Source organism: Seriola aureovittata, chromosome 2, assembly GCF_021018895.1.
Source record: "Seriola aureovittata isolate HTS-2021-v1 ecotype China chromosome 2, ASM2101889v1, whole genome shotgun sequence".
NCBI classification, from domain to species: Eukaryota; Metazoa; Chordata; class Actinopteri; order Carangiformes; family Carangidae; genus Seriola; species Seriola aureovittata.
This window is the reverse complement of record NC_079365.1, coordinates 19,214,578-19,358,756: the sequence shown is the minus strand read 5'-3', so window position 1 is coordinate 19,358,756 and position 144,179 is coordinate 19,214,578. Positions and strand designations below refer to the sequence as shown.

Sequence of the window (144,179 nt, the reverse complement as noted above, 5' to 3'; positions counted from 1 at the left end):
CATCTCTCTCTTTCATTGTTGAAGTAGAAGTGCGGGTCTTCCTCCCCCTTCTCGATGTAAAACCTGCCCTCAGGGGGTCTTATGGGAGGGATGAAAGGGCCACCCCATCAAATGCATCCCCGTGGCTAACACATGTTGGTTCATTTGTAAGAGGAAACAAGAATTTCCATGGCTGCCACCGCTTTGTTTGAACTAATTCCCCTGTGCTGATATTTCTACAGGCTAAGGGTTATTTTATAGATCAGAAAGCAGGAATTAACACATTTTGGGCTTCACTGAACAATGATCATGCAATGTTCAAGAGGCAGACAGCCTGAAACACCATCATACTTCCATATTTAACAACTCTGAAGAATTAAAAGGGAAATAATTCTCAGTCATGTTTTGCACACGTTATTTGTTAAGTCTAAATTTGAAGGACTCTTTGCCAAAGCTTCAATTAGTGATATTAAGAGTCAACAACTTCTGGATGTTCACCAAACACAGTGAATGTATGAGCATTTACTTTCAGTGTGTGAGGTTTAATTCACTGCAGTGCTGACTAAAGCCACTATTCAGTAAGCAGACAAGTAATTTTTTATCTTAAAAGACACGATGGCATTTTCACTGCATCGGGTTTTCTACGATTGCCATAACACTTCCAACGCAGCACAAGCCTGAGCTCAATGCTGCCACATCACTGTGAAGGCCACAATAGCTCAAAGTCAGGGACACAGAAAAGAGATGTACATCTTGTTAAATATCTTATTATAAACTAAGATAAAAAATGTTTGTTATTTTTCCCTTAGAAAGACAAGAAACAGCCCACAAACACCTACAATAATACAAACCCTCCCTCCCTATATATCCCTATATATTTTCATTCAACTGAATGAATGAGTGAATGAATATCCAGCAACACACTTTACATACAACGTAAAAGCCAATACAAATTAAATGTCCCAACTTAAAATCTGGCCGTTCTATGCTTGTGTCTGACTCTTTAAATGAAGTTGGTGAAAAAATGGCTTCAACTGCTAAATAACTGTGAAAACTGAAAACACTTTGTCTTCATGTTACTTTACTTTTCAACTCATCACCAACCATTGTGGCTCTTTGTGTAAATGTTCTATGATGTCTGAATGAAACCATAATGAGCATGTATGTACTATAAACACATGCCTGGATGACAAAAAGCCATTACTTTAACAAACAGATGGAACAAGCTCGGTTATGTTTCCACATCTGTAAAGAGCTGAAGTTGAATTATCTCTCCAGTGAGCGGCCTGGATGACAGCGTGACTGACAATGTTTGTAATGACAGATATCAGTCGCAGTCCCTACAGTTTCTTCAGCTTTGTAAAAACACAGATAAACTTTCCAAGATCACAAGAGTGAATGATACATTCACTTAGACAGGATTCCTTACTTTTCTTCCTCTGTGTTCAACACACAGTCACTATTGTATCCAGCAGCCGTAAACCACGTCACTCTGTGTGGTCCACTAATTGCATGTCAGATGGAGCCAGTCTCCATGATGAAAGCTTGACTTTGCGCTTTGTGCTTTGGTGTCAGGTCTAATATGTAAAGCAGATGTGTGTTTAACAGCAAAGCCCATCAGTGGTTGTGTAGCGCTGCCTAGCTGAATGGCTTCAGAGGGTGGATTCCCACTGGGGCCACCCGCACTTAGGATGTATTCCTGTAAGCAGGCTCAGTATTTTGTATCAGCTCGCCTAAGGAGTAACAACCCTGAGCCTGACGCTGGTAATGTCATTGAAATCCGACTGATCCGAACAGTTGCTTCTTAATAAACTGTCACGCCGGGCAGCAGATATATTGTAGTTGTGGCATTGCTTTTCCAGAAGCAGTGCTTTGACACAGGCCTGCAGAGTGGTAAATATTGCTAAAGACTCTCATGCTGAGGCTTGTGTTGTATTTGTGGGGGAACAATAATCAGCAGCAGCAGAGAGTTGGCTGTGACTCCACCAGCCTCGGCTCCCAGCTAAAACCTCCTCTATCTGATCAGATCCCAGCCTTGTTTCAACAACTAGCCTGGATTATACTTGTCATATCAGCCAGTGCCCAACTGATTACATACACAAACACATTCACACAATGATTACATGCAGCTTACTGTTGGACTTTATGAAACATCCAGTGAGCCCTTTTTTTTTTTTTTTAACCTGCAGTGGCTGAAGGTCCTGAAGCGATAAGGCTGCTTCAAAGTTAAAGATGTGTCGTTTGATTGTGTGTCTGCCAATCCCTTTGAGGTGCTGTCATGGTGTGTATGTGTGTTTGTGTATGTGTGTGTAGTGTGGGGTCAACCACTCAGGAGAGATATGATTCAGGCTAGGGCTGCAACTAACGATTCGTTTTATTGTTACTTGTTGTTGTTACATTCTGGTAATATGTTTAATCTTTGAAATAGTGAGAAATGCCCATCAAAATTTCCCCGAGCCTGAAACGACATCTTTAAATTGACTTGGCTAAGCCTTCAGAGCAACATGTTAATCTGCAGTGTAGAGCTAGTTAGTCCTAGTTTTATAAGTACGATAATAGGATAAGAAAAATATGTAAGATTTATACTATATTGTTTGTATTTTCAAACAGTATAGTTCAGTTTTAATGTTGCAGGAGAAATATCTCTGAGAGTGAGAACAAACCAATGTATCTGACAAACACAACACTAGCTGGGATAATGCTATGTCGGTTAGCTGGGGTTGTTGGAGTGTAAATAAAATCCAGTAAAAACCTGGACACAGCTGTTAACTTCTCCATAAACTCCAATATGGTAGCTTTTTTCAAACATAATCTCTAACCAGTAAAAGTGTAGTTACTACTGTACTAGGTGGTAAGCTAGTTATCTGGCAGACATATCCATTCTTAAAGGAGCTATTTATAAGTCTTACTATTGCTACGTAGCCAACGTTAGCATTGACAGCTGTTTACTTACCAGTCTTGCCATGTGCTTCAGCCCTTGTTGCTTTTTACAACACTAGAGGTTATAATAGGTGCTCTGAGCAGCTTTGTTTCTGAACTCACGATGTTTGTTAAACAGCTGTTAATGCTAACGTTGGCTATGTAGCAATAGCAAAACTTATGACACTATTCTGATACTCTAAACGTATTAAAGCAAAAAATTTTCTCATTAGAATTTTAAATGGTTGATTATCTGTGAATCAACCATTCGGTTTTAGCACTTACTCAAGCCTTTCTAAAAGAAACTAGGCCTTACAGTTTGATTACTTGTTTTTCATTGGTTTTCATTCAGGTCCACGTTATTTGTTAACTTTGAATGAAAGAAGTTGGTGATTTCAGTAAGCTGCCTAATTGGAGCGAGCAGAGAAGTGATTTATTTTTGATCTCTGCTTTGCAGAAATCTGCTTATGCATTGCAGCAACAGAGGTAAAAGGTTGAGAAACATCCCAAGTATTCAGCCGTGCTTGAAAGACTGTAGTAAAGTTGTTGGCTTCAGTTTGCTGGAGCTATTCACGTTACATAAGGTCTCTCCTTTCTCTCCCCCCCTGTCCCTTTCATTTCGCACAAAAGATTTCTCAAAACACACACACACACGCCATCAGTGCGGCATGGCAGCCGTCCAGAGAGGGGTTCCAGTGTCGCTTCATTTCAAAGAGCTCTTTGGTTGCTGTCCTTTTGATGCTCGCTCCCCAGCAGCAGTGGAGCAGAAATGCCGAACATCCAGCTTTGATATGAATTTGTCCCTGATTCTCCACGCTGCCCTGCAACTCTCCAACTACACGCAGTTTCTGAAAAAAGGCCGCCTGAAGACTACAGGGACGTAACACCAGAGCAACCCTCAGTTTTAGTCTGTACTCTGGTAGACTGTTGTTCAGGTTATCATGCTGCAGAACAGATGAGTACTGGCACAAATGACTTTTGACCACACGAGAACCCAAACGCAAACGTAAAGCTAAAACAAAAACAACACCCAAAGCATCCTTGTTGATATAGGTTCAGAAGGCCAAAAAAAAAAAACTAAATAAAATGGAAGAACCTGACTCACTGAATTTCACTGAAATATTCAGTGCTGCTGTAACAACATCATCACTTTCGCTCACTGTCTGTCACATTAGATTAAAATAGAGCTTGTATCCTGCAGAGACACTTTTTTTTTATTTTTGGAAATACGACCCCCCCCCCTCCTATTCAAAAGTGAGGTGAGGAAGTCATTACTAATCTCATGTCTGTGAATTAAGTATGGAGCTGGGGACAGGATGTGGTTAGCCTAGCCTAGCTTAAAAACAAAGCAGGGAGGAACAGGATCTCTGTAGCTCATGCTATAACAAAACTTTAAAAAGCACACTTTGTTATGTTCTGTAAATATTTCTTGACTTTAGATTGCCAGTCTAACTGTTTCCCCCTGTTGTAGTCTTAATGCTAAACTAGGCTAACCACATCCTGACTTCACCTTCACACTCCGTGGAGTGGTATCAGTTTTCTCATCTCTATTTAAGACAGAATTTCTTTCCTTTTTTGTCCACTAAAGTTCCAACTGTTACTTCATTCATGCTCCCCATACATCCATACATTTACATAATTATGGGATGTGTGTACATGGGAGGTACCATAGTCAAGATAAAAGCATCCTGCTTGAGCATAATCCGTTGTACATTTGTCAGAATTGTTTTAATGAGGGTGACATGCTGTGAGGTTTGGGCTGTTCATTTTAAATTGATTTATTACATTGATTGTTTCACATGAACCTGTCAAATCTGGCTCCACAGTATAAATAACTGGGTGCTCCTGGTGTGTGTGCTGTTGAGCACATGTGCTGTGCTTTGAGCAGAGGTGGCAGAGCCATTACTGCTCCTCCATGTTCTGTTCCCTTCACACTGCTGTGGTCATTTACTGTGGGGCATCAGTACATAACAGTTTCCATCATGATGTGTGTAATCATAGTCGCTTTCTCTTCATACTAAGGCCTCTTCACAAACACGGCACGAAAGTTCAAAGGGATTAACAAATCCATCAGGGTAATTTATTTGTTTTATTTTGCTCTCCATACATGTTGTATGGTTGTTCAACTGAGCTTGTGCACACTGCCCAGGAAACTTGTTATGGAAATTATTTGGGAAAATACAAGAATGAAAGTTTTGCCAAAAACAGTTTGGTGTTTATAAGTTCAACCTTACAAACTTTAATTAGATTTTCATTTTAATATGTGAATGTTTGTCAAATCATCAGTGTGGTTTAGTGTTACGATTAGTTGATCAACAAAATATTCAGTAACTTTTTTGATAATTGATGAATTGATTATATCACTGTTAGATGGATATTTTTGGGTTTTGGACTGTAGGTTTGACAAAACAAGACATTTGAGGGCATGGCCTCAGGGTTTCGTGACATTTTATAGACCAAACAATTGATTGAGAAAATAATCTGCATGTTAATTGCTAATGAAAGAAAATTGTCAATTGCAACCCAACTTTGGTTGTTTTTTTAGATGGTTTGTGACTTTTTTTCGAATGACTTCAGATGTTCTCGTGTCAAAAAACATGAAGCAGTTTCTTTTTAATATCATACAATGTAAGATCAGGAGGCTTTTGGTTGTATTTGTTGCACTGGAATTCCCATGTCAGCTCCTTGAGTGGTGAAGCAGCGCATTCAAAGGAATCCTGCATGTATGTGTCAAAACCGTGTGTGTGTGTGTGTGTGTGTGTGTGTGTGTGTGTGTGTGTAAAACATTCCACTGTTAGAAGTATGTGAATTACGTCTTACAGAGCGAGAATGTGAAGAATCTGCTGCCATGAGAAGGCCACTGTTGTTTACTGACACAGTATTGCAAAGCAGGCTTGTGTGTGTGTGTGTGTGTGTGAATCACATGCTGCTGTCACTTCCTGGTAAAAAAGCTTTTAGCTGTGATTGTAAGTAATTATTTTCAAAGCTATTATACAATTGGTGCATGTAGCCAGGAAATGAGCGCTGCAGGCTGCCTGCATGTTCTCTAAAGTGCGTTTTGTTGTAACTTACTAGTCACTTGTTTAGACAGAAAAATGTGTTGGTCCTTTTTATCCGTCTCTTCCTGTTTTTCAAATTAAATCAAACATTCATGGCTGTTTGTAGACATGTATTAAATCTGCAGCTTCTATGGAGCCCAACTTTGATGTAAATCAGCTGTTATTGATCCGTGCTGGTCTGTATTGCAGTGTGCTGGGGTTTGTGTTGTATAATTCTGGTTAATCAGCATATGTTTACATGCATCTTCAACTCCACTACTTTATGTCAGAACCACAGCTCAACAGAGCTGTTATTGTCCTGATGATACCTTATGACTCTGGGTAGTGTGCTTACTGCACCTAGACATGCGTACACCACATATATTACAGATAAAGTGTGATTTGTTAAGTTCATTCTTGACCTTGACAGGAAGCTGCAATCTAGCAAGTTTCAAACAATGCATGAAATGTTTCAAACATTTACAGAAAATCTTTGCTGATGTTTTATGAGGAAATAAGTTCACTCACGATTGTTAGACCTCAAGGACACACACAATGGTTGGTGAAAAACAAAGTCTTTTGTGGAGTTTTGACTACATCTCACTGAGAAAACTCAGCTGAAGTCTGCAGAAACACTAGGGGATGGAGTTCAGAATATGTTGTCAAATCATGTAGACATTGTCTTGAAGATATAATAATGACTTGTGTTAATTCTTTATTTCATCATCTTTTTTTCTGTTGTGTATTTTTGTGTTTCATCAGATTTGGGATATGAGCGATGATGAGAGCATCTGAAGGACCGGATGTGCAAACCCTGAGCCACCAAAGGACAGGACACTCCAATCCATGTTTCTGTCTGTTTCTTCTGAAAGGATCTTACATTTACAAAGGACAGGAGGAGTGAATGGCTCAGCGAGGGCTTTGTGGACAACACTGGACACAATCACAAAATTCACATCATCAAAGCCAAGTACAGCACAAAAGCTGTTTCAGAAAAGTTGCTGAAAAGCTTTAAATTTCCTATTAGTCTTCATTTGGATTCTAATTCAGCCAAAGGCTTGGAGCTTAAGTGAGGTGTAACAATTTGGTTAAAATTGATAAACAGCAAGAGAATCTGATTGAGTCAATGTCTGTTTTCCAGTGTGACATTAGAAACAGGATCAAGTCTATATTCTGCATTGTGTGTATGAAGCTGTTGTTTTGAAGGGAGAAGGTACCTGCTCCTATTATGTAATGATGTTTTCAGTCACATTTACTGACAGTTTGGAGTCAGCTCAGTTTCCTGAGCTGAAACACAACAAAACACTCCACACTTGTATTAAAAAAGCTTCACTGAATGGTCACAGGTTAAGTCTTCCCCACAGTCTCTCCATCAACACATTTAATGGATTTGCTGAAGATTGTTTTGGCAGGAATTTGACATCCTACATCTGTTCGCTCATTCAGTTTGGAAAAGTGCTTCAGGTGAATTGTGAAAATAGAAAAACACAGTTGACAACTCAGCAAATCCATCCATCTCCCTGTCTGTTTACTAGCGACTGTGAGACATACAGTACAGTTAATACTAAAACCAGCTTTGTTCCTTTCAAAGTATTACTCTGAGAAAACCTGCAGACATTACTGTACAGCAGCTCAACTGTGGCTTCTGATAAAGACACATTTCATAGTTACTGTTGAAAATCTGAAGCTCACAACTGCACAGTTTAACCTAAAACAGATAACAGAGAAAATGAAGGTCTTAATGGTTTGTTTGTGTAGACGCATGCATGTGCTTATCTGTGCAGTTTATGTTTCTTTTTCTTTTTACGATGTGCCCTGTGTCTGATCTGCTAACATGTACAATATTTTCAGTGTGATGAAATGTATTTCACCAGCTGCTTGGCTACTTATGGAAAAGGATTAGTGCAGACTGGAATAGAGACTGAAGTCAGAATTGTGAGCAAAAGGCAGAATTCTAAAATAAAATCCCAGTTTCCAGATTTATACTCACATCTGAGATTAAACTCAGGATTCAGACTTTGTTTTCATAATTCTGTCTTTTCTCAGCTGTTTCTGGTGCCCTAAATCTCTTCTTTAAGTACTTAAACAAAAACTGGAATAAAATGTCTCTATTGTTTCCTTGTTTACATCTGTGATCTTTAAATTCAGATTGTGTATTTAAATTTTTCTGTTTTTTTTTTTGCCTAATACTACAGCCTTCTATACATTTGGTTCATGTGAGTCTTTGCACCTATTTGATTCGCCAAAATAACCATCCCCTTGTACCATCTGTCTTAACCATTACACAGCCACAAACACACACAAAATAGTTAGACAGAGGCCCACACACTCAGACAGTGGTTTAAAAGCACTTTATTGTTCATCAAGGCTACTTTACGTACAAAAAAGGTGGCCTGCCAAAACCTTTTTAGTAGGAGACACAGAGCCACAAATTGACTGTTTTCTTGATACATTTTTTTTTTCTTTTACAGTTCAGAGTACTACTACCACTAAGTACATGCTACTTCCACTTCAAAAAGGACCTGGAAAATGTGGTACAGTCAGAGTAAAGGCCAACTCCTCTGATTTATCTGCACAATTTTCATGTTGTTTACAGTTGCAAAATGGCCTCCACAGATGGGAACCGTGACATCCCCAAAGCTCATTTGCTGCTCATCTCAGCTCAGCCTCACGGACAGAAAATGAAGCAGATGAGCTTGAGCACAAACTATGACTGAAATATGCTTTCAGATTTTCATCAGCTAAGCTTTAATGTTATGATTTCATTGAGGTTCTCATGTTAAACCAATTCCACAAATGTTCTCAAATAGACTGATGGATTTACATGTAGCTCAGTTCCCATCTGTAAACCAAAAGCAGTCATCAAGACTTTCAAAACCCACAGTTGGTATTGTTTACATGCAGTGGTGGAAATTTTACCTGCCTGCTAGCCCATTACTAATGTTGATTGTTTTATAGTTAAATGGAAATGGCCGACAAGATGCTCTGGGCTAGTGGCAAAATCATTCTGTTCCATCGATGCAAAACATGCTAACTGATCAAGAGCCTGCTAAAAGGACAAACTCCTTTTGCTCACAAAGTCAAACTTTTGTTCAGATGTCTCAGAAGTCACGCGATCGAACACAATTTAAATGATTGCAGAACATCGGGGACCAATGGAAGTAGCGATTGTCACCGACACACCAGTGGCTTATTGTGGTTTCATATGTTTACTGTGCTCCTGCACTTGAACCTTTACTCTAACAAGACAAACTCTATAAACAAAAAAGATCAACTTTTTTCACAGAAAAGAAAATGCAATGATTACAATATAAGGACAGGGAAAACAACAATTAAATAGCTACATATCATTAACAAATTAATTGTTCCTCAAAAAATACCTACGATTTTTTTCTCTGTACATTCGTTACGCACAGCGTAATGATGGTCTTATAGTTACCTATTATAAAAAAGTATTTTTTTATTAAGTGATTTTCCTACAGTGTGTAGGGAGTGTGTGCCGAAGCAGAAAGAGAGCCTCCTACCTACAGGGTGGTAGTGAAATAATGAGAAAGAATAATAATAGAAAAACAAAACGTTCTGGACACCGAGCCCTTATCCCTCGTATTTTCTAGCAAGTTGCTACCTACATCCAATCTTGATCAAGGTCAACTGAATCTGAGGAGGAGGAGGAGGTGGCATCATTGTGAAAAGACAGAGTGGCAGCTGAATGTCTCGTGGCTCACAGAATGTGCTTGCAGAAGCTCAGCTCCTGAAGCTCTGCTCACCCCTCCCTCCCCAAACCTGCCAAAAATCACCACCCAAACCACTCTGAGCCTGTCACAGAAAGCACACTGAGACTGGAGATGACGTATTTGTTATAGAAATGAATTCCCTGGCAGTTGGGTTTTAAATTTTGGGATTCTGTCACATCTGTTCTGATAGTTGAGGATGGAATGTGTGGACATTCTAGAACACTGACGTTCCATGTAGAGATCTCTGTAAAGGATGTAACAAACAAATATGAACCTTGTCACCTATAAACCTCAACTCAGAGACATGAAATGATTCTGTATTTTTACTACAGAATGACACCAAACTTTCACCAACCCCAGTTCTCTAAGTTCTACGCTCTGAATGTCCTAAAAAAAAATGTATACCATTGGTTGTTCTTTTGTCTTGTGGTATGGATTTGAGGCCAAAAAGAGCAAAAGTGGACACCTTGTTGTTCTGGTAAAGATGCAAGAAACTGTGTCTGCAGAGTGTGTTTGAGGCCTGTACAAAGTTCCCTATAGGAGGAATGTATGCCACCTTGGCGCAGGCTCTTTCATAGGAGTAAAATTCATTTCTTCAGACTGCAGCAGTCTAGCTTAACTGCAGCAACAATACAATGTTGTTCAGAAAAGAAAGCACTGAAATACAAAAATAAGTCTGGACACCAAGTCAGGACACAAAAAGTCCACTGCTAAGGGCTGAGAGTTTTGACAGTACACCATAAATTCAGACAACCACTAACAAAGTTTTGTGTTGTTTGCTAGCTTCTCTCCAATGCTGTTTTTGTGATGTTATTTTTTGCTCTTTTGTAATACAAAATAATTCTTATTGTGATCATTTTAAGACACTTTTGTAAAGGTCAAAAAAATGTTTGAGAGCCGTCATCACTAAGTTCTACAGTAAACAATACCTTGTTTCCCAAAAGCTTCCCACCCTGCTAGCTTCTCGTCTACCAAGTTCTTTTTGGACTGTGGCAAGAATGTGGGTGAAGGCTGGTGCGGAGGTGGTGATTTTAAGATGGCACCCAGTCATTTTATATTATCTCAGGCTAAGATGCTTTTGTGGAAAACAAGGTCTTGTGGACTCATTTGTGTCAATTTGGTGTCTCAGCTTAGTCATGCTAAAGGCTGTAGCATCCTGTACCACCGATGGATCAACATCTTAAGAAAACCTTAACGGGCTGCGTATCCCAAAGCCAACCCAACACTAGAACGATCACGGCTCTGCTGCGGGAATGAGCTGATCGACTCTCGTGCCGAGATGGTTTTGAGAAACGCAGCTCTCATCATTAAACAGAGCCTGTCCGGAGGCTGTCCCACTATAGATGTTTGTTACCATACTGATATTAATGGAAAACAAAAATACAAAATTGTAATAATAACAATAACAATAATAATATGGAGTACAACTGACCCAGCAGTGAGTGTATAGTGTCTATGTCCGTTACTAACAACGAAAGAAGTAACAACTAACGTCCGAATGAAAAGGATAATAGTAGTTAAGATTGAAATGCTTAAAAACACTAATAGATACCAGCTATTAAAAACAAAACAAAAAAAACATGCATCTGTAAAAGCATTAGTTTACCCTTCAAAACCTTGTAGAATTCTACCAAACCACAGTGTGTAGGTGAGGGAGGGTGGGAGGGAGGAAGGGAGGGACAGCAGGGTGTAAGCCAAATATAATTACAACACCCATGTTCAAAGAGTTACAAAAACAAAGGCGCGTTTGAAGAGATCTGAATAATTTTCTCTCCCCCGGTCGAGAAACCAGACTATTTCCTTTTTTTCTTTCAACCACAGAGTGACATGCAGTGTCATCTTTCCCTCATCACTGTCAGCAGTTAAGCCTGTGAAACACATCAAAGCACATTGTTCAGCAAAGGCCAACCTTCAACACACGCAGGTTGTACAACTTTGTTTTCAGTCTTAATCTCCTCTCATCATAGTCGTGATGTCCATCAGCACCACAGTTAACTGATTTTGAAAACCCGACTGTGCTTGGAAAAATCACCATGCAACGATTTGGCACAATTTAAGCAGGTGAACCAATTTTGTATATTTCTTATTTATCCATGCTGATACCGATCAACACTGATTAATAAATGTATACTTGATCATACATACCGGCTCTGAACGTAGGGCTGGGTAGTACGATGTATTTACTATCCCAATATATTTTCAATAGTCGAGATTTATTAAGTGTCATTTCCCCTCAAAATCTAAAACAGAATGGTGAGGAAAGGTGGGTGAAGAAACGTATTCTGTCCTTTTACATCCTCATACTTTCCAGTCTGAACTGCAGGCTGGAAGTGGAGTGAATTTAGGCTGACTTGTCTTGAGATATTTTGCATTTGCACATAAAACTGCATTTTCCTTACACTTCCCAAGGCACTTGTAGACAAAAATCACTTAATAAAAGGTGAAGTTCTTATGAAAAAAAAAAAAAAAAAAAAGGTGAGGCATGAGTTTATCCTTAATTCACCTAACTTGTTTTGGGGATGTTATCCAGGGAAGTGGGATGATATATGAGCAGCTGGGTGACTAATGCTTCTGTCAGTATCCATGGTGATGGATATTTACTTAAATTGAAGAGAGGCCAGTTCCTCCCACAGAGCACCTGATTGTTTATACCCCCACCCTTAATATGGAGAGCTCTCTGCACTACAAGTGTAACTTAATGTGGACTGATACTCTGTGCTGATGGGGAGGGATCTGTTTAGTTAATGGGAGCTGAACACATTACACAGGCAGAACCAAGTGATGAGCACACAGTTAGGCTTGGCTTTAGACAGTCAGACCTGACAATCCACCTTTTTTTCATCCACCTTCTCTTACCATCTAAACATGTTTGTTTTCTTTAACAGATGTAATAATCAACATGCAGGGATGTGGCAAAATTATTTTTATATATTTGGACACATTATCCAAATCCACATTACTTTGCATTTCCATTTTGTACTGCCCAACCCTGCTGGTATGTATTTTCCATTTTTCAGAAATGCATTCAATAAATAATGCACGATAATTATGTGTGTACTGTTCTGTCATGCCCAGGTAAACTTTAAACAGGAGTTAATGGGAAATCAAATAGAGATCCCAGCAAAAGTCTCAATGTCTTTGCTCAGTTTTATCAGTCGCAGTACGTGCAGTGCCAGATTGCAATACTGACATGGCAGCCTTTACCCTCTACGGCAGTAGTGCAAATCAGACCAAGTCGACCGCTTAAGTATACACATACAGTAACAAAATCACCTGAACACATACACAGGAGAGCGCGGGAGAGAGAAGGAAGGTGAGAGGATGAAGAAAGATAAGAGGGAGGGGATTACAAGATGGCTTATTTGTTGTTTTGTTTTTGATGTGGGCATTGATAAATATCAGCGTCTAAAGGTTTCTTTGGTAGCACAGTCAGGTGGTTTGTGATTATTTTCTCCAGAGTGTTTCTTTCTCGTCTTTTCTAAAATAAAATGTCAGGCATCTCATAATGCAGAAGCAGTACACAAAACTACGGTTAAAGAAACAAAATAACAAACAAAGAAGAAAAGAAAATTAATAATTAAAACACCGCCCTTTCCTCTCTTTCTTTATGTACATATAACTACAGACACTTGCTCAGCTCCAAGCTTGATATGCAGGGATGATGAATGAATAGAAGGAGCAGCTTGATGCTCCAGTCAGTCCCCAAGTCGAGCCCTCATCACTCATTACTGATTATTGTCTGGCAGTAGCATACCAGAGGACAGAAGGGAAAAAAACAACCTTTTTGTTATTGCTTGATTGATCCTCTATGAGTGCATAGAGAGAGAGCAGGCTTGAGGGTTGTGGATGTGTTTAGCAGACCAGCAGGCAGGCATTCCCTCTGGGATGCTGGTGACAGACCAGGAGTGACAGGGGCATGAATGTTGGAGCCGGGATGATTGGGAGGGCTGGGGAAACAGGGGCAAATCCCTGTAAAATCCCTCCCCCCTTCAGGAGACCACAGACGGGGAGTGGTTGTGATTGACCATGTGACTGTCGGGGGAGGAGTTTGGGCTACTGCCGGACGACGAGGGACTCCCCTTATTTTTGATCTGCAACCAGGTCTCGCCCAGCGCCTTGGCGAAGTGGTCGTCCACCGAGCCTGTGATGGACACCGAGTTGGTGGCGGCGGGCTCAGGCTCCTTGTAGTTCTTCCCGAGACTGCGGCGGAAATGCTCTTCAATCACTGGGTCGCAGGCTGTGTTGGCTAAAAGACGCAGGATGGGAGAAGGCAAGAAAGAGTTTTTAGTTCCCATAATGAAATGAGAAACATCTCTAAGGCTCACTTGTATAATGGTTAGTGGGTTATTTATTGCCCAACATCAGTTTAAACACTGGTAATGTGCATTTTAGGTCAATGGAAAAATACTAACTCCAACATCTACTTCACTTTTTCATTGCAGTTTTTTTATATTAAATCACCGTTTTAAATTTCACTGTTAACCTCAATGAGATCATAGGGATTTCACTAGGATTATAAAAACAGCCACAGTAAAGTTATCAACCCACAGAAGACATGACTGACACTCACAGACAGGGCAAAAAAAACAGACATGTGTTTGGCTGAGGCCTCAAGTGACTTTAAGTACAGAGATAACAGACAAAGCAGTAAATAAAGCAATTGATGTGCTATAAACAAACGCTGTGAGTCGATGAAAAATTGGGATGATTTTTTTCTCTCGCATCACTAGTTATATAAGTCACTCTGAATGTGGAGAGTATGAGCTGCTGTGTTTTCTCTGGAGAGAGATTTGGTCTTGCGGTAGGGTTTCCCACAAACTGCACTGGATGGGAAATTAGCTTGTTTCCAAAATGAAACCCACTTTTAGAGACAAATGCATCCAATAAAAGTCACCTGGTAATAATCAGTATTAATTAATTATTGAAATATCATGTTTGCCCCTCATTGCTACTTTAAAAAATATTACCAACAGAATATAAAGAACTAGGGTGTTGTGTCTTTATGTCTTTATGTGTGTGCTCATCCAAATGCATTTGCATGAGTGCACTCACTGTTGATTCTCCTGTAGTTGTTTGTGAGGCTTGAGCAGCCATTGTGGGAGACAGGACAGTGAGACAGGTTGCAGTTGCGGTTGTTGGCTGGGGCGCATGTGATCACTGAAGGACGATTCTGAAACACAAAGACAAATCATCATACATCGTACATCAAAACCAACGCCAAAATCCACTCATATTATAACAATAAAGCAAGACTTGTGAAGAGAAGGTACAAGAAGTGTAAATAAATTGGGAAAATAATTACACAGGCAGAAAAAGTGGGAAATATTACAGTAAAGAATACAGTCCAGAAGGAGATTTGAAGTTGGAGGGAGAGGGAATGATTCAGTTACCACCTGGGTTTTAAAACATTTTTGGCTAACAAGCCAAACAGGAAATTTCTACTCTCAACCAACCAAGGAGCTAGGCGGATGAAAGCACATTAGTCACATCATATGGGGGGACCTACTAGGGTTGAGGTTTACCAGACAATTTGTGAAAGATGTTGTCAGAGTTTGGGCAAAAGAAACAGGATGTGCATGTTACCTGCTGGCGTTCCATGGGACTGACTGTGTGCGGCACTGTGATCATTGCTGCTGTGCTGCTACGTGCAGACTCCACCATGCTGTTTTTGGTGAGTGCCAGTGGCTGGTCCATGCCAGCTAAGCTGGACAGGTGGTGATGGTGGTGGTGGGCGTGACTGTATAGGTGGTTGCTGTGGACTCCCAGACCGCCGGGCACCACCACGCGTTCGATGGGGCTTCGGCTACGGTCCTTTGAGACGGTGGAGCTGCGATAGTCTCCATTAGGTTTTCTGGAAAATAGAGGGAAAGACAAAGAGCCACATTAATTTACACAAGGCAGATTAAATTAATGTCTACTTCATTAATGTCACAAAAATATAATTTTCTTCATTTAAAAAAGAAAAAAAAAACAAGAGAGAATTTGATTTAAAAATTAGTCAGACTTGGAGCTTCAAAAAATCTTTGTATTTATCAACATAATACTGGCTCCAAACTGGCTATCAAATACCCAAACAAGATGAGGGAAGACTTGTGGCAAATGGAGTGGACAGAGAAATGGACAGAGAGGTAAAAAGGGGTTCGGAGTGAGAGAAAATGAAATGAGGGCGAAAAAGAAAAGATAAACAAAAGGACAATTATAAATGGGGTTCTCTGTCAAACACTGCAGGACCAGCAGATGCTATTAATAGTGACCTCATACATACACTCTAGCTTCTCTGATTGCTGGAGGGTTTGATAAGACTATTTTGCACAAGCACTTACACACACACACACACACACACACACACACACACACACACACACACACACACACACACACACACACACACACAACACACACACACACACACACACACACACACACACACACACACACACACACACACACACACACACACACACACACACTCTCTTTTCTAGGAAGGAGGAAGGAACACTAATATTATCCAACATGGATGGACTCCAAACATATCCTTGTACAGAGGGGCAAAGGGGCACGAAGTTCAAAGCTCTAAAGTGGTTTCCTCAGTACGCAAATCAACTTTATCTCTTCAGCGAGCCTGCAGCCAGCTGCACTCACTGCTGTCAGATGAAAACCTGGAAAATCCTGCAGTGTTACTGCAGCATAGATGTGGACTGAGCCGTTATCTCTAGCTGCAGCTCACTGTCGACATTTGATTAAATCTGCCAAAGTTGTCCTTGACATCTCTATGTGTCTTGGGAAAGAAAACGCAAAGAAACATTGTCCACAATCACAACCATGTACTGAATACTGAGGGTTAAATAAGGTGGGCAGCCACAAACTTTCCATATGAAAGAGAATTACTTCCCACCACAAAGAAATCCTGCTCTCTCCAAACTGTGAGCTCATATTTTAATCACTGAAAAAGCAGAGATAAGGATAAGGGATTAAAGTAACGGCAGTTTAACACAACACAGATTTTGGTCTCTTTTTTTCCCCCAGCTCTGATGATAATGACTTTAATATGTAGCGAAGTGGTTGTGCCTGATGCTGTGCACACTTGCTTGCAGTTTAACAGGTAGCAATTATTTTGCTCAGTACGTCAAATGTGGTCTGTGTGTCTGTGTGTGTGTTCGACTGTGTATTACACCCTTCCTGCAGCTCCACTCCCCTCCTACAATTTGAGGCCCAGTTACAGGGAGCAAGATTTACTGTATTCGCCTCTCTCTATCTCCATTTCTCTCCAATTTCAAGCACCCACATGCTTCCACACATCCATTCACAAATCAGCACATATACACCGACTTCCTCCTTTCTACACAGATATACATCCTATACATAGACAATATTGTGTCAGCTGGGTCATTTAATTTTTATTCCTCACCATGTGCCGTGTGGAGGCATTTCCCCACCCATGTGAAAAAGTCTGAATGAGAACACACAGCAGACTCGAGGTGAAAAGCTGCAGCAGCCCTTTAAGGTTTGCTTGGATGCAAAACAACAAGTTCAGGCAAACAGTTGTAGATCCATGTGACCAGGCAACCTGACTGCTGGGTCAAGCATCTGGAGCCCACAGCACCGTCCTCCACAAATAAATAGTCTCCAAAGAATACAGAGAGGGGGAGAGGAAAAGCCGAAGAGCGGTGGTGGTGGTGGTGGTGGGGGGGGGGCTGCATGTGAATGGTCCGGACCTCTATGATAAGAAAGAGTGAGGTCGGTAGTTTCCTTCGTTTGTGCCGAGAGCTTACATTAGCAGACACCCCCTCTCTTTTTTTCTCTCTTTGTCTTTCTTTCTTCTTTTTCTTTCACAATCGGCAGCAAACTTCCTGAGGGTTAAAGAGGGAGAGACTTGGCAGCTCTTACATAAACCCTGGCCGGCAGCTCACCAATAAGCTTTTATGTTTTCCCATAGTGGCATCAATTTTCAGTTTCCTTCTGTATCAAGCAGTCAATAGAATAAAAATAAATAAATGCTTTGTGGAGTTAATCACATAAAAATCAAGTTATAATGGTCACAAAAGTGTGCTCAAGTTAATGCTGAAGGTATTGTTTAAATTATTGCTAAAGGAAATGTCAACTTTTAATCAAATGCTATAAACCAAAGTCCTCCTGTATAACTCTGTTATCTTCAATTATAAACAAATCTCGATTAGCTAAAAGGCAAACTGATAATAAAAGGTCTCTCTCTCTCTCTCTCTCTCTTTCATCCCCACCCAGCAGCTGGGTCTTGAGTTAGGTTGTGGAAGTTGTTCCAAACTTTAATCATTGCCAAAGAGCAGGCATGCCCACATCCTCACACAAGAGGGGCCGTCGCAGGAGCCAGTGAACGGGATCAACAAATCTGACCAATGAATGGTGTAGCTGTCGAATCCACCACCGCCCCCGCCTTCCCCTCGCCTGATTGCCCACCAAACCCTGGACCACAATTCATGCCAGGGATCAGGCATTCAAAACCCACTCTTGTGTCTTTGTCTCTCTTACTCACCTCTCAATTATCGTTAGGGTCGCAGCTGGGGAAAGAGGGGGAGGATGGAAAGGGCGAATGGTGAGGGCTACGCACAAGAGATGGGCATGGGGGTGGAAACAAGGGCTAGGTCTGAGGAGAGAGGGTTACCAGGTGAAGTGGGAGACAGAGGGAGACAGCATTTGAAAAGTAAAGAACTGCTCTTGCACCTAGTGGAGATTGTAGAAAAAACACAGGGGAAGAGGTTGAGGATGGAGCTCAAACTAATCTACAGAGTAAAAAAATCACTTTTAGATCAAGCAGTGGCTTGAACTGAGGTGGTACAGACAGAGAAAAGGAGACAGAAGTGCTGATTTAATGATCAATATACAGATGTAAGAGAAAGCTGTCACTTAATAAAAAACAATGAGCTCTAATGACCAGCACTTTGACTGCAGGCTTCTCATTTATAGCCAAAACTGTTATTTTTGCCTGTTGAAGTGACTTAACTGGCAGATTTTACCAGTTGTGGCTAAATGTTTAGCCAGACAACAAAATTACACTTTTGCCTTTGTCAAGGAGAAGTCATCTTCGATCTCAAACTGGCTGAATATTGGTGAGTCCCAATATTTTGCAGGTCAAATCAATTACACTGAACTGTTCAATCAGACTGAACTCTTCTGACAGCAAAAGCAATATAGCAGGGAATGAGTGCATCTTGCACCCTTTCACAGTTGGCTAAAGATGGTTTTCTAAAGAAAAACACCATTCTGTAGCATTGTGATATCTTAAAAAAAAAAAAAAAAAAAAAAGACTGAGCCATCTTTTAATGTTCAGTCCAACAGTCCAAGAGATTAGTGGGTCTTTCTGTTCCTAAATTATCAAGATACCTTTTAGCAACTTGCTAAGTAGCTTGCAGTTGAGTGTAAATGACTTATGCTCTGTAATCTGAATCTCCAAGTTAATTCTTCAGTGGTATTCTTCAGTCAATTTTCTGAAAATAATTAGTTTGTGTTGTTGTATGTAAATCTTGGATTGGTGGATTTCAGAGTGTATGTTGGATTCAGATTCACAAAAGGTTTTGATCATTCTAACTATGTCAAAAAAAAAAAACATTAACCGACATCTATTTAGAATAGCTGAGTGGCTGTACCTCATTAAAAAAATATCGAGGTGGAATGGAAAGATTTGGAGTGTCTAAACAGAGAGCGACACTGACGAGCACAAAGACATGCTGGAGATACCTGCAGATCATCACACAAGGTGATGGTCCTTTTAACTGGTCTGCTGTGTAGTCTCACGGCAGAGAATACCTGCTCATATCAAAGGATATTTTTTACTGTTTGACTGATAGTATTAATCGGTCAAAATTCTTATTGTTGGTGACCGGTTAAGTGGTTAATTATTAACAACCCTACATGAGAGTAATTATTTTGGTTGCATTATGGCGCACCTCTAATGTGAATGTGATTTGAAGTACAAAGAGGGAGAGGGCTGATACTTTATCTGTGACATTTTTTTTCCCCAGTTGAAAATGGTAACTGAATGACTGACATCAGAATGGATAGCTTGACACAATGAAATAGGGAGTTGATCTATTTGATTCTATTTTACTAGAGTCTGGGTTAAGCGCAGCCTGGCATTAGTGGTAGTCACTGTGGTGGGCACTCACTGAAAGATCCCTTAATTTAAAACCCAGGGAGTCCAACCCTCAATACATAAATGATATAGTCATATATCTTGAACAATATTACACTACTTGGATCTGTCATTAAGTGCTGCCTTTTAAGTAACTGTTCACATGACACCCTGTCTTCAAGTTAACCTCAAGTTAAAGATCATGTCTGTGATCATGTGTTTGAAGACTTAAAGGATGGGGAAAATTAAAAAAAATAAAACAGCTGTAGGTCTGTATTCTTGTAAAATATGAAAACATGTAATTTGCTTTTGCTGGCATAACAATCAGTTTTGTATGTGTCAACTTGTCTAAATACCACAATGGAAAACTAAATAAAACAAATATAAACAGAGGAAGCAAATGAATGAAGCAAACTTTAAAAATATGGTTGAGTTTTCAAAAGTGTGCTTGATTTAGCTCTATAGGAGACTGCCAATTTGGTGAGTTAGTTATATTTTACTTTGAGGCAAAGATACAGGAGCTATAAAAGTTCTAGCCTTTTTCTCACAATTGTGCTCCAGAGTCTTCAGAGAAAACCTCACTACAAATCTTTGGTTGGGCAGAGGCTCATATCCTACGCCTTTAAGAAATGAATAAAGAAAGAGCAAGAAGAGAGAGAGAGATACACACACACAGGAAACATCTGGGAAAAATCAGGGTGTAGAGAGAAGACGACGACAAAAAAGAAAAAAGAAAAAACAGGAGGAGGATGAAGGCTCAACCACAGGTTACAACCAGGCCCAAGCTCTGCGAGGTCTGCAGAAACCCACAAAATGGATATATACACACAGAAATTGAGCCACACGGCTTACCCGGGCTATGTATATAAAGTATATGAATATCTCAACACAGTTTACTCACTCCAGGCGGTAGTAGCGAGGCTGAGCAGAAGTCAGCAAGAATATTTTGCATCCTTAGAATTGAATAGTCAAACCCCAGAGGAAATACACTTTAACAGGTATAAACATACTATTATTGTTATAAATCAAGTAATCTTCCTTCGCATACATTCTGTACTATAAAATATGACATAAAATTCACAAGAACACCATCTTAAATTTTATTTTATGCCTACCTAAAACAAGTAGACAGACACACCATTTCCAAACAGATCTTGGCACAGCCCTTTAAATCTCTCAGATTTTCACTCATGCAGAACTACTGATAGAAATCAAGCACATCTTTGCCAGTTAACTGACTGCAGAGAAAGAGAAGTGAAGAAAATCCTTTGTTATCAAAGCTGGGACAGATCGGATATGGGAACAACCACAACAAGAAGGCAAAGAAAACATGTGAACACAGACACACAGACACACACTGAAAAGAAAAAAAAATCTCCCACATGCTCTCCCCCCTCCCCTCACATGCTCACACACTACATAAATAGTCCCATGTAAAACAAGAGGGTAACAATGACTTCACCAGCCTTGGCCATGCTCACTCACACACACACATACAGAGGGGGGAGAGGGAGAGAGAGAGAGATAGAGAGAGAGAGAGAGAGAGAGAGAGAGAGAGAGAGAGAGAGAGAGAGAGACTCTTCCTCTCTCTTTCTCCCCATTTGGCCTCTGGAGAAACTTCCATGAGAACAACTTACTGATGAAGTTCCCAGTAAAAAGCAGCTGCAGTTTTTGTATGCTACAGTACTTACTGCAGCAAACTGACTAAGTTAGATTTTGCTTTTTGATCCTACATCTGCAGCGCTACCTTTCAGAGTAACATAGCATGAATGTGAGAGAAAGATTACGTACTACTAAAAGCACGTAGCTTCATTTCAAACCTCTGAATGATTGTACATATGTTTTTTTCAGCGATTCAAATAATGAAGTGAAAAGAAATGGCAATTCAGGCGAATTATAAGGAAGAAACCGAGAACAAGAAGAACATGAAAAAGGAACATTTGCTCCAAGCAATGACTAACAGGCCTCATTTGGTGAAAATCTTAAAATCAGGTCAATTGGCTGAGTTCACCACAATCAGTCTTAGTAATTATGTGTTCACAGTGTATAGAAAAACACACAATATTGTTCCAATGAAAGACAATAAATTCCTAATTCTGATATACTCCCCAGCTTTATATCTGAGGAAATCAACAAACCTAGAGCCCACTGAGTAATATGTAACATGGCTGATGCAAATATACTTTCCCGTAGTTATATTCCCCAATTAAAAGCCTATGAGCCTTGCTCTGTGACTGGCTCTTATATTTAAGTAGGAATGAAACAGCTGAGCAAGAGGACTATTATACTCGCTGGTCTACAACTCCAGAGTGGCGGGCAGGAGAGCAGGCAGCAGCAAGCTTCCAGCCCGCAGGCTCCAGTGGACAGGATAAGGCTTCTTTGTTCAAGACTCCTCCTACTCCTCAGAGAAAATGAGAACGTAGTCCCTGCTGCCTGACAAGGAGCCCACTCATCACACACACACACACAGATGATCACAGATGGACAAGCACACATGCATGTATAGGCAGCAAACACAATGACACATGTGCATACCTGCACAAACACATGCCCACTTAGTGCAGACATACATATCAGCCTGCCACTACAACTGCCAATATTTCTAGTTAGACTTTAAATGCAGAATTTACCATGCCATAAACTTTCATTTATCTTGCCTGTTAATACTGACCTATAAAAAAAAAAAAAGCTTGCGTTGGTTATGAGTTTTCTCTCTGAGCCCAGTTGTGTACCACCCCCCGCCCCCCTCGACTTCAACTTAGACAACAAAAGAAACCTGAGCTTCCACCTTCATGGCCCCGCCACATGTTTAAGGTGTCAGGTGTCTGTCTGTGTCAACGCTCACCGAGAATATGACTGAACCTACAGAGAATAGACAGCCAACAACAAGCAACTCGACATAAAATCACACTATTTAGAAGCTGTAGTAGTCAGCACACATGAAAACAGCAATTCAAGCAAAATGGGGGAAAAAAAAGTTGTTGTTGTTTTAAGAGAGGAGAATGAACACCAAAGCTTCTCAACATGCAGAAACAGTCGACATTGAGCAGCGCAATCAGCACAGACAAAAAAACAAGCTACACAGATAGAAGCAGCCAGCAAAATCCAACAGCTAGAACGGTGTCAGATAACCATCTCTCATGTATCTGAGTGAGTCTGTGTGTGTGTATGTGTATGTGGTGGTGGGGTTTGCAGGGGTTCTTTTTCTGTTTTTTCTGTCTAGATTTATCCCAAGAACTAAGTCCATCATTTTCAAATTATACCTAATCACTGTTCCTACAATTGACAAATGAGTTAAATGAAGCAGAAAGCTCATGTATGTTAAATAAAGATGAGTCGACTGTGAAGGGCCCTACAGTGTTTTCTTTAAACCACTATTTTTAGCCTTTTCTGTAACGACAACCGATCATTCTCCACTTTAGTGTAATCACTGTTCTTTGGACAGGCAACGAGGAGGAAAACTTTTCAGAGGCTGACTCTGACTGCAGGTCTCAACAAGTCACTCTGCAGTTACCTTTGCCAGGGTAAGAATGCCCTCAGAGAAACCTCAAATTAAATGACTAAAAATAAGACACTTTTTAGGATGGCCTTGAGGCAAAGAGGTTGAAAAAAAAATATCTTGATGAAGCTTTGGGAAATAGAAAGAAGCCCTGAATTTGGCTCCTAGCAAGTCAACTAGCAATTGACTGTTCTTGGGTAGAAACCTACAGCTCAGTCAAATGACTTCAAGGTCATAATTAAAATAAAGATTAAATAAAGGGATTATGTCTCATCATGGGTTACTTCTAGGAAATAATCATGGATGGATTCAAAAGCCTTAACCATTGCAGATGTTTTTCTTTTTTAAACTGCATCAGTTTTATTTTTACAAAACCTAAAAACTGCAACACCAACTGAAAGCTGATATGACAATAAGGCCCATTGTACTGTGGCACACCAACTTACAAAATGAAATCCAACTTGTGATACATGAGTAGGAGCATTTGCTTATCAATGTATGCAGAAGTTAACCGCATGGTGCATGAAAAATATCTCACAGAGTGAAAAACAACTGAGACAACAGAATAATACACTGAGTGGGAAGATGGATTTACTGCCTGGTTTGACTACAGAGTATAATGTTAATTCTCCCACCACTGACACATCCATAACAGAAAGCAAGATGAGTCTGCACAAATGTCACAACGCGCAAGCTAATCCTCTGTTATGTGAGCCCAGAGGGTCACAAGATGAAGGAACAAAGACCCTTCCCCTTGTGCCACAAGAGCAACTTGATTTAACAGTCATAAGATTCCTGCCTGTAACAAAACATATCCCTGCCTCGTCGCACAGTCAACTGAACATATACATTGGTTGTTTAAAAGGCTTTAAACCATTGTAGAATATAAACTGAATCCTCTAAGGATCTGGTGATTTTTTTCTATATTTCTTCTATATGCTGCTCTGTACGTTCCAAATGGCCACTGCCTCATCAATAATCACTAAATACAGTTCTATTGGTAGAACTTTGGAGCTATGACGATGTGACAGGAAAGTTGTGTATATATGTAGTGTATTTATGCTATGTTTTAGAGCCTAAGAACATACTGACCATACAGCTCATTGGAACGAGTGGATTATACTGCAGGAGCGATTTGAGAAACTGAAATTTCTCTGACTCTCCATTGCAATCCATTGTCATTTCTGTGAATACAAACTGACTACAGCTGCCATCTTTTTTTTTCTTTTTTTTTTTTATTTAAAAGGAGGTAAGTGTTTGATATTCAGAATAATTATGTGGAGTGTTCCTCCAACAGTGAATTCAATTCAGCTATTTGCTACAGTAATTTTGTTTTCATATGTGCAAATGTTCATGTGCTAGCATACACATCTACACAAGCATCTGAGTTTGCAAATGCTTAGCTACATAAATATACTGCCAGTAAATGTGCTCTACTCTTAATCCAGGGCTTCCATTGTGTCACCTCACAGCCATGTGGGTGACAAACAGGTGGAAATGAAGTGGCATAAAAACAACACCAACCATTAATTCTGGATGTTATCTGTGGCTTCAGCAACATGCCGTATTGGTAAGAGCTAGCATGCATGAAAAACTGCACAGCTCCACCTAACACCTTCTTGACTGTGTCTGCAATAAATAGCGATGGCTGGAGTCCCATGACTGACTCAGTCAAACCAAGAAAGAGAGGGAGAGAAAGAGCTCTGACACCACTGCCCCTGGCCCCAACACTCCTTCACCACCAATCAGCGCTCCAGAATCTCTGGAATCTCTGGAAGTGGGAATGTGGGAACGTTGGAGATGTGAGTAATCTTTCTGTTGTGCAGTCCCTGTTTCCAAGCTTCCAGAGATCTGCGGCTATAAGGAGAACACTGTGGAGCCAGCTAAACCTGGCGTAGCACCCTGGAGTCCAAACTGGGACTTCGGAGAAAGCCTGCCTGTGCACAGCTTCACCAAGCAAGGAGCCCACGAACACATGGCCAAGAGAAACACTTGCATACACAAGTAAAAAATGGCTTCTTTTAAAAACAGTGAGTTTACTGTGTGTATGTGTAGCTTCTAGGAAAGCAAAGTGGCTTTTTCATAGGCTACAGTGTGTTTTTGTCAGAAAGAGGGAGACAGACAGAAGAGAGAAGGGTGCAATGATAGAAAAATGGAGATCCATATTTGTTTTCTAGCACCTCCGGAAATGAATATAGAGAAAATAACCCTATTTCAAGGTCTAATTAATGGATTTTATTAGAATGTGTGCAAGTGCCTGTTCACTCATGCAGCTACAAATATGTGTGTTTCATGTATGTACTCACAGCTGTGCAGCAAACAGTCGGCTCATCTTTGCCACATGTTCGTTGTCGTCCATGTCGCTGTCCCCCTGGTCCCCATTCAGCTTCCTCTTGGTCGGGCTGATGGGAGGAGGACCTGTCCTGTGGCTGGAGATGGAGGAGGACGAGGAGGAGGATGACGATGAAGAGGAGGATGATGATGAGGAGGATGAGGATAGGGACAAGGACTGGAGTCTGGGGTCCCCCCTCAAAGCTGCTTCACCTGAGGTTGGAGGATAGCAAGGGGAAAAGAAAGAAGAGTTTTTAATAATGTTGAAAAGTGCATTTCAAAAAAGAACTGTGTTATTATACAATTGGAATATTCATTAAGATTGTAAAACAACAGTTGACCATAGTTTTAGTAGTTTCAAACATGACTGAGACTGAACTGACAGTTGCGAAGTTGCTGTCAACTCACGTGCTTACACTTTAAACAGGGTGCATAGCCATGAATGTAAATTATGGTAATTAGTCAAAATTATGGTATTTTCAAGTAGAAGGCAACTGTTTTATTGCCTCTTTAAACAGTCTGACCACAAAAACTACTTCATGACAGTGTTTTACTGTACAGGCTGTGTTTCTGCTCAAATTTTGGATTTTGTTGACATACAGTTTGCTGAGAGAGGCACAAACCTCTGGCATGAGCAGAGGAGTATCTGGTTATGAATGTTTTGGAAGAAATAGTTGTGGATGGGTTCTGCGTGTGTGTGTGTGTGTGTGTGTGTGGTGTGAACTATTTCTCTCTCTCTGTCTGACTCTCTCTGCTTCCCTCCAGTCCCTGGTACAGAAGGCCTACAGAGTCGTCAGTGAGTGGGAGTAAGAGCAAAAGAGAATCAGGAAAACTACCACTGGCTCTGTCTCAGGACGGGGACTTTCCACTGCTTCGGCCTCATGTATCTGTCTGACTTTTCCCAAACAAAACATAAAGCCTGGACTGAAACTCCCATTACAATTCACAGCTTTCTCTATAACTACTCACATACTAAAAAACAAGTTAATAACACTAGACCACCAATTCCCTGCAATGCAACACCAACTGGTTTCTCCTGTGCCTTTTCAAATTATTTCATATTAAACCCCATATTAAACTGCAGTGTTGATTATATTTTTGGAAAATGGTTTATTTATCCTGCAGAATCCTATTATTTATCTATCCTGTTTGTTTACTGCAAACATTTTCTGAGCTGTCATAATCGAAAGAGGAAGTAACCTGTAAACTACAGTGTTCATTTGGCGGAAGAAACAACTTTTGGATGCATGAGGTCAAAAAAATCTGGGTAGCAACCAGTTAAAACGATCTGAAAACAAATATTCATTCAGTCATTCAGAAGACAGTAGCCTGCACACACAAAGACTGAAAAGACTTTGTAATGTAATGAAATGTGTGCTCTATTCAAACACCATTCCCCATGTATGTTTAGTTTTAGCATGGCCTCCGAAACACAGCAGCAGTTCCTCCCCCCTCTCTCTCTCTCTCTGGCATGTTCCTGCTCGCCCCACTGTGTACCATGGCAACAAGGGTGACATCATTGTTTTTGGCAGGACAGAGAGGTGGCAATAAAAGAAGAGAGACTGCGATACCGCACTGTCCAATCAGGATCCACGACACAGACAAGCTTATTAGAGGTACAGTAGTGAAGTGCTCAGCAAGGGGTGAATCTGCGAGTGTTGACCGTATGCAGTCAAACACTCTTGACCAGACTACACAACTTAACATTACATCCACTTAGTTGCCAGTTAGGTACACCTATCTAAAACTACCTCTGCCTAGCAATAAATCCTACATTCATGAAGGTTATGATGTTGAGTTCACATTTTGACAGAGCTTTAGAGAGATGATTAGCCTTTTAACAGTAAACTGTGTGTATTAGTGTTTCTGAAGCAGTCAAAAGTAACAGAATATGACATTCTGAATATGTCAGCAGCAGCCACAATAAAGTGCAGAAATAGACATTAGTACAGAATGACAATGCTAGAAAAGACCAAAACAATTTGTGCAATTTATGCCTCAAATCAAGAAAGAGAGATGGGAACAAGGAAATAAGGTTAACCTACTCATAAAATCACTGACAATAAGACAAGCTCTGATACACAGGGAAAAGTATGCTGCAGTTTATACTGTATATATGAGAAATAATGAACAAGTAATGACTCAAAGTACAGCAATTTATAGGCATACAGTATCTATATTGCTACATATTTATTCAATACATGAAGAACCCTTCAATATCATAAGAGTTTTTTCTTTTGATTTTCTTGTTAAACCAGCAGGCAATCAGTAGGAATAGGACTGTATCACAACAGTCAAACTCTACTCTCCTTTTCCCTCTCTGCTCTCAGTTCATTAGGTCCACATGATCAAAGCCTATTTGTCTTGACAGAACTTCAAACAGCTTGGAGTCAGGATGAGATTGGATTACAAATGGAGGTGAACCTATCTATCTCTTCATTTCCCTCTCTCTTTCTCTCGTTTCTTCTTTCAGATGCTTAAAAAAAAAAAAGATGAGCCATAGCATGTAATTTCTTCTCTCTGCATAGCAAAAAACCTGAAAATAGCCCTCTGACTTGCCTTTATTTTTTAAGTCCATAGAGGTTTTAGTCTTTAAATACTCAAAAGGACACTCTTCCACAGAAGTTCTTGTCTGTGTGATGTGATGCGATATCTCCGGATGTTAGATTGGTTTGATCTCTGACAGAGAGAGGAAAGGAGAGCAAAGCAAACAGACAAAGAAGGAGAGAGGCTGACAAAAGTGCATGGCTCTGAGGAGGTTTTCAATCTTGTTTATTTTGTCCTGTTCAGCAGCAAAAATGGACAGTCAGCATTCCCCTGCACCCCTCACTGTCAGGCCTACAACTGATAGTAGCTTTTCAGAGGGAAAAGGGAGAGCAGGGAAAAGAGAGACAGATGAACATATTGACGGACAGAGAAAGAGAGGCACAGAGTGCTAGAACCCTGCAGTGTGGTCAAATAGTGCTATTTTTTAACAGAGTCTAAGAGCAAATTAACTGCCACAAACAAAAACATCACCACATTTTAGTATGGTTGGGAAACAAAAAGATTTTAAATTAAATGGGAGCACTGAGATGGTGTTGTATTGCAGGAGACCGGAGCCTAAAGTTAGCATTTGTTTACAATGCCGCCAATGTAGGCAATTTGGTGTTGCTGAGCAAATCAATTAACTTTCTTCATTGGTTATTATAACAACGTTAATGTAATAATTTGATCCTTTGAATGTTATTAATGCCCAGCTAGAAATTCACTTCTTTGGTCTATACTTTAGCATGATAACATGGTTCGACTCAAGCTCTTCTTAGCTTCCGTGCTACCTAGCATCATAATTACTGGTTGTTAGCATTTCAAGGCCAACAACAATAAAAAAAAAACTTCACGAATGCTGGTATGTGTTGTGCATGAATAGGGTTGGGTATTATTTATCATTTAGCATGAATTCCCAGAACTGCTTCCCCTTCAAAACATATTTCAAATATGCAAACCTATTCATCTTGTGAAACATCCATATATCCACCAAGGAGTGCAACCCAAGAAGGCAATGCTACATGGAATTTTTAGTTATGGAATACAGACAGAGAAGTTAATCGGGCCAGGCAGATAAGAAAGGACAGATACTGTAGATGAACGTCACTTATCTCTTATCAACCAAACTTTGTCAGTAAATTAAAAGTCAGAATCAGTGTTATTATAACGCGACTAAGACAGCTAGAATCATTATCAACCTTTCAATTCATTATAGCATATAAACACCAAAGTATGATTCTATTTGTCATTTTGTTTTCCAGATGGACTGGCAACCTATCCAGGGTGTACCCCGCCCCTGCCCAATGTCAGCTGGGATTGGCTCCAGTCCCCCGTGACCCAATAAGGATAAGCGGTATAGAAAATGGATGGAAAGATATTGTTTTACAATCATGTGCCAGAAAAGCCACATATAGGGAACTAGATAAAGATCAGCATACTAATACAAAACTTTAGCTGTCAATTAATCAGCCCAAAAAACAGTACGCACAATGACATTGTCCCATTGATTTTGTTTTTTGTTTTTGTTTTTTACAGCATTGACAATATGATATCTCACTTCACATTCTTCAAACAAAACATTAAGCATTAGATTACTGGAGAGGTCAAGATAGTGGAAAGTATCCAAACACTTTATTCCAACCATTACTATTACACCTATTTGTCCTAATAATGTGTGTGTGCACATGCATGAGATAAGTGGTTAAGTGTCACATCTTCACTTAAATAAATGCTGCTCTCGGGACAGTGTATCAGTACATACGACCATGTATGTTTATGTTTGTCAGGGAATGTATTTTGAGTATGAGTGCTCACGCATACAATAATAAGTCAGCACACCCACAATATCACAAAGCCCCTCCAGCCCCTTCTTGGCTCAACATGTTTGAACATGAAGGGCTTTTCTTTCACTCTTTTTACCGATTGGCCCTTTTCCCTGTTATTTTAATCTTTGTTTTCTTATCATGAGGCACATGGAGTCAGATTTTAGCTCAGTCAGCTAAAAACAACACACACAAAACACCCAGAAAAACAAATAACTGGCTAATCCTGCAGAGATGAGCTTCCAGAGATAGAAATAAAGTATTGTGCCTGAATTCATCATGTCAAAGAGACACCCAGAGGATATACAAGTATAAAAATACCACTAAACCCCCTGCTTCACTCCTGTAATTTTCTTCACTGAGACAGACAGGATGAAACCTGAGAAAGGTGAAGCTTTACAGAGACACTGATACCCCCCATTCTGATTGGCTTCAATCCCAGGCCAGTGGTAGTTTTATCTGCTACACCATCACTGCACAGAAGAGTGAGCTTTAAGAAAACTGTCGCAAAAATTTCCTAAGAATGCCATCTGTGCCTAAACTGCTGAGCAAAACACACCTAAAAGTGACATACTTAGAAGCAAGAATCTTACCTGCAATTTGCCAAACAGGAATTACAGCAACACAACACTTTCCCCCCCAGAAAGCATTAGAAACAGACAAAAATAAACACTGTTGACAGAGGCAGAGGATCACATGCTCAACCACTGAAAAAAACTTAGTGTGCTTCTGCTGCTAATAGTTTCAGTCGAAGCCAGCCTCAACATAGTAACTCATCTCTACAAACTTATTATGCTGCAGCCACAGCTCTTCTGGCTCTACCTGCTCCTAATAAATGGTGCTTGGCCATCTGCAATAGAATACATCTCTGACCCTCTTTGCAAAGCTACAAAATGGTTTTCAGTTGCAACAGGAGCGCTACAAGAAGGTCATTAAATGCTGATGGCAGATTGCCGCTGCTCCATGCTAACTTTTTCTACCAAGTCTTGTGTCCATATAAAAATCTTAAAATATCAATCTCACATTTGAGGTTAAAGAAGTGTTTTGTCAATGCTAACAGAGGTGCATGCTGCAGTGTGAGCCAGAGAGAGGGCAGAGGAAGGAACTTGCAGTAAGCCCCCAGAAAGACTGGATGATATTACAACAGCTGACATGTGAGCACTGAGAGCAGAGGAAAGGAGGATAGATACACTACTCCAAAGTCGGACACTGCAGAGAAATGGAGGCTCTTGCTCTGTGTGTTCATGACATAACATGAAATCCTACACTACAATGCTTGAAATGACTTAAGTCCACAGACAGAAGAGAAGAGAAGAGAAGTCTCAGCTCTCATCAAAAAAACATTCAAAACATTTCAAACGCAATTTACTGTTTGTGCTACTGGATTACAAATCACAAAACAACTCTCTGTGTCAATTCTGGAGGCTTTGTCAGAATGTGATTCAACTAAAGGCAGACATTTAACCACAAACATCACAAAGTTAGGAATGTAAAGGGTTGATATGAATAATAAGAGAGCACAGAGAATCAGAATAACTGAGCAACTAGTAATACAGGGTGAGTCAGCCATAGGAAAAGAGCCATGAAATTCACACATTGCTTACAGACTGTTCAGCCTTTGATCTCAAATAATTAACCAAGTCGTCTTCTTCTTGGGAAGCAAGCAGTCATTGATATAGAAAATGATAAGAGAGGTCAATAAACACACTTCCAGTCGTCTAGATAACGAGCAAATAGTTAGAAATGAAAATTGAAGCTAACGTTGCTAACGGTTATAACGTCAACTACGCTCCATGGCAAAATAACGTACGTTGGCATTAAGTTGAAACTGTTGAAATGTTATTACCAGTTTGAGTCAAGTAGAAATAAATTTAACAAACATGTTATTGTTAAAATCAGACAACTTTCCTCTGTTAGGCTTGTTGAAAGTAAAAGCGTAGCAAAGTAACTGCAGTGAAAACTTGGATCAAGAACGCTAACGTTAACTCGCTGCCTAACGGCAACGGCCACTTCCAACTTTTAAAAACAACCGTCATAAAGCTCACGGACAGCCACAAACATTTCCCTTTACCTTCGTAGCAGAGAATACCAATGTTGTTGTTCATTTTGTCCAGGTACTGATAGTTCAACAGGTCCATTTTCGTTAGTAGCATTTATCGAGTTTTTACAAAAAAAAAAGAAAAAAAAAGAAAAAGACCAGCTTTTTTTTTTTCTCCGCTCAAGCGACGGTCAAAAAGCTAAAGGCCCAGCCTCCAACTTTAGTTTTGTACAAACCCCCTTAATAAAATAAAAACCGGCGAAGAATATCGAAACCTGATTCCCCCAGTTATTCTAATGATTTTAGGACACTTTTTTGGAAATACGGGTATGTGTATCAATAAAGAGCAAAAATAAAAAAAGAGTAGCGTCAGTTCTCCTCACAGCCAGCTGTAAGTCGACTGCACTGACACGCAGGCTATGCTTGGTATGACTCCTATGCTGCACCAGTGGTTTCCTCTGCTGCTGCGAGGGGCGCACTGGGCATGCTCGCTAAATCCCTTGAGCGCCTCAAATATCAGGGATGTTTTACGCGCAAGATCAGCCTCTCCAAACACATCCAGAGAAAGAGTGGGGCGGGGGTGCTGAAGTAATCTCGTATTCATTTTTTTTCAAGGAAGGATACAACACAGTTAAAAAGTATCACGGTAGTCACGGTGCTGCAGTTCTGCCAAAGGATATTAAACATGCCCAAGATTAATCAGGTACAACAGACGCACATCAAGTCCCTCTGGGAAAATAAAAGCGATAACTGAGATTGAAAGGTGCCGTAAAAATATGTAAAGGTTGCTATAACCTTCAGACGGCGTGTAGGTCCCTGCAGGAATATTCTTTTGATAGCACAGAGGCTATAAATTTTGATAAATCAGTATGGGAACAATGCAGAGCTTATAGATGGAAGCAGGGAGATAAGAAAAAGGAAAAGACAGAAAAAAGGTACGGTAAAAACATAAAAATCATAATCACAGAGACAAAAAAGAGCCAGGAGGGTAACTATGCTTCTCTTTATACTTACTGATTCTGCTTATAAACCTTTTCTTTAAATAGACTAAACAATTCATAAAAAATAATCATCAGATTAATTGATAAGGCAGTCCTAAAATAATATAAACAGACTTTTTATTCGCAAGAAGGTAGTGTAAACATTCTAAATGCAATATGAGAACATGTTTGTCATTTGCCTGTAGTTGTTGTACAAATGGAAGGAAAAACAAGCTTCACCGTGTTGATTTTAATGGATAAAAGTTATTCAAGGCCCAGTGAGGTCTCCTCACACCCAGTGTGGCTCTCTTCTGCCCCCTGGTGCCCATAGAAGGGCTAGACCCAGGATTTGTCCTCAACAATGGGACAAATGGGATGAAAAGAGGAAATAAGTATGGGCATCATAGATGAATAGAATGTGAATATGATGTTCATATTACTGTCATCGCATGAAATGGGTTTTGTGGAAAGAGAAGAGAGCAACTTCCTCAGGGTATCTGACTGGGACACTAATGAGCAGGGTGGAGCTGTGACACATCACCCGCAAACTCACAGACACGGAAATGAGCAACATCGTGACAGGTTCAGACAAAAGACGAAATACCTGTGAGCTGTTATTGCAAACTCAATAAGTACAAATTATCCAGTTTTGAAGTAAAAATGAAATATATTTTCAATGACACAGAAACTGTGGCAAAAATGGAATAGCCTCTTTCCAGTCTTGTACCCCAACTCTTGTAAGACATCTAAAGGAAGAGATAAAGCTTTCAAGCAGGTGGATTTACTTCCCTTTCCTGGGCTCCATGCTGTAGACTACATTTATCAGCTGGTTGGCTGAGCCCTTATTCAACCCCAAAGTCACGGCTGCTTCGCTGACCACTGTCTCACTACATAGGCCTCTCTTAACTTCAAGCATCGTTCAAAACTGGATTAACAGACTAATTATACAGAGGAATTTACCCCCCGTCTCTCACCCCCTCTCTCATTCACATGCACAAGCCACAACTACAAAACAAACACAAACACAGTGTGTAGACTATGCATCCATAAAAAACAAAAAAACAAACAAAAAAAACACTCATACACCCACTCTACCCTGCTCCACAAACACACATCATTCTAGACACCTCCCCCCTTCTTTCTTGTACACACACATACACACAATGGCCTCCCCCCTCCTCCCTCCCAGCCTCCCCCTCTCATGCTGGCTCAGAACTAAGGAACATGGTTCTTGTCTCATTGGACGGCCATTGTTTCCAGTTTCACATATAACAAGGCTGAGTTTAGACAGAGAGTCCATTCAGCACTACTGCAGCTACTACAGCTGCTGCTTCATGTTACAAAACAGGCTTAAACTACATAAATGTACATCTAAAAAGTAAAAGGCACTGAAACTGAACTTTGCTCACTATATCTTAGTTTATATTGGATTATGTATTGTATTATGTACAATGTTGTTTCAAGAGGTAAAAATTTATTTTTTTTTGTCAGCATTACAAAGTTCTGCAGTGTCACAACTTTTTGGGAAATATTGCCTTGTTTTAAACCACAAAGCTGAAATAAGACAGCTCAACTAGTAACAACACTGACATTTGGACACATTTTCAGGCTGATGGAGAAAAGAAGTCATTCTTTTCACTGCAGGATGAAAAACAGACTAGTGCCCCCCTATGGCCATTTACTAACAGACGATGGATATGTCACTTGACTTTAAATAACTGCCTATCATTACAGCCAGAGGTGGAAAATAAAAGATAGAAGCAACTTTTAAATAATAGATTTTTGCCTAATTTAGATCAAACAGAGCAATTAGAAGTATTATTTTCACAGGAAAAAAAATCTGTAATGTTGGTTTAGAATGAGTATGTGTTATAGTTATATACTGAACCATTACTATGACTATGAGAAAGTTTTTAATTTAATTACAAGCTAAGAAGTTACCCAGACAGATATATCCACCTTTTAACAGAAGGTTGACGTAGGCTGATCTAACATCTAACAAAATTTCTTTGGTAAATACGGTAAATAGAGTAAGGTTAAAATGTAAAACAATTCAAACCACAGCACCATTTTTAGATCTAAATATCAGGGTGAAAAGTTTGTCTTGTGTCTAGGCTGCATGTACCTCAGTAACAAAAAATGGTTTTATTTTACAACTTTTATCAGCATCCCCAGGCAGTGAGTTAGTAGCCAGAGTAAAAACTGAGAGGAACAGGATACAAAATATGAACAATTCAACAGAGCCGATCTGTCACACATTTTAACCAAGTCCTTGACAATGCTTGGAGCCAGCTCACTGAAGCCTCTACAGCAAGATAAATACTTAATGGCTCTCCAAAAACCTTTTTGGACTATTAAGACTGTCAAAAAAGACTAAAATGTATCATTGAGTGCTCCGATTCCTCAATTGCCTAAAATGGACTCTTGACATTTTTGCCAAGACTTTGTGCCTTTCATGTGTTAAATTTGAAATCTCGGTAATGGACTGAGGATGACTGCAACCTTTTATTCTAAAAACTCTATTAATCTCTTTATACTAATAAAGTCATCATAAACAAAATGACCATGTCATTTTAACACTGATCATCATCATTATTATTATTTGTTCTACAAAGTGCTTCATGTCCTATTTAACAATTAACTTAGTCTCTGCTGGGTACATCAATGTAACATATTCCCTAATATTCTAGGCTGTGTGTACTTTAACATACACATTTGTCTTGCAGCTACCACAAAAACCTGACTTAGAATTTACTTATAAAGGCAAACACAGCGTCTTTGTTCTGGCCTGGCAGGCTGTAAGATTGAATAAGTATACTAAGGAGATTAATGGTTACACAACAAATTGGTGAAATTCCACCTCTTTCTTCCATAGGGACAAGTTCTTACACATAACTTAGCCTGCTGTGGTAATAACCTTTTCTTCCCACATGGTTCCCCAGCTTGTTTTCTTCAGCATGACTCACAAGTGTCAAAGTAAAACGCTCGCTGTGAGGTCTGCTGATTGACAATTATGTCAGCTGTAGGAAAAGGCAGGCTGTGGCATTGTCCTTGTTAGAAAAAGCATAGGAATCTACATCATTACATGCAAACTTTTGTGGGAAATAATCAATCAATGCTACTAAACCTTAATTACATCAATGAACAATTGGTGGCTGTTTTATGAAATCCTCCATCCACCGAGTATGTTCTAAAGTTAGATGCCGGTAATCAGGTTTGAATTATGCTCAGCAATAATTTCGTTTCTAACTAAAATGGGTAAATGATCCACATGTACATCCCCCCGCACACCCATCTTTCATTCACTGCAACCCATCATTCTTCTTTCCTCTCACCAACCCCCGTACTTCCTGGTTGCTATTTATTTGTCTAATCTATCAGGACAAGGCACTACCAGCCCTACTTAATCTCCTGCGGTGTTGTGTGTCTCTTTTGGAACAGGTCTGGGCTTCTCCAGGGAGTGGGTGTGTCAGGATAACAACACAGCACAGGCCAGGTGGTGATTCATCCTCATGCTTTATTAACCCACTGCAGTGTTGTGACATATACACAGACAGAAAAAAAAGACCATAAGATGATGTAAAAAAAAAAGAAAAAAAAAAAAAGAAAAGGTGAATTGCTTGCACTTTCCTCACCTTTCCTGCTTTCCAACTTGATTTCAGTCTCTGTTCATTTACTTATCTTTTGAAATGGTCTTTATGCCTCGCTGAAAAAGGAAGAAAAATGTTGGGCTTAAACTTGAGTGTAATCGTGATCTTAATATTTCAGGGTGGTAGAACAAGCCTCGCACTGGCAGAGATCAAAGGTCAAGTCCTCAATTACTTTATGGCACCCTCTGTTGAAATACCATCACATCATTACTGGCTTTGTTTACATGGTGACATAATGGATTGAAATTGTTTATCCCCTTGACATTTTTTGTCTCAGCTCTTGGTATCAGGGCGGTAACTTAACTGTGACTTTTCCACAAACCTTGAGGCTGCAAAAGGTTTGATTACAGGTTTAATGTCTACAAACACCTGACAGACCTGTATTTCAAGTTATGATCCTATGAGTTGGTGATCACAAATTTACAAACCCCCATATGGAAGGGAACAGAAACTAAAGCTTTCTGTGAAGACTCACCTTTTCAGAGGATTCAGGGGCAGAATTACAGAGCTGCAACAAGAAACCATTACAGAAGGTTTCTGGGAGTGTTTGGATGACAATATCCTCACCACTCACCCACAGAGGAGGAAATATCAGGTTGCTGTACCAAAACAATGACAACAACAGGTGATTGTGTGGAAGCAAAGCTGTTCTGTCATTTCCCACCTTTGTGTTCCCTCACATCTCACTTGCTGTGGGTGTGTTCAATTTCAACCATTACTCAGTTTGTGCCTCCTATGATACAAGAGTGGTATAATTCTGACACGTTTTAACTCTATATAATGAATCTATATTAAAATATGTATAGCGGGGGGGGGGGGGGGGGGTGACAAAGATTCCTGTTTGGAATCAAACTTTAGACATTGCGGCTATATGGTCAACTACATGTCTTAACCATAGTAAACCCACTGATGTACACGTCTCTATGCCTTGCGAGAGCTTGGTATCACAGATTATTGATAGCTGCAACCTCTGCCAAGTGAAAGCATCTGTGCCATTTCAATCAATGTCGACCCACTGTTTTGACATTTTACAGCAGTTTGAGATGTTCTAAGGTTTATGCTGGGAATGAGTTTCATAACTCTAATATCACATGCAGTAGTAGTGCTACTAAGTAGGAACCAGATCACCTGTGTACTGTTATCAACAATCATTATGATTTCTCAATAATGTTCCACAATCTGCAGTGACAGAAACAAGATCAGCCAGCTGTGGCCTGTATAAAGTGTTCTTTTGCAGCCAAGACATCTACTGTAAGTCATGAGTGACCTACTCTCCCTTAAAGCCCATCTGACCTGCTTCTCTTTTGCCATTTGATCAAACTCTCCATCTCCTCTCTCAAACTGACCTGCTGTCTATTTGCTCTTTTTTCCTCTCCTCTTTGAGTTTTCTTCTCTCATACTGTCTGCACTTCTTGCCCTATTGATTTAACAAAGCTCCTCTCTTATAATGAAATAACAGACCTCGGCAGCCTTTGTGAAATATCCATCTTGAGCCTTGTCTGTCCTTCGAGCGGTCTCCTACACTCCTCGCCTCCCGCTTCCCTGCTAAATTTTGTTTACAACATAAACAAAATAAACATAAGGTTGTTGCACTCTCACATTCTGGCGATGTGAGGTTAGGTGTGTTTTTACAAGTATACAACTGACACAACTCTGATCTGATTGCAAGATGCAAATCTGAGCAGCAGGATGAGACTTAGTAACAAGAAATGTGCACGTTTTCCTTGTGCACAGCAGCTTTCAACAGAACAATCACTCTTTCAAACTAAAATTCAGAAAAACGCATGCATCCAAATATGTTATCCAACTTTGACACTGAGGTTGTTTAATTTTCTATTTTGTTGCTAATTAAAGGAAAATTAAGCCTTTCAAATATATCACAAACAGATCTTATTTCTGGTAATGGAAAATGATCGTTGCCTCTATTGACCAGTGGGACCTATGACAACATTCTTGCCGTGCTAACAATTAACCGCTGGCAAACTGACCCAAGGGGCTTGTCATTTATTGGCCAAGACTCCTCCTCCATGGGACAGCGGGCTCTGTGCCACCTACACTCATCTTCTGCATCTGTGCCTGAATTACAGCCTCGGTATGCTCAGACGTCGTCAACACAACCTTATCACTAAATGCCAAGGCTGCAAATACAATACATACTTTTCTGAGAGGATCGGGTTCACAAACTGTCAGGTATTACTATGAACCACCCTCCCCAAATCTGTATGTCTCAGCCATAATACTTTTTTTTTTGCATTATAAAGGCTAACGTTTTCTTTGTGAGAAGCAGTGGAATCCTTCTTCATGTCATTCTAAGTAACTATGGCGAGTGCTATCAAAAAGAGAGGAATGTAAAGTATGTGTGGTCAGCACAGCTCTGAGAAAGTTGCCTCAATGAGACAGCAGAGCTGGTATGTGACCAGTGAGCGTGGCATTTACAGAGAGCGAAATGTTACTTCAATATTTTCAGTCTGGATGCCGACATGAAGAAAAGTTGCTTTTACTCAAAGCCTTGTTAAGGACTTTGTTGTACAAGTGAGGCTGGGAAACTCAAGAAAAGGTGGATGACTTGTGATACAAACTTATTCTTTCCTCTTTATGCCATAACCGGCGAATTGTGTCACTGGCAGGTGAAAAGAAGCAGCTGGTGACAACAAGTTTATCTGAGTAGCATGAGGCTGTCTACACCTTCCCCAGGCCAACACAGGATTTTGCAGGGATGATACTCATAATGGAATTAAATGTGCCTTATCAAATTTGTAAGGGAAAAAAAAAAAAAAAAAAAATCACTTAATGTTTATATCTAAACATAAATTGGTGAAAGTAAATCAAGTAAACCACATCTTTTCTAACCTACAACTATTTAAAAAAAAAAAAAACAACTTTCCACAAGTAAAAAAAAAAAAAGCACAATGAGTACTGGTGTGTAAATGTACATGTGGAGGAATAACAAGGAAGAAAGTACATTCTTCGGTCAAAGTGAAAAACCGAAATGCTGTCTGCAGAGGCAAAACAAGGGTCGATTGTATTTAACCCTGTGACTTGGCATAGTGACCCTGTGACACTTGACCTTTGACCTTGTGGCCATGGTGGCTCCTTGCCCCCTCTAGTCTTAATGGCTGCCTGCTGAACCACGACACTAACAAAGCAGTGACGGTGACGTAAGTGCCTGTGTGCATGTGTTTTTGTGTTTGTGTGTGAGTGTGTGCGTGCGTGTGTATGTGCAAAATTGCAGAGGGAAGCGAAAGAATGATGACGTGGGAGGAGGGTAAGACAACAAAAGACAGACTGATGGTAAGGGGGGGAAACTGGGAAGCTGTCACTTTACCCAACCAGGTTTTCATACACCATGGCTGAGCCCTTCATGAAATTCTCTATACTCTACTCTAGTTTAGCTTTAAACCAAGCTCTTCAGCATTAGGTCTCACCAGTGATCAGTGACATGAACATGTTACAAGCCTTCGGCCCCATTCTTTTAAATAAAAACAGAATAAATAAATAATCACTTGGTCCATTTTGCTACTGTGTGTAAGCTACATGTAATTTTGTCAGACCAGGCCCAGACAAGGGCAAAATATTTTGTTGTTTGCCAAATCAAAAAAACATGCGTCGACAGATGACGCATTTAAACTGTGATACTGCAACAGAGTTCAAACAGAGAAGCCATTAAATATATCCTTGGAAACTTGGCATGCTTGATGTTGATTGGAATTGAGCAACCAATCATATTTAAATACATAATTTAAAAAAAAAAAAAACACACACACACTTGGTGACAGAATACAGTCCACAAGAAAGAGAATGGGTCCCCCCTGAAGTAAATCAAGGCACACTGCTTTGTTTAAGTACAAAAGTACAGGTTGTTTTTAATCATTAGGCCATGATAATAAAGCATTTTTGGCTTCTTTACTTAACGAAGCAGAATACCTTGATTATTAGGAGAAATCCACTCCCATTCTTGTGGGCAGTCTTGCATATTGACAGACTGTTGTCAGCTCTGTCCATTACAGTGCTGGACTTTGATTAATTACATTGCAACCCCTTTTATACTTTGTCATTTGACCCACCCTAACCACAACGGAGCAATGAGCAGACAAATATACTCCAGTTCTGAGGCCTTGGTCACGGTTAATGTCAGGATTCCTACCTAACATATTGTAAATGTTATTTGTGATTAGAAAGAAAAGAGATAAAATGAGCGTGAGAGAACAAGTGGTGTTCTGTACATTGTCTGTACATCACTTTGACCCAGTCATCCAGAAGATCTTTATGGTACCGATAAAACCTTAGCTGATAACCAATACTTATCTACTGCAGACTCCTTGACCCACACATTGATAGGAGGTGATATCTCACAAAGTGTTGACACTTAATGACGTGATAGTATCCCATTTATCAATGAACAGACAACAGACACTGACTGCAAAATGGATAGGAAAAACTACAATAAAACACTGGTGATGTTTGAAACAATACAGTCTTTCATGCATACACTTCAGTTTTTTGATTTTTATTGCACACAGGCACAGATTTGAACACACACATAAAAAGCTACTGTATAGAATGCAAACTCAGTGCACGCAATGCTCCTCCCTGTTTTGTTTATGACTGTTATGTTTGCTGCAGACTTCTACCATAAACCTTTAGTCATAAATTTTGGTGAGCTAATCACTCAGTCACTTAGCAGAGAGATTAGTGCATGTCTGATCATTTAATCACAAAGCAGTTTGTTCAGTGGGGGCACGTGCAACTTGCCTAATGATGTGTTTCATTTAAAGACAATAAAAATGAAGTTCTTCAGTGATATTGCAGGAAAACACAGGTAAAAACCAAAGGACTGAGCCTGCATGTAGAGTACAGTAGAGTAAATGTTACTGTGTTTGAGTCAACACTGAATCTGAATATCTTCACTGGCAGTTCTCACACTCTGGACCAAGACAAGTGATATTATATCAGAATAGGTCACTGGGCTTTAAGTACTTGTTTAATATTCACAGTTACTACTTTTAATATATTTAAGTAGTAAAAGTACCACAAGTGCGGTATCTTGTCAAAGGAATAGTTCAACATCGCAGTAAATAGGCTTACAGTGTTTGCTTTGTTGCAGAGAGTTAGATAAGAAGATCGATCGCACTTTCATATCTGTGGGATACATATGAGGCTCCAGCCACAAGACAGTTCGCTTATCTTTGTGTAGAGTAAAGGCTGGAAACAAGGGGAAACAGATAGTCTGGCTCTGTCCAAAAACCTCCACCTACCATGGCCTGGACTATTACCTCGGTCACTTCCTGGGGTCTTGTCACCGTGAGGTTGCCACGCTCACTAGCAGACACTTCAGAAAGTATCAAACTATTCCTCTAACATCGTTAACCAGATGTAGGCTAAATGAACAACAGACACTAGTGTGCATGATACATCAGTCACAGTTTGGGAAGTTTTGAGCATGTAAAAGAGAGCTCACACTGATCATCAATTGTCAACACTGCATCAACACACACTTTCTTTTGTTGTGACTAGCTGAGTTACAAAGAAATTCAAGGTCCAGATCAAGTGTGAAAACTGAAGCTCTCTTAACCTTTAAACATCTTAATGAGCCATGCAGTGAAGATGAGTTTCAGATATGGAGTTATGCTACTGTACGCTTACCCTATTAGGTCTAGTTGTTTAACCCCTGTGCCAAGTTACAGAGAGATCTGTCAGAAACTTGCAAAGGCTGGAGGGCAAACCCACTCCTTGCTGAAAAAGCTCAACACACCCAAAAACCCCACCCATCCCACCCACAGGCATTAATGTTCGTTCAAATTACCTCCCACCTAAAATACTGTTCGCCTCAAGTTAGGTTTAGACAAAGTGCCATGATGCAAGGTCTCAGATTTCACTTTCAGTGTTCATCTGAGTGTACACCATTAAACACCAACAAGCTCTGACTAGTCTCGAGTGCTCATTTACTGAGAGGACTACCACCCTGTAAGTCTGATTAACCAAAGTTAAGTTTTTACAAATGCAACTTTAAGTGTGGACACCAAACACTAGGACTATGACAGGATGATATTACCTCTGCAAATCTGATCCACGTCCACGTCAGTGTGGAGCTTGCAGTACATGACCATAATGACTAGATTCATTTCCAGTTTACCTGCCCCACATTAAAATCATCTTTCATAATATACAATCTATGACCATGAAAATTATACACATACCCTCCAACAAGAAACACAACAAAAGGGCTGAAAATCTCAGGTTTCATTTCAGTTTTGAACAACAGGCATAGCTTTGTGAATCTTCTTAGGATTTGTCATGTGTTTAAATTTATATGAGAACAAGATTTACAGCATAGAGCCATGCCAGCAGCTCTGTGATGTTTTACTTACTGTTTTCATGGCAATCCATCAAGTAGTTGCTGAGGTAATTCAGTCTGAACTAAAGTGGTTGAATAACTAACCAATTAACCAACAGACAAACATAGAGCCATGTAGCTAGCACGGCTTAAGATAAATAGATAAATAAATAAGGACAAAAACAAGAAAAGAAAAAAAAAAGAGAGTGTATTGATAAATTTCAAATCAAATTGCCGACCCATCTAACGCTCAGGGAAGACGCAGTTCTGACAAAGTTGACCACATTTAACCCCTGCAGTGTTAGGCCAACTTAGACAATGGGGATCAGATATTTACTTACATTCACACAAGACCACATATTTATACAGGAGACAGAAAAAATAACATGAGTAACTGGCAAAAATCAAACAATCCAATACAAAAGCTTTGCAATGAAATCGACAATTTAAACTGAGAATGTTCAGTTTTTGTCGAGACTGATGTTGAATCAGCTCTATGATTTTATAGGTTGCAGTTTCTGGTGTTGTTGCATCAGAATGTGTTATACTGCAAGGTGTTCCTGTTATTTTCTCCACCACCTGTATTATCTGTTTGAGACTTATTCAGTGCAAGAATGACAGTAAACAGTATAGAAGCGTCTGCTGTTATGGACCACTTCCCTAAAACCAAAAGCCCTAAGAGCTAGGAAAAGACTGCCGGTGTTTGAACAAACCATGGAAACTATAACAATCAACGGGGGATTCTGTTTGTGTGTGTCTGTCATTGTGTGTGTTTTCTCCAAACAAACAAGCAGTATTTCAGTGTACAGAACTAGAGCAGAGGGCACTGTGCAGATCTTAGTCGACCACCTTCTCTTGGCACTGATTCTTCTTTTGTTGTGGTTCCTGTCAAAAACAAAAGGGCCAGATTTCATCTCTTCTGGAGAGCCCTAAACTACTGGCCCTCTGACTGGCTCTGATCTAACATCCGAGATCCAAGAAATTACTCAAAAAATGTATGAAAAATGCTGTATTTTAGAAAAAAACTGTGAGATACAAACAAAAATATTTGGATCTGTCCTTGCAGCCGAGTCTGTGGTGCAGTCCTGATTGTTTAAGGTTGATTTCAAACACAGGTTTGCTTCCAGGATGGGTGGAGCACATTACAAGATCATCCAAGTAGCCACCAAAATTGCTATGGAGGGGTGAGGGCAAGTATTAAGCATTTCCCCACATTCACCATTGAATATACACAGATTACTTCACTGCCTTTTTAGTGAGTGTGTAATTACTCTATATTGAAGGTCAGGACTGTTTGACTCAAGACCTGTGATTAGTGTTGCTCGCAGACAGCCTGTCCTTCAACCTGAAGGGGGGAGTTCACCGAAAGCAAAAATCGGCCCTGCTGAAGTTCATGCATGTATCTGTGTGTGAGAGAAAGTGTTTTCTTCTTCCGAGATCATGTCACATTATTGGATCTAAATGCAAAAACCTTAACTTAAATCAACATCGTCACTGATCAATGATCGCCAGCTATAATAAATATTTTTATAATAATGGATCAAATGACTATGTGTAATGTGACAGAAGTCACTCATAGTGATGATGAACCCACAGAGAATTATCACTGACTCTACAGTTCCCCTCACCTCAACACTTGTTTTAATTGCTCCCAACTGGCCAGTTGCAGATTTAACTTGATACACTTCATATTTTGCTATCAATACAGTATTTGTTTGTACTTGATTTACCTAATAGCATCATTCCTTTTCTGGATATTCTAATTTTACTACTGCTACCTGTCTGCTCTGTGTATATACATACCTATTGCACATCCGTCTAATCCCCCTTGAAGTTTTTTCTCTATATTTCTACAGTAAATACATTTATCTGGAATTTTCTCAACCAAATCCTGGCTCAAAGCATAGTGGGTCAGATGTTGTAAAGGTTGTTAATCTCTTGGGGGCAAGTTTGTGATTTTGGGATATCTAAATAAAACTGACTTGATTTGAATTTGCAATGCATAGTACAGATGTAGGTCTAAGGTTGTGATATTTCAGATGCTTCTAACTGTGGGCCGACACCTTCTGCTGTGTGAATAGCTGTTGCTGTTATCAACCTGTCTCACAATTGTTTTTTTCTGCTGCAAATATGTAAACATATAAAAAATCCCAAAGGTTTAAAAAAAAAAAAAAAAAAAAAAAAGTCAGTCAAGAGTGACCACATTTTATTAAAAACAAATGTTTTTCTTTAAAAGAGTTTTTATTCAACTGCCTTAATTGATCTGGGCCAAGGCCAACAATTCTATTTCAGGATATTACTGTAGTATATTTTTCATTTCAGAGCCAAGCAGCACGACCTTGGACCAATACATTATTCATGTGCTGTAATTTCATTTCCCTAAAAACAGCATTTGTGTAATTATCTGAGAAATCCATGTCCCAAAGAGATGAGTTATCTGCAGGGGTGTGGTTTGAAAAAAAATTGAACAATGCTTTTCATTTCAAGTTTTATGCAGCACTGGCCCTGACAAGCCCCACTCAGTCCCTCGGAGTGTGAGCGGCTGTTGTGAAGGCAGGCCCAAGCCTCTCCCTGTTCTGTGGCAAGTGCTCTGGTGTCAAGTGTTGCACAGGCATTACAAAGGCTTGTCATACATGCAAACAAGCAGGCAGAGCTTACTGACTCAACTGCCTCTTGGGCCTGGTTGGCTGACAGACTCCTAGTTAGTTTGGCTGACTAGCTGGTTGGTTGACTAGCTCACTGGTTCAACCAATTCTCCTGCGCTATTGTAGAAACAGGTCGAGTGCATTGTCTTTGGACAAAGAGGCCATGCACAACCCACAACAAAAAGTGACATCAGCGCAGAGGAAAAAACAAAAACACTGCAGGGGAGCGAGGGAGCAGAGGAAGAGGAGTGGAGAGCTCCCATGCCATTTTACTCAGAAGTGCAAGGAAGCTGATATTCAGCTCATTTAAGCCGAAGCATTATGGGAACACGCTGGTGACATGGGAGACGTTACAGCTGAAACTCTCGCTAAATATTCCCAAACTCTCAGTCCACCAATGAACACAAGTGATAATCTATCAGTACATTTTCCTGTTGTACACTCTATGCTCCAAGTTTAACACGTATTATGCAACTTTTAGAAACATGAAATCTTAGAGCGTATGTTCTCTCAATGTGAAAAGGTCTTAACAGCAGCGCACTTCACTTAATTAAAAAACACGCTTTTCTTAATGGAATTCAGTACATAATTTAGCCTTATTTTATCTAGTCTCCTGATAGGAGCTTTAAATTTATTCACAGCATAAACAAATTCATAGAAATTAATAAATCCACCTGCTTATCACTCCAAGGTTTTTCTCGCTACAATAGTTCATTAGGCCTAAGTGCTGCAAAGCCAGACAGGAATTATTAAATACCTGTCACATGTTGTGCAAAGCTGATGTAGAGAATACTAAAAACATAACTGCCACCTCCAAACAGTGCAGATCAATTATCAGTGGTATCCACTGAATGTTAAGTGTCCTCGTAGGTCTGCTGGTTGCAGAGAGGCCTGCTGAGAAGGACTGGCTATTTCTCCTTAATCTTGGAAGGAATTTTTTTTTCAGCGACGCCAGAACTCCTTAGACATGATTAGGAGAGGAGGGAGGAAAAAGACAGTAGAAGATGGAGCAGGAGAAGAAAGACTGAGGCAGGGAGACTGAGAAGGGATTGAAAAACAGAGGAAGATGCACAGAGATCAAGGAGACAGTGACAAAACCAGAAAGTTAGAGACAGAGAGCGAAAGTGACAGAGAAGGAGGCAGCGAAACACCAAAGAGAGAGAGAAACACCCGACCCTCATATCAGTGAAAGCAGGTTAACACAAGCAAGCAGCTGGTTAAAAAGCAGTGCTGATGGCAGTTGAGTGCGGTTGGTCTTATTTGCCTATGTATCTGCAACTGCAACACACAACACAAAAACGCCTATTGTCTTATGTCAGACAACACTGCTGAAGCTTATGGCTGAACATAATGTTGCACTTCATCAATTTGTAGCGCAACTCTTATCATAAAAATAATTTGTCCCCAATCCACTCATTTACAGCACAGCACAGGCCTCCCAGAGGTGGTGGGGGGAGGTTGGGGGTCGAGGAGACACGTCTCTCAACTCCACTTCTACTGACAACAAACACAAGAGGAACCATAGTGCTGTGTTAAAACTTACTCTCTTCTTCATTCGCATGAACAAATGATGCTGCTCTTGACAGAACATCCAGTGGGGTCTCCATGCTTGGACACCTGCGGGACAGAGGAGAGAGCACTGTGTTGAAAATGTTGACTTGGCTTTCTATGTAGCATTTTATACAGAAACTGAATTAAAATTTGATGGCTGCCACGTCATCAAGAGCCTCAAAATTGTTCTAAGGTCTAACAGGTTTCAAATGACGAATAAAGTCATTAATATTTTTATGAAGACAAGGGCAGGGTATCATTTGCATTTTTTTTGATAACCGTGCCAATATGACACCTGACTTCCAGTAAAGATATCAAAATGAGATTATTCTATATCATTCTCTTTTTTCTACCATTTTAAGATTTTCCTATCAAACACCTTTCCTGTATTTTTGTATCCTGTGGCTGAGGAAAATGTGCATTTAGACATAAACAGACTAAATTCCAATTTATTTGAAACCCTAATCTCAGATCTTTGTCTCAACTTTTCCTGCATTTAAAACCAAACCACTTCCTTGTTTTCAGGAAAATTTCAAAACACTGTTGGGAAATAACAAACCCACAAAATAAAGAATTGTCAAAATACATGATCATACCTATAACATCTGAATTGCTGCAGGTGAAACAGTACCTACAGTAGCGCTGGATAAACCTAATTTATTGAATGACAAAAACTGTATATCTCTTACTGACCTGCATTAACTCTCACAGCAGTAATCTAAATCCTGTAATTGAACTGAATCTGGTTACAAAAACCACTTACATCTAACCAGACATTCAATCAAACATTTAGCCTTAAGTCAGGTCCAGAGGTCCATAATATTTGACTGGGCATATTTTAATTGGTGCAGACAAACATAAAAAGCGAGGCAAATGTGACAATCTATTGTGATGCAGATTTCAGGACATATTGTTCAGCTCTACTATAAAGTTGCCAAAATTCACTGGTGGGCTGCAACCACCCATTATTTTCTTCATCAATTAGGCTTCTGATTATTTTCTCAATTCTTTGATTAATTGTTTGGTATACCAGAAAGAAGTGAAATATATACCTGATGCAAATTTGCAGTCTTCAGATGTCTTGTTTTGTCTGGCCAACAGTTCATAACCCAAACATATTCAGTTTACTATCTTCTTCTATCTATAAACAAAGAAAACCATTAAATTTCTCACATTTGAGACACTGGAACCAGAGAAACTTTGCAATTCTTGCTAAAAGAATGACTAAAATGATCTGATTATTAAAATAGTTAACAATTAATTTCCTGTCCATCACTAATTGCCTACTTGTTGCAGATCTAATTAGCTCCATGACCAGCAACAACATTAAATGCTGCTCACACCATAATGCAACATCACTATTGAAATTAACAGTGTAATATTGAGTGTATGACAAGACTTATTAAGGGCCATTCTGCAGAATGATACAACTACACTTAGCGGATAAAACTTCTGTGCTTTTAACAAAGTAGAGTTTTGAATTCAGGACCTTTGATTTCCAGTTGTTGTATTGCTCCTTTTAAAGGGTATACTTTTCTCATCACTGTTGTTTCATTACTCCATACAGTCTTTTATCATCATGACCTTCAAGTGATGTTTGAGCAGTCTTTAACTTTGTATAAGCGTTTTTAGGATTTTTGTCCTACAATGTTGAGCCTTCAGTCTGGCTGTGCTATGAAAGGTATTTGTGGATTTAAAAAAAAAAAAAAAAAAAAAAAACGCTCCAGCGCGCTTCTCTTCCCTCTTTCTGCATTCCTGAGATACCTTTCCCTCATTTCTCCGGGAAAACACTGTTTTGAGCGAGAATATAATGAGAAAACTTCAAAATAAAACGCAGAACAGGTCAGGTTTATTCTGCCTACAGCTCTGACACTCACCGTCTGCGTGGTGCGCGTGAAGAAATGCGACAAACTTCTGTGTGTTGAGACCGACTTGGGCAAAATGAAACCAATGATATTAGAAGCAAGTGCTTCCATTTTTATTCTCACCAGCCGTGTATAGTATTTATATCAGCCTGAGTCAGTGCTTCCTTATCGGTTCTCCCTTAAGAGGTATCCAGGAAGCCTGGCACTGACCTGAAACTGGCTCAAGGGAAGAAGAGATGTAGGCTACTTGATTTTAGGTTTCTCTCTCTCTCCTCTCATTTCCTCCTTACTCAAAGCACAACAGAGAGACAGCTACTTGTTCCAAAATCCGTGGAGGACAGCATGTGGCTAAAGTGGGGGGGGGGGGGGGGGGGGGGTTTCTTGACATGAGAAAGTTTGGGAACCCGCCAGTGCCGCTTCATATCGTGAATGAAATTTCAGCTATCACCTTCGTACATCAAGGCGGGTGTTATTCCAGCACTTTCTTCTCCACGCTGTCCCCATTTACAAACTAAATATTTCAGACAGACTGACTGAGTTTGACTTGTACAAGTACAAATGAAGAGCACACTCTCATCCTACAAAACCGAAACAATGTCAAGTCACACACAACTTCATGTTTAGCAGCACATACCTCCTTCAAGCGCCACTTTGGTATCTTCCAGTATGATAATGTCCACACAAGAGGTAAATTCAAACAAAAAAAAGTATAATCCACAGAGATATAAAACAAAAACAGTCGCAGCCAGACGCTCCAGTACGAGGGAAGACAATAGTAGCAGAGCTGTCGGAGCAAACTTGGTTGTAAACGAGGAAGAGGAGGAGGAGGAGGAGGAGGAGGAGGGAGGGAGGGAGGGAGGGAGGGAGGGAGGCAGGAATGCCTGGAATGATGGAATTCAGTTCCTAGCAGGTGGTGAAAGTGAAGCGCGCTGATTGGTGGAGGACTGGAGCAGTGATATCAGCATACATTATGATAATAAAGCGTTGCATCACATCCTCTGAAGGTGAGGCTGCTGTCACTGGGTTTGCGACTCAAACATTTTAGTGTGATGAAGCACAATCAAGTAACGTTCAAGCACCTCAAAACTGTACGTAATCACTGCACTTGAGTATATGTACTTAGTTATTTTCCACCACTAACAGCACAGTTGGGCTGTGTGTGGAGCTGTGACCTGAGAAGTGTCAAAGAAAAGCACGTGTGCTCAGCAAACACTCCCAAAGTACATAGAGATTATTAAAAAAATGCATTAGAGGCTGTGTAGATTGCTGGAGGGCAGTAAGAAAAAGATATTAGAGGAAGTGATGTCAGCCTGCCTTTAAATGATTCATGTGTCCATAGCTGATGACATTTTCAAGTATGACTAATGATGCAGTAGTGAATACAAAGGTGGATAAACAAACAATTGACAGGAAGTAATTGATATTTTAATTTGCGACTCTACTACTGACTGCAATATGATGGAACAAAGTATTTTATCACAGTACTGACCTGTTTTTTTTAATATGTTCTATTTGGTATTTCATATTATAAGAGGGAAAGGAGAGAATAAAACAAATATGATTAACCTTATCTTTTTTAATGGCCAAATTCTACATTTATAAATGTAAATTTAGACCCCTATTTCTTGAATTAAAAAAATTAACATACAAATAAACATTTATAGGTATTTTCATACAATTTTCAGAAACATTAAGAATGCTTCATTTGCTTTGTTCTTTTGTTTTGTGCTTCTATTGCATATGTTCTTCTCCATGGCCAAAGTAATATCTGATTAGAAATAGTAAAGTTACCACAGCTGATATTTTGACTTCTTATAGCAGGAAAAGGTGTATCTGACTTTATTAATAACAGATTTGCTCTATTTTGGTGTCCCAGGCTTTTCCTGCTTTAATATGTCAAATGTTCTCTGTGAAAAAAGCCTGTGATAAAGCTGTATAAAAATATAAACATCTTCCCAAACAAAATCACACCCTCAGAATGAATGTTTCACTTCAATCTGGCATAGTGACATATCAATTACCCTCAATATCAATTAAACTAATATTATCGTTTAAATCTAGTGTTTTGTGACATAATAAATTAGTGAAAACAATGTATATATAGTATGTTTTCATTATTTTTCTTACCATTTCTGGGTTTTTATAGACTAAAAAAGTCTTGGTACTGAAGAAGACACAGTGATCAGACACACTGTTATATGAAAAAATGTATTAAACCCATCTTTTATAACTGCATTAGACTGCAGCAAATGTTTGTGAAGAACCAATCGATGCACCGACTGGGGGCAGAGAGGTGTACCAGTTTCTTTTTAACAATTAGACAGACTCCTCCTAAACAGCTTCTCAAGAAAGTGTGACCATATCTTTTGTTTACGAGCACTGGCTGAGAAATGGTGCCACCATCAAGAACACTATTAACACGTGAAGAGTTAAGAGATGACAGATTTGAGATCTTTGGCAAAGAGAGACAAGAGAGAAGTGTGTGTTTGAGTGTGTAACACTAGTCCACAGCTGAAAGGAAACAATCAATGCCCTCCTTTTTTGAGTACAGTGATGAAAATTGCTCATAAAGATTTCCTCACTTTACACCATATTAGCTGCCCATCACTTGTCATCTAGGTAGCACTATTCACATAGAGAATGACACACAGATGTGACACATGCATGACCCACATGAGAATACTCATTATTTCTTCATTATACTTGTGGTACTTGTTGCAGTGTAGTCCAATTAGCAGCTCTTCACCAGTCACTCTGTGTGTATGTGTCATCATCCAGAAAGGTCCAGTGTGTATTACACTGAAATGTCAGCCATAATTCAGTCTGTCTCGTAAAATGTCACCCTTTATTCTACAACTTTTATGAATTGCACGATAAAGGGCAGTTGCACAGGTGATTCTAAACTATTCAGACAGCCTTCCACCTGGTCAGTGATCCCATTCATACGGACTATGGAGTGACACAACCACAGGTTAGTGGACATTTGATCCAGCCAGAGTTTTTCAGGGTAAAAAAAAAGGTGATGGAAGGTCGATTGTCATACTGACAGTTAGAAAGACAAACAGGTTCCCGGTGAACAGGCTGGTTCACGACATCTGGGACATGGACGGCTTCCTTCTCCAACCCTTCCACATCTTCATTAGTTTCTTGGAGCTGTATGACACTGTCTTCCACAAGCCTGAGGGGGACCAGGACATACAATGCACTGAACGTTAACAAGCAAATTAAAAGAAAATGATGTGACTATCTCAGTAAGAAAGGAAGTGTATTTCCCATAATGTCATACCATCTTTATCTATTTACTTGAATGGATCAGCCTATAAAGTATTAACATAACCTGACAACCTTTAATCTAGTGCTGTGTCTCAAATTGTGTACTTCCATATTCACATTTGCTGTTTTGAATGCCTAAGTGCGTTCACACTGACAAGTATGGCGACATGCAGTGCACTTTAAGTACCCGGATGGTGAGCTCAAAAGGGTCAAAAAGTTGAGTGTAAAACGACAGACACCGCCAAGTCTCGAACCACCACTATACTTTTGTCAGTGTCAATGTCAGATACAAGCCATTAGTATGTTGGTTTTGTTGGACACTACCCTGTTGGAATTCACACACTACACCAGTTAGTATAGTGTGTACACGGTGTTCTGCATGTGAGTGTGCTGACTGAAGTATCCGATTAGAGACACAGCATAGGATTCTGTCACAATATCAAATGAACAAGAAAAGAGTTCTTACCAGCTGTAGCAATGCCTTTGATACTCTGTGTTATACTGGAGGATTTCACAATAGATGAAATACCTGAAGAAAAACAAAAGGATGTGCAAACACGCAATTAAAAACACATTTAATATCTCATCACTCTGCAATATGATTTTATGACTGCTGCTTACTAACAAGGACATCTCCCCCCACAGAATACATTTAGAATTTATTGTTTTCTGCTCCTGTTCCAAGGCTCAGAGATAGAGCTTAAATGTACTTAGGGACTCCAACAGGCATCTCTGAACCCCGGGCAAGGTGGATCCACACAGTCATCAAGCTGGGATGATAGCTCCTTATTAGGGAATGGAAATTGGTGGAACTGATGGAGTGGTGATGTAGACTTCCAACCCCTGTAGTTTGATTTTGATAAATGGTCTGGAAACAGTGGACAACTAAATGCTCGCAGCTAATTTTATGTGCGTATATGTGTATATCTTTATTTTGTCACATTCATCTTTATTCTTGTGATGTTATGGAAGCATAATAAAAATGAAGAACTTTGGTCATAGAAAAAAAGAATTTATTGTTTTCCCTTTTAATCCATCCATCCAATCCACCAATCTCCATCTGGACAAGAACCTTTTTTTGCATATTGCCATATAAAGATGATCTGACCATCCATTCATTAGTTATTAACATATTCAAGATGATGAATCTTGGAACTAACTGGCCACTGGATGGCATGGGATGATATTTTTCTTTGATTTACTACTAGTTTACTTATCCATCAGTACATTACTTTTGACAATACACTGTCTGTGTTAGTATGTTGGTACATTATCTAATATTCACCACACATGATATTGGCCTTGATATGTACATCCACTGTGCACTGTATCTCAGGTCTCACTGAGGGAATTTTAATGAAACATATGGGAGTGATTTTTTTATCCCTCCACCCTTTTGTTCCTCCGTACCTTGTTGTACGACAGCTCCACAGTCCGGGTCCTGAGCCACCTGCAGCAGGATCTCCTCCACATCACGGTTCTTCCCCGGCGGGTCGACCAGCTTTGTGATCCTTTGCTGGAGGGTACGTGGCAGTGCCATCAGCTGGGTAAACTGACCCTCTGGGCTTTTGTCTACCTGCAGGTACACAAGAATATTGTCATTTATTGTAATTTCTAGTATTTATAACATTAGCCAAGGAATATTGTAAGCTCAGTTACAGCTGTTTAACTTTTGAACCCAGATCCTGTGTGAATGTAATCTTGCTCTAGGACCCTAATTGATTAAAACTAGGTCCGAATAATATGCAAAAAAAAAAAAAAAAAAACGTATTGTGATTTTGGCAGATATTACAATTGCAACATGAATCGCGACTTTGTTGCATATCATTTTGATTGTAAAAAATAGAACAATGATTGATGATGTGATTTTTGTTGGGTCTTGTACCATGGTCCTTTATGTGTGAAGAATATGTTTTGTAGGCAGAGGCATCTCCGCAGCACTATCAGCAGGCATATGCACTATTTTGCTAACCTACAGGTGGCAGTAACACAGCAACAAATGCAGCAATGTGCCAGCAAAGGCGGGCCGGCTAGTAAACCTGGATGTAGACAATACAGGATTTCAAATAAAAAAAAAAATCCGCTTTGCAAAGGCTTTATGAGTGAGGCAAAGTATTCAACATCTTTATTTAGACCTCAGGGATGCATTCTGGTGAGTAACAGTAACTATAAACATAACTTATGTGTTCCCAAGAAAACTCCACAGGGCAGCTTAAAATCCACCCCACATAGTGGTGCTACAAATAAAAGCTAAGATAGTATATTATACTGTGTGTACTCAGGAAGAGGGGTTTGGCTTGGGGGGTAAATTATGCTGACTGAACTTAAACACATTCTAGGCATACAAATCAACTGCACATCAGTCTGCAGCTGGTTCATGCTTGTGTGACTTCTGCCGCACTGCCTAATGACGCACAAGGGCACAAGTGTATCTCTCACATGCAGGGCTCACAGTGCACAATTCCCCAAAGCACTGTTCATTGCAAAAGGTATTACTCACTTACATATGACACAAACAATAGAAACACAGTGCCTTGCTCTTAGCTGCTCCTCCTAACAACTTACTAAACATGTTATTCCAGGATGGTGTGATGCCTGGGGTGACGAGTAATTCCTTGGTATAACAGGGTGTGGTGCCAGTTAAACAGTTAAAAAAAACTAATGTCAAAACAAAACTGTACACTGAGAAAATTGCAGAGGAATGAGTTCATGTCATTTAGTCTATACAAATGCAAATATACTGTATGGAAAACAGGTAACAAGAAAATCCACTAAAATCTACTGTACAGGAAGTAAGTTAAAGTTTATTTAAGTTTGTTTAAAGTTTTTTTTACATTATACAGCATTTTGGTCTATGGGTAATGCAACATGTGTAGCCTACAGCACATAATATCCAAGATGAGCTGTGGTGCTTAAGCATCCAATGAGATAATAAATAATAGGTCCGTGCTGTGCTGTGTGTGTTTGCCATGTCTTACCTCAAGTTTTCCTTGCTGAGGTTTGTAGACCACTTGAGGGCAGTCCCTCAGGATATTGCTATACAGAATCCTGAAGTGCTGAAAGTTGTCTTTGACGATGTTGGCCACCTTGGATTTGTCTTCTCCAATCACCATCCTGAAATCCCCTGCAGAGGCGAAGACAAAATATTTTCATTTAAGTGTTAATATACATGCTTTACAGTTTATCATCTTTGTTGTAGTGCCATAGCAATAACAAAGTCTGAGACATTAAACTCCTTCTGCTGTTCAGTTTCTTGTGGAAAAATCCTGACAGTGCTAAAATACTTGTTATCTCATTCATTAGGGCATTACCTCTTACCTCTGTTGTGTGGGGAAGCTACATGGCAACACTCACCTTGTCAGTATGTAAACACTTTTAGGGTTAGCATTGATTTACTTTACCTTCGTTACATCTGAAGAATTCAGCCAGGTTAGTTTTGTGTCTCTGCGTACTAGAACCAATCCAATTACTTAGAGCCATGCTCTAAGATTGCAAATAACAATCCAATATGATAGAGCCTATAGTACATGTGTATCTACAAAGTAAACTAAACTGTAAACCACACAGGTTAGAAAAGCTAACAACAGGCTTTGATATCTCCTCTGCTGTCTTTGAATAACAGCGGTAAGAACGGCACTGCTGTGTGATATACATGTGTATCTGTTTCATTTTTTTTAGGTTCATGAAGTTGTGTGGGTAACTTACCGGCATAAGAAAGGCCAGCTATCTGCAGGAATAGGTCTTCTTCAGTGAAGCTCTCTGGCAGCATGAGGAAGGAGGCCGTCACAGTACTCTTCAGGTTGGCCACCAGAGCAGCACGGAGCTTCGCATTCTCACTCTGCACCAGCATTTTCACCTGTATGGGATGGGCAAAAGCAAAAGTAGTGAATCGTTTTTGAAAAATACATTGCACTGTTTCTACATATTCCAAATACTTGGAATATGTAGTTCATACTTGTTCATAGGTTGCACAATAAATAAATCCACAATAAAATAAGTAGCTTTAGATTGCTTGGTTCTTCTGATTGATTCAGTCACAGTCTAATCATAATACTGACCGGTTTGTGAAGGCGTCCAGCAACGTACAAGGTCTTCCAGTGCATCAGGTCATCTATTAGAGACTCCGTACTAATGACACCATATTTGATTATCTGAAAGGAAGAGGGAAAGCTCATAGACCTATGTAGTTTATACATGTACAGTTATGTTCAGACAAAAAACAATGACATATTATAGGATATAGATATTTAGATATTGAGTTTTAGAAGAAGGCAATTTTCATACTACTTTTACTACAATTATCAATTTGCTTCTAAAAATACAAAATCAATGTTCTTTTTAAATTTACATTCCCTTTTCTACCTAGAGACAAGGTTGGCCTGGTCCCATCAGCTCTACACAAAAAAGTAAATTCTGAGAAGCAGACACAGTTTGAGTAACTACAACAGGTTACACATGAACTGAGGAGATTTAAGAAGAAACTGAGAACTGGCAGTTTCATCAAGAAAAAATGTAGTAGATGTGGACTCAGTAGGCTAGAATAAGAAAAAAAGATGTAATTTACCCTCCCATCCACAGGCACCAGTGTGTTGTAGTATACTGCAGCCCCGTGTTCATTTTGTATGGAGCTGATCATCGTGGGCCCAAACAGCTTGAGGATGGAGTAGTGTTTGCGGTTTTGCAGCAGATTCATAGTGTGCCACGTCACCGGGTCGTCCACCGCAAACACAAAGTCCAGCATGTTCTTCTGTACATGATAAAATTGAAAACAATAGGGAACATAACATTTTCTTAAGCCATGAATTAGGACACAGCTTCTTACATATTATTGTTTTTATCAGCTTGTAGTGGGATCATATTGTGGTGATAGGTTACTTATAATATATTATATTATATAATAATATATAATAGTTGATAGCAATATTGTCCATATTAACTGTAACTGAGCAAACTGCAATACAAAAAATAACAAAATTAGTTATTCAGTTTATTGTTATTGAGGTTATTGTTAAACACATGTGACAAGTTTTGTGTGATGTAATGCATAACAATGGAGCACAGAAAAACAACTTCATTATTTTACACTACTAAAATATATTTGGAATATTGTGATGCATATAAGAAACTTACCAAAATTAATATAGGGTTATTGATTTCAAATACTCATTTGAATATAGTGATGTGGATTTCAAATATCCATATTAATGTGTCAACATTCATTTCAAAACACATTGCCCACCCCTTTATGTACTAATAGTGAGCCTTGTTACTAACAACATGCAATTTTCACCATTTGTAACGTCGGACACTGCAAGAAAAAAGACAGGAAGTACAGCATGATAAGTGTAACCTTTTTGGAAAATGGACCATTAGTCTGTCTTTATTTATTGTAGCATGCTTAGTCTAAAAAGGGTATACTGTAAGAATGCTGTACAGTTGACTTACAGTATTAGGTAAGGTACTAATGAAAAATATATTAAAGGTTCGTAAATTAATTAATTAATTAATTTATTAATGGTTAACTAATTATTTAATATTGCTTTATATAGCTGTTATAAGCTACTAACTATAACAACTTTTGGGTTGCCAGGTTGTGGAGAATCAAAATCCACTTATAAACAGTGTATTTACATTTATAACTACAGACTCAATGTATTATTGTAGAACCCCTTATTAATGATTTCTTAACGTTTATGGATGACTAACCTTTGCTGATGTCTTATTCCAAAGTGAGACACCTTATATCGTTCACTAATAACTTACTAACGTCTATAACTGTGTGAATATGACTCATTAGCAAGTGAGAAGCCCTTTGTTGATGACTTACTAACATTTATAAACTTGACCGCTTGGAGGTGCCTCCCTAATGAATTCATATGCTAGCAAAGTTTCATGTTGGAGGAGGATTTTCCACAACATGGCAACCCAAATGTTATTGTTCTTAATGACTAATAACTAATCTGTAAATCATCATTAACCGGTTCATTAACCATTAATAAAGATTAATTCATTATATCTTATAAAGTCTTTGTAAATGGTGCCTTGTCAGAAAGAATCAGACAGTATGGAAAGTGGCAGGACAGGTGTCTCCTACCTCCATTTGACCTTGGCTGGTCCCATGCTGTTTGAATACGCCAGAGCCATAGGCAAAAGCTAAGCTGATGTCCTGGGGAAACTGTGACAGAATCCTTCTGTATAGCACGCCGGTGTTGTGCAGAGCTGGAAGAGTCATTTCGAACTAGCTAGGACTATTTTTCATCAGCAACGGTAGCTGGTCTATGAGCAAGATAATCGACTAAATAACGGGTAAAACGAAGTTTTGAACGCGTGAAGTAAGAGATACATTTCAGACGTAGGGACTCGGTGCCGCCAAACACGACCGCAGACCCTGGATATCAATGTATATGTCAGTTTTATCGATTAACTTCGCCCATAAGCTCAGTTTGGGTCAGCTGTGTAGCTTGACGGTCGACTAAATTATGCGTCACAGATTTCGCTGCGGGTTGAGGGCTCATGGGAAATGGAGTCAGAGATGGAAGGTAAGCGACTCAAACCGTGAAACTACTGTTGAACCGTTAAACTGCTTAATTAATGACTACTTTGTTACTTATTGTGCACGCAGCTACGCTCTATGATTGAATGTTGTTGTGAAATATAAACTGGGTAACACATTGTTGTATTTTACAATTGAATGAAAGCTGAACGACTCAAAATTTAGCCGGCAGAGGGCGGTTTTCTACCAAGATTAGCTAAATGGCAGTGAGGTTATGCTAATTTGTGAGAATTGTTGTGTGCACACAGAAGCTACATGAGGTTGTACCAGACACTTTCTGCTTTATTATTCATTGTGAAAGGCCCATGAAAAGAGTTTAAAGGAATAAGTGTCATGAAGCTACACAGTATAAATACACTCAATTGGTAGTTGGCATGAGGTACTCTAAGCTAAAAAGCTCTAAGCTAAAACAAAGGCAGTATAATACAACAGTCCTGCAATAACTCCTGTTCAGTTTTTCTCCAAACTATTTTAGAGAGGTGTTGATTTAACTGTTTGGTCATTTTGGAGGCTGTAGGTTGTGGTGCTGTTGAATTGTATTGCATAATATTGGCAAGTGTTTCTATGATTTGGTCCACCCAATTTTTCAGAAGTTAATGTTAATTGTGAGTAAATATGCACTGATACATTTAGCTTGCATTTTCTGTTTCCTTTTCATGGAGAATAGTAACATCAGTTTCTTGTGAAGTACTAACATGAGCAATGGTTAAGTCTTTTTTATTTATCAAAGAATAGTGTAGGCTCAGTAAAAGTCAGGACTGATCATTCAACTGGATAACTATTTTCTATTTTGCCATCTTAAAAACTCTCTACAATACTCAAAACAAAAGATACCAAGCACACCCATGAAAGTAAAATTGTCTTAAGTTTTTGAGATTCGTGTAAAATACTTCTGCAGCAGTAGAAGCCAAAAAGATTGTGAGGCCATCATCAGTCTTCACCACAGCATTAGTGCAAGTCTTATAGGCCTAATGTGCACATTTGTTTTAATGAATAAATATTGAATGTAGGTTCATGACAGTTAGCAATATGTCTGCAGCTCATTATGGTATTGTCAAGAGTGGGACAAATATTATCTTCTTAGTAATTGCCGTGAGCCATCTTTTCAGCCAGATGAATATTGATAAGGTCACTGAATCCTGACTAAGAAGCTCACTCACTGTTTAAGTGCCTCGTCAATTCAAGGACAAGCACCAGTAGAACCAAAACGGTATTTTTTAATTTTTTTGTCTTATACTACATCATGTAAATGTTATATTAACACTTGTGATCATGGCTTTAGAGGTGACCATTAGTCCTTTCCCTCTATACATTCTGCTGGCCTCTGGCTATTTCTCCCTCCCCATAGTCTGTAAGTACTATCACTGAATTACCTCATGAATCTATGATATCATCAAATGTTTTGGATTTCTATGATCAAATTGTCCTTTAGTGGCAGTTATTGTATATTTGAATGAATTAAGCAGCTTAATCCACAAAGCTGTTGAAGACATGTTAACAAACCATTTCCTATTTACACATCAAACAGAGACTGTGCATTAGCAATTATTTTGAGTTGTATTTCTGGCCAGCTTATGAATCTAAGTCTAATATTCATTCTCCTTCCATCAACTCCTCAGGGAAATATCTGACTATTTAGTGACTATGTTCATCAGCTAGTCTCTAACTTTGTCTGTCTGTCAGCTGTCTGGTACTGGCTAGGTAATGTATAGTGGATAAATCAACTGGAAACAAAATTGATGAGAGCAATGAAACTGAACCCACAGTGTAAAATCTTGCGCCATAAAGCCAAAACAATGAGCTGAAAGACTAAAACTCTTTGTAGAGCTGAGGAGAACTCCAGAGTTAGGTGATAATTCAAAACATACAATCATACAAATATTCATTAGTCCAGCTTTTAGCCACTTGGTGGCAGTGCAATAAAGTAGAATCATCAATTTTTTAGTCGATAGGACAAGCCTGTTATACCTCTTGCTTATACATATCAGCAGCTACAGAGCAATATTATCATAATGATAATATTTTGTCAATAGATCGCTTTATACATTGTTTGCATTAAGGAACTACACAGTTAACTGTACATGAAAATTAAGGACTGAAATAGACAGTGTTCATGCTCAGTGTTGCTAATAGCAGAAAACTTACTGTGGCACAGGGAAAGTGGACTCAGGTAGTGAGGCAAAGAAGAAGGTTGCAGGCAAGTAGACAGGAAGAAAAACTCACAGTGAGATTTCTCCCATCACACCTCCATCTTTCCTCATAGTGTTTGTGTGGGCCAGTGTGAAAATGATGGAGGTGATAGGAATTAATGCAAAGGCTGCCTGTGTTAACTTTTGGTATGGAACAAGAACAACTAATTAAATTTGAATCATTGTTTGTGCTGATTGCACATTGATTTTCCAATTTCAAGTGATTCAGGCAATGTTTCTATCTCATGGTTTAGTCTGAAATTGCCACATGATTTTTAACTTACAGTGCCCGTCCTAGAGTGTGACTGGCTGCCTCAGGAACAATTCATTTAGATGTCAACAGCTTTGATAGGTTTGACTTGGCAGAGACCCAGATTGCAGTTCAGTTTGCAGTTCATTTTGCTGGTGAAGCCTAAATATTTGTCAGTCCCTTGGTTTATAGGAATTTTAGAAGGCAAATTATAATAAAACTCAACTACATGATGAAGAATACAAATCACACTGAATCGTGCAAATCTTCAGAGGCGCATTAACACAACACACACATATCCTACGTTTAATATTATCACATATTACATATCACATATCCTGTGGGTACAAACACAGATACAAACATCCACACAGACACACACACACACACACACACACACACACACACACACACACATGCACTAACTAGGAGAATCTTTTCAGCTTTTGCACGCCTGTTGCCATGGAGATTTCCATTGCTGCCCGTGCCTAGTGATGGAACATCAAACGAGAATGCACCATTAACCACACACACTTTTGTAGATGCACAGCTGCTCCAGAGCCCCACAGGAGGAGGGAAAAAGAGGCTGCTACTTTTATCTTACTACACAGAAGGGTTACGGTGTTACCAAGCAGGGAGTGAGCCAGTAACATTCATAATATGGGAGTCAGGAGCAAATGAAAGACAAACTAAACTGTACAGTTGAGGTAAAATGAGAGATTGAGTGACAATATGACTACCAGTTTTAATCATAGTTTGAAATAGTTTCAGTTGATTTGTGATTGAACAAATGTAGGTTATGTAAATATATATATTACTTACATACATACAGGTCTTATACAGGTTATTATTTATTTACAAAAAGGTAAACAATATTTGTGTTGCCATCACGGCACTTAAAAGAAATTGCAAACACACACACACACACACACACACACACACACACACACACACACACACACACATATATTCATCAGACCCAGTGGTCTATGAATTTTCCGCCTATTTCAGCTGGCAGGTGCTTGTTTTCTCATGTAACATCCTCCGTCTGTACAATAACACCTAAAATCTATAGCTATAAGCTGTAGTCAATAGCTTTGTAAATAAACATGCGCATTAATTTTAGATGGAGATACAGCAGATGTCAGTTTGTGACAGATACAGTTCATTAAAAAAACAGATATACAGTGTTATCGTTTTAGATATTTCAAGGGCATACGTTTGACTTAGTGATTGTCGTCATAGGTTAACTTTTGGTTATTATGTGATATATTGGCTAAATGTGATGTGTCAACTGCATTCAATTAAGAATGATTCTTTCAATACTGAATGCAAACAAGCTAATGGAAAAATGTGTGATTTTAATTCATAAATGCCTACTGATAACAGATCCTCGTGACCATCTGATGAACTGTGTGGCATTAAACATATTTACTTTCCAGATTTTGGAAAATGAACCAAGCTAGTGTCGATATATTCGATTGAAACAGATCAATCTTGCTGGTCTTTTTGTTTTTGACTTTTCTAATTTTAAGTAGTACTGGCTATTGTGGTGTCACAAGTATTGAAATGGAGGGGTAGAAATCGAATCTTTTCCTCTTAAAACCTAATACAGAGTGTTGGTTGAAACACTCCTCCACCAAATGAAGTATTTTTAGTTTTCAGTATGATGTTTGCCTTACATGGCTATAGGCTAGTCAACGCTCAGTTTAATGGTGAATTAAGCTAACTGATTGCAGAGAATGGACACATTGTGTGCTTCACTAGCTAGCCTAAGCCAGGAGGGACACCCATCCTATCATTAAGAATTACAGTGAGTTGGATTGAAATGGTTAAAATGCTTGTAAGTTTTACTAAATCATTGCTTCTAACTTTCTTTGCTTGTTATGAACTGCTAATCAGTATGTTTATCATTTTTGTGGTGCTTTTATTGTTACGCTCACCATGCCAGCTTCTGTTCTACTTGTTGCCATGGCGGTTTTGAGTCTTGAATGTCATGTTGTGCCTAAAATATGCAGTACAAGTAAGCCTATCACAAATGTCAGCATCAGTCTCTGCAAAACACTTGGCACTGCGGAGCAGGTTTTGTTCTGTGTGTGTGTGTGTGTGTGTATGTCTGTGAAGTGCACATAAACCTGGATAAATGGTGTTTTGGGGGGATTTGCTGCAGATATCTGAGTTGTGTGTGGGTGTTTTAATCTTGTAGCTCCATCCATCCACACGGTGCTGTTAAAGTTCATTGAAAGAGCAATCTTTTATAATAGTTTTTTCTGAATCTACTCTGTTCCCTGAAGTTTCCTCAGAAGCCACAATAGACTTTTAACATGTTTTCCCGTTTTTTTTTTTTTTCTGATGTTTCAGCTCAACTTGTAATGGAAGGAGCATAGTGAGATGACTTCTGTGAATGTCTAGCATTGTAAGACCTTGTGTTAAGACAGGAATGACAATAGCGCAGGCCCAAAATAACCCTGTTGCTTCCTGGGTTAAGCCCCCTGTGTTTTCAATTAACCTGGCAGTGCATGTGAGATTACTCCCTGCAAGGCAAACTTCCATTTGTTCAGTTTTTATTCACCACTATTAGGAGTCCTTTTACATCTAGTCATTAAAAAGGCATTTATCAATCTAATTAAACCTGGACTGAGTTGGAAATGAATTGAATAATTTGAACAATTCATTAAAATACTGGAATTGCAATTATATGCATGCCCCACTGAGGTTGTGGCATGTATTACACCATGTCACAAGCATCTACAACCGTTGCCAGATGTGCACACAGCCCAAATGTTCCGATTTTTTTTGGATTATCTAAATTGAGCCAATGAAGCCACAGGAGGTTTGACCCTTGCGTATTCACCCACACACACTCTATCTGCAGCAAATCCCCCAAAGCGGCATTTAAACCGGACTGTGTGCACTATACACACATATCAACAAATCGTGAAACGTGTAAATATCCTAATCCCCCACCAAAAATAGCGTCATATTATAAAACTATGTTCCTGTGTTTATTTGAAGATGAATCACATTCATCATTTTAATTGCTGAATTAATTCTTTGAATGAAGTGTGTTCATGTGTGCATGTGTGTGTGTGTGTGTGTCAGCATCTGTGTTTATGTGTGAGGATGTGTTTGCACATGCGTATTTGAGTATGCTCTTGTAGTACATTTGTGATGACAGATCAGTGATTGTGGATCTGCTACTTTTGCGTGTCCTTTACTGTGTTTACTCTAGCGCAGCAGCACAAGGCAGATCATATCTCCTCCATACTTAAAAGGAACAAACCCGAGGAAAGCTGGAGAGCCATAATCTTTTTGTAGTACCTCTTATTTCAATGGGGATGATGCGATACGTGTGTACTGAAGTGTGTCTTTATAATGCTAGTGCAAAAAAAAAAAGAAGAAATATACACACCTCGGCTCAGTTCTAATGCAGAATGCACCACTGTTTCATCTTAACACAGAAGCAGTGTCTTTCTTTGACTGTTGTCTGCTTAATTTCATGAAAAAAAACACAAACAGTATTATGTAACGGCTGTTGGGAGATGGGTTATGTGTTGTGTATGTCATGAAACATGTAGGCCAAGATGAGCTTAGGATGTTGCTACAGTTCACATTGCAGCTCTGTGACTCACTCCGGCTCTCTTCTGGTTGACTAAACACACCCCCCACCCTCAACTCCACTGGGCTTGACTCATCGTGACTCGCTACAAATGTGCATCCTGCATATATGCAAAAAAACTCTTTTCAGGACTGAGCACAGTTTAGGCATTTGTGCCTATATATGCTTGAGTCCAAAGACTGATTTATGTGCACAGACGTGTCTTTGAACATGTCTTTTTTTTTTTTCTTCTGGGATGTTGACACATCTTTTTCTGTGTTATCAGCACATTTTCTGTCTCACTCCACATAATATGAATTTGGAAGCCCTGTAGGGGCATTGGTCTTCAGTACATTTAAAAGCACAGCCCACAGTGCTAGGGCAGTTTTATGTTCAACAAGGGGTGAATCAAAGGTGAGTGCCGGAGGCTGATGGAATCTGGTGCAATAACGTGCAGTAATCGATCCGGTAGCAATTTCACATGTGTACAAAAACCTAAATTATGAGTCACACAAAAATAGCTGAGGTTCCAAAGAGATGTGGCCACATGAGCGGATTAAATTACAGCTGAAAAGCAACCTCTCAATGGCATAAAGGTCAAGGAATTCGTTTTCCATCAATTCAGTATATCAGTGCCAACCAAATCTGTGTAGAAAATTAAAGTGGAATGTTGCCAGAAATCTCAGCGCTTGATGCTGAATGAGCAGTCAAATCCAGTAAATGGGCTGCTGAATATCTCTAAATGAGTACCTCTGGAGAAACCGTAATGTAGGTCTGTTTTTTCTTCTACTGCAGTCTTCTAATGCCAAGCTGTTCTCCTTAGTGTGCTTCAGATGTGTGTGGAATTTTCCTCCCGCTTGAATAATCTTCTCTCTCCCTCTTTGTCCTGTCATCTTCCGGCTGTTTTTTTTCAAGTAAAGCTTAGAGCAGCAAACAGTGCAGACGCAGCCTGCTGCTGCTGCTGCTGCTGCTGCTGCTGACGGCAGTTAGGAATTGTGCTCTTCTCATGCCTTGAAATGGTGAATATGTAATGGAGCAAGACATGGGGAGGAGATGTTTGTTTAGGAATAAGAAGTGAACGAGACAGAGGCAAATAGTCGGAAGCACACAGTAGTGTTGGGAATAAAAGCTGCGTCTACTCTTTAACTGAAAGAGTAAATATATATTTGAATATGTGGTTATGTACCATTTTGGGATCCTGTAATTGATACTACTTTATATGCTAATGCTGCAATGCGCTCAAGTGTAATAATTTGGAAAATCTTACTGCACTAATAGTCATTACAGATTCTACTACAGAGATCAAAAAGTGATCATACTTATCACTACAGGGTCTCTTCAAGCTTGGTTCCCCTTGGTGGTCTGCGCCACCATTACCATTATATGCTGCTTTCTTAGGTGGCAGAACAGGACAGAAAAACAATACTGAACAGCAACACATTCCAATGGAGGGAATCATTTGACTAATTTGACTAAAACAGGAGGGATGGATGAATCTCCGTCCTCCTCTCCTCCTTTTCTTTTGTTTTCCTCCTGTCCTCAACCTAAGCTTCCTCATCATAGTGTTTTATATTACAAATCAACCCTGCCCTCCGTCATGCCACGTGCTGTTAATGGCAAAATATTGACACAAGGGTTTTTTCAATTCTACGAGAATGAATCCACTAGGAAAATGCATCAGCGCTGTCACATACAAGAGCCCACCATGGAGGGAAAAGAGATGAAGGGAAGACAGGTTAAGAAGGAGGGTAAAAAACAATGGATGTGTGGATGGATAGAAGGATGGCGTGTGAAGGAGGTGGGGCTTGCAAAGCAGGGTGGATGATGTTTCCATCTGTGTACTCCACCTTATGCACGGTCTCAGGAAACCCCTTCCACTGGTTGCACACGGCACGCAGCGCTACAAGGCTGCAGCACGACACGCACACGTAGCCCATGATGTAGGAGGATGATGACAGGAGAGAGGAGGAGGCGGGGGGGGGGGGTGTGGGAGGGGGAGACCGCCACTGAGCGTGCCGAGCGAGAGAGTGAGCGAGAGAGTGAGTGAGAGAGTGAGTGAGTGAGTGAGCGAGAAGAAAAGGGCAGAGGGAGCGTGAGCGAGTGAACGGGTGAGATAAGCAGAGAGAGCAGCATCATCTCTTGAGCACATTCAGCTTGCAGCAGTTCAAGAGGCAAGCAGGCAGAGTAGAGTAGAGTGGGGAGAACACCAGCACCTCACCGAAGGGGACGACACCACACCTCTCTGTCGCAGACACACACTCTCTCACGTCACACACGCATTTGTGAGGGAGACGTGAGGCTCAGGAGGAGGAACACCACAAAACACGCTGGCTGCTGTTTTGTTGGCTTAGCTGCACTTTGGAGAGCTGTCTCTTGAAGACTGGACCAGAGCTGTATCCATCGTTTCATCCATCCTTTCCTTCCTGCTTTCCATTTCCTCCAACACAGAAGCAGCTCTCCGTCACCTGTCCCTCCATCATTTGGACTGATTTGCTCTCTGTCATTCATCTAACCTCTGATAAGTGTTTTTTCTCTCTGTCTCTGCTCTCATCCATCCAGCCAAGAAATTTAGAGACACACTTAGAGAGCAGGTAACTGACCAACTGAGAGACCGACCTTTCAACCGCAATCATGAACTTCCTCCGACGCCGTCTCTCTGACAGTAGCTTCATGTCCAACCTGCCCAACGGCTACATGACAGACCTCCAGAGGCCTGACCCACCTGCTCCTCCTCCCCCCACCGCCTCCTCACCTGCCCAGCAGGGCGCACTCCCCGCCACGGCGCCCGTCCCTGCCCTGTCCCCGACCAAAGCTCCAGCACCCTCCCAGGCACCAGCCAGCTCCCCCGCTGCTCAGGAGCGGCGTCCGACCCAGCTGGCTCAGCAGCCTCAACAGGCCCAGTCCTCCTCCTCCGGCGGTTCCTCTGGCTTCTTCAGCTCCTTCAGCTCCATCACCAACGTGGTCAAACAGACGGCTGCGTCCGCCGCCGGGTTTGTGGAGCAGTCGGCTCCGTCTCCCTCCCTCTCCAAGAAGTTCAAGATCCTGTTGATCATTGACGAGCCCCAGCATGAGTGGTAAGTGTTGAGATACAAGCAACTTTAATGATTGGTTAAGTGATGTCCAGTTGATTATCTGGTAGTTGATGTGAGTGGTGGTTGTGCTGAATGAAACTGGAATATAAGTTTATTTAGATGCTTTATTTTGGTGTAAAAATGTTTGGTTTGTAGTCAGAGAGAAGGAACATGATGTTCTATTAATTTAAAAGTTGTGTAATACTAACCGACACTAATTTGAAATAAGATGTTGATTAATTTGGAGCCTTTGATGGGATCGACGTGATTAAACGGTTCACATGTTCCAATACAGTAGCCACACACAAATAATTATCCTTATGTCCCAGTCTGTTGTTTTTGTTTGTCCCTCATGTCTTTATATTAGATTGTATTCTCTCCTCTCACTGAAGCTGCTCCCAAAATAGAAGCAGCTCCATTAATCTGAACAGACAGGACAGCGTCTCTCTGGGGTTCAGATTCACACATCCCACGACCCAGCACTGTCACCTGTCTCTATTTTTGTGTGTTTATATGACTCTTAATGGCGTTGTGTGTGTGTGTGTTTGCGTATGAAAATGCGTGTGTGTTTGTTTGTGTGTTTGCGTGTGTGTGTGAGAGTATTAGAGAGCTCTGAGTAAATGTTTCCATTCCTTGACAGCACAAATTGGCTAACAGGATATTATCCTTATGCTATCAATTCATACATCATACACTGTTCAAGACCATGTAGCTCTGAATAAAACATTGCATTCTGCCTGTGAAATGTGAGCCCTTGGCTCTGTAATAATGTTGCTGTCCCACTCGCTGCTCTCTGTCCCTGCAAATCACATTTTCTGGCTATAAAGGTTTTCTGTGTGGATGCTGATGATGGATTTTACAGCCATTCATTGCTGCCATTATCTAGGTGTAGTTTTATCTTGTCAGCCTTGTATTGAGGTCTACGTGATTAAGTGGTGGCCACATGAGATGCTTTTGACCTTTTCAGTTTAATGGACATTGTGGAATGTTGTCATATGGCAGTTATTGTTTGGCATCCCACATAACTGAGTGTCGTTCTGTTGCAAACACAAACCATGCAATGTGGTTGAAAGCATTGCAGAACAAGTGAATAAGTGAACCTGGAGTTGAGATCGTTGCTGTTTCCAAGGTCAGGAATGAAGAGGCAAACAAACTTAGACGAGAGGTCCTCGAGGGGCTAAGAATCTACAGTTCAGTGACTATTGAAAGAACTACATTTGCAGATAAAGACCATGTGATATGAATTCAGAACCGTTGAGACAAACAAAAAGGTGGAGTTTTAGTTGATATTTTGTTTTGTTTATTAACTTTGCATGGGTTTGTGTATATTGGTTATATTATGATTTTCGAAGCTGACTCTACTCTGCTTGCAAAAATGTTCTTTTAGTTATAAATATAGACTGGAAACATTCATTTACAATTCTAGGTCAGTAAATCTTTGGCACATGAATATATTTAAAGATGCTTTGGTGCCCAGAAAGAATGCAAATACACCTCTCTTTGGGATCTTGCCATTACAGGTGTGAACTGACATTTAAGTGTCTGCAAAATGTGAGATGCAAATGACACTTAATATTCTGTCACTATTAGTCATTTTGGCACAAATTCCAGTTTCTTTGAGAGACAGTATCCCAAAGGTATAATACAATCTATAGCTGTAGTACTGGCGTGTGTTTTGAAATAAACTGGTTCCACGTACCATTGATGTAGTAATGTCTGAGTTACAGGGGCTTGGTTTTCTGATGAATGGTTTTCACAGTCTAGTGCAGTGGATATTATTTTCATGCAATCAGCATGGGATTATCTCTATAAAGGTGCATTATGCATGTCTGACTACATGCATTCTACTACACTGTATTGACTGAACAAGACTGGCAGCTCTCCATTATGGCAGTCTTGTATCTCTTGCTGTGAGTGTTTTGGTAGATTGGACGGCTGCCACCCATGATGTGGCGACATCTGAATGCGAGACACTGCAGCCTACATTTAAAAGAGAGGCATTTGAATGCAAGACCTCACTTAATGTAATCCAGCATCTGCATTCTATTTATAATGGCCATACATCAGAATTGCATATATATATATGTGTGAAATATATTAAAAGAGGTTTGGATTTGCCGCTTTGCACCTGTCTGAACACATGAGCAAGTGAAAACTACATAGCCAGTAAAAACACATGGCAGCTGCCTTTTGCAAACATACTGTAGCCTTTGAAACCAGTAGCTTGTTGTTGCTGTAACCTCTCACTGTGTTTTTTACAACCTTTTTAAGTGATTTGTAGCAACCACTAACCACGTGGTTTGACTCACATCGTGTACTGTGGTTTAGCAAACGGGATGTTTATTTCCTCAAGTGTGACACGTATACAGCATGTACCATACAGCACTGTACTGTATATTGGGGGAGTTTGAGTGTGATGACATGCAACACAAACATGTTCTAAGTGAAGGCTGTAAAATACAATACATAGAGGTAGCCAATACAGGAATTGTCTCTGCCACACCCTTGCCCTGGCCCACAGCAAAAAAAAAGTCGAAAACCCTTTAATACAAATGAAAGTTAGGTGCAGGGCAAGAGCAAGATCTGTGATGCCAAGTAAGGAATATAATTTAACCTTTAAAAGATGCAATGCAATGAATTTGCAACTTCACTGGCATTATTTTGAGAAGTCATCCCATTTGGTTTGTGAACTCATTCATCCAGAGAGCCCGACATTAATGTTTATTCTTTGAAGGCATGCTCGCAGACAGAACCTCCCTTAAAGCATCTGGGCCAGAGAGGCATTCTGCTAAATGTTATTGATTTTCCACTCAGCAAAGAGCGGGACTCAGTAAGATAACATGGAAAACAGAAAGCGGAAATTTCCCCTCTGTAATGATTCTATGTCAATCCCATCAAGGGTATATTCTGATCAGACATGAGACATACATTGTTTGTTAGACAGTGCTGGGCTCTGTGCACACAAAAATAAATAGTTTTAAAGTTTTTGGAGATAGCACCAGCCTGAAGCCAGACATTTTCCTGGTGTTCCTCTTCATCATATTCTTTATTTCATTTTACAAAAATTACAAAGCTCTTGTGCAAAAGAAACTGCATATTTGATATGTGGCATTAGCTGAAGGGGACAGATATTTATAACTACTGAAATTAGTGTAAATTAAATTCATTTGGCAGATACTTCAGTCCAATAAATGCATTAAATGTCCTTGAGGTCTGCGAGTTTTCAGCCAGTGGCAGAAGACAGGCAGTGACTCTGCAGTCCTGACTTCAAAAATAGATTTTATTTTTATAGCGCTTTTCAAAACAAATGTCACAAAATGCTTCACAAGGCAATAAAAACAAGATAAAAGACGCAAAAGTCAAAACGGTAAAATAAACTATTAAAACAATATAATAGTATAAAAGAAATCGGCAAGTAATAAAAGTGGTAAAAAAAAGTGATAAAAACAATGTATGTCCACACATGGATACATAATCCACAGAATCTATGGGACCAATCCAAATTGTGCTTTAAAAGTAAATAATACTATTTTAAAATCAATTCCAAAATGTATGTGGAAAGCCAACGCTGTTGAGAGCCGTGAGCAAGAAAATTTATTACCGAAACTTAATTGCATGATTTAGAAAATCTAACAAGGCTTTGATCACACAGAAAGTTGCTGTTTGAAATCTTTGGTAAACAAACCAAACATAAATTGAACTTTTCAGTCTGGGAAACACATTTGGTCTGTCTGTGTTTCTATGAATGAATCCATCAACCCAGTTTAATGCAGTGTTATTGCATTGCATATTACTGCAAGACTTGTCATTTAAGAATCTAACACAATCAAAGCCCGTGTTAAGCCCACACCAGTGATTTACAATCAATGTTTGATGAGCAGATTGATGGTGAGGCTAAAAGGGAAGGGCATGCAATTAGTATTAGTCATTTTCCACCTGTCAATTACAATTAACTGAGATAAAACATCCTAATAAATATTCCTCACGGGGGTGTTGTTGAGATGTCCAGAGTGGATAGTAATCCAATGGAGTAATGAGAGGTAATGAATCTTTTAATTTCTCTTACCCTGTCTGACTTCTTTTAGTCCTTTGCACCTTAATTTGTTTTTTTGCAGAATTAAACTTCCTCTATTTCCTAATTTAAACGTCCCTTTTCTACATCCATTTTGACTTTGCATCTTGAAATAAATGAAAATTAATTGTTCATTTGGAATGAATTGCTAATTGAGGAAAGGTAGACATGCGGATACAGATTCGGGCTATAACTCCCAATAAAGTTGGCATCCCCTTTTTAAATGCTGGCTGACAGCTGCATAAGCAACCACAGGTATCATGAGTCTCTTCGCATCTGACTGCCCTCTTCAAGCTCTCAAATATCAGCTATGCTACTGTGATGGCTCGCTCTGGAAAAAAAAAACAAACACAATAGGGGTCCAGCAATAAAGCCAAGATGAAAGAGTGAATATATTTTCAGGAAATTAAGAATGTGTGTGTTTGACTCGCATCCTGTAGTCTTTATGTAACAGACCAGAGCCCATTGAGATGGGTGAGGGTAGAGACAATGTCCTCTAGGGCCTTTCAAGGTGATACCGGCACAGAGGGGAGGAGGATTTAGGAAGAGAGATAGAGAAGGTTTGGGAATCTCCCTTTTATTCTGGATGTCAGTGTGATGCTCTGCTTGTCTCACCCTCTCTCTGGAGGCCTGTGTGTGTTTTTTTCTCTCTCTTTCCTTTCTCTCTTTGCATCTCTGCCTTTTATCACGACAGTCACTGTGTGTGGCTTGAGAGAAAGTGCTCTGGGTTCATGATGCGATGAAGTAATCAGAAGAGACGTGGTGATTCAGCAGTTTCAGCCCAAAGGCCACATCTGCTCTCTTTCCTTTGCTCTCCATATCTGTCTGCATCTCTCTCTCTTTCTCTCTCTCTCCCTCCCTCTCTGTCTCTTTCTCCTTCTTTTTGCTCTCCCTCTCTTTATCTCTCTATTTATCCATTGAGTATGTACTCTGCAGTTTCTGCCTAAGTACCAGTGAGTGTATTTACCACCTATATTGCATAAGTGCCCATCAGAGGAGATTATTTTGGACTGTTGCCTTTTGAATATGACTCACAGTGGAGGGTTTTTTGTTTGACTGCAGGTTGACGCACAGCTCTGTGATGAGCAGGGGTTGATGTGAATGTCACCCAGTTGCCCCTTCAGTTGTTGCTTGAGCTTTGAATGTTTGGTATTTAAAAGAATTCTGCTTAGCCAACATGTAGCAGCATTTGAAATTGCTTCACAGAAGTGTTCGGGGTGTAAACATCCTTTTATTCTTAATGCATCAGTGGTCTCAAAATTCAGCCCTTTTCCTACAAACTTACTCAGCATAAAAACACAAGTAAGAGTTTACAGCCATGCTAGCGGCGCAGTGACTGTGCTTTGAGCTAATGCTAACGTCAGCATTGTTAAGCGGGTATGATATTTACATTTACCATCTTAGTTTAACATGTTAGCCTGCTAATTAAAGCTTTTTATTTTAATTCAAATTTTTAATTAAAAAAGACAAAAAAATACACAACACAAGTACGCAATATAAGGACAGTACACCAGAGGTTACAGAATTAATGCAAAAAGATAAAATTATAATATACTTATATTATACTTAACATACTTATATACTTATTTGAATTTGAATCTATCACAATCCGATAAACAATTAGTATATATATCACATTGCTGTGGTGATAGGTGTTGTCCCCAATCATGTTCTCATTGTGATATAACTTTATCCATGTCACTACAGGAGGAGATAGTTATCAGGGAATCACCAAATTGATTATTCATCCATGAACTACTTGAATGTGTGCAGCAAATTTCAAGGCAGTCCATCCAACAGTTGTTGTGACATTAAAATCAAAACCACAAATATCAACCTCATGGTGGCCCTAGAGGAAAAGTCACCAGAGTCAATAAGTCAGTACTATTGCCGTCTTAGAAACATGAATTTTTGTTTCAAAACCATCCGGGCAAAAGTTGGTGAGATATTTCAGTCTGGAACAAAGCAGTGGACCGACTGACTGACCAAGAACAACATTGGCCGTTGGCATCCCCACATCCATGCCACTAACATGGCTAGAAACCGCTGCTTTGTTATTTGATTTCCTGTGGTTAAACAGTAAAAAGCACACTGTTTCTACTCAGTCATAGTTTTGGTATGATGACGGTGACCTGAATTGAATGTGTATAGAGTTTGTGTGTGTGTGTGTGTGTGTGTGTGTGGTGTGTGTGTGTGTGCGCGCCTGCATTCAAGCCTTCATTAAAAAAGTCGTTCTAATTTTCTCCATTGCTGGTGGAGTACACAGGAGTACACAGGGAGAGCAGGTGGGGAGGTGGAGCCGTGTGTAGTTCCATCCACATCTTACACATACAGTACACACACATTTACAAGCACCTGCTTTCTGTTTCTATTTTCTGTCACCTAATTATACATGGCAGAAAAACCTTTCTCCCACACAATTCAGCTTTTTTGAGTGACATACCATCCCTTGTTTCTGCTGACCGAGTTTACTATAGAACGGTGGTTTGGGAATAAAGTGCTATATTGTTGAAGGTTAACATACCACATCCGCACACAGCAAACAGGTCAGATCATTTTCAAGGATCCTTTTGATTTTGCTGGATGTAGGTTGGACTTGTCAGTAATTAGGAATTATCAGTGGCACTATGGTTCTTAGCTGCAGGTCACATTTCCAAACACACAGGCTGAGATCTGACCTTATTACAGCTGGTGGCAATGTCATGCTGACTATGTAGAGTGCTCTTGGTTTCGACCTAATGTCTTGTACCTCTCAGCCATTGTCATACTAGACTGGTGGCATTTTTAGCCCCAGGGATGATACAGAAACAACTTCAAAGTAAAATTTCTAACCTTGTAACTTCCAAAATAGGACGTGATAGCTTTACAAGTTTAAAACTTGAAAGTATTATGTGATTGAACTCGTTTTTGAATTTAAATGACACTGGGTGGATTTCCTTCCATCTGTACATGATAAAAACCTAAGTCGAAACACTAATCAATATTTGTCATTGACATTGTCTTTGAACACTGAATGGTAGAATTATGTGCTGGTTTAGTTGTACAGCTTTCATGAGTACTATTTTTATATATGCCTATGTATTCCATACTGTATCTGTGTTGAATACCTAAATAAACAGAAGGCTTGTGCTTGCTCCCAGGATATTGAATGCAGATTTCTGGCACTTGCTATGTCAATATCGACTGACTAATAACAAGCATTAAGAAGAGCTTTTATCCATAAAGCCTGTTAGGGCTACAGATCACCCATTAGATTCATGTCAATAGTTAGCCTTTTAGCTCATTTGAATGTGACGGAAAATGTCCCCTCTGTGTTTTGGTGAGTATGTACACTATGTTTCCTTTGCTGTTTTTTTCCATGCTCTCAACTGTGGCAGACATTTTGCAAAGACAATTAGATAAGGACAGGACTTAATGCGTGTGCTATTTCCATAAAGTTACACCTCAGCAGGCTGTTTAGCCAGAGGGGCCAAACAGCTTTATTCCAAAACAATTTAAATTATCCAAGAAGCCACATCCCAAATGAATGGTTAAGTGAATGATAGCAAAACAAAGCTTTGAGGCGATCTCTTATCACTGCAAGGATGAGGAGGCAACTGGAGACCAAAACCTGACCTTCTCTTATCCCTTACAGAGGTAAGGGAAAGTCTTTACTCAAGGATATACTACCCTCAGATGATGAAATAGAATATATTGCAGAGCATATGTATTCAAGTACTGTGATTCAAAATGCATTTTGTGCACATTAGTAATCAATAATTATGATAAAATCAGCTTATATCCAATCATAAGGGCAGCCGGTAAAAGATCAATGCCCCAGCAGACAGACCAGCTTTATTTTAACTTAATCTTCTTGCATTTTGACCTTTAGTCTGATTGTTGTTCAGACAGACCTCTCCAATCCTCTTCTATTAAATAGCCTCTTCAGTAGCATGAGGAGTTGCTATCAACGAGCAAACAACATGTTACTGAGGCAGTGTATAGATTTATCCATTAGAGTTATTATGCAAAAGCTGTGACTCTTATTAATACAACAGCATTGCATTGAATCTATAGCTCAATTTTAGGACATACAAATAAAGTAAAATCTAGTAAACCTTAGGATTTCTGTCTGAAAACCTTCTGTTTTATCAATGAAGATAAACTAGAGGTGATGAAGCAGTCTGACTTATTATGGACTTACATGGACTCTATGGATTGATTGACTAGCCGAATGACCTTTACTATCAGCTGTATACAATTAAAAACACATAGAAAAGGGCAACCAGGAAATACCATTTGTACAATAATACAAAGAAATTAGAATTTTATTGATTATGTAATCCGTATTACTAATTGTATTTGTGTTGCATGCTACTCTGCAAGCACTTTGAATGGCCTTGTGTCTGAATGATGCGATATAAATAAACTTACATTGCCTCTGCAGTATTCCAGAGAAGAACCTGTTACTATGCATGAGGCATACAGATACCTAAGAGGGCCATAAATGAGACCAATCACCAACACAACTCTGGTGAAATAGCCCACTGTTGCTATGGCGACAGGTAATCTTGAAAATATATGGTTGAAAAAGGGCATTGATGTGATTTTACCACAAAGTGGTTACAGTTTACATTTAGTTTGTCTGCATCAGTTGCACAGATAAGACAGGGTAAGACAATTGAGACACCAAATTTGTACATTTACACAAAAAATTCAAGGCTCCTCATCTTACATCTCACCATCTTTCTCTCTCTGTTTCTTGCTGTCTCTCCATGTCTCTCTACATTTTAGTTCAACTACTAAGTAGAAGTACAAGTTTGAAATATATCAGTTAGGAGCCATGAAAAAATCTGTCAATTTACAAATAACCTCATGTATTTACATTCTCGTCTGATTTCTTATAGACCTGTTATTTTAGGATATTTAACAGGTGACATCTACCTACTGGCTCCCTGCTCATGTGAATGGAAAGAAATTATATACTGACACGCCTATGTGAGACCTTTTTATTCTACCAAATAAATCAAATTGTGATAATTCAAAGGGTAAGAGTGTTTGTGAGGCTCAGAGAAAATAAAATGCTTCTACTTTATTTTGTAATAATTCTTGTTTTTGGCTGCTACATCATTAATCAAATAATGCTCCAACATTTGGGAAGTAAACCAAAGATGCCAGTCAGTATTTGTGAGGACACAGATCTGACAAAATGGTGGATGTAACAAAGTCAGTTAAGCTGCTGTAGGACTGAGCCAGTAGGGGTTGCTACTGGCAACATCACATCCAACAGATACTAACTGCTGGTGTCAGAATAAATCCATCACCGTGACAACTAACCTAAATCTAGTAAAAAAAACAAAACTAGTGAGCACACTTTCACTCTTGATAGTTTTGTCATATTATTTTTATTAGTTACTACAGTGCAGGGGGAAGTTTATTGAATTGGACATTTTTCTCTTGATTCTTTTTAAACGTCCCTGTGTGTAGCTTCATTTTTGTTATGAAAGCACTGAATGGAACTTGCCAATCACACACTCATAAATTCACAGCCACAGTTTCAGCAGGCTGTAGATTCTGGACAAGGTTGAGTCGTTAGGTGTCAAGTAATTTTTCTTTGCAGTCCTCACTGCCACGGACCTTGATAGGAATCAGCCAAAATGCAGATGTGTTTGCTTTCACAAATTGTGCAGACAAAGACTTCCTTTGTGTCTTTCTGCTAATACTGAAAGTGAAATATTTTTTAACAAGAGAAAAACATGCTTAATTCCATAATACAGAAATGGACAGTGACAGCAATGTGCAGCATTAAAGCCAATTGAAAGTCTTAACTGTGACTCGGTCATGCAATTTTCTTTTGTGTATGAAGCTTGTGAATAAGGAGAGAGAGAGAGAGAGAGAGAGCTTGTGTGAGATTGTGTGTGTGCTTCTCAGAGAGAAAGATAGTGAGAGAACGTGTTGGCACTTGCTGTGATAATATCACCGGCAGAGGAAAGGGAGTTATGTCAACACAAATATTTGACTAATTTCTTGAGTCTATTACAGCTGAGCAAAGCCAGCTACCACATGCAGTACAGTTTTCAATAATAGTGGACCACTTGCATAGGTGATCTGTGTAAAGGAACTGACGCTGTATGTCCTTGTTAATAAAGGTAAAGCCATTGAAATGAGAGTGATAACTGTAGGTCATTAATAAGATTTCCCACAAATGAGGAACTTTTTAGAATATACATTTTTTGATGTCACTATGGTAACAAGCTTTATATGGACAAGCACACACAAGCATGGATGCACACAAACACACAGGAAACACACTGGCACATAAATACCCACTGTCATGTAATACACAATGCTGCACCATTTCAATATTGACATGTGTTAATTATTTATTTCTACCCAAATTTATAAGATGGATGATTTGCTATGGAATGGCTCCCTGGCTTGTAGGCATGGCTGCACTGTCTGATTAATCACACATTTCTGATTAAGTTTCCAGGCAAGTAAGTGAAGCACCGGGTATTCATATTATTGCTCTCCATATTAACATAAATCAAAGTAAATCCCTCCTTAGTATCTGGACAATTAAAGTCGCTGTGAGGGATACTATTTAACTTATTTAGCCTGTTAATATGACCAAATTAAGCACAGGTCATGAGGGACTGCATCCTGAGTACAGCAGCTGCGATACAGCAACTTCTCTTTTTTTTCTCCTAACACACACAAATATTTACAAAAGAAAGTGTGACTCGTCAATAATGGTTTTGCTCTGCTTTTATAACTAACTAACTTAAAAATTCTGTTTATCTCAGGTCTAACAGCGACACAAAGACACACATGGTCTTTCTCTGCTGTCCTAGTTGCTATGGAAACATACTAATTAGATTGTTTTGCATTTTAGAGGCTGGCACACAATATGCCCTGTATTGTTGTGGTCATTAGTGTACAGTTGCAGCCTGTTAAAAGTACTCACTGTACAACACAGTTTCTATAAGCGTCACAGAAGTCATGCTTGACTTGTCCTCAGAGGATTAGCACAGATGTGTATTCACCCATTTTTATCACATGGTGAAATTTTCCCTATAATACCTGACCATTTACTGCACTGTACTCACTGTACCTACCACTCCACATTTTGCTCATGTATTAATTTGAACTGCACTTTTTACTCATATTAGACTCAAAGGGCCTTTTTGTATTAGTCCTAAACCTCTTGATTTTTGGCCATGATGTTGATGATGATATTGTTGACAGAATATTAATATTGCATTAACTTCTGTCACATCTTTTATTTTAGTTAATTTCAGCATTATATTTAAACTTCAAATTAATTCAGATTAAGGTATTAGTCTTTCAGGTCAAATGAAGGTTTTTAAACACATATTGTACGACAGATCTGGACTACTTGTGAATTGTTATTATTATTATTAGTAGTAGTAGTAGTAGTATTTATGAGAAAGTTCTAAGTACAAGATTTACAAGAACCAACAATTTGGTTACTGCTATAAATGATCTTAAATCACTTGTACATTCCACTTACGAACAAATTTGTTCATAGGGTGGAGTGCATGAGGCCTGATGTACCTCTAGAAGCTTATGCCATTAAGTTATACTCTAATTATACTGAAAGTACACGTAATTTGATCAGCTCAGCAGCAGTGCAATGCAATAAGCTGACTAAGCAAAGGTTTTCCCCTTGAGCCCTCCATTTAACTCAGAGCCCTGTGCAGACATTTGGAAAGAAGCAGCTACCTAATGGCACATAGGTCTGTTGTTTTATTAAACACAAGGCCGAGGGCTTCCCAAATTAATTCTGAGGTTCTGTGGATTCCCTCTGGCAGAGTTTAAATGGAGAGTCATGTCTGCTCGGTGTATCCCTTTTGTCTGCGAGCTGTGAGGGGAGTAGCTTCAGCCCGCCTTTGTTGTCCTCCATTAAACGAGGGTCGATGTGAAGAACTGCTAGTTTTGGAGTCAGCAGAGACTCAGAGGTATCTGACAGAGGAAGTACAGAGTAAAAGGGGAAAATAGAAAGAAGCTGTTTATAGTGGAATGGGAGAGACTGACACGAAAGAGAGAAAATGGAGGGAAAATGAAATCAGCAGATGGAAAGATTGTCAATCCCTGTTCCAGCCATAACCATTAGCTATCATGGTGTATAACAAGAAGCTGTATGAAACAGGGCTCTAGGCTTGTCTCCCTTGGTAACTATCTCTTACTGTCTGGTGCTTTCTCTCCTTCTTGCTTTCTCTCACTGCCTCAGTTCAATCCCTATAATGAGAGGTTCCAATCCATCACAGGATCAGATAGGCTTAAAGCCATTCTGAGCTGCTCGGCTCACTACTGACTTTTGGTGTTCAGTTGCCAACTGGGACCTTGTTTGCCAACAAGTAGTGGGCTACAGTACAAAACATTTACAAGGCTAGTATTTATTTATTTAAACAAGAAATCTCTAGAGATAAATTATCTTTTTCTACAAGAGATATTGTGCCAGAATTACAGCAGAGTAGTCAATACATAGTCGCATAAGAATATGCACGGTTGATTTACAGCATTCATATAGAGTGCATTCAGAAAGTGTACAAATCCCTCCACATTGTTTTTATGTTGCAGCCTAACGCTAAAATCAAAAATATAAATGTTTTTCTTAATCAATCTACACTCAATAAACCATAATGAAAAAGCAAAAACAGAATTGTATAATTGTTTGCAAATGTATTAAAAAGGAAAAACTGAAATATAACATTAACATGTGTTAACAAGTGTTCAGACACTTTGCTAAGACACTTGAAATTTAGCCCAGGTGCCTCCACACCTGTGGTCAATTCAGTTGATTGGACATGATTTGGAAAGGCACACACCTGTCTATATAAGGTCTGACAGCTGGCGATGCTTAGAAGCATAGATCTGGGGAGGCGTTCTGCTGCACTGAAGGTTTCCAAGAGCACATTGGCCTCCATAATTTTTAAACGAAGAAGTTTGGAACAACCAGGAATCTTCCTAAAAGTGGCCGCTTGCCCAAACTGAGCAATCAGAGGAAAGGGCCTTGGTAAGAGAGGTGGCCAAGAACCTGATGGTCTCTCTGGCTGAGCCCCAGAGGTCTGTGTGGAGACGGGAGAAACTTTCATGTTGACATAAGTCGTGGGTGATACAGATAAACTCTTCGTCCACAGTTTATTTAATTTTGAATTGTGATAGAGCTACACTCTTTATGGTTCTATAGCAATTTGTATAGGTAGTGCACAGACTGCTGTAAAGACATTTAAAGACAAATGAAGGTACTTTATGATGTTCAGTAAATCCGACATTGTCATAAAACCTCTACAGGTTGACAAATTTTCATCTTGCATACTGTATTTATAGCAACCAAATCTCATTGACATTAGTGGTATAAAATTATAACTTCCACAGTGTTTAAAAGGTGAGGTTCTACAGGGGCTGCTGTCACGCTCTAATATTAATCAGATAAAGTGTTTTGTGAAAGATGAAGTGGTTTAGATGATGAGATAGCTCTGACCTTGGTTCTGCAGTGTTTTTGTCATCATTTTCCGCAGCATGCCATCAACAGAGAGGAAATTAAGTACCACACAACAACAGGGAAAACTGCAGACACTACACATACTTGTATACAATACAGAAGCTGTCTCCCACCCTGCATCTATCCACCATTAGTTCTGCAGTGTCTGCCAAATTTAGTATCTGCTGAAGACTCTTCTCTGGATTGTTGTAATGGCCAAACAGAAATGCTTCATTGTAAGAAAGCAGTTTCCAAGTAAGCAGACAGTACCTCTCTAGTATGAAAAAGAAAATATGATTTTTTTATAGTAATCGCTTAATAGCACAGCAGCAATAAAAAAGAGGAAACTGGGACTAGCTGAATAGCTGTGACATTAAATTCAGTGAGGCCTGATTCGCTAGCCAGGCTTTTAGGGTTTTAGCCAAGTGCAGCGTAACAATAAGCAATAATTCTCTGAGGTCTTAAATGGCTCAGTTGACCATATGGTGTAAAGTGCATTGGTGCATTTTGGCAGGAAACACAGAACACACACACAGAGAGAGAGAGAGACAGAGAGACAGAGAGACATAGTATATATAAATGTATAAAGTATATGTATATGACTTGGTCCCTAACCATTCTCTTCGTTATCTTCTCAATCTTCTGCCCTCATCATGAATATAAGTACACAGCTATGCAATGAGCTAAACGCTCTTCCAATAAGGGTGAAAACAGCAGACAAAATAGTCATTAATCTAGTAAATATATCATTAAGTCTGAAAATTTAAATCACAAAAATCACAAATTGGATACAATAAAGTAATGACAGTAAAGATATAAAATAGAATATTATAATAGTGTAAAACAATAAAGCTGTGATAAACGAGTGCCTACTGATGATGCTTCAAGGTTGTTTGTTGAGTAAAGAAAAAATATCCCGGCCTGATCACATATCATATCATACAAAGTGATGGATGCGCCAATGTCAATTAAGCTCTAACTGCTGATCAACTGTGTTGGCAACAGTTCAACTGAAACCAGCTGCTGATAGAAGAACAACCTAACCTAAACCAATACATAGTTCCAGTCTGAACCCTTATGCCGATCCCCTTCACTTCCTTTCCCTCCTCTTTCCTAAACACAAGGATAATCAGATAACCAAGGTATAAATAAATGCCAGAAGAACATAAAAGCAAGTAGAATGACATACAGCAACATATGCTGACACACAGATGGTGTCCCATTGCACACACACACATACAGTAGCTTAGTGCCAAATGATAACCAAAAGTGACGCACTTAAATGAATTTGTGTCCTTGTGAAATACAGTATGTGGTGCTGGAAGCTTGATCGACCACTAGATAACCAGACTTCTGCGTCATGACTGACTCCAAACCTGCTGTATCTCTTTTCTGGAGCATGAAAATATAAGATTGGATGCTGCAACAAAGCTATTATATGCAACTCTCCATGAAAGCACCACGCAGTTTACTTTGCGTACCAGCTAATCCACTGATTGCTTATAAATGCTGCTGTGACTGGGCCACTAATTGGCAAACGGCCCTTTGAAGAAGTGACAACAGGCTAAAACGTGCTCATTTTAACAAAATGTCCTGACTATGTGGACCTTAAACGTGAAACTGGGCTTCAACATCACACAGAAACAGACAGAATAACCCTGTTATGTTTTGCTGCTTGTTTCTCTCTTTGCCTCTCTGTCACACACATACAGACACACACACACACCACACATGGTGCATAGCTCGCCCATGACGTGCAGCTCCGTAGTAGGTGTAAGTGTCAAACTGTCAATATGGAGACACAACAAACCCCAAAGGCCAAGTGGGAGATCACTTCCTCTCCACTCTCCATAAAATCAAAAGGCGCACACACTCAACACACATGCACTTCCTCTAATGCACATGCCCACACAGGGAGACACAGGCGTGATGTTGTACAAGCTATGTACCTGCTAACTCAAGCCTGCTTTCAGAGGAATCACACGGCACTCCAACCTTGTGTTTGCGATTATTTACAATCAAGACTAATGATTTCTTGATTGGATAAGCCACAGCTCTCTTTGAAAACAACTTCAGATATTCAGGGACACAATCATTTCTTGTTTTGCTTCTTTAATTCCATCACACAAGAAACTCACATATCACAGCAGCGTAGGCTCAGAGATAAAAATTTAAAAAAGAACTATTTGAATAAAACAAATAAATTATAAAGTAATGAATCGATCGCATTTAATATAAGTATTATGTATGCATTAAAATATACTTAAAACTATGTGAGTGAAATGTGTAACTATTTGTGTTAATAAGTCCAGAAGTGCAACTCTGGCAGCCAAGATGTGTGAACTATATATAGTATAGGTACATTGCTTGTGCTATGACTAATAAGTACAATATAATAAATAAGTATATAATGTTATATAAACTACAAAGAACAACAGTCATTGTTTGAGTGTCTCCGTGCGTCTCACAGTTGTTCATCCTGTCTGCAAACACAGGCCTTATAAATCAGTGGTTAAGGCTGGTAGCGGATGTGACTACACCTAAACTATCCTCCAAAGGAATAATTACCGCCACACTGAAGAGATTAGGAGAGAAGTAGAAGGGGGAGAGTCAAAGATGCTTTTTTTGAACCTGAAAACTAATTGAGGGGGCTGCTGTCTGGTCTCTGTAGATAAGTGTGTGTGTGCGTGTGTTTCCATATGTGTGCACTGTAGGTGTGGGCTTGTGTGGGTGGTTTTGCGGTTACTGACTGTGTGTGCTGTTATGCTGAAGGCTGCGTTCTGCATGTACAGCATATGCACCATCCGCATCCTTGCATTTCACACACCGCAGGAGATGTCACGTGACACGTCAAAGCAACCACTTTTCTAAAATAGCTTAAAGAATTACGGCAGCAATACGTCACCACTTACTTAAACGTGTGTTTCTTTGTGTGCTCGTATGCGTTTGCATGTGCAGAGTGCGCTGCCTTCGAGTCGTGACCAGAAAATATCCTCCCTCCCAAGAGTCGTCTCCAACACCCACAGTGAGGGTTTGCTGCTGCTGATAGGGAGCTGCAGTAATTTCCGCGCTGTGCATGTATTCACTTGGCTTAATGTAAGATGTGACAGAAGTAAAGGGCAGAGAGGAAGCTCTGTTGAAATAGTGGACTCTCTCTAACACCACAGGGATCCTAGAAACATCGACTACCAACTGGCACAACCCCAGCTCTTCAGGCGGGTGTTGATGAGGCTTGATTGGCCCCATCATCTGCTTGTAGCCCCTTCCTCACAGGTGGTGCATGCTGCTGTGGAGGTTGGGTTCTCTAGAGCATTGCTGCTGTCCTAAGGAATCCCCCTGGTTTAACTCTCCAGAGGGCAATAGAGGGCAATTTATCATGGACTAGGCTGGTGTGAAGTGTTCCTCCGGGCCAGACTGAGGTCCAGCCTGATCCGCATTTCACTTCACTGACTTTTGGCCACGAGACAACAGTCAGTGTGTCTTATATATCATCTCTGTCATGTGCTTCTTTACCTAGCCTGCTTATTTTGCTCTTTTTTTAATCATCAAACCCACCCATATCCTTCTTAGCTCCGTGGCTATAAAGTCACACATTGTCAGACCATGTGACAAAGAGCTGTAATAAAAAATAAAAACGACTAGAGGGAAAAATAATTTTCAAGCTGAAATATTTCTCATCAGCTGCAGGGAGGTGTATTATCCTTCTCAAAACATTGTTTTACGATCCCTGTAGGAGAGGTTAGTTTGGAATGACTGACTGTAATGTCAGTCATTTTGGAGCTGAAGAAGATCCATCCAGTGGCAGTGACGCATTCCCCTCCACATCTATACTCTGTAATCTCTTGCATGAAAAGAGTAATAATCACCATACATTTCCTTCTATGTTTTTTGTTGCATCAGTGTTTTTGCTGTTAAATCAGTCGCAAGGCTGGATCTAAATAATGTTCTTCCTCCTAATGTGTAGCTTTTTATGTAGCAACAGATTGTGTGTTTGATGATTTCATTATCAGGATTATTTTACTTCTCTATTCACAATTACTTCACTGTGACTCCAGCCCCGGACAGAGCTCGGCTTCAGTGAGTGTTTGGGCGTAATATTAATCATGCCAAATTTGACATTGGAGTATACAAGAGAAAAACCTTTTACTGTAAAGAAATATAAATTGAATGAATGAAAGCTGCAGAATTCCTAAAATCGACCTCTGAATATCCAACTTAAATCACTACTGATCAACAAGACAATTAAACAAGCGACACATAGCAGAGGTCAGGGAAGTTAATCTTGTTTGATCCCCTGGGACAGTTATATAATTTTGCTTAATAGTGTTAATTTAGCAGAGGCTGGAGGAACGAACCTCCTCTGCAACATAATCAGACTATTAGATATTCCTTCTAAATAGGCCGAAATGATCATACTGACTGAATGACTGAAGAGGAGTAACTTTGAAATTCACCATTTTGCAAGCTGATGTGGTCGAGAAACCCCTAAAGTGGTTATAAAAATATAAACGTTTCATGTCAGAAAAAGTCCTTCTGCTATCCGCCGCAGCTAAAAAATCATTCAGGAGAGATTGTTTTGTCTGTATTTTGGACATTAAGATAAATTTTGTGTTTTAGAAAAGAGCCAGTTGATAGTTGAAGGAGAGATGTGAGCATTTTTTAAAAATGATACTGATATTCTGTTTGGTGATTTGCAAGGTGCAAATGGTGTCTATTGGCTGATGTATTTGGAGACAACTGAATATTAATTTGTGGAAAAGGCTCATGTCTATCAAAATAGTTAAGTCAGTTTAATGTTGTGTGCAAAAGTGACAAAGAAAACCATTGTATTACATTTGATCTCTAAACAGATCTTGTGGGCAAAACGCTAAAAAAAAACATGTTCAACATGTTCTGTGAAAAAAAAAATGTGTTGTGGAATGAATAGTGTGAAACAATTTAGGCATCAGAGGTGCATGGAGTCATTCTTTTCTCCGATGTTGGTGTCATTCAAATAACAACACACAAAGGTGTGATTTTTGACATGTACACTCATGAAAGTGTAAGTGTTTTTGTTTGGCACAAGATCCATATAGTTCTGCCGCTTTGTTATTGGTGATTTTTCATAACTGACAAACAACCCGGAGGAAAAGAAAAGATGCCAGAACAAAAATGTACAATTTATTTGCATAAGCCTTCGGCTTTTCAACAGAAGTGAACAGAATATTTAACATCAATGTGTGGTGTTGTCTTGTGGTTAGTAAGTATTCAAAATGAATAATTTCAGCCTCTAGGAGAGAGAGTGGAAAACAGTGAAGACTGAAGAGAGGGGGTGAAACCAGAGTGCAGAAGCCTGGATTTGAGAGTGAAAAAAAAAAAACATGGTTGGAGGGTAGGATGGTGCTTCACCTCCTGTCTATAATGTCACTAGGTGTTAGTAAAATGGGAATAAAGGATGATCAGAATTGAATGGAGGACAAAACACCTGCATGCAAGGACATGCTTTTATTTGCCAAAGTGTGAGAGAGGATTAGGGTGGGGAATCAAAAACCCGTTTAGAGGTGGAGATGGTGGGCTGAGGCAGGAACATGGAAATAAATGAAGGGAGACAGGCGAGAAGAGATGCTGAGAAAGCAACAAAGAGCAATAAAAAAAAAAGGCTCAGAAGGACATTAAGGAGAAATGCATGGAGAGAAAGTGTGTGTGTGTGTGTGTGTGTGTGTGTGTGTGTGTGTGTGTGTGTGTGTGTGTGTGTGTGTGTGTGTGTGTGTGTGTGAGAACAGAGGGTTACAGAGAGAGACAGGTTAGTGCTGAATGGTAACCGGAAAGATCTGTGACACGTGTCTCCAACGTCCGACAGAGCACCACGGCGCATGACTGCCCCAGGGCTTCTGCACTCAGCCATGTCATGGCTGAACGATCTCAACACACACACACACACACACACACACACACAGATACACAGTATGAGAACGGCAAGAGGATACAGGGGTGAAAGAGTGAATGAGAGAGAAAGAGTGAGAGGTTATAGGACAGAGAAAATGGAGATTGAGCTGTGGAGAGATGTTAAGTGAAGGGGTAAGATAAGGTGGGGGGGAGAAGGGGCAGCAGATGAGGGGGAGGATGTCACACCTGCGAGGCTGAGACACCTTCAGATTCAGATGCAGACGTACAAACGAAGCAGGAAAATCAGAGAGGAAAACAGTTCCAGGGTGATGTACAGTATGTGTGTGCCAAATGCTGCTATTCCCCTGACTCATTTATTATTTGTGCACAGGTGAGCCTGAATGTCCTGATAAATCAAAGCTCGGATTCATTTAACACAGTGCGACTGGAGAGGTAGAATGTTTGTTTAATAATGAGAATACAGAAGGTCTCTGAATCTCAGTGGGACTGCTGTTGGGCTACAAAACGCCCAACTTTCATTGTCCCATATGTGTTTGATGCTTTTTGTTCACTGATTGTGAATGCCGCAGCCTGGAGTAGCACGGGGTTACTTCTCTGCTAGAATATTAGATTAGTCAAACAAAGCCTCAGTGCATACAGAAGTAGTGAAGAGTGGCCCTGCGGTATTCAAGTTGTATGCTTAGGTCCTATTTTTATGGCTATTTCCCCTGTGCCTTATTTCTTTATATGTACATTACTACAGCACTTATTTCCAATATGACTTAGTTTTATGAAATAATACTGGTAATAATGCAGTTAGTATTCACAGCTTTGTGCTTAAACCTTGCATATCGAGATCACATTGACTGAATTTACAATTTTCTCTGCAACAAATTTTGAACAGCTCATAGATTGCCAAGATTTTTATGGCACCGGAGTTTTAGAAAATGATACAGCCACATTTTACTAAATGTTACCAGGGTATAGCTGTACATCAGATGTTATTAACTGTGGGTGAACTCGTAAAGTTGGTCTTTCTCCCAGTTCTAATATCACAAAGTCCTTGAACCTATTACACTAGGGCACCCTTTAGTGAGTCACTGTTTTGACAGCTTAAGTAGACTTGAGTCCTCTGAACATGATGAGTCATGTTTTTCACACATCATCCCAATCTTCGCTTAAGTGCACTGTCTGCTGTTCGTTTAGAATTCATTTAAAGCACTAGTAATCACACAGTAGACCTTCCATAGGCTGATGGTGGTTTATAAAGCCGATCTCCTGACTGCTCGTTGTCCTCAGGGGTCCCTCAGATTCATAAGTCCAAGTTAAAAACTAAAGGATCAAGCTTTTGTGGAACAAACTTTCCTTTAGCATCAAGTAAGCTAACACTGTCTCAGCATTTAGATCTCATCTTGAAAACTGTTTTTACAGAATGGCCTTGAAAGCACTTTAAGCTTCTTGCTTGAAGAGTTATTATAGTATAATATTTTAGCATTTTTGTCCCCTTTTTTTGTGTGAGTTAGGGTTTATTAATTGTCTGTGATACTTTGTCTCATCAGATTAGTAACCTGTTTTTTTTTTAATATGTACATTCAGGAAGATCATGAAAGAATGAATGAATGAAACTGACCTGTAGAAATAGAATCCTTACATAATCATAACTAGTTAAAATCTTATTGAAGTTTTTTTTTTGCTTTCAACAAGAGTTGTTTTCATGAGCTTTTAGCATTTTGACTGTAGTAGAACTTTGGTTTTTGCTGTGGTTTTTGCTGTGGTTTGGAAACATTAAAAGTAGATCAGAAAGATGAATAAAAAAAGTGGAACATATTCGCTGGGGTTATTTCTGTGGGGTTGGAGGACCCCTGCTGTCTATTGTTATCTCCTCTCTAGTATGCATCCTATTTTCTGACCTCCTCTATGCCAGCACACACTACTACGTAACTTAATATTAAGTGCAATGCACGTGCACTCTGTGTGATTCCATGTGTCAGTCCTAATTCCCAAAACTCTCTTTAATCATACACTACGAGCCCTGAACTGAAAATGTAAAAGCTCTCTGTGTAGTTAATTCTATATTCACACATTATCAACGGGAGGAGGCGGGTTGCTCAAACAACATCTCTCTGACATTCTGTGTAGTCGGTGTGATACTCTGTCTCCTTTTAAACTCTTTCCATCAGTCTCTGACACACACACACACACACACACACACACACACACACTCATGCTTGGTTCCTCACAAGATGCAGTTAATGAGTTGTGCTGAACCAAAAAGAAGCAGAGGTCCTTGATATTGTCGCTACGTGACAAGCCATTATGCAGAACAATGAAAGAGAGAAACCACATTAAATGACTTGGTGTCTTTGCACATGCGCATGTGTGTGCATGCAGAGCTGAACAGCCTTAATGACTCTTTTGCTTTGGATCTTAGTTCATATGATGACACACAACAGACCGTGTGTGTCGCTACCTGTCTATTGTGATCAGTTTAGTGATTCCCCTGTGTCCCTGCACAAAGGATCAGGACAATGCTGGATTGTTTCTGAAGTTTCCATATGGAAAGAGTTCCTGCATTATATGATCCATGGCAGCTGAATTTACTTAGTTTGGGGTCTGTATGAAAGATGCTTCTTTCTTAAAGTGTTATTGACACTACAGTAGGATTGTGTTCGCTGGTATTTTTTACATTATTAGTGTGAACTAACTAGCTAGACATTTTGTGAAATACTCTTATTCACTTTCTTACAGAGAGTTAAATGGGAAGATAGATGCCGCTCTCGTGTCTGTATGGTACATATGAAGGTAGATCTAGCCGGTTAGCTTAGTTTAGCAAAAAGACTGGAAACAGAGGGAAACAGCTAGCCTGGCTCTGTCCAAAGGTAACAAAATCTGCCCACTAGCACCCTCATATCCCGTTTGTTTGATCTGTATAAAAACTCGAGTATAAAAATGATAATTTGTGAATGATAACACTGTTAACCCTTGTCTTTATTGGGGTGCCCTGGTGGCACTAACCACAGCGGTTTAAATCTGACCCGGAGCCCTGACTTACCGTCTCTCTCACTGTCACTATCGAAAATAACTGCAAAAAATGCTCCAAATAAAAAGTCCCGTCTCATCACTTACCGATAGTTCACTGTAGCCTCCAATCTGCCCTGAAGAAGTAGCGCTGCTCAGAGGGCGTATTATAACCTCTTGTCTTGTAAACACAACGATGGCTGAAGCTCTTGTTAAGCAACAATCACCACCACCAGCTCAAGAAACCACATTCGGCAGCAGAGTAAACTTACAAATAGCCTCTTTAAGGTCAAATAACAATTGTGGTCACATTTGAGACAAACCAACATTAACTTTTGGTAGGATATAGTTAATATAAAATGTGAAGCTTCAGTTGTCAAAGTCAGAAACTCATACCTCCAACCATCTAATCCATACTCCTCACTGAGAGTGGCACTGTAACATTACTCAGTTATATAAGAAGTTGCTCATCAGGTAAATATAAACAGAGTGTTTGAACTGCGATCAGTGCTGCATGTTTTTATGACAGTCTTGCATTGGAGAGGATGCGAACTGCCACCGTCTCCTTTGATACATATGTCTCCAGCCACTTCTGTCCACCTGAAGTTCAGAGCTTCAGACTATACCCTGACTCTGAACAGGCACCTGATCAACAAGCAGGAGTTACTACTTCAGCGACAAGTCTTCCCTCCCACAAACACAGCCAGTTAAATTCAATCGAGCCGAACCAGATTAATTGACAAATCATTCATCTTCGGTCTGTGTGGTTCAGAACATTCAAACAAACTGGTACATTTATCATGACTGAAAGCTGAGAGCTCGTTGTGGCTCTTCGAGTCTCACCTGTGTGTAAGGGTGTGTAAAGTTACAGGTTTCATCTTTAACTGAAGTGTTCATTTCAATTTGTGCCACATAGGTGAAGAATGTTCACAGTATTTATTTGTGCTTGTTGAATTGTGTACTGTCTGGCAGGCATATAAACATAGGCCTCCATGGATGTTCCTGTGTGTGTGTGTGGGGGGGGGGGGGGGGGGGGGGTATTTTAATGATCTTACAGTGACAAATGGTGACTTGCGGTACAGGTTTAATCTCTGTTAACCCCAATGCCAGCTGCTTCCACTTCTCACCGCTTCAACAGACTAAACTGATGAATCTATTAGTAATTGTTTTTTTGTTTTATTCTCTAACTGTCTCTCTCTCTCTCTCTCTCTCTCTCTCTCTCTGCCTGTTAATACCTTCTCAGCTGCCCCTCTTCTCTGTTGGAGAGTTCAAACAAACCAGTGAAGGATAACAGTATCATCTGTTATGTTATGTCTTAATTAGCAACTTGGGGGCTACGTAAGCTGTGACACCTGGATAGATATAGATCCAACATAACACTGAACTGATGGAGCATGAATAGCCGCAGGTGCCCTGTGGTGCTGTTTTAAAAATGTTATTACAACTAGCAGCTGTGATCCACAGATGACCTGCAATGCATTCACCTACATAGACAATGAAGCAAAAGCCCCTTCCTTTTATATTTAAACAAGATCACACCCACCCTTGTTTCATTTAAAAACATAAATCATTTTGAATACATTTCCACAGAAAGTAGAGATATTACATTCATAAATTAGTCTGAATACTTTGGATAACTATGTTGCTTGTCGTTAGTATCCTCATATTTTAAGATCTCAGGAAGGTGAACTGATTAAAATATGAAGTCATAGATTAAGTCTAAAATAAGATAAATGATTTTCAGTAATAATAATAATAAACGATCTGGATGACTGATCACTGCTCCACTCCTTTCATCTGCATTACAGAAGCAGTACATTTCTGATGTCAGGATCAGGAGATGTGCTCTGCAGAAATAAATATAAAAGAATCATTTCATGATTCATTTTAGACAGGATTATCTTGCCACCATAAGATGGATGAAATATCTGTAGCCTCAAGGAGTAATCCATCAGTACGTTGTCTTCCTGCACGTACAGGACAGACTGCTTAGCCATGCAAATTATATTTTAGAAACAGTTGCCATGTTAACTAAGCACGGACACTACCTGAGCTCCAGCCGGTTTATATTGTGCGTTACACAAAGTAAGCACAGCACTAACAATAGTCAAGAGTGTAGTGAGGAGGCATCCTAAATCTCAACCTTAGGGACAACACTAATAGTAATATAGTTAACTTATAAGCACAAGACTTTTGTTTCTACTCTAGTTGATTAGTTTAATTTATAAGAGATCTAGGATTTCATTCACCAATGTGTTTAAATCTGTGTTGGTGAACACTTCAACTTTGGCAAGATCATCCATCCACCTGACAGGTGTGGCACATCAAGATGCCGATTATACAACATGATTATTGCACAGGTGTGCTACTCAGGGGTGTTGCAGGTTTTCAGGATGTGAACTGATTCACTGACCAAAAAATCAAGATAAGGCCAAAAAAAAAAGGAGTTATGTTAAATTGAGTGCCTGCAGCTTTAATCACTACATTTACACTACTCAAACACTATTTTATCAAACTTCTGCGTTAACTCATTTTTGCATAACATTTTATGTAAATGCACTCCTTGGTTTGAACGCTTGTTTCCTACATGGCATCCATGTTAAAACCCATCCCATTATCTCCCCAGTGCCTGAATAAACAGTAATTTGTAATACCCCTATGGTGGGTCTGGTGAGGTGAAGGAGGATTTCTCTCCTGGGAGACGGTAATTGAGGAATCGACTGGAAAATGAACAGGCTAGTTAAAGGTCTGGATTACTGCCAATACTCAGGATTGATAGTGTTCTAGGCAATGGAGCAGTAAGTTGCCACTATATAATATCACTATATTGTATTTTAGTACGATGTACAAGCGGCACTGGGATATATCAGTATATCTTACTTTGCAGTTTACTGTTGCACAGCTGATGGATGAAGTATCTCTGTTTTTTAGGAGTTAAAGATTCTGTATGATAGAGAGTGAGAGATAAAAACAGGAAGACAACACAGGAAGTATCTTTAATTGCAACACCAAGGACACAGTGGTTAACATTTTAGTGCAGGTGCAAAGCTCATGGATGAGCGGTGTGAGTTTTAATTTTGGTAATTGTATGTGGTTTGGTTCTTTTGTTCTGTAGCTCAAAATAAATTTGGTTGTGGTTAGGGTGTAGTGATGCAGCAGAATCTGTTTATGTAGAGCAGGTGGTGCAGTGCAGTTTTGGTGCCCATTTAGATATGAATCATGATTGTGTTCTCCTTCTCCCACTTGATGTGATATTTTCATTTCATGCATTTAATGCATGTGAAATGTCATGTTTAATGTGATTCAGGGTGTATACTAACCCTTGTTTATGCAATCATTAAAACAGCTTAAACTGTTGTTTTTCTCTCAATACATATTTGTAAGTGAGGCGCCGCTGTGTGCATGTAAATGTAGCCAAATATGATGAAACTCAATGAAACCTTTTTTAATTAATTTAGTCAACTAAGAGCTATGCAACAGTTCCCAGTTATGGAGACACATTTTATTTTATTTAGGTGACTATACTGTCGTAGTCACCTAGCTGCCCATTTACCTTCGAATATTAAAATAAACACAGTAACATTGATGATGTTTCCTTTTAATTTTAAAAAGGAATATCTTCTGTATATCTGTATTTTGAGTGCTGTATATTTGAGCTCTGGGCCAAGTAAACAAAAACAGTTTTCTCTGAGGAAAAGCCAACCAGCCTCCCCACCCAGCCCATTAGGAAACAGTCTGCTGCTTTTAAAGATGGAGCTGATGTCATCAGGCATTGTTGATGCCTGCCTGTCTCCACCTGCTGATAATGTATTCCCCCCTGCTAACCATGTGAAGTGTTCATCTCGCTCCAGCCACTTCTTCCGATTGCACCATACTGCGCCAAGAATGCTTCTGTCCATGATCAGCAAAACTGCAAAACATAATGTGGTTACAGTAACACTTGAACTGCATGTATGCAGATCCTTTTTTTTCTTTTTTTTCCTATTTTCCAAAAAAAGGAACAATACATTTCCAATTCTGTTGAGCCACAGGTAACTCTCATTAATGAAGGAGTGAAAAAAAATCAATTCTGGTTGTCCACCCTAAGGACAAAACACCCAGGCATGAGCAGAGCAATGTACTGTACGCAATTCAATGCAGCAAAGAATACAAAGACCTGTACATTAGGGAAATAAAACAACCGCGTCACAAGCCCATGGTACAACATAGGAGAGCCAAATCTTCATGTCAGGACTCAGCAGTACTACACGTGAAAGACAAGGGACACTTATTTGAGGAATACCATCAACAGATTTTGGCTTGAGAGGGCCGATGGTTTGAAGAAGGGGTAAAAGAATCCACCTGCGTTAAACTGAGAGGACCATCACTTACATCACTTATCAGCCACTTACAATGCAGCTTAACACCCATCAACACCATGACTCAGGTGACCCTATCGACTCACATGATGGCCAGGTCGGACAATTACTCCCAAGGTGTTTACGACCCCACAAGAAGATAAATGACTGGAACTCACCATAGAAGAAGACTTTCCCATGAGAGTTGAAGAAGAACCTCAAGCAATTCCAGTTGTCTCCATATAACTCTCAGACATACTGTAACCTGGAGGACTGAGAATCATTCCGCATTCATTTTTTGTTTGTTTGTTTTGTTGTGTTTTTGGATGCTTGGCAGCAGAGCCCTAAAACAAGCCAAACATCACACATTTGACATGGCAAATGTGTTAGCAAGCAGTTCACATCCAGCAAACATGGAGCAACGTGGAGTCATGTATCTGGCAACCTGATGTATTTAGGTCCAATATTCGGTCTCCTTTTAGCTTTTAGCTCAGTTTCCAAAATATAATATTTTGACCTACACGCTCCACTATGCTGGGCAAGTAGGGTTTAAATTTTAGAGATTTTAGATCTTCCTCGCTGAAAACAGCTGACTGCTGCTGCTGGAAATAAAGTTGCAGTGAGATGGAATAAAAAGCAGTAAATTGCCCGCCACAAAGCTAAAACAGTTAGCTGAAAGATGCTAGCATCTGCAGAATTCAATGATAATTACTTATCGGTTAGTGTAAACAATTGACCCCTTTCGCATTATGAACACTCAGCAAGTGTTTCAAAAAAAAAACTGATTGAATGATACAGCTTTAAATATTGCCTGTTCAATTAACTTTTGTGATTTGTAACATTTCATGTCTGTATGTCAAACTATACAGATAGTTTTTTAGTCTATTACAATTTCTACAAGCGCTAATGCCTGTTAAACTACAACTATTGCAATCAACTACTATACCTCAACAGTCTCTGATGCACATTGTTGCTGTTTCCTGTGGCAGTTGCTCTTGTTTCCGGGCACTTGCTCTAATGCCTGAAGTTGAGTGATGGCGACCTCAGTAAGTGCATCATTTACTATATATCTCCTCTGTGCTGGCCTTTCATCCATCTGGCTGTGGTAACCCAGAACTTTTCTCTGTGACTCTTTCTATTAGGCAAAGTGCCAGTGTGTGAATCAGCAGTTTCTGTGCCTCCTCTCGCTGTCTCTCTGTCCATCTGTCTGTCTCTCTGTCTCTAAAATTAAACACTATGCTCCAAGCATTGTCACGACAAATAGGCGGTGTGGGCGGTGGACGAATGAACAGACACACACACGCACGCACACGTATGAAACCACATATCCATCAACAAAGCAGAATAATAAGTGAGGTGATGATGACTTTGCAAACAGCAACATAAGCAGTGGCAGTAAAACAGTGATGAGTGTGTGGGGAGTTGTTTGTAGGTGTGTACTTTATTAATTTGTATGTGGTATGAGAGACAACTGTGAAACCGCACAGAACGTCAACAGAACAAAGTAACTCCTTGGATGTCATTAGGTGAATTCATTTAGAGGTTTCAGTTTTTAATGGTGTTAGCGTGCTGACATCCACTTTCTCTGTTTTTTCTTTAAATGATATCCTGAATGTTACTTAAGATGCGAACTCTCCCAGGGATTGTAACAATCATTTGTCTCTCATCATGGTTCTAAATATAATACCTATGAGCCTCAGGCGCAGTTACTATGGAAAAGAAGCAAACTGAGGCGAGAATCATAACAGCAGAGAATTCAAAATGCTTTGTCATCACAGTTGTTAACAATAGGTGGCACCATAGCTTCTTTAGTCTATCAACACTCACCCAGAATTTAATATGCAGGTTGTATAGTCAGTTTTCTCAAGACTGTAATCTTTAGCTCATGTAACAGGATTTTAAGAACAGCAATGGGATGTTTCTAGCCAAAATGCACCTTTGGAGTTGTTGCTAACTCAAAGAGCCAGATATTTTGTGACACAGTGGTTCATCATTTGTCCAAAGTAACTCTACCCATTCCGCAACTCTGTTGTTTTAATAAGGACGTCAGTAAATAATCTGCTTCTACCATGAGTGGATAAAGTGGGTTACCTTGCCAGAGACATAAGTTAAACAATGGCTGTGCTGTGATTTTGGCTATATTTACTTATAAATATACCGATAAAATGATTACACATGACGGAGAATAGGTAACATTTTTCAAAAAGTCGCTATAGATTTGTCCCTATGCTTTTTGGAATAGTGGGATAATGTAGCGAAAAGGTGCTAAGTTGGCAACTCTGCTTGTTCTTGCCAAATCATTTTAAAAGCCCTAGTGGGAAAACTCCAACACTTGGCCAGCCGACCAATGGTGTAACCTTATCACTCTCTAATGCAGCATTCGGCTTACCAATGGTGTAACTGTAACATCAGTCGGTCGGTCAGTCAGTCAGTGATTTTTGTGTTTGTAGGGCTGGCCCCACTGTTGCAGTTCATTCAAAACGGAGTTGATTAAATGAAAATCCAAAGTCCTAAGACATCTCATGCTCCTACAATGTCTGAGTTTGCCCTGAGAGGGCCTGATTAATCGACATTAAGCAACATTAAATATATCCTGTTTTTATTCACGTGATAACAAGTGGCTGGCAGAAGATATGAGTCTGAACTTGTTGTCAAGAGACAAATTTGAATGCTGAATCACTGACACCATTTTGTAACAGACTTCTTCATAATCTCACTCAGCCATGAAATAGACCTCTTGACTATATGTCTGTGACTAGACTGTGTTTGTGTTAACATATGCAGGTGTGTTCGTGTGTGCATTAAAAATAGCCTGTGCTCTCAGGTGTGTCCAGACAGACAACAGGACAAAGAAAGAGACAAAAGCCAGACAGACATCTGGATAAATTGCACATAAAGTCTCATTTGTGCCAAGTCACGGCAGGGTTGTCTGCAATGATTTATCTTCTCTGCTTCTTGCTGCAGACTCACACTGTCTCCACCCACCATCAAACCAGGAACAGTACTCACCTTAGTCTCACTTCACTAAGAGATGAATCAGTGTGTGACTGTCATTTCAACACAGCTCAACTTATCGTAAGAATTTTGCGCTTGAGATTGTGCACTCAAGTTTTTGACTCGTATGAGTTATAAATCTCCCTGCTACAATGGTATCAAATTGTCCACCCAGTGAAATCTTCGAAGAAATACGATGGTGTCTAGTACGTGCAAGGTACCTGTTAAAATTGGATTTTTCCCAGGCTCTGTTGCTCCATCATGAGAGGACCTGATTAGATTGATGCACTGCTTTTCCAACACAAATGAGTTGCGGAGAATGCTTAAATTTAAGCTGCTGTCTGCTTAACTCTGTGTACATCTCAGCCTTTTAGTCAATAAATAAAACATAGCAGGAGTGGAAAACTCAATCTTTACAACTAAGGTACACAACTCTCTTAATCTTTAAATCCCATAGTTACTGGAGGGCATGTTGGGGGAGGTTTGCCCTCAGGGCTTTCTGCCAGAACGCCTTACTGGCAGAAATACTTTCTGGTTTCAGTTTTCTGTCACCATTTGGTTAAGTTTAAGCAACAAAACTACTTCATTAGGTTTAAGAAAAGTCATGGTTTTGGGTTAAAGTAGACCTTTCTGGCAGAAAGCCTCGAATGCAAACATCTCCCAAGTGGCGTCCCTGGCAGAGCACATATCTTACTTTACAGGTGAAAGGCAGACTTTAAGTTGAATTTTAGTTTAGCCTATGAAGTTTAAATCAGTTGTGGTTAAACATCCTCCTGAGTATATCCTGCTGTACTTGAACACTCATTCTTACTACTCTATTTCAAAATAAGACAAGATTGACACTGATTACATACCAACAGGGCTCTGGCACAACTTCGAGTAGCCTCAGGAGTGAAACAAATAATAACTACTCAATGACAAGTGAAAGAGCTTATTAGAGCAGAAATCAAACAGAGAAGCAATATATCTGATGCAATCTATAAGGCAGAAATATCGGCACCTGGTGAAGTATTGATGATGAATTAATTGAGAGGATACAACTCTTTCAAGACCCCAAAAAGTTGACACACTGTTAACATTGTGTGCTGTCAGACAGGATTGCACCTGCATATCATCTGCCGTGTGTGCTTTACTTATAAACATTTGCTGTAGAGCTGAATTACCTCAGTCATACTTCACCTCAGACATACATGCACCTCACGGTGAACTGTAATAACTTTGTGGGTCCTTTATTTTTCATCCTGCCAAATCATCAGGTCAATATATTTATTATCCAAATACCTAATCCCTACAAATCTAATGAGATTCTCATCAGCCTGTACACAAACAAAAATGCTACACGTTCTCTGGGTCTAGCTTCTTAAATGTGCTGCTTCTTAAATGTGCTGCTTTTTCTGACTATCTTTGGGTTAAGGACTGATGTTAAAATAAAACAAGGGATTTTTTAAGACCGCATTAGGCTACTGGAAATTATAGTGGACATTTTTCATTATTTTCTGACACTTTATAGGCAAAAAGATTAAGCAATTAATCAGGAATAAAATTGTCGGATTAATCAAGAGGAAAATTATTGTTAGTTGCAGCCCAAATTCAATGTCTGGTATTGTTGACTTAATTAATTAAACATGAGGACAGGTCCTGGCCCATGTTGTTTTTTTTTCTTTGGAATTTTCTATTGGATGACGCAAATACAAAAGTCCTAAACAGACCATATTACCACAGTGATAGAGGCTTTTCTGACACAGCCAACAATTTGCAGTAATGAGGAGGTTGGTTTTCTTCTGCCTGGAGAACCTCATTTTGAAATGAGCAGTCATGCCCCACATTTGCCAGTAATTGTTTGGCTTTGTCACTCCCCTTAATTAGTGAACTGAAAACCAAATACCATTGCATTCTGCCTGAATGAGAACAATACAGGCTAATTGGCCGTTCAGGTCACACTTTGACAGGCTCGAGGATGGCACAATATTAATACTATGGCACCAAAGCAGATAGCAAGTGCATAGGGTTTATAATGTTGTGAACAGCCATGTTAACAAACTTCAGGTTCCAGTGCATCATCTTAAATCCATGTCCAACAAGTCTCTTGAGGCGAGTGGGTGTACGTTTTTGATTTCATCTTAGAAAAACAACAGTATATTTCCTCATTACCATTCTCTGAGTAGATCAGTTTCTATATTCTAATATTTAATTACATATTGATATTAATATTAATGACTGAAGTCATGACGGACTGACAGTGTTGATCAATCTCATGATGCCTCCCCGGCTTGACTCTCTTTTAATCAATTGTAATTACAAAATCAATCACAAATTCAGAATGCGCATGGCTTGCAACGCCTGAAATCAAATTAAAACCCGTCTTTAGTGGAGGTGAAATTACACATTGTTTCTGCCAAAGCTGTCATGTTTCGCTGGTTTGAGAACCATGGACAGATTCAATTCTGGGGACTTGCTGCTGCTGTCAGCTGCCATTCAAAAGTGAAAGGTGGTCCTGGTTGAATGCAAAACTCATGTTAGAAAATTACTCTGTCTCGTTGTAAAGGAAGCAGTGGAAGAAGCATTGAGATCTTTTACTTATTAAAAGTATAAAAAATACTCCAGTACCTTCAAGGTTCTGCAGTCAAATTTTTTTACCTGAATTAAAGTATGCAGGTATTTGAAGCAAAATCTGTTCAATGTATCAAAAGCATAAGTTTTTATTATGAAAGGGTTCGGGTTACTCTTCAATGTTGTCAAAGTGGAGCTAATTTTAATAACTTCAACTCCTATAACAATGCATTTTATTTTATAAACTGATATGTTTATCAGGTGCAGCCTCAATCTGAAAAGAAACTACAGTAACTATAGCTGTAAATGAATGGAATGACGCAAAAAGTAGGTCTTAACTCTGAAATGTAATGGAGTAGAAGTAGCCTATACAATAAGATAAAATGTAAATGAGTAAACCACATGAGTAAAGGTTGTTACTGTTCCCCTCTGTGTTAAGTCTCATGATATCTAACATCATTTTAACATTACAGGTTGCGCATTGTTGTAAATGCTTCATACTACTAAAACTCAAATGAATGCTTTTCTCAGCTGATGAAAATGTCCTTCTGCTCTGAGAAATATGTAAAAATATGACAGGGTAAATGTGAGAGAAAGTACAGGAGGCAGAAGGAGACAAACTGCGTGGTAGTGGAGGCTGGGTTAGGAACAAGAGGAGGTACAAGAGAAAGGCAACGAAAGCTGCAACACCGAGTTAAAACAAAGCTGCCAAATTACAGGGACAAGATAAAAAAGATTACTGTCACTCCTGCCTGCTTTCCAAGGACAAGAACCGCAATAACTACACTCTCGTACACACATAAAACTGACTCACACAGCACACACACTCACTCACACACACACACACACACACACACACACACAGTTGAGTAACAACCCTCTCAGTATCTGCCAGTTGGATTCAGTGAAACCTCAAGGAAACAATCAACTCTGCTGTTAGTTTGAAGATGTTGCCTAGATGAACCTTTTTCAATAAAGCAGATGTGCTGCCAGTGGGTGCTCTAACAGACACACACACGCAACCCACACATACACACACTGAGAGCACAGCCTGCCCTGTGGGTCATCATTTATCACAGTAATGTAATAAAACCACAGACACTGATCCCTCCACCACCACAAACACACACGCATCTCTAACCTTCATTTTTCAAACCTGTTGTACAAACAGAAAATTAATGTCTCATGTAAAGTAATCTTAAATTATTCATAAATTTGCTAAAGAATATATATGTTGCCAGCATTTTTTTCAAGATGTTAAAAAAAACAAAAAAAAAAACAAAATCATGTTTAAAAAAATAAAAATTACACACAGTGCATACAGTATGGCTACCAGCGCCACTGACTAAATCCACCACAATAATTACAAATAGTTGCCCAAGACAACAGTCGCATGAGCCATAATAAAAATTAAAAATGAAAAAGCCCACATACAGTATGTCCCTATTATTCATGGTTCGATGAAGGATGAATTTCTTTTCTTTGCTCAAACTCCAAATTCTGTTGCTTTTGGCAGTAAACAAGCCAACCCCTTAAAACATCAAATTAACAATGAACTACTGAGTGTTACATTATTTAATTATAACTTACACCAACAATTATAACTGCAGACTACAATACCGATGAGTCAGTCGCTCTCTAATAAGCCATTAAGTCTAAATGTTATAAGAAGTCCATCTTTGGGTCTTTGTGATAAACTGTCAGTTCCATAAAATGTTATCAGATTTAACTATCATTAGTGTCACTGCATAAACATTAGCCAAAGGAATTTTTTTTTAAAACCTGGCAACCCGGAAGTTATTCTTACCACTTGCGCATAACTGATCTATAAAGGAAGTGAAGGCAATAGTTGCTAGACAACAAAACATTTTAGCTAATGTTTATCAAATTGATTTCCTATTATGTAGAAGGTGTGAAAGGCGGAGGCACTATTTGACTTGTGACCATTGTGAAGTGTATTTGCCACAAATTCCAGTTTTTGCCGGACACACTGAGATGACACATTCACTGTTTGTGAAAGGGAGGTGCAATCTGTGGGACACCTGCATTCCTGCAGGGTCGAGAGAGGAGGATAATGGCAGGAGGAGGTGTTACAGCCCCCTGTGCTGCAGCTGAATAATTCAAGCGAAATCTTCACCTCAGGCAAGAAAACATGAGCCAATAGCACACTGATTTGAAGCTTTGTATGCTGCGCATGTTCAGTCAGCGCAGCCAATCAGAATTCGCAATTTTTTTTTCCTCCACACGTATTGTGCACATAGGAAGAATCAAAAGCTCATAGACATCGAAGGGCAAATGTCGGAGTGAATTCTGAGCTTCTGCTTGGAGAGAAAAAGTACAAGATAGGAAAATCCTTCTCTCTGTGTGTTTGATGGGTGATTTACCGCAGTCCTCCAAACTACTGTGTAATCAGAGAGCTGGCTTGCCTTGACACAATGTTAGAAGAAGCTTGGAAATGCATTATGAGATTATGACAGAAATCAACCTGGGCTGTCTAGACTGTACCAGTAAAAAGCAAGTTAAGTTTGTGATTGTGAGGATAATTTGATTGCAGGAAAATTGTAAACAAGAACAAACATTTGTTGTCTGTTGGTTTCTGGTTTTGTTCATGACTGTTACCTTTACACCAGCCTGCATCCACACTCAGCAGCATTATCTTTGTTATTTGCTTCAGAAATGCTTGTGTGTCTCATGTTTTCAACCATTTCTCCTTTATTCCAATATGAATGAAGAACCTCCGAGCGTGTGCTGTCCTGTTGTTTCTAACCATGTACAATATTAGCTGGGTATAATCCGGCCAGCTTTCTTTAGTATGCAGCATGCTGTTTTCTTGCTCTCAGCCTTCCTCCCTCGCTCTACGTCTTCTCTCCGAGTGGTACTTTTTGGAGGGATTTATCACAGCATTTGGCTGTCCTGGCTTCTCTGTATTGATTGAAATGCTTGATAATGTTGTGCATCTGCCCACATCCCAGCCACTGATTTCAGAGAATGTGTTTTTCCAGCTGTTATCAATAGAACAAAAACACCTATTTCACTGACTAGGGCGTGTTCTGAAGTGCGCCATGTTCAAATGTTTCGATCATTTCCATAGAAACTGAAATTGATTTCTTTGTATGCAGCCAGCACAGTTCACCAGCCCCTGAGTTATTCCTTCCACTGTACTCTCACTTTCATGCCCCGACATCTACAGTACATGGTCCGTCTGCAGCCACAGTAACAGCATGCCAGCTAGCCAAATAATTACACTGTCTCCCACCGCACTGGAGCTGACAGGACTGCTCGAACACTTTTCGTGCCCTTTCACCCCAGTAGTCAGACTCTTGTTTTACACAGTCTCAACGATGAGAAGGTATTCTGTTGCCAGAGCTATTGTGTGCTGTGCCAGAGAAGGAAGATGGTCATTTTTGTACAGGTTTTAGTTTGTTTGCAAATGCTGCTTTACGTTAACTCCTTGACTCCCTCAATCTTGCCATTGATTCTGACAATTATGTCAATATGCCGTTCCCTAGGACTGATGTATTTTCTACGTTTTAAAACACCATAGCAACAGAATCTGCCTCGCGCAATCACTCCTGCTTCACTTAACCAATTAAAATGCAGTGGCTTATCACTAATGGCTCATTTGTATGCATACAATACGCTAATGTTTGTTTGCATTGAATCGATCATGATAACCAGAGAGGGGAGAGAGAAACGGATGGTTGGGAAAAATGATGCATTGAGAGGGAAAGTGGGGAAAACTATAGTGACGCTATGAGAAAGAAAAGGAGATAGAAATAGCTAGGGAGTGTGGGAGAGTGTGACAAGGAACGTCACCCGTCATATAATGTGAAGTGTATCATGCTTTAACCGGCAGCAGGACACGATCATTACACCCTGATTATGGCGTCTATTCTTGTCGACTGTAACTCATTGTATGATACAGGACTTCAAGCCATGGGAATCATTAGTTGAGGAGGATGTTTCCTGGGTTCCTGGATTAATTCTGACCATTTGATTAACTTAAGTAACCAACCATCCATGTGTAGTTTATGAAAAGTTATTTTCATGCAGACTTTCTGGGAACAGAGGAGATAATGGAACCAAACCAACCAATTATGGTGATGTATTTGGGTTAGTAGGGGTTCATTACAGAAACTTAAAATCAGAAATTAAGTTTTAATTAAAATACATAGCTAACATCATGATAAATATGCTTAATTAGACTGCTAATACCCAAGTCCACACTTCAGTTATTGCTCTTCTTTTTTTTTTTTTAAGTTTGATGTATTTATTATATTGTTGCCTCTCATTCCTCTTTTGTGTATTCTTCTCTCTTATCTCTGTCATCTTTTCCTCTCTGTCCTCTCTCTCTCTGTTTTTAACCATGCACGGATTTGAAAGACTTCATTTCTACAAGACTGTGCGTCTGCCTCAGACTCTCAGACTCCACAGATCAATAGTGAAAGTGGATTCGAATCAAATGACCCTGAAAAAATGGAGTCAGCTGTTGAATGTATTCTTGTTGTTCCAGTGTTGTCCTGTTGACTCAAACCTTAGATGTCAATATATCTAAGGTTTACAGAGCGCCATGAGAGAGCGGTGCATACATCAAATTCTGATTCAGTAGCTGCAAACCAACATGTTGAAAAACCAGTCAATTTTGTATAACTTTACCACAAAACTATGGATTATTGCATTCTAATTATTTCCAGTTTATTCAATTGCATTTATCATTCTGTATCCTTAGCCTCAAAACCATGTCCGTTCCTCAGATGTTTTCTCCAGACGTCTCTGCATGACCCTCATGAATTAAAGAGCATGTTCTGACTCTCGGACTAGTTTGCCACCCAGCACCCTGAATTACAATATTCCCGCTGACATTTGGATAATAGCTAGACTGAGATCTTATTCCTAATATCACCCGCACATTGCCTGAGCAAAACAATAGGTTTGCTCCAAAAAAACGTCATAGGCTATTAAGTATCCGTTGCATGGTTTAGGGGTGGGGGTGTTGGGATTACAAACAAAATTTAATTTGCACCATTTTGAAATTGAGTCATTGAGTTTATGCTTGCATCTACAGTATCTCTGTTTATTTTCATTTCGTTAATCTTCTGTAAACAAGTTTAGCACCTGCGGCTGGATTTAGATTTTTAAGCAATTACAAAGAAAATATTTCTTTAAAATATCGACCTCTGCTGCAGCATATCTCATCAGTGTATTCTTTCAAGTTTGTACGTATATGTGTATACTATAACAAAATAGCATCTGGGCGTCTCTCAGAATGTATCAACACTTCCCTAATTAAATAGATTTTGCTTGCTTAATTTCCTGCTTCTTTGTGTTGGTGAAAATTCAAAAATCAAATTAAATACAGTCAGTGGGTCTCATGCTTATCAGATCACAAGCTAACACTGTCCTGAATGAACAAAAGCATTGCTGACTTGTAGTTTTATATTTTATGACACTCTTGGGTGCTAGAAATTAAATACAGGAAACTGAAGGGGATGACTTGTCAGAGAGCATTAACTTTTTAACAACTTGACGTGATTTGTGGCATCCCTCAACTGAATAGGAATAAAATCTACAGCAGACCAGAGCAGCGCTAAAAGCAGAGGCGATAGCAGCCTTACAATCTTCAGGTAGCCACAAAGGCATCTTTAAATGAATGCTAAGGTTGCTGTGCGTCTGCTGGAGGTGTAAAAAGGCAACTGTTTGTTCACACCTTCACTGTTACAACATAATAAGCTGACAATTGGTCAATGTTTAGTTTCCAGCTTGTTCCACTGACCTCATGTGGCCGAAAACATTTAGTAATGCTGCTTTTAAGAAAAGGAGCTTTATGCATTTGTCTGCTAAAAGGAGCTTTTGTCAGTCCTCAAAATGAAATTTAAAGGTTGTCTCTTTTCCCTTTTGTGACGAGCGCTTTTGTCCTGTGAAAGCCGTCTCTCAGGCATTCACTTACAGCTCCGCTAGGATTCATATCTGCCGATGGTGTGTTTTGCTATGTGGCAGCCACATTATGCTTTTTAATGAAATTAAATGAGGAAGCTACATCAGCGGCCTTTCAGTAGAACAATGTAATTGTCCATTACGGTGACATCCCACGTCTCTGTGTATTGTTTAAGCATTGTGCAGTGCAGATACCGAACACATGGTGAATGTGGATCCTCATTTGCTCTTAGACCCATGTAACAGAAGTGGGATTAGAGAGGCTTTCTGCAATAAACTTCTGAGGGGCTGTAACGTAACTGTTGAATTAAAGTCAAGTTTGAGTCAGAGTGAAGATGTTTATTGTGCGTGCTGTTTTTCATGATGTAAGAGAGATTTCAGAGGTAGAAGTTAGGGTGTCATCATAGCAATATGGTAATATGTTAAAGCAGCTGACCATGCTGTAAAAAAAACAAAAAAAAACACATACACACACACACACACACACACTAACAGATTTTTACCTTCTAGCGGGATTGAAAAAGATTTATTGCTGCAATACTAAGGTCACCAATTTTGCTGGCGTAGCTATTGATAGTTGGAAGTAGCAGCATCATACCATCAGAGTGTTTCTCTCACCGATGGTCTGATCCTAATGAACCAGACTAACGAGCCAGATGCTTGTGGTGCTGCTCTACACAAAGGTCCTATGCAGTTGTATGGAAGTAATCTTTCATAGGATTTAACTGACGGTATAGAGAGGAAACATGAGCACACACTTAATCTGATTTCATTTCAGTTGGTGGTACATCAGCTGGGATACTGCTTGGAGGAGATAATTGATTTTAATGAAGGATCCAAGGACCCGCTGATATTTAGAGACATCATATTGTTTGTGGGATAAACCCTTTGAGATACATCAAAGTATTTTCGGGAGTGTCCTGAGAAAGCATTACATCATACAAACTATTCTATACTATAACTGGTGCATGAACAAAAAGACAAAGAAAGGGGGAAAAAAAGACAGGACTATTTGAATGCTAACATGGGGAAAAGTTATCTATAAATATATAAATAATAAATATAGTCTATGAAAGTATCTGTAGGTTTTATTATCAGCCATGACTTTCAGGCCCATGGGTTCTGCTTTATTTTGCTTCAGTGTATGGGCTGATGAAGGATGCCGTGTAAAGCATCTGCGATTCATCTTCAATGTGTAAAATGAAGCCTCCAGAGCATTTTGTCTGTTTCTGTTTTGGCTGGCAGTGTGTGTATGTGCGCCTCTGCTCGTCTCTCTGTCTTTGTCTGCCTGCCCTCCGTCTCCCTGTGTGTGTGTGTGTTTGTGTGTGTGTGTGTGTTTGCTTGTAATCTATTGCTACATCACTCTTGAGCAAGTGGCAGCCTCGATATTAGAAAGTTACCATCAAACCAAACTGTTATTGGGTACATTCATCATTCAAAGTGCAAGACGGTGCTTAATATTTGCAGCCTTAATCGGGAATTTAATGTTCCCGCCTATTGACATGACACAAATTGCATTTTTGCTATGGCAACACTAATCTTTTCTCTGTCTTTTTAAGCTGTTCAAGAAGCTTGTTAGAATAAACATTCCCCTACAGCTGAGGAAGTTTGGCCATTAAAAGTGCACAGGCAGGCATCCATTTTCTTTCCTTTCTTTCTTTCACTTGTTCCACAGGGAGTTTGATGTCCAGTAGAGGGCAGCACAGACAACTGAGAGCTTCTGAGTGTACAAACGGCAACCTAAATCTCTTCTCATCTCTTTTCTTCCAGGGCCAAAGTGTTCCGGGGAAAGAAGGTCCTCGGGGATTACGACATCAAAGTGGAGCAGGTATAGTATTGCTTTTATAGATCTATGATGCCGCAGAATCATTTATAAAAGGTTGGGAGTGATCACAACAGAGATGAAAGTGGACTGACTCCATATTCACATGTTTGATATGGAAATGCATATATTAACAAAGACAAAAAACTCTTTCAGATAAGCTCCACTTGTCTTTTGCTTTATACAACAGGTCACAGGTAACTTACAAGAACTAAAAAGCTATAGTGTTGTTGCCTGTGTGGCTTATTTTGAACGTTCTCCAAGGCCAAAATCTATTCAAATACCTACAGGTACATGTATGTAGCCATGCAAGTGGTGTGGCTCTGGGGATCTTTCAGTTGGTTGGTTGGTCCAGCACTTTGGTCCAAACTGTACACACATTCATGGTCCCCAGGGGATGAAGCCTTTGGTGATCCTCTGAACTTCCCTCTTAGTATCATGGTGAGATCATCTTTTTCACGTCAACGAGGAACTGGCTTGACATCTATAGCTATAGTTGGTAGCTACAGACATTCATGGTTCTCATATGATAAATCCTAATGATTTTGGTGGCCACCCCCCTGACTTCTTCTTCCAGCATCACCATGTGGTCAGCATTTTTGTTTTTGACTTTTTCCTTTAGTGTTCACCATCAGATGAAATTCTTTACTTGCCTAAGTCTTTAGATATTTAAAAAAAAAAAAAAAATTTTTTTAATACCTGCAGAACTAATGACATTCCTGTCAGCCTCAGCTGCCCTTTGTGTTTAGTGCTAATTAGCAAATGTTTGCATACTAACACAATAAACTAAAAGATGAACTGGTAAATATTCTCTGCTAAGCTAGCATTCTAACATGCACTAGCATGTTGATGTTAGCATTTAGCTAAAAGCATCTGAGAGCTGCTAGCATTGTTTCATACAGGAAGATGAAAATGTTGTACACATCAGGAACCTGTGTCGCAGTGGTTTGGAACCTTGTCGGCCTCATAGAGACCGCCATGTCATTTATTCTGTGCTGTGTATGTTTACCTGTGTATAAATAACCACACGTTCAAAAACCAGCAGTTCTTCACATGTAAAACAAACCACAAGCTTAGTAATATCAAAGTGTGGTTACTGTATGTAGTTAAGTTATACTTTTTAGACATTTTGGTTTCGTATTGGTTGAACCATTTCGCATTACTGGGCTACTGCATTTGAAATGACTATTCTCGGGCGTTTCACACAGAACAGTTTCACACCTAATAGATGTTGACAGTTACATTACAACCTCAAGCCTTACCACAGAAACGAAAATAGATGCCAGAACAGGAGCCGGCAGCTATGAGTCATAGAGGAATCCTCCTACTTTTGCAACCACACCAAAGACCAGCACATACAATATGCATTTATACTAGAATAACTATATGGTTTATGTATACAATACAAAACAAATGTGCAAATGTGTACACAGCACTAAAGTCTTCTCATCTCTTTTTACTACTTCTGCAAAGGAGGTTTGTTAAAGGAGGAAATGATTCAGTATTTATTTAGTTTGTTTTGCTCCCAGTAGAAGTCATTAATTCAAATGAAAAAAGAATGATGTATCTGGTATGACTGTAATTATGGAATAGAGTTGACATATTACACATCTTTTCTTGCACAATAACTTTGAGCACTGACAATATAATCGTCTGGTTCTCTGCTTCTTGTATATGAGTTGTTACAGTTGTTTATTTTAGGAACCATTTACTAAACAAACATGTATGATTGTGCAACATTTACCATTCATAGTATTTCATTTGTGTTTATTTCAAGATTTAAAGTTTGTAACTAATGAAAGTGTGCTATGTCCTCTCTCCGTCCTCGTAGGCCGAGTTCTCAGAGGTCAACCTCGTCTCACATTCAAATGGAACCTGCAATGTGGACATGCAGGTTGTCAGGGGTGGAACCAAAGTGGTCAGGTCAGCACCGCACACGCACGCACGACACACACACATGCACACATCTGTCTTTTATTTTGGAATAAATTCTAGCCCTCTGACTTTGGTGGTGAAATGAATCCCAAAATACAACCACAAAAATAAAAACCTAACCCTCTAGCTGGATCTCATCCACTGACACTGAACCTACCCCTAAAAACCTGGATCCTTACCAAAGTGTCCCTGCTTTGGAAATTAATTTTACTATTTGTGCAAAAACATTTCATCCTCATAAAAAGGTATGAGAGCAGCCTGCTATTGATGATTTACTAAAACTCAGCTGTTTTACTCTCAGAGCAGCCAAAAATAACTAATCTCATTAATTAATCTACGAGCTGGACCCAGTCTCCTGACCCTAAATATAAAACCTGCACCAGAAATAAATGTCTTACCTTTTGGGCTTAATTTACTATTTTAGATCAATAAATGCACTTGATACTTTTTGACATAACATGTCGTCATGACATTGGATAAGGTGTATTTCAACTTATTTCAACATATTTGTTACATTATTGTGTATTTTATACATTTCCTTAGGTGTGTGAATGATTTCTAGTGTGGATTTCTATTGCTTCAAATTACCCTTTGAAGGACAAATGAAGTATTTTAAATTGAATGTAAAAATGTGTAGGAACATTTGTTCCTTTAAATTAGATAGATAGATAGATAGATAGATAGATAGATAGATAGATAGATAGATAGATAGATAGATAGATAGATAGATAGATAGATAGATAGCAATTTTCAAACCCCAGCATAGTGTTTCTTTACTATGTTTATGCAGCAGTCAATGATGATCCCTAGACTTTTGTGTGAGATCAGACAGAGAAACCTCAGAATACTCTTAAATAACAAATACACTTGTTTACTAAAACTTCTGATCAGTGGAAAAAGGGCAGAGGCGTATGACCACAACCATTACCCACAAACTGGCACAGTAGATCTGCGTACAAACACGTGAACGTACTGTAAACCAGACAATCACACAGACACACTCACACACCACAAACCACACAGACACTGGTGTCCCAGCTAAAGACCGCCAGTGATTAAGCGAGACAGTAACTCCCACTGTTCACCGGGAAACAAAACCAACAGGAAATGAAGACGGCAGCGTCAGTCTGATGATCAGCATCTCTGCCCTGCAATTACACTTTATGACGGGCTGGTCCCCACATGCTCGCACACAAACATACTCTCAACAGTGACCACCGCCTGACTTAATGTGGAGTCAGGGAAACTTTGATTCATGGGAGTAGACAGAGAGATTCACATTCACCTGTCCTGACAACGCCATGTCCACAGACACATTATTCTTTTACAACATGTGTCATCTGAGCTCCTCTCAAGTTGTATCATGATGTAAGTCTCACCCAAATATTTACTCGCTGTAGAGAAAAGTAACAAGCTTATATAACGAAATTTTCAGTGTGTATTGTTATCTGCCTGTATGAGTTCAATACACACTTTTTAGACTTGGAAATTGTTTTAATTATCTACTTTTGTCTCTGTAATTGGGCTGTGTTCATCGATTTCAAGTCAGAGCGGTGATTCTGTGTTAGTGAGAAACCCTCACCCATCATCATGTATTCTAAACTCTGAGTGTGTCGCTACACAATCCACAGCTCCTCTTATAATACTGTATGACCCATGGGAAATATTTACAGTGTAAAACATATGGAAATACATTTTTTTAAAGTATATTTTTTTGGGCTTTTTATGCCTTTATTTGATAGTATAGTGGAGAGAGACAGGAAACGGGGAGGCAGAGAGGGGGAATGACATGCAGCGAAAGGCCATCCGATGCGGGATTCGAACCAGGGCCAACTGCAGCGAGGACTGTAGCCTCTACACATGGGGCGCCTGCTTAGACCACTACGCTACACGACGCCCCTGGAAATACATTTTTAACTGTTCCTTTAGCCAAAGTTTTGTTACAGTGGGAGCCTGAGGAGTTAGAGGATTTGATGTTAAAGGAGAGGAAGAGGCTGCGAACCATCAAATATTATAATATTTCATCTACAACATCAGCACACAGCAGGGATAACGTCATTTAAAAACGTACATTTTGAGTTGTGTGACTGCAAACGGACTCACACCGATTTTGGCTCGACATTGCTTTTGGAACATTTGCTAATCTCCTTGGTGCATCCATGCATGGTTAACCTCCATATGCTCAGCCACTCGCATGTACATGCAGGTCACATGTCACATAAGGAAAGGTTACATTTGACAGAAGGAGTTCAGGAGAATTTAAAAATCCTGTTTAAAATACTGTTGACAGAGAACTCCTTTTTCCTCTCTACCCCTTTGAACTTGTTGTTTTTCTCCTTCTCTTGAAGGATAAGGACACCATTATTATTTTGTTTTCAATAAATCATGTGAAAAGACAGAAACTAATAATGTGTTAGTCTGTCTCTCAATACTTCCCATCTTTCGTCCCTGTGGCTGTCAGCCTCAAGCCTGAAAACATAAATCTGTAAATACTAGTTACAAATACATCATTATTATTACTATCATTATTATTATTTTCTATTTCATTTTTTTATTAAAAGGCTCAGTTATTTCCTTTAACAGCGGGGCACTGTAGTTTTTAAGAAACGTGACTCAAAAAAGAGCAAATGGTGGACTATTTTTAACTGCGGATTAATACGCTTTGGTTGCTCTAGTGAGCATTTACTGCAGTAGGGCGGTGTATGTGAGATCAACTCAAAATAAACTACAGTGCTCATGTACGTCATGATGAAGTAACGTCACTCATCGCAACAGTGCAGCTCATTCATTCGAATAACAATGGATGTCTATGACACAGAGGAATAAAAATGTTTATTTGTAGGATCAATTCATTGTTGGTTTCAGTCTATTCATAGAATTTTTTGGCAAAAAGAGAAATGTACACATTTTTGGGCTTGTAGTATATAAATATATATACCCATGGAACATCTAAGCTCTTGCCATCTTTTTGCTGCATGCATGGTTTAGTTTTAATATACTCAGCCACACACATGTTCATCCAGGTCAAATGAAAGAAAACAAAAATAAATACATCACTCAAGGGACAAGTGGAAATGGTTGTGTTGTTGACCTTGCTGTCTTTCTTGCTTCCTTTTTGAATTTTAATTCACCAGGAAAACATAAATAGATGAACGAATGAAAAGCTCAGCTCTCTTCATGAGCTGTATCTTTATTCTTGCTGTAAGTGTTTTGTAATTGGTGCAGCGCATAGTGAAAACAGTGAAAAATACAAAGTGAAAGCTGGTTACGGTGACATTGTCGGCAACACTGAATCCAGTTATTAAATTGAGAGTAGAGTCAAGACCATGTTGATCTTTCCTGCATACTGTCAGTAATGAAGAGATTACAGTCACATAAATTGCTGTGTCCTCCCCACCAGAGTCTTTTTTTAGTTTCTTGGAGTGCCTGATTAGTATTCTCCGTGCACGAAGAGCTGGTGGTGGTCACGCTGTGCCAGAGTTTTCTCTTTCTGTCTGTCTCTTCTCTCTCACTGCGCTCTACATCTCTTTTACTCTGCATTTTCTGTCTCTGTCTGTTCACCCACCCTGGCCTTTGTTCACTTTCCCTCTCTCTCCAACACGCATTCAGAGACAAAAGGGAAAAAATAACAGGAGTCATGCCCTATCACCATCAACCTTTCACAGAGCTGAACTGCACCGAAGCACCAGACCTGTGGTTTTTGGTGTTTTGCTATGGAGACACATAAATTAAACTTCTTTTTTTTTTCCCAAAACTGTAATAGAGCGGATTATTATCTCACATTTAGTAGTTGTTATCTATTCATTTGCGCACATTCATCCCCCATTTTTTCTCTCAGTTGTTGAATTCCCTCTGCACTGTGGTCCTCATCACTGCTCAACTCTGCTGCTGTCCTGGGGAGGACTGCAGGCATCCACCTCTGTGACACATGTCACCAGCGGCTTCATTGTTTCATCTTGCAGTGATGAGGTTACCCAGGAGGCCAAAATGTGTGGGTGGATCACATTACCCCCTCCCCACCCAGCTCCACCAGTAACAGAAAGCTTGGTTTCAGTCTGATATCAAGTCATCCCAGGGGCAGAAGCATCAATATCAATACAGATAAAGATACTTGTTATTATTGAAAGTCGCAAATGTACAAACTGTCCCTCAAATTTAATGGCACAGTACATTGTTTATCCATGCCCTTTAGAATACTGACTACTAAGGTTATGGGAGCTTTGTCATCATGGTTAAGGTTAGCGACCAATCATGGTCATGCTTTAAAAAAAAAAAAATGCTTACTGTCAATTGGACATGGGAAACAAACAACCATCTCATTTGTTTTGTTGACCCGTGCATCCACCCCGACCTCCTCCCTTCGGAAATGTCTCATTTTGGGGCCTGAGGAGCCCGTCATTCTCCTTCCTGAGAGACACTGTTATTGTGAGTGTGCGTATATGAGAGTGAATTATCACTACAGCCGCCCCATGCTTATCTGCTTTATCTCTTACTGGGTATTGCATTAAAACAGGAAGGGTAATCAATCATTTTGCTTAAGAGCCACTGCTGGGTTTTATTAAAGCTCAACTAGATTGCAAGGTTTCACTACCTATTTAAAACCATGAGTTTGCACAAAAAAGCACAACATTGTATTCAACTGACAACGGCCAAGGCAAAACTCATCTCCTGCTAAATTGAGCGAACTGAACTAAGCGGTTTCAGAAGAGGGAACATGACAACAACAAAGTTTTCCCTGCTGTTACATTTTGGTGAAATAGTGACATTCAGGCAGAAAGCAGGTCAGACAAATGGTTTGAAACATGCAGGTTACACATGTTTATTAAATGTCCTTTTTAAATGATACTATTTGTGTTATAGATTTACCTCTGACTCAGTGACGTGTGTAAAATTAAATCTTATAAAGTCATATGATTTAAATAGTTATGAGAACGAGAGTAACGAGAAAAGAAATATAACACAAATTCAGGCTTCATTTACCATCAGATTCATGTGTTTAGCATTTAAGCAAAGTAAAGTTGTCTCTAATGTGACTTGTTTTTAAGAATCCTTCACACATGAGAATCTATTCCAAGGCGAGAGACATGGCCACTGCATTGTCTTTTTTCACATGTACAATTTTAGTCATTTATGTTCCAGCCAGACTTGTGGGACTATTTTCTCACTGCCAGAGCATCCACAGAAAAATACACTACCTTTCATTTGTGGCTTTGTGGGTTTTTAATCTGTAGCATGACCTGTGTTTAATGTTTCACTTTAATCTGCGCATCTACAGGCCAGTGACATCTGCCGTCCAAAAATGTCTGTTTTTAACTAACAGAAAATAAAACCAGACAGGGGAATGCTGTATGTCAGCCAAACACAGTAAAACGATCTAGAAATATGAATTCATTCTTAATTCAACTTCATTTCATTTCTCACACCAGGTCGTTCAAGCCTGACTTCGTCTTGGTGCGTCAGCATGCTTTCAGCATGGCCCAGAACGAGGACTTCAGGAACCTGATCATCGGTCTGCAGTATGCAGGCGTCCCCTCAGTCAACTCTCTGGACTCCATCTACAACCTCTGTGACAAACCTTGGGCCGTAAGCAATTTCAGCAAAACACATTTACAAGTGCAACAACCTACACAGTGTTTTATTGACTGTAGATTGTTTTTAATGGAGCCCGTGGCTGTTGAATTTAGTTTCGATCAAGATCAGTGGAAACGTTGTCTTCATTCTTTACAGAAAGAACACAATGACAGTCGTTATTACTATATGGATAATATGCTTATACTTACATATATAGTAGTGTATTACATGTTATAATGCACATTACACTCATTCAGTCCTCATTAATTTGCTGTCGATTCACTCTGCTCTCCTTCTTTCCTCCAGTTTTCCCAGCTGATCAATAATCAGAAGAAGTTGGGTTCAGATAAGTTCCCTCTCATTGATCAGACTTTCTACCCCAACTACAGAGACATGGTAAGAATTATTTTTTTATTTTTTTATTTTTACACATTGTTTGTTGTCAATAACCCTGCAGCAAACTCACATCTCCAAAACCAGCTTTTCAACTGATACTGTCTCCACTAATGATTTTGAGCTTCAGTCGTTCGGTTATTTGTCTCTGGGCAGTGAAATGTTTTATAAAAGCAGGAGACAATGTTTCAGTGTCTCTAATGCCCTAAGGTAAATATTATTGTTTTTGTCACAGAGATGTGTTGAGGTAACCAAAAGGTTAGAAAATGAGACAAGTGGGAAAAACAAATTAAGTAAGTAACAGCAGAACCTCAAAATCTTAAATCTTAATTAAATCGTTTCATTTTTTTTTATGTTTATGTCACCTCTGTGTTCTCCCTGGAGTACTGCAAGGCATCTTATTATTTTAACATTTTTGTACCTGAAGAAAAGAGTCAGTGACACTTAATTCCATTGAGACATTTTATATACAATCTTTTTTGGTACATGGAAATAGAAAACTCTATTTAGACAGAAACAGAGACATAAATACAAACCCAAACAATTCGTTCAGTATAAAACAAACATGAAATAGTTTTATAGCACTTTACTAAAGCCATACAGTTATTATGCATTATGATCATACCAGTTCATGGAAAATGTAATTAACATATTTCAAAATGTATCTAGAAAATGACTGCATTGTGCAGGTGAAATGAAACTATTTTATTGTCAAGTGTGACCCTAACATGGTCTTGACATATTGGCTATGAGGATAACAAGTGATAATGCATTTTAATCTGTATGTCTTCAGTGAAGTAATCCGGTAACAAGACAGGGGTCAATTCAGATTTGGGTCCTTTAAATTAATGTTGAGTCATTATATTAAATAAGGCCTATAAAAATAACACTTTAATCATTAATTATCGCTCATTTATGAAGAGTTATTTCTCTTTTTGTTGGTTAAGGTCATGTGCCAAAATTTTTACTATTTGCTCTTAAACTTGAACCTTGAGGAGAATCCACTTCCTGTTCCTCTTAAGGAGTTAAAATAGAGAATTGAACCTTGTCCTGTTACGTCATTTTCTTTAAGGAACGGGGGGGGGGGGCTTGGCTTCTACAGGTGGCAGTGCTGTTGTTAAAGCGCTGGATTAGATTTTTGGCACAGGAAATAGTACAGAGTTCAACCAATTAAACTAAACACACAAAACCACAAGATAAGAACCTCTATATCCTACAAGACAAGATCTGGTTAGCCTTTAAAATGTTAATTCTCACTGAAGTACAATATTTACAGTCTCAGAAATTTGAGAGGTTAAACTGTTATGATTTAGATGGACAAGAATTATCATCATATATAATTCCTGTGTCGGATTTTGTCAAAATATAATTAACTGGGGACTGTCTTGTGCTATATACTTATGTACAGTGCATATTCATTTGCATGGGACTGTTATTCCATATTATATAAAGGTAAAAATTCAACACCAGAATGTGTGGAGAAAAGGTGGCAGTGCTGCAGTCTACCTGTAAAAATGTGTGCACAGAAGATTTGTTTTACAGCATGTAAAGTACACTTTGCAATGCAGGGCTGTGTCTTTTTTTCCTACAATTTTCCCGCTGTTGTTTTGCAGTAATTGTCCAACTTCCTTATTCTTCTTTCAGTAAATGTATAGCCTAAATTACTGCATAACTTATTGTAAGTTATGCATAAACAAATATGAGGTCCTCAATTTATTCTCTTTTGTGAAGGTTATGCATTTACTGCCAGGCCCTCAGAGAGGATAGAAAGAAGATTCACTCTGGGTTGAATAATCTGCAGTGGATGATCGGCTGCAATTCTTATTCTGTGGAAAACAGCAAGCGAAGTGGAATGTGTGGAGAGCGAGAAAATGAGTCAGAGGAATGCTGAAAACCCCTGCAGATTATAAAACTTTTCCTAGCATTGCTGTAGCAACCACCTGAACTCTGCAAACAGAAGCTCAGCGGTGAGTTAAGCTCCCTTGAAAATAAAAAATCAGCCAATTTTTCAGTGAAATCAGTTGCTACTTTGCACGCCAAATTTGAGCTACATAAGCCGAAGCAGGACTTTTTTTTTTTTTTGTTCTTGAGGCGTTGCAGGATTCAAATGGAGTGAAATCAATGTCAGGATTACAGGTCAAGGGTCAGTCATGTCCAGGAAGTCTTTCTCGGGCGGAGGTCCACCCCGGTACCAGCTACAGGTTGTGTCAGAGCGGCGGATGCAGGCGTACTGCCGAGCCTGCTCTCCATTTAGGCTGTTATCCAGCAGCCAGTCAGTCCACAAGCACTCGTTTTCTCCTGTAGACGCACACGGCACTGTGTAACATGTGTTGATCTGAGGAGAGAAGATTTGATTTATTCTTTTACTCATTCACTCATGTCATTATTTGTTCCCAAAGTTGGTCTCCCCTGGGCCATGAATAAGAGCTTTGCTCAGGTAAAAGTTAGAAGAGACTAGATCTGGGTGTCTGTAGAGACTTTATGCTATGAGCTATGAATTTTGATTGTAAAAAACAGTCATAAGAGACATGAAAATCTTTTGTACCAAAATGGAAAGAAAGTCTGAGACAGAGTAAGAGATAAGAAGACCTCTTTGCTTTAACAGCTCAGTTGCTTTGTTTCTCGAGCTGAAGCTCATGTAGGCAACTCTCAGACAGACTGACAGATGAGTGGTACGAAGATAAATATGTATGAAGAGAGTAGGAACAGTCCTTACTCACTCTGCATTCACAGCCCATCTGGTATCTGTAGTTGAGATTCTTCTTTTGTGACAGTGATAAGTTGTCCCAGGACTCGACCAGATCACATTGGCCAATAGAGATCCTCCCATCGCTCCACATGCTCCCTGTTTAGTGGCATCACAACATCACAAACATTGTAGCGATTTTAATTAAGTCTGTTTTAAAAAATGTTATAAAATTAAATTAAATTTAAATATGTTGAACTATTCCTTTAAAAGAAAAATCCTGTCATTATCGCCCTGTTATCGCCCACTGAAAACAACACCAGGTGTACCAGTTTGACATTACTGTATGCAGCTTTTGATGGACTTTCTGCTGCTTTTTCCAAATTAAAGTGTGATATAAAACCCAACCACTTCATAACTATACCTGAGAGCAGATAGCCTGCTTTATTGTTAGAGTCCAGTTTGACCCCACACAGAGAGGAGAAGACTGGAGTGTACACGTACTGGATATCCTTGGCCTTGTCAAAACCTTTGAACATCTGAAAACAGAGACATACGTGGAGAAGAGAGTGGAGAGGTTCTAGTTTCAAGAAAAAGGGGAGGTATAAGCCTGGCCTGAAATAGACTTAATACAGTATACATGAGGGAGCAATGTAAGTCAATAATGATAGGACTAAAACGTTTATATGTCCCTAAAATGTAGCATACTTAAAGTGGCTGTAAATCAAAAAATATATAAATTTTTGATACTAAGCAGATACTCTGCTCTTTATTCAATTTTACTGTAACCGCATAATACAATGGGGAGACAGACGTTTGCACGCATTTGAACCATATGACCAAGACTTCTTCTAGTGATTGAGTGCTGTCATCCATGGACATTTAGGAGGTCTGAACTGCTTGTTAGCACAGCCAGTTAGAATTTCTTTGCTACTTTCCCTGAAAGATGATACGCAGACGATACGAACATAAACCTGCTATACACAGCAGCATAACCCTTAAAAATGATGTATGTTTGCACCAGCAGCAGCTTTTATGGCTGTCCTGAGATCTCACCTTGATCATTTTGATTTCGTATTGGATCATCTTCATGTAAGGTGAGGAGCTGTTGCTAGGCGACACAATCTTCTCTCCAGAGATCTTTGCCCTTATCACTGCCAGACCAAAAGAAAACACAGAAAGATAATTGAAATGCCAAATAAATGCAAGTGGCAACACAAGAAGGTGATTTACATGCAATAGATAGATAGATAGATAGATAGATAGATAGATAGATCGATTGATTGATTTGTCTCCACAAATCTCCACAGAGACACTGTAGCAGTCCCTCTCAATAGTGATACAGGATGTGTCCCTCCTCTCCTCTGGGAGTGAAATCAAAACCCACATGGAATAACAAGTAGCTCTCTGCTTGCACACTCCCATTAACTGACTCCACATACACGGACACACACACATTTATGTATACAGTATATACCACACCACATCACACCACACACACACACACACACACACACACACACACACACACACACACACACACACACACACACACACACACACACACACTGAAGCCAAACCATGTCTGGCGCTCTGCATTATTTTATCCCATACTGTGAATCAAGTCGAAGAGTAAAGCAGCAGGATAATTGGACTGTGGTTCTCGGCAGGAAGGTAACACTGAAGTCATATAATTTTACAGCCTGTCATTTAGAGAGAAAATACTCATTATAATCAAAGTATTATTAACATTGTAGGTTTTATTCATCCCAACCACAACATGTAGTTCACACTGTGCCAAATCAAGCCTTGTTATTATAGATTTCATTGCTACCAATATATTCTTTTTTCCTTCCAGCAAAGCCATGAAACCTGCACTTTTGGACATCTGCATTTCTCATAATGTTAACTGACAAATTAATACCACTGTCAAACATTTCCTTTAAACTAATAACACTGCTGTAGCGTAATACATCAAACATAATTAAGACTACTGCTACAGCTGTCTTTCAGATTGAGTCTCTGTTTTCCCAAAACCTCAAGTCTTACAGTCAGACAGCTGCATTAACAATCTGAAAAGCAGTGGCACATTGGCGAAATATTGCTGCATTACAGCATACATGTCATGTAGGAGGTTTTCACTCAGAAAATGATTCAAATTTTAATAAGTGAAGTTTTTATACTGCCAATCATGGACTGGATATATAAACGTATATATATAGATGCATATAAATGCAATATACTAAAATATCTTGATTAGCGAGCAATTCAATTTGGCTTCTCCAGTAAATCGCCTGTAAGGAATATTCCTTTCAACACTGCTAGATAATTGTCATTCCTCTCCTACTTTTCACACTGTATCTCTAAAGAGAGAAAAGAGTCGCCTGTAGATTCACCAGAGGAAGATGCAGAAAGACGGAGAGAAAAGAGAAACAGAGAGGCAGAATTGGAGCGACTGACCTTGGTAAAGCCATGAAAGAAAGAGAAAAGCTACAGTATTAATGAGGGGGAGAGAAAGTGTGACCCAGCACCCCTCCTAACCCACTCACCCTGTCACACAGCTAAGCAAACCACCCCCTTGTTTTTGCTTCTCGCTCGTCACATAACTACACCGCGGTTTTGTCTGCTGGTAAGAGGAGGAGGAGGAGCTCAGCGTGTTCTGTGAAATTGCTTCAGGAGAAAAAGAGACTTTTTTTTAATCTGTTAAACATGCAATGAAATAGAAAGGCAAGGCGGCAAACAAATGTGAATTTGTGTGTAGTGTTATAGTTTAATCTGAGTGCATTGCATCACCCACAGCAACATGGCTAGTCTAAGGACAAAAATGTCAGAGAGGACAGTCCTACATGCCTGCTTAATATAACTTTGATTCACTCCATTCTTTCACTGCATAATCCAAAGCCTCGGGCTCAAATAGAGCATGGCAATAGGTCTGATAACATTAGGCCTTCAGATTAATACAGTAGATTAATACAGTGCTGTTGGGGTAATCCAAGTGAAGTAGAAACCATCTTGAGTCTATCAATAGAATATAGAAAGAAAGTACATTAGGGAAACTGCCTACTGGCCTAAAATGTGAGAAAGTAGAAAGGGTAAATAGAAAATGAAGTAAGCACATAGATGTTACATAAAACATTACAGTACACTTAACAAAGTCTGGCCTCATAAGGACACACCTGCCTGTAAAGTCACCTACACACATACATAAAATTGGATAAATTAAAAAAGGGTAAATTTGAGTAAATCTTCATCAAGCTGGAGACATAAAGTACTGTACTTAAGTACTATTTTGAGGTGTTTGTAATTTACTCCACCTCATTTACTTGACAGCCACAGTTTTAGATAACTTTGCAGAGTTATTACATGCTGAACATATACGCTAAACATCACAAAATATGTTGTTGTACTTGTGTAATGTGCTGTAGTAGCACAGAGGTTTGATGTAACTCCAGCTTCAACATTGCTGCTTAAAAGCCAATGTATTGATAATGTAATCTAACATAATGAGTATATGATAAGCACTTTTAGTTTCAGACCTGAAGATACTTTTGCTGCTTGTACGTTTGTATGTTTTTTTAAAGGAATAGTGCTTGTCAAGAGTTTGATGAGAAGATTGATACCTCCCTCATATCTGTTGGTAAGTATATCACAAGAACCAGTAAGCAGCCTGTTAGCTTAGCTTAGCATAAAAACTGAATTTAGAGGTTTACAGTCAGCTTTACAGCTGCTGGTAGGTGATTGTTTTTACCTTTGGATACAGCCAAGCTAGCTGTTTATCTGTTATCGCTGGCTAACCTAAACTAACATGGACTAGTTTTGTGTTTACCTCACAGACATGAGAGTGGTAATGATCTTCTCATCAAATTCTCAACAAAATGGGAAAATTTGTATTTTCCACAATGTTGAACTCTTGCTTTAGGTAATATTTTGCATCCAGGACTCTTGATGATTTTCACACTGCAGCATTTTCAAATCTTAATACTCTTTCCACTCCCTGCTGGTAAATAGTATTTTAAAGGGTGATGCCATATTTACTATAAGTACAATTACATCACTACACCCACCCCCTCAGCGAATATTATATCACCTGCCAGTCACGCTCAATACATAGAAATACTACACTGTACCAACAATCTTATTATTGCCTTCTTTCTTGAGTTCAACTCTTTCATCTGCACTTCCTTTGGCAACAAGAAACATATCTTAAAGTAGATGAGGTTAAATTAGTCGCCCCACTTAAATCTTTCCTTCTGCGCTTAGTAAATGGTCTGTGTGGTCTATTAGTGGTAATTAATACACCAAGGCATAACAGTGCTATGTGTAAGGATCAAATAGTTGGCAGTATGAGCATTGGCCATACATCAGTGCACGTGGAAGAGGACAGAAGTTGGTATAGCCAGTTAGCCGAGAACAGTACTGTCATTTTTTTTTTTTTTTCATTTTATCATTACAGCAGATCAGTGACTTTAATCATTTATAAGACAATGTCTGCTCATGCCAGATAAAACTGAAAAAATCTGTGTTGGATCATGTTCCACACATAATAGATTTGTAGTGTATTTGATGACATTTATTGTAGAGGTTACAGGTAATAACTGAACCGCAAAACTCAAGCTTGTTGTCTGTTGATTCTCTTGGCCCAGATTCTCTGAAATGTTTGCCCCCCACCTAGACATCTTTTGAACTGCGCAGGCTAGGTTACCCACTCCATTCAGTTGCTGCAGCTGTGTAACAAACAGGAATAAGCACAGGCATGCCTGGAGAGTGAAAGTGGCTGTGCATCTGCCTCACAGCTACATAACCAAAGAAATATTGCAAACTTGTACCATGAGAACTGATGTAGTAAGTAACTTCCCCCCTCCCAGATGAATCGGCACCCTTGTCATGCTCACAAAGCTGGACTGTCAGCGGGCTTTCACACTGATATTGTTAGTATGCAGCCCATTAGACCAAGCCTATAGACATGGAAATGAAGTAGGGAGAGCGAGGGAAAGAAAGAGAGAGAGATGGATTAGGCTGTGTTGGCATGGCTTGGCCTCTGTCCAACACACGCACAGACTCTCACACACTCACACATACACACTCACACATACACACACACACACACAATGTCAAATACACAAACATGGCCAGGGAATCGTCCAAGGTTTGTCCAGATGGGATATTACTCAGATGTACAGCTTTATTCAAAGGGCTCATCGACTCTGACAACACTGTCAGGTCAACTGAAGGCCACCACCAGTCTATCCTTAGAAAACAACAAGGACAGTGTAACCACAGATGCCACCAGATGAAAAGTTTTCTTAGATGCACTTATTGTAAGTGAGGGATTTTCCTTAGTTCTTATTCATGGGTCCAGAAAGTTGCATCCTACCTGAAAGGGGACCACTGACTTTTGTGTCCAAATCAGGACTCAGACATTTAAAACCAGGCACCCAAGCAGACCCTGAGGAAGTGGGACCTAATTACAAAAGAACCTGTGGTCAATTGACCGTGTTCCAAGCCCCGCCCCCTTAGTTACTCTTGCTACGCCTGTCAAACTTTCTGCCCTTGTACAAGACATATGTAATTTCTAATATAATATATAATATTATTATGTATGATAATAATAATAATAATAATAATAATAATAATAGTGCCAGATTTACCACAATTGTTAACAGCTTTTGAAACACTGAGGTAAACAAAATCTGGCTTCTCAGCTCTAGCCAACAACTGCATTTTGCCGCCTGAAATGACAACTGTTGTTATCTTATTGGAGCTAGCTAACTAATTAGCATCAGTTCCATGAGCTGGTTGAAATCTCTTGCTGTCCGGTTGACTCGTTCTCATGCAAACATGTCTTAGGTAGCCACTTGGTGCTTAGGCCTACATACAGATGATATTGTGTTAAAAGACTGAAGCAAAGACTACAGTCAAACTAGCTAGCTGTAGGATTAGACTCCATGTAGCAGCCTACAGTGCGACAGGGGAAACTTTAAGATAGTTATTTTGTTGTCACTTTTGTTTGAATGCTTACTTGGACAAGCAACATGGAGGTTATGAGATTTATGCTTTATTGTTCATATTTTCAAACTGTATGTTTTTCTTTTAACATAACAAGAGGAATGTTTTGAGGATGAGGACTTTGTATGTAAATAAAGCTTCTCCCAAATCAGGTCAGAGCTGCTAACATTACACTGAACTCTGATAGTGGCATCCAAAATGGACGCCAGTGAAGTGGGTAAATATAAATTAGTGGATGTTCAAATCTCGAAGGGGCTTTTTCTGATGTAACACTATGTTAGCGTTATTACTGTAGCTAGTTAGGCAAACATGTTAACATATGCAGCTTACATTAATCCAGATAAACATGGTTTAATCCATTCTTTACACATTTGCTCTTCTGTTTCTGGTTTTATAAAGTAAACTTACTGCTTTAACATGTGTCTTTAACAAATCTAAACTTTGACTGCTCTGCTTGGTTGAGGTTGCTAAGCTACGATTGGCTAATTGCTGTTCAGTGGAGGGGTTTACTAAACAGTCATTCAAAACATTTTGTTTGGGTCCAGTGGTTTGGATACAAGTTCTGATAAAAAATAGTTCAACAAAAATTCTCCTATTATTTTGTAATAGGCTTGTTTCAAAGACAGTTTCAGTTTTTGAATGTTGGCCACATGATGTAGAATAACCTACAGATTGGTTTACTTTTGTGTCATGTTATACAACTGTTTTGGGACGTTTTTGTTTCCAATGAAAACTTACACACACATATAGTTTATGGTTATAAAATTCAACCCAGCATGATGCCAACAAGACCAGTAAGTCTAGATTGAGAACTGGTTTATGTCTGTTCCAGTCTAACTCATCAGGACGTTGCAGGACCAGGCTTTGTGAAGACCTCAAATTGTTCAGACGGAGAAAACAGAATAATGATACTTACATCTCACTCGTGGATGACACATTTCATATGTAAAACTCTGTCCTAAAAACACTGCCCCAGATAGGCTTACTCATTGTGTTCCCATAACCCAGATCTAATTTGGCGTTATGGGGGTTTTGAAAACAGGTCTCAGCTTCCATTTCATACTGACTATTTTTTGAGACACATTTCCAAAGCACTTTGAAGGAGGCGACCCTCTCTAAACCTGAAGGGAGATACAGACCAATTAGAAAACAAGACTAAAATAAAAGCAATTTCTTCTTCTACTTTCTCTCTCTCTCTCGCTCTCCTCTGCTGGAGTGTAACCTTTGACAGAAGCACATACTCCAGCTTTCCACAGTCTGGAGCCAAGTACTCAAAGTCAGAGCAGAGTGTTGGTTTTGGCCTGTGCTTAGACAAGAGAGAAGTGGATGATGGGGGGCGTCAGACAGAGAGACAGGCAGATAGCCGGACAGACAGACAGATAGAAAGTAGGCCGGGGCCACTCTGTGCTGACTGTTTTTTAGTTTGTTTTATGTGATTAAGAGCAAGAAGACTCAAAAATAAAACAAGTAGCACTGTTTTCAAATAAAAAAATATAAAGGCTAAATATAAGAAATAGAAAATATAAGAAAAAGAAAGGCAAGTCTGAGTAACAAGGGTGCATGTATTTCTCTTCTTTACACTCACTCATTTAAAAGAAACTGATGATGTTATAACTGATATCAATGAATAATCCCTCCACTAACCACCCACCACACTAATATTTTATACAGCCATCCTATTTTGTTCTTTAACAACTTCAACAACTGATATTTTTGATGAATATAATTGGAAAAAGCCACAATAATAAATCAACCGCCATGAAAAGCTCAGCCATGAAAACCTATTGATTAGTTCTTGGCATAGTAGGTTCACTCTGTGGATTAGAATTAGTTACCTCTCAGAAAATCTAATTAAATTGATCAATAAGCCAAATCATCAATTATTTTGGAAGGAGGGCCATTCCTCCCATTTTGAAATCACACCCCCCCTTTCTGGTCATTTCATTCAAAGTCTGAAGAACTTAAAACCAGTCTCCTATTATTATTATTAAATACAGCAGCTTTTAAATTTTGTGAGTGAACACAAACTAAATTGATCTCCAGTCAATAACTTACCAATCTCAGCGCTGCAGAAAAGCTGCTGTGGGTGTGCTGGGTGGCAGCTACATCCCTCCACAACTTCCTCCATGCCTGCACCAAGCAAAAGGAGCACCCAGAGCCCCAGACACGCACTCCGCTCCTGGGACATGGCCATGACGACTCTGGCTGCCTCTGACTGCTCCAGCACTCGATGAAAGAACGCTCGGCAACCTCTTCTGATCCCGTTAAGTTCCCCGGGAAGCAAATCAGGCTGGCAGTCAGCGAGGGAGGGAGGGGGGCCAGATAAGACAGTAGAGTTGAAGTAGTAAGATGAGCTCTGCTGAGCCGAAAGGCAGCTGTGGATAGAAATGTTTTCATAAGTTTAAAGTACACCTCTGAATTTAAGCTGGAGCAAATAACTTGAAGGGTAGGCTGCTGCTGTCACTGCTCCCTCTCTCGTCTTTCCCTCTCTTCTTTCTCTCTCTCTCCCTCTCTGTAGACAACACACTGAGAAACTTACAATAGTTGGATCCCCTCTCACTCTGGTCTTGAATGCTGAGAGGGTCGCACACAGGGAGCCTCTTATGTACTCAACAATTTAGGGACAGCCTCCTCAAACGCAGGAAAAAAAAAAAAAAAACTACCATCCTTTGCCTCTTCTTCTACCCTCTTTTGATGTCCTCGCTCTCCTCCCATAGGCTGCTGTAGGTGTAGTCACTTAGTCATGATTGTTGTGAAAATTATGACGATGTTTTACAGAATCAAATCAGCTGTGGAGCTTCTTTTCAAGTTCAAGATTAGTGTTGTAGTTGTTGTTTTCAGAGACAGGTTGTGTGATCATCAGTGCAACATCTGAGTCATAGATTTGTCTGATTTGTGCTCAGCTGTAGACTAGTAGTATTGCTGTTTCATAACTTCATAACTCATTTTGAATAAAATGAGACATCTTGTAATCTGAATGCATGTCACTACTCCTAAAAAGTAAATTACACATTAATTTAATGTTTTACATTTTTGAATAAAATGTTCAGGAACAGAGTTGGATAAATCAAAATATCGGTATATATCATCTTATATTTGGTTATTGCAGATATATTGGCCTGTACATTGGCTGAGATGCTTGAGGTAATTAAGAAATGTGTATGCATTATGTATCATGCATTATGTAACCTGGCAAGGCTCACTGAAATATTTCAACAACTGCTGGATGAATTGCCATGAAATTTTGCACAGACATTAATGACCACTAGAGGATGAATCCTACGGACTTTGGTGATTCCCTAACTTTTCTTCTAGTACCACCAGCAGTCATATTCTGTGCAAATGCAATGTATTGGCACAAACTTTGGCACAGACATTCATGTTCCCTAGACAAAGTATTGTAATGACTTTGGAGATCCAGCTTTTTCCTTTAGTTCTGCCAAGTTGACATTTTAGGCTTTTATTGAAAAATAATAACAGCAATTAGAGGGACTGCCATAATACATTCAGACATAAGTCGTCCCTAGAAGATGAATTGTAAAACAGAACAAAAACAAATTTAAGGGATCCTTACATTTATGTTAAAAACTGAATATAAAGTTAAATATTACTATCACTGTTTCTTAGTTAATCAAATATTTATTGGTATGGACCACAAAATCCTGTATCGAACACACTCTATTCACTAATGTGATTTCAGCAGATATTCCATATACATCTGTATCAGTTTCCTTTTTTGAACTGCATGTTTCTCTAATAGACTTTTTCTGTGTCAATATGCCCACTGCAGAAAATTGCTTTCCTCGCAAAGTATTTCATTTCACAGTCTTAAAATCATTTTTGATAAAACAACTAACAACAAATAACACAAAAGGCTTTTCTTGCCTAAATACATCTGTGAATAGTGAAAACGCAGTCACTCACCAACAGTGGGTACTTCTAAAATGTTTTCACTTCCGGATTTTTCCAGTGTGTTGATATGAATAACCACTGTTGTCATTCTGTATTGTTAATCATTACTCATCACTGAATTATATAATTTCTTTTACAGATTACAACACCAGGCTTCCCAGTAGTGGTGAAGATCGGACATGCCCACTCTGGAATGGGAAAGGTAATATTGATTCCCTTACAGTGATGCTCTTTTCATAGAAAAAAAAACAAAAACAGAAAACAAAACACATTTACATGGAAAATTAATGAGTTCATGAAAGGTTAGATCTCCTGAAATTAGCTTACAACATTGAAGCACTTATTGTGATCAAATGACACAGACATCAAGCTGTTTTTGTCTTGTTTAAACTGAAGACAAATTCACGTAATGGGAGAAAATAGCTGCATGTTGGAGTGGAGCCGACCCATTAGACCGTTGCATCATTTGACAAATTGCCATTTGGAAGTGGTTTGAAATCTCTCTGTGTGCCCAGAGATAGTTGAATGGCTACACTAAGCACCACCACATGTCATTGGTACTGTGTAATGCTTTCCCTGACATATACCACCACTGAATATCCTCCTTCTTCTTCCTCTGTTTTCTTATTATCTGACTTTCCTTATCCTTTCCTCCTTTCATTACTGCAGCACATCTCTTCATATTCTCCCTCAGTTCACCTTTTCTCCTCTCATTGTGCTGTGTAATGCTTTGTGACTGACAACTGTGTTCATATTTTCTGGGTGAAATGAGAGTGAAGTGTTTATTCTCTTTCTACCACTCCTCATCGATCCACCACACATCACTCCTCTGAACTGCTCGATCTGATATGGTGTTACTGTCCTTCCCCTGTGTGTAGCTGGGCCTCTTATCAGTCTGTACCATTTGCCTTCTTTTTTCCCCCTATCTAATCTGTACCTGTAGTCTCCCACAGAAGTAAAAATTACACTTTTTTAAAATCTGTTTTATTACTTTGTTGCTTCTCCCCAAGGGGAATAGTTTGAAGTAATTTATGATAAATACAGAGTGAAAGCACAAGTACAATAGATTCCACTGTGGTTTTTGAGGAAAGTGGACCATGTCACTTCTAGGACAATGACAGTGTCTCCTGCAGAGGCCATAACAGTTTCATTTCCGGACTCCACACTGACCCAGATAATGGATTAGGTCTGTATTGATAATATGAGTGTATTTAGACACTATCAACACGAACAATGCAAATTACAAGCAGAATGCTTCACTCAAGAAGAGCAGTCTATGAGTTTGTATCATTTAGATTCGCAAACTCTTTGTGTAGATGAAATAGTCTGACATTTTGGGGAATACTATTTTACAAATATTTTATAAATATAATTTTTTTCTTGCAGAGAGTTAGACGAGATTGACACCACTGTCATATGTGAATTTCCCCCAGGGTATAAATAAAGTATCTATCTATCTATCTATCTATATCTGTGGAGGAAAGTATGAAGCTAGAGCCAGCAGGAGATTAGCTTAGTTTAGCAAAAAGACTGGAAGCAGGGGGAAACAGCTTGCCTAGCACTGTCCAAATAAAACAAAATGTTTTTCTTTTTCTTTTTCCACTTTGGTTTTTCTACATATCAAACCAACAGGGCAGAATGTGTTTATCGGTGAGCTTTAGAGGTGCTGGTAGGAAGATTTATTTTTACCTTTGGACATAGCCAAGCCAACTATTTACCATGTCCTTATGCTAAGCTAAGTGTTAAGCTAACTGTCTCCTGGCTTCATATTTAACGTACATACAATAGAGTGGCATCAATCTTCTCATTTATCTCTCAGCAAGACAAAACACAAAACACGGAAATAAGATGAAATCCTTTTTCTTTTTTCCTTTTTATTGTTACGGAAAATAGTTGCAGTATGTAATTTGTTTTTTACCAAAGCTAGAATTACATTATTACTATTAAATTACATTTAATTTAAATTTAAATAAATAGTGTTTCTACATGTACTATTCGTATTCCTCTGTAGGTCAAAGTGGACAATGTGAGTGACTTCCAGGACATTGCAAGTGTGGTGGCCATCACTCAGACCTACTGCACTACAGAGCCATTTGTAGACGCCAAGTACGACATCAGGGTCCAGAAAATCGGCACTGACTACAAAGCATACATGTGAGTGTGTTCTTGCTTGTTAGTCGGATTCAGGGAAGAGTTTTTTTTTTCTTCATATATTGTACATGTTCATGTGCACAGACATCTGCTTTAACAGAGCATAAGTTTAACAATCTGAAATGTAAAGCCTGCAGATTAGCATGCCAGTCCGCTTTTATTTGCATGCTTTTTGTTGTGTGTAAACCTGTATTTGTTGTGTGTAAACCTATGAGCTCGCTGTAAAACAAAGACCATTTGGTAGCTGGCCTATTTTTCAGGATGCTAATCAGCCTTATAACCTGCATCTGCGCTTGTTGCCTGACTACACAGGCTTCAAGGTTGTCTAGTTTTGTCTTCCTTTGATTTCTTGTTTTTATAATTTCTGCAAGTGAAGGGTGTCTGCAATAATTTAACGCACAATTTCCTGTTCTTCTTCCAGGCGAACATCCATCTCTGGTAATTGGAAGAGCAACACTGGATCTGCCATGTTGGAACAAGTAGCCATGACTGACAAGTGAGCGCCGCTTCCACATTAGTGATGCTCAGGCCGCCCTGGTATCACACATATCTCTTGTGTTATGTCACAGTTAGTCACATTGTACTCGCACAGCAGATTTATTCAGCTGAAAGCAGTTCACATGGGTAAACACAAAGATGTTTGGAAATGAGTTGATATTCTTAGTGGGTTAACAATGCACTGTGCATTTATTTTTAATGTATGTATTAAGTTGGGTCGTGATGATACAGGTTCTTCCTTAGGAGGCTAAGGATATTTAATGTTTTCGCATTGAACCGCTGTGCTCAAGGCTAAAATCTGGATTAAAGACCCTTTTCAAAGAGTGCGTCTTGGCCTGTCAAAGCAGGAAAAACAGGCGTAATTTCTGACATACATGTGTGACAGAGCCATCGCAATGTTACACACTACACCTCTGCTTCTTCTGCTATAACAAGTCAAAATGTATGAGTATGATTGTGTGTACTGCAGTTGCTGCACCAATATCTGTATGGAGCACTAAATGGATGCATAAATACTAATTTTAAGTATATGGAACAGCGCCAACATAGTTATTTTCCTTTACAGTGTATGATTTGTCAAACAGTTTTTTAGCTCAATTTGTTAATGCTTGATCTTTCCAAAACCAACAAAAATACATTAATATCAGCAAGACTTATTTAATCTGTGACAGCTAGTAACAGAGTACAGTACATTACATATACTTTAAAACTTCCAAATGTGACCTTAAAAGTTGTCTGGTGAATCTGACACTGTGGAGAAAATTAGGAATGTACAGTTGCATCCTTCAGGTCAATATTGATTTGTCTGTTTGGCCTTAATTAGATTTTATACAGTTTTCCATACACACAGCGAAGCGAGATAGCAGCAGCACCTTTATCGACCCAGCTTGGAGCTAGAGAGGTTCTGTAACAGGTTTACTGTCAGGTTAAACACCCTGAGGAGCAACATTTGCACTAGCATACTGTGCTGAGGTGATTAAGTCAATATTATGGACAAAGTTGTGAACAAGAACAAAATGTATTTACAAGCCAAAGAAGATGGTGTAAGTCAAGGTTCTGTTTTCATCACTAGTTCTGTTTCATGCAGCAAAGTGCCATTTTCATGTCTGCAAGAAAGTACATCGTAGCTTATTTTTGTAGTTTTCTGTGAGCAGATTATAAATTTTGGCCAGGTCCAGTCAAGCATGTCTGCTTCTCTTTGTGACAGGTATAAGCTGTGGGTTGATACCTGCTCAGAGATCTTTGGAGGCCTGGATATCTGTGCCGTCAAAGCCATCTGTGGCAAGGATGGTAATGACTACGTCACTGAGGTGAGAAAAAAAACAAAGGTGCGAGGGAGGGAGGAAGGGTGGGTGGGTAGGAAGTTGAAAAGATGTTAAAGAAACAGTTGACAAGGCAATAAATCAAACAGTCCCAGTATTTGCAGCTTCCATACTGTATTATCTCTACCATGCTGTATTATCTCTACATTTATTGACTCCTGCTTGTTGTTTGAAATATTTCACTATGTTGACATCAGCCTGTGGGAGTTGTGATTCATAAGAGCACTAATAAGGTCTTTGAGTCTTAAATTTAGCCTGTCTGGCCTAATTTGCACTGCAAGGGCCTTGGACTGTCTGTCTGGGAATAAACTGATTGAACCTAACCTGAATACACATTATGAGCATTACTTGAAGGGTAAGTATGGATATTCTCTCTGGCTGTACTTACCACCTTTCTCAGTATGTGTGTTTGTTTATCCGTCTCGCTCAACAAGCTGCTCTGTCTGGGTCTTTTCAGCTTCCCTGTCTCTGCATTAGTCTTTCACTTTCCAATATTTTTCAGCATATTGGTTTCATGTTTCAAAGTCTTTAGTCTTGAAGTCATGACCACAATGGCTGTAAATTACACATTAATGTAAGAATATACTTTGCTGTAATAATATGTTGCCTAAAAATTGAACACTGTGACATTTAGTGGTTATGTCTCAGTATGAAAAAGGTCTAAATACTCCCAGCCATCAGCACTGAAAACACAGAGAGTGGGCGAGGTGAGTAGGCAAGTAGGAGATTGCATCGACAATGACTGGCACAGCGTACGACCGCAAGATTGAGAAAATGTCACTGTGCAGTGGGAGAGCATCTACCCACCTTTTCTCAGTTGTAGCAGTAGGCAACAGAGAGCAGGACCCAAAGGCAGACACCATGACACAGCTGGCAGAGTTAAATCCAAAGAAGTGAGTGGACAGGTAATCTCATTGCTCAAGGCTGTGACATAGAGCTGGGCTGCAGTGACAGTAGCCAGGAGGAGTTCCTGGTCAGTGAGGAAGCAAGTTCAATAAAACTTTGGATGATGAATGGGACAAACTGTAACAGACACAGACCGAGTTCATATGCAAGGCTGAGGTTCACGCTCAGATTGAAAGAGAGAGAAAGTCAGGCTCAGATAATTAGCTTAGGCTCAGCTGGAGGTAGGGTCAATATTAGAAACAGAGACAGGCTCAGTGGAGTCGCTGGGAAGTTGAAGAACCACAGTGTTGGGTGGGGGGATGACCAGAGAATGAGCCGTGTGAACCAATGAAAATATACTTGCATCCGGGCACTTTCCTTCAATGCACCAGGGAAAAAGACTGTAGAGGTTGAGAAGACATGCAGAGGGATGGTTTGCAGAAGGGCAATCAGAGAGATATCCAAAGGGCACAAGGGCACAGGACTAAAAGGTGAGGAGGCAGGGGAAAGCTAGCCTACAAGTAAGTGAGCAGTAAGCTAGTGAAAGGCAGGAAGTGGAAGAAAGTGGAGAACTGGGAAACTCAGGATCTGGAGCAGGGGCTAATTTGGCCACAGGATTGAGTGGCCAATATTTCTGCCAGCTCAGGGAGCATCTTGACAAACCAGGGTTTGTAAGACACAAGCTGGAGTGCTATAGAGGGAGCCGCTTTCACTGCTCTTCGCTCAATGCATTTTGGCAGTAATTACAGAGCCACTTGGTGGTGTAGATCAACTCGGCCCCCTCATCCATGGAAAAAGCTGGGTCGATTTTTGTCAAAATTCTGGTAACTGGCAGTAAGTAGCTGGACCGAAAATGGAGACAGCAATACTCCACATATGGTTAAAGACAGTTTGCTTCGTTTGAAAGTCAATAAACAAGCCTACACTTGATCAAGGGCCGGCAGTTAAAGCGGGCAAACAAATTCAGTGGTGCCGATGCAAGATGGCGAGTATTCATGAAAGTAGAAATTCAAAACACACAGATAACTGCTACTGTAACTGAACTGTAGATGAGCTGCCAGTGAAGCAAACAGAGGGAGCAGAAGGAGATGATACAGGAGCCACACTAACATAAACACCCATTCACTGCTGTAACCAAGCCACATTTCTAAACATCCCACGAAGCCTGACTGTCAGGACCAAATATATGATAGAAGGTAGATTAGATTCTCAGTGGGAAAGATTTGAAAAACATGTCTCCCATGAGTCACCTCTTCTGAAAATTGTTTCACTTTTTTAGTAAAACCGTTGAGTGGCAATATATTTACATGGATGTTGATTGCTCCTTAAATTATAAATCTCTTTCATTGTCGTCCAATGATAAGAGATTTGGGTGCTGGAAATAAAGATGATTCCCATGTTTTATGCAGAAACAGGCTGTCAGTGTGTATGTGAAGGTGAGTGTGCATTGAAGGGCGTACACACACTTGTTTGTTAATGTATTAGACTGCTCATGTGAGGTGGGATGAAGTAACAGAAGCATCTAGCGATACAATGCATGACAGTTCGACATCAGAAATTACCATATGTTTAAATATATTAATACATTACCATATGTGTTGTGACAACACTGACAGCATCCAGAAACATGAAACAGTGGCTTTGCCTAGATAAGCTGAAATCTTTTAAAAGTGAAAAGTCCTATAAGCTCTGTTATTAGCTACTACCACACCAGTAGCACTGACCGTCGTGCCATTTCACCTCTCTTGTTTTTTCTTGACTTTGTTATCCAGTCAGATTCATGAACATCTCATCCAAGCATGTTTCCAATGAAAAAAACACACATTTTCTTATATACTATATTGTCTTTGCCCTCTCTGTCCAGGTTGTGGGTTCATCCATGCAGTTGATTGGTGATCACCAGGCAGAGGACCGCCAGCTTATCTCAGAGGTGGTGATCACTAAGATGAACCAAACAGTGGCTGTCAGGTCATCCAGTGCTTCCCGCTCACCTGCTCGCTCCCCTCAAGGCCAGAAGCCAACGACTGTGCAGCCCCAGCAGGTAGAAGCTGTAGGAAGCATGGCCAGTTGTAGTCTGTGTATTCATATTGGGCAACTTCAAATAAATATTAACAATAACACATGCTCACACATCATTTCCTACAGTTCTCCCTGAGAATAAATTCATGCTGGTTCTCTTGGAGGTATTGCTTAGGAAGATTTGAAGCTGTTAATCCCTAAGGGAAAAGAATTTAGTCGTAGCCTTTCACAGTTCACTGCTGATTCCAAAACCCTCTTATTGCCATTCTTTCCCACTCTCTTCTTTGTTTTTCTTTCTTTCTGTCTCTTTCCCCCGCCCCCTCACTCTATCCCAGAGTGCTGCCCTTAAGGAAGGACTGGCAGATCCAAACAGGACGTCAGGCCAGCGCCCTCAACCTCAAGGTTGTCTAAACACTGTTCTCCATTGTAATACAAGTGTTGCCGCTGGAGGGCCAAAGCATGTCTAGAAAACACTCTCTGAATCAGTCGTGGGACAGTTCACTCTCAGACATCTTAAGAGATCTCACTGAAATTATGTATGCAGTATTTGAAAAATGTAACGTTTCTCTGCACTGTCATTAAAGGAAAAACTCAGTGGGTAAGGTTTACCATTAATTAACTTGAAGAATCTGAGGGATGAATATGTGGTGGTTTTCAGTCTGTTGAGCTATGTAGGATTTTGACTCTGACATTCAGTTAAAAAACATACTGTAAATACAGAGAAACCCCATATCCCAGATTACCATCACAGGTATTATGAACATGATGCTCTAGCAGGCTTAGCAATACCCGGGCAATTTTTCAATTAATAAATGGAATAGTTTGATATTCTGGGAAAAGCACTCACTCGTTTCTTGCCAAGAGTTAGGTGAGGAGACTGAGACCACTCTCATGGCTGTACAGTAAATGTGAAGCTGCAGCCAGCATCTGGTCAGCTTAGTTTAACATAAAGACTGGAAACAGAGGGAAACAGCTAGCCTGGCACAAGTCTAAAAACAACATGTTGTGATTTCATGGATATAATAATACAACTGGTTGCCTCGCAACCTCACTTGTATGACAAGTGTGGCACATGACCCTTTCTTAAAACCACAATATGTAATTTCTACACTTCAGTTTTTGTACAAACTAAAAAGATGAAGATAAAACATGTTAATTAGTGAGCTTTACAGGTGCTGGATAGGCACATTTTGTCACCTTTGAATAAAGCCAGATTGTTTACCCCTGTTTCCAGTCTTTTTGCTGAGCTAAGCTAATCAGCTGCTGATTGTAGCTTCACATTTTCTGTACAGACATGAGAGTGGCATTGATCCTCTCATTTATCTCCTGGCAAGAAAAAGACCATGTGTATTCCTTTAAGAGGAAGATCAGTTTGTATTTCATGCAACCTGATCTCTGATCCTTGAAGGTAACAATATTCATTGTCATTGCCACAAACTGATGCTCTGGTATCATGTGTGGAGTTGAGAGTGAAGATCGCCGCAGTAGTCTGGGTCTACTAGCTTTATCTCTCTTCAACTTGTGACTTGAACTAACCACAATCAAATGTATAGTATAATGCACTTAACCAGCGTGTTGGGTTTAACTGCTGATGTGTTAAAACTAAACGTTCCGACTAAAAGCTCTGGTAAAACTGCACATAATACGGTAAATTAACAAAGCCATTATTAGTGGAGTCACACTGTTTGTCAGTGAGTGTGTGTTTGCATGGTCGTTCATTATGGGGCTTCGTTTTGCATGGATGTGTGCGAATGCCAGTACTATGTGTGGTGTTTAATATGTTTGTGCTGGTTGTTCTAGGAATGCCAGCTTTCTATGTTTTACAGGAAATGTTAGAGATTATCATGTGCCTACAGTGTTGACATGTGCAAATCGGATCCGGCCTTTCAAAGATAATCATTTAAAACTGTGAAAAATGGTTGGATAGTGGCAAACAAGCTTATTTATAGATGGATGTTCAGCTTGTTTTTATGCATTCTTAAGTGGAGAGAAATATAACACCTTAAATTTGCTCCTCATAATCATTGTGTAAATTAGGGTTTGGTCAGCTCAGTTCGGTTTCTGTGGTTAATGTTTGGCTTTTGAATCCTTTTTAAACCCTGTACATTCTTATTGTGCAAATCAGTTCACGGTAAACAAACTGACTTCCTTTCGTCAAGCAAAAGACCCCTTTGCAAGATCTGAAGGTTTTGTGAATAACTGCTTGGTGTTGTCTTTGGTTGTAAATGAGCTCTCGTTGTTCTGTGTTATAATACCTGAGACAAGACAAAAGTGGCTTTACACGGTACACAATACATTTTATTCCTGGCAATTACAAAACCTGGTCACGTGTTTAATGAAAACTTTCAAAGAAAAGAAACATCTTTTTTTTTCTCTGCACGATCATTTCTTATTTGCTTGGATACAGACTATTGAATTACTGTTATTTGATGCTCATACATCATTCAGCTACAAATATCATCACGTGTTTTAATTTCAGTCTTTCCTGATTCATGAGAAAAGAGATATTGTTTAGTGCAAACACAGGTTAAAGACTTAACCAGTTTTTTGACTTGCATTGCTTAACTGCCTCTTCAGATAAAACAGTCATCCAGTGTAATAGCAGTCAACAAATATAATGACCATACATACAATATATAATAAAGCAGAGATAGGCAAACTAACTCCAAGCAAACTAAAAGATTGTGTAATTCAGGGTTTGCATTCAAGCAAATTGTTACTGTGTCACCCTTCACAAATTATGTTTGTACAAATGGTATTTTCTTTGATTTTTATGCGTCGTGAGTCCCAAGCAACTATTGGGATGCTTAATGACAAACTGATAAAACGTAAGACTCATGGACATTTAGCTGCCTGACAGAAGTGACTCTCTGAGAATGTCTGGGATGAAGTTTTGTAATGGTCATATCACATGATCATGCATGATCATGAATATAATAGTCATTAAAATCTAAATAAACATAAATGAATATACGCTTTCCAAGCTGTCCTCTAAGAAACCTTTTTAAAGAGGCTTTAACATATTATTTACATACTCAACCATAATCCTGCATCCAGGAAAGTGAATTATCAACCATTGGAAACTCATCCCTGCCTCGTCATTTCCTACTCAGCATGCACAATCACTTGTTTCTTTTGTGCTGCATGAGAGGTTGCTTTGCTGTGCTTGTGTTTGAGTCACTGAGCTGTTTTATGCCAATATCCTCTTTTGGTTGTATCATCTCTCCTTTGGTTGTTTACTTTCATTCATTCTCATCTCCTGCTTTTTCCTCTCCACTCACTGCCTTATTCTTTTTTATCACCACACTACCTCCTAACGGTCACTTGGCATGACTGGCGAGTCGCCGCACCTTCTCCTAACTGTCGATCTGTTGCCCTCTGCTGGTCATTGCAGTCCAAACATTTAGAGCCTGCTTTTCCCTAGTCTGTTCTTGACAGATGCGTTGGTTAGGGTTTTTATGAATGTGAGAGGTCATTCTGTGAATGGGCATGTTTAGACACTAGCTCATTATCTGTATCACGTTCTGCTTTGGTCTTTGGTGAGTGTTACAGACGCCTGGTTTTCTAACTGCTGCACTAAGACAACAGGTGCTAAATTTATAAAATGATGATGCTTATTTATTTTATTTCTTTTCCCTTTGCTTTTTTTTGCTTTTCTTACCTCTATGTGATCCTTAGGTTTTGAACGATAATCTAACTATCTTATCTCCATCTTTCAGGTGCACCAGTGAAGTCACAGAGTGTGGACCCATCATCAGAGTCATCAGCTAAGAAAGCATCTGAACCAGTATCAAAGCCTGGCCAGGCCCAGAAACCTAGTCCAGGTCCAGCTCAGAAACCAGCTCAGACTCATAAGCCAAGCCCAGTTCAGAAAGCTGCCTCAGTCACAAAACCTCCAGTTCCGAGGCCTCCCCCGATGACGAGAGCCCCATCCGTCGCAAAGTCAGCCCCAGATTCTGCTGCGGCCCCAGCCAAAGCTTCACCATCATCCCCAGCTAAAGCAGCAGCAGCAGCAGCCGTGGCAGCTCCAGCCTCTCCTCCAACCAAAGCAGTTGCAGCAGCAGCAGCAGCAGGCACAGCTCCAGGCTCCCCTCCAACCTCGGCCGCAGCCCCAGCCCCAGCCTCTCCCGCTCCCTCAGCTTCTGCTCCTACAACAGAGCAGCCCAAGCCCCAGCCTCAGGGCTCCCCATCCCCAGCTCCTGGTAAACCAAAAGAGCTGCCCCCTAAACCCACACCACCTGCAAAGCCCATCCCTCCTATGCGCAGGAATTCAAAACCACAGCTCCAGCCAAAGCCACAAACCCCACCTCTTCCCAAAGCTTCACCCAAACCCCAGCCCACTGCCCCAGCCCCAGCACCTGCTCCGGCCTCAGATACTGTCTCAGCCTCAGCCCCTGCTCCTGCCCCTTCCCCAGTGCAGGTTCAGTCCCCAGCCAAAGCCAGCCAGTCCCCGCCTAATGTCCAGTCTCCAGCTAAGGCTCATCCCCAGGCCAAGCCGGCCTCTCCCTCTCCAAACCCTGAGTCTGCCCCAGCTGAAGCAGCTGCGGCCCCTGCTGAGGCCCAGGCCCCTGTGGAAGAACAGCCAGCATCCCAGCAAAAGAGCCATCCTCTGCTGAAGTAAGAGCCATATTATCAACGCACTGTTGATAATGCAAAGACATGCATTTCAATGGGCCATACTTTGTTTAGGATACAAAAACAATAATTCTCTTGCTGTAGAGAGATGATTTAATCCCACATTTTGATGACATAAATCGATGACATCATCCATAACAATTAAATTATTAATAAAACTTATGTTCTAAGATGTCTTATGTGACAGTCCAGTCCGTCTGAAATTATTTATTTGTAATGTTTCTCAAGGACTGTTATTGTGTATGTGCCCTTAGACATCTCCCAGTCTGTCTTTGCTCCTCACTTACCCCCCTCACTAACTCTGTTAATATTCACACACCCCTCTTTTCCCTTCCTTTATACCTCTTTTATCCCATCATCCATTCCCGTCCTCACTCCCTTGTTCTCCTCCCTTTCTCTTTCCTGTCCTTCCACTTCCCAGTAAGTCCCAGTCCCTGACCAATGCCTTCAACGCTTTCAGCGACTCTTCTTTCTTCCGCGGTGTCTCAAGCTCCGGAGGCGACGGCCAAGACGAGGCAAAGGCAGAGACCATTCGCAACCTCCGAAAGTCCTTCGCCAGCCTTTTCTCTGACTAGACACAGGATGACCGTAGTCAGCCCGTTACTGATTCTGGCCCCCCTTTTACCTTTGGCCACTGATGACTTGATTGACATTATATGTGAACCAGTCTGAGATTAAACTTTGTGTGTTAACTGTACTGTATTCCCTCCTTCCCGGTCCCTCTTCTCCTTCACTTTCAGCTCTTCTGTGTGAGTAACAGTGAGGCCTGCTGGGTAGGATGTTCAGCGAATGATGCTGTGTCAGATTAATTGGACTGAAGGAGTTACGTCATTGATGTAGAAGAGAATAGATAGAATAGAATTAAAACATCTTTATTTTTCCCAGAGCACACTTTCTGAAATATATGAAAGTATATGAAAAGTATTATATTCAAGACTACATAAGTAATGTACATACACTTTAAATACAGAAAATAAAGATAAAGATATATAACTATAAAGGGAGATAAGCCAATATTTTAAATAAATCCAGTAGCACTTTTCAATTAGCTTTTATCAGTGACATAACTCTTTCACTCAGTGGCTGGATTTATACACATTTTAAAAGATCAGATATTTGACATTTGATGGTCCCCCTCCACCCCCCTACTGTGAATGATTTTTTGTCAGTAAGTGAAAGTATGTGAGTAAAAGAAGAATAAAAAAAAACTACATCTTTAAGGATTTGTTCCTGTGTAAGTCCATGAGGTCGTCATTGCTGCCCCTTTTTTGTGTCTACAAGCTACAAGTTCATTGTTGTGTGAGGGAGTTGGAAATATGTGTATGTTCATCTGTGTTCTGTTGATATGCATGGCTCCTCCAAGTGGTTCAGTGTGACTTCAGGAGCAGAAAGACGATCAGTGTTGAGTTTTGCCCTCCGTTGCCTCTCTCTCTCTCTTTCTCTCTCTCTCACTCTCTCTCTCTCTCTCTCTAGATGTTGTAGCCTTATTGTGAACATGTTTTCAATTCACAGCTACGTTTGTTAGTTGTGCAGACCTGGGTCAATTACAGCTCGAAATCCATTCATTTACCTCAACTGTTTGAGTTGGAGAACCACTGAGGGCAAGACTTTTATAGTTTTGTGAGCTAATGTACCAGACAGATTAAATCAATCCTAAAAAAGTAAGTGAATGCATTTCAAACAGTAACTCATGTCTGTTGCTGTGACTGGTGATTTCACCTCTGTGTAGATCTATCAACAGTATTGTAATTTGTTGATTATTCTCATAAAAAGACATTGAGACAGTAGTGCAATAACACCTCGACATGACTGTTGAGCGCTGTCATCCTATTATACATATAAATATGATTATACATACAGGACCTGTGTATCTGTTAAGTACCTTATTCTTACATTCCCTTTAAGATTCCTTTCAGTGGTGACTTTCCAGGTTGCTTCTTACTGCAGCCAGACGCTGGTTTCCAGATTAATATGCCATATTAAAAAGTTGGTTTTTGTGATTAATCCTATTTGTATTATAGGACTGAATTCAAGGCAACCTGGAATCAACCCACCCTGAACCTTAACTGGTCATTTTCAGTTGAGTTGCTGCATTTCAAGTCCAAATGTGTAAAAAAAAAAAATTAAAAAAATCTCAACACATACTGCATATCAACCTGTCTGCTTATCCATCATGAGTACTATGTTGCAAGTAAATTATAACATATTGTATTTGTATGTATGTACGTACGTGTCATCTCAGGAGTTTATTTTTTGTAATATATTGACTGATTGATTTATTTTTTTGAGGCTCCATATTTATGGTACAGTATATTCTTTGTTTTGTATTGTGTTTTTATTTGTAACGCAATACTGCTTTGCATGATCTGGTGACTAATGTTATTTTTTTCTGTACAGATAAAAGTTAATAAAGATGTGGTCCATCATTTCACTGATTCACTAAGTGAGATTCATGCTGATACCTGTGCTTTTGTTTAAAGGGGCAATTACTTTGTCAAGTTTGTAAAAATAACCCTGATGATTTCAACAGGGTTAGGCTCCAAGACGGCCATGTTTTAGCTGAAAGCATGTGTTACAAACTGGGGCCATGGAAAGGTGTGGGTACTTACCAGGCAGGGAGGGTCTAATGAAAAGACATTACTGAGTTGCATTTTGGTAAACTGGCACTTTAAAACAAAACTTTCTCATGTAAACATTTCAATTGGTGAAATAACTGGAGTCCCACTTTAATTATTATAACAAATACAAGCAGCTGCGTCTGATGCTAAAAATTAGCATGTCACAACTATAGTGAGAAAGTTAGAGACCTCTAACAGTAACTACAGGATAATTAATTATCTGACAGCTTTTGAGTAAAGTTGAGGCTTATGGCTTATGCCTCTCCACAGGAGTTAGTCCTGCCCAGTGGATATCTTAAAGTGTCTTCAAAGGCATACAAAGTCTCAGAAGTCTTTCAGTATCTGCCCATTAGCAGAACTGTTGTACTTTGGCATTATAACCAAAAGGGAGTTTTGCTAGTGGTTATGGTGAGGTTAATTAATGCCATTAATATAAATATGCCATTATTCCACAGACTGCAACAGAACTGTACAGTACAACTAAAATGATGAGACAAGATTCTGGACCATGAAAAATTGATTTGAATACCGTCCCGTCATCAGTCCTAACTCTAAACTCTCAATTACTGTAAGTGGGGACAGATTTAGCACCACTGCTGTTTGGAAGGACAAACCAGGTTTAAAACCTGGCTGAAAAACATAAATTCTGCTCCCAATTAAGTCATCAGATCTTTTCTTTGACAACAACAGATATGTAATGTGTTGCTTTATTGAGCTAAATGGAGAAATTCGCTTTTCACTTGCCTCCATCCAGAGAATTAGGTGTTAGGTCAATGCCAGCTCTGTTTGTTCTGTGTTCTTGCTCAAGGACACATCAGCAGGGAAGGTGTGTGATGCCTGTACAAGACCTTGAATCTTTCCTCCAAGTAGCAAAACAATTTATGGATGCACAAAGACATCTGTGAATTACTTATATCTCATTCATATTACAGCAGAGAAAAGAGAGGGTACTTTATATCTTACAAAACCAAGAATAAGCCTCCATCCCAGAGACTGTGTGATAGATTTGTTTCTGTGGTATGAACAAGCCATTTTCAAGAATCAAACATTCAGAAATAGTCTCGTGCTCTTTTACGCAGGAGGGATGGGTTGAACTAGCTGTGCTGAAGCAGCAGATGGCACTATATACACGTGGAAACACTGTGTGAGTATGTTTCTCATCTGTAAAGATTTGTGTTTTGAGATGTTTTAAGTATCTGTTGTAAAGTGTTAGAATAAGACAGCACTATGACACTTAAAATACACTGAATATCTGAGTCGAAAACTATCACTGATTTCAATATAGGCCCCATTATCATTATTGTAATTATAAAATGTTGATAGACAAGGTTACAAAGGTGATGATTGATAATCATAAAAATAATTATTATGGTTACTTGCGTCTTCTTTCTCTAGTCATGTGTGCAGCTCATCTCCCTCTAGCCATTGTCATACACTGCCCACCTCAAACCCTCATGCATATCAACACACTTGACATATACTGTAACACACTGTCATACACACTATTTACAAACACAC

General features: G+C 39.5%; 5 protein-coding genes across 8 annotated transcripts in view; 2 read left to right on the top strand and 3 right to left on the bottom strand.

The window, feature by feature from the left end:
- atg7 (ATG7 autophagy related 7 homolog (S. cerevisiae)) overlaps positions 1-8,052 on the top strand; it is a 57,953-nt gene extending 49,901 nt beyond the window's left edge. For both annotated transcript variants that reach the window (XM_056401349.1, XM_056401357.1), the window contains exon 19: positions 6,699-8,052. In XM_056401349.1, the coding sequence (XP_056257324.1) occupies positions 6,699-6,731 (33 nt within the window). In that variant the 3' untranslated portion in view covers positions 6,732-8,052. The remainder of the gene's footprint in view (positions 1-6,698) is intronic.
- A 216-nt stretch (positions 8,053-8,268) lies between these two features.
- On the bottom strand, positions 8,269-49,826 carry vgll4b (vestigial-like family member 4b). 3 transcript variants are annotated; one of them, XM_056401389.1, is made up of 7 exons: positions 49,652-49,826; positions 48,205-48,293; positions 47,145-47,218; positions 25,581-25,818; positions 15,254-15,521; positions 14,723-14,840; positions 8,269-13,916 (listed from the first exon to the last, which is right to left on the bottom strand). In XM_056401389.1, exons 3-7 carry the CDS (start codon positions 47,206-47,208, stop codon positions 13,660-13,662), a joined length of 945 nt encoding a protein of 314 aa, XP_056257364.1. In that variant the 5' UTR covers positions 47,209-47,218; positions 48,205-48,293; positions 49,652-49,826; the 3' UTR covers positions 8,269-13,659. The 3 variants fall into 3 exon arrangements, with proteins under 3 accessions (XP_056257364.1, XP_056257372.1, XP_056257354.1); XM_056401397.1 differs by lacking the exon at positions 48,205-48,293; XM_056401379.1 differs by lacking the exons at positions 47,145-47,218; positions 48,205-48,293; positions 49,652-49,826 and adding an exon at positions 32,026-32,428.
- A 594-nt stretch (positions 49,827-50,420) lies between these two features.
- tamm41 (TAM41 mitochondrial translocator assembly and maintenance homolog) lies at positions 50,421-58,777 on the bottom strand. The gene is made up of 8 exons (XM_056401365.1): positions 58,385-58,777; positions 56,855-57,037; positions 56,349-56,441; positions 55,996-56,146; positions 55,269-55,414; positions 53,701-53,866; positions 52,757-52,819; positions 50,421-52,195 (listed from the first exon to the last, which is right to left on the bottom strand). The coding sequence occupies exons 1-8, from the start codon at positions 58,520-58,522 to the stop codon at positions 52,104-52,106; spliced, it is 1,032 nt and encodes a 343-aa protein (XP_056257340.1). The 5' UTR covers positions 58,523-58,777; the 3' UTR covers positions 50,421-52,103.
- An 8,109-nt stretch (positions 58,778-66,886) lies between these two features.
- On the top strand, positions 66,887-142,492 carry syn2b (synapsin IIb). Its single transcript, XM_056395196.1, has 13 exons — positions 66,887-67,954; positions 107,979-108,036; positions 109,862-109,953; positions 115,392-115,548; positions 115,843-115,932; positions 128,673-128,735; positions 130,545-130,687; positions 131,106-131,180; positions 132,390-132,492; positions 135,254-135,430; positions 135,744-135,810; positions 139,128-140,025; positions 140,465-142,492. Exons 1-13 carry the CDS (start codon positions 67,512-67,514, stop codon positions 140,616-140,618), a joined length of 2,520 nt encoding a protein of 839 aa, XP_056251171.1. The 5' UTR covers positions 66,887-67,511; the 3' UTR covers positions 140,619-142,492.
- On the bottom strand, positions 116,378-127,332 carry LOC130181237 (metalloproteinase inhibitor 4-like). The gene is made up of 6 exons (XM_056395207.1): positions 127,161-127,332; positions 126,677-126,996; positions 119,672-119,769; positions 119,040-119,154; positions 118,650-118,774; positions 116,378-118,264 (listed from the first exon to the last, which is right to left on the bottom strand). The coding sequence occupies exons 2-6, from the start codon at positions 126,813-126,815 to the stop codon at positions 118,067-118,069; spliced, it is 675 nt and encodes a 224-aa protein (XP_056251182.1). The 5' UTR covers positions 126,816-126,996; positions 127,161-127,332; the 3' UTR covers positions 116,378-118,066.
- Positions 142,493-144,179: the final 1,687 nt, after the last annotated feature.

Bases quoted from the DNA above. Each gene is read 5' to 3' on its own strand.
- vgll4b (XM_056401379.1), bottom strand. From the start codon at position 32,107: ATGCTACTAACGAAAATGGACCTGTTGAACTATCAGTACCTGGACAAA. The intron at 25,819-32,025 runs GTAAAGGGAAAT...CTCCAACCTCAG, and splicing joins TGGTATTCTCTGCTACGAAG to GTGAAGCAGCTTTGAGGGGG. The intron at 15,522-25,580 runs GTGAGTACATAC...TCTATTTTCCAG, and splicing joins CGACTGTTTGCTGCACAGCT to AAAACCTAATGGAGACTATC.
- tamm41 (XM_056401365.1), bottom strand. From the start codon at position 58,522: ATGACTCTTCCAGCTCTGCACAACACCGGCGTGCTATACAGAAGGATT. The intron at 57,038-58,384 runs GTAGGAGACACC...TATCATGTACAG, and splicing joins CCAGCCAAGGTCAAATGGAG to AAGAACATGCTGGACTTTGT. The intron at 52,820-53,700 runs GTACGGAGGAAC...GTTTTTCTTCAG, and splicing joins TGGAGCTGTCGTACAACAAG to GTATTTCATCTATTGTGAAA.
- syn2b (XM_056395196.1), top strand. From the start codon at position 67,512: ATGAACTTCCTCCGACGCCGTCTCTCTGACAGTAGCTTCATGTCCAAC. The intron at 108,037-109,861 runs GTATAGTATTGC...CCGTCCTCGTAG, and splicing joins ACGACATCAAAGTGGAGCAG to GCCGAGTTCTCAGAGGTCAA. The intron at 130,688-131,105 runs GTGAGTGTGTTC...TTCTTCTTCCAG, and splicing joins ACTGACTACAAAGCATACAT to GCGAACATCCATCTCTGGTA.
- LOC130181237 (XM_056395207.1), bottom strand. From the start codon at position 126,815: ATGGCCATGTCCCAGGAGCGGAGTGCGTGTCTGGGGCTCTGGGTGCTC. The intron at 119,770-126,676 runs GTAAGTTATTGA...TTGGTCTGGCAG, and splicing joins TTTCTGCAGCGCTGAGATTG to TGATAAGGGCAAAGATCTCT. The intron at 119,155-119,671 runs GTGAGATCTCAG...CTCTGTTTTCAG, and splicing joins ACGAAATCAAAATGATCAAG to ATGTTCAAAGGTTTTGACAA.